At 43.3% G+C, this 144,179-nt stretch overlaps 1 protein-coding gene across 1 annotated transcript; it reads right to left on the reverse strand.

The window, feature by feature from the left end:
• Window positions 1–30,500: 30,500 nt before the first annotated feature.
• Window positions 30,501–94,311, reverse strand: LOC124711967 (serine protease inhibitor I/II-like). Its single transcript, XM_047242250.1, has 4 exons — window positions 94,189–94,311; window positions 76,876–76,977; window positions 68,426–68,575; window positions 30,501–30,706 (listed from the first exon to the last, which is right to left on the reverse strand). Exons 1-3 carry the CDS (start codon window positions 94,262–94,264, stop codon window positions 68,460–68,462), a joined length of 294 nt encoding a protein of 97 aa, XP_047098206.1. The 5' UTR covers window positions 94,265–94,311; the 3' UTR covers window positions 30,501–30,706; window positions 68,426–68,459.
• Window positions 94,312–144,179: the final 49,868 nt, after the last annotated feature.

Below are 144,179 nucleotides of genomic sequence, written 5' to 3' on the forward strand. Positions count from 1 at the left end.
GTTACGGGTACGGAGATAACACCTGAAATACATACAAATAATGGAGGGAAACAAGAGTTTAGCTTGTCACCAACATTATTCAATATCTATATTAACACGATGTTATTCGCGGATGATCAGGTTATCATACAAGACAGTGAATATAAATTACAAATGCAACTAAATGGTAGGACAAGCTGCAATCAGACTATATCTATAAATAAAACTAAAACCATAGCCCTTTTAAGTATTCATCTACTAAGACCAAAAATAGTTCTGAATAAGAAACCGGTAGAACAGTTAGCCCATTTCAGGTATTGAGGATGTAACAAGTCATATGATCAAGACATGGATTCGTATTACACTAACCAGCGTATATGTGGCGCAATAAGAACACGTTGAGCTAAAACAAGGAAAAAGAAACAACGGAAGTTTCATACCATCATCGCAATTCTTACTTTATTGTATGGACAGAAAGTTGGACGCTGAGAAAGAAAGATTTGCGGGATAAAATCACATTACATGAAGGCAATATCGTAATAAACAGTCACCAGTGGATCTAATAAACAGTTACCACAGGATCAGAACAGCATATTCGCGAACTGTTTTATTCTTCCGACTCAGAGAATCCTGACAGTATTACCCAATTAGGAGAGGGAGTTCCAGCCCTCGATGTGATAGTGCGATTCTGCCTTCAAAGATTTTTACGTAATTTACGTTGTACTTGCTCAGCGGAAGTCAATATGAAACATATATCGTCGCTAGACAATGAAAACCTCGTAACTCCATCTGACAATGAAATCCATGTAACTCCATTACCAAATGTAGGCAATTATGCCACATAGCCTGTTGAAACCTTCGTCTTCGAGTTGAACGGTGTTGCCAGCTAGCGGCATTAATGAAAAACTCACATCTCCAGCGATATGTAGTTTGTGCTGTAAACCTCGCATCTCCAGTAATCGCCATTGTTAGTGTGTAGGGCGAACACATGCTCCGAGATTAAAACGTTTTTTGATCTGATGGTAACCTTTTTGACTGACAGACCCAACACTGCTTTATTGCTACAGGTACGTGTTAGTAATTATAGGCAGTTATGTATTGTATTTTAATATACAGAATTAATAATGACCTCGTTAAATACAATGTTGACTCACGAGTTTTTCATCGCGCGTAAGGCAGACTGCACTCGGTACATACGAGGTTCTAATTTTAGAACTGAACAGAGTCCTATACATTCTACAGTAACTACTTTGTTTTTAGCTATGGGTAAAAAGAGTAAATTCACTCTTCACCTTGTAAAACAAGCCGACAACGGATCATATCGTATAAAATCATCGGAAGAAGATTCTAGTCAGGTTTCTCCTTGTCCTGCGCCAAAGGAAAGAGTAGACCTACAAAATGAAGGTAAACCGTAGTTCATATTGTTGTAACTTCAAGTAAGATCCTTGTCTGGAAGTTGAGGTGATTAAACTATTTAAATATTATTGATGACATTATTGTTTACACTACAGATAATGCGGAAAAAGAAGCCAATACAGAGGCGAATCTCACTTCTGAGTTTGAAAGTATTTTGGAACACAGCGGCGTGGATGATATCTCCAGTGGCAGTAGTGATGTCTATGATCCAGATAAAAACAAAAATGACCATAGCAGTAACAGCTGCACGGAAAACGACGATGACGAAGTTGATGTGGGAGTAAAAAGTTCTAAGCAGCGCCGTCAAAGGAAAAGCAATCAGTCACTTCAAAGTTTGTAGAAAGAAAAACGTATGAGGGGACAGGATTATTTAGGAATGCAAAAAGATGAGTTTGGCAAAAAGAGACCAACAATGAGCAGAAGTAGGAGGGAAATGAAACCACGATGTACTTGTATACATTCTTCCTTAAATCGGTACAGGAATTGCAAGGATATTACAGAAGATCAGAGACAGCTAATATTTAATCATTTCTGGCAGGTTTTGTCTTGGGGTCAAAAAAAAATTTTTGTTAGAGGCCATGTCTACTACGTTCCAGTTAAAAGACGCAGAAATAATTCAAAATTTAATAAATCTCACCGTTCTAACACACTATATTACAATTTTGTAATAGAAGGACAGAGAAAAACTGTCTGCAAGACTATGTTTCTGAATACTTTGTGCTTAGGCGAATGGAGTGTCAGAACATGGGCATCTAGTGCATCAGGAAGAACGCTTACAGAAGGGCCTCAAATTTAGGAGAGACCAACGAAAATTTCAGGTGGACGACAATGAGCATCAGATTTTTTTGCAGAGTTGCCGAAACTGGAATCGCATTACTGCCGTCGTTCTTCGACAAAACTCTACTTGGAACCTAACTGGCAGAGTAAATCAGAAGTACATTGGGAATATATACAATTTTGCAAGAAAAGAGGGCAAATCCCAGCTGCTTAGAAACAGTTCTGCGAGATATTCGATGAAAATAATCTTAACTTATTTTCGTCTAAAAAGGACCAGTGCGATCTTTGTTGTTCTCACCAGACAGGCAATCTCTCAGACAATGAATACTCTTTGCATATGGCCCGAAACACTGAGGCAAGGGAAGTGAAAAATAGTGATACATTAGGATCAGCTAGAGTGTTTACAATAGACCTTCAAGCACTTCTGCTTTCTCCCAGACTAAAAGCATCTGCACTGTGCTATAAAAGCAAACTGAAGGTCCACAACTTTACCATCTATGATTTAAAAAGTAACGATGGTTATTGTTACCTTTGGCACGAGAGTGAAGGTGGACTAACAGCTTCGGAATTTGCCAGTATATTCGTTCATTTTATAGAAGCGTACGTCCAAAATGATTCAGAAGCTATTTCCTGTAGCGACAGATGCACGTGCCAGAATCGAAACTCAGTCATGAGTAATGCACTGGCTCATCTCGCCAATCAGAAAGGCATTACAATAGTGCAAAAATTTCTGGAGAAAGGTCACACTCAAATGGAGTGTGATTCTGTGCACTCCACCATAGAAAGGAAGTTAAAAAACAGACACATTTATACTCCTGCTGGCTATGTAGAAGTTTGTGCTAACGCAAGACAAAGTCCTAGACCCTATGTTGTCAATTATTTGGACCACATGTTTTTCAAGTCCTATGACAAACTCTCGTTGTATTCGTCTATTCGGCCAGGATACAAAATTGGGGATCCAACAGTGACTGATATCCGGTGTCTCAAGTATGATCCCTCCGGAAAAATGGAATATAAATTGAAATTCAGCGAGACATGGGAACCAGTTCCAAGAAGGATGTCTAACATACCCAGCTCATTTATAGTGCCCCCTCTCTACAGTTCACCACTAAAGATCAGCGCAGAAAAGTTTTCGCATTTGCAGCAACTAGAGCTGGTCCTTCCTAAGGATGTGCATTCATTTTATGACACACTGCCTCACATTTATAATGAGAGAATATGTCCGTGTCCAAAAAAATGTAGCCGAAAATAAACTTGTTTACAGCCACCTATGACTGTGAGTGTAGCAGTAATAGTAACAATAATAAATGTTAATAAACTGCACAAATGTTTACAGTAATAAAAGGTTAATTAAAGCTAACAACATTGTTTCTATGTTTTTAAACACTGTAATTTATTAACATCCAGATTCCAATATTTTGACCAGAGTGAAATTATTCATTTCACTTTATATCTGTAACAACGTATCCTTACAGATGTTTCATAATACACAAATAATGCTAAGTTTAAGTAAGTTTTTTTTTAAAACAAATTAAAGATTCATTCATTTCAATTCTTAACCGTGCACTCGTTACATGCCTAGTATCTCCATCACTACCAAAAAATAACTGTGAAAACCTCGTAACTCCAAAAACCGGCAGACAATTTGAAGTGCATAATAAAGCCTTATGTCCCAATGACCGGACCCATATCGTGTAGCAGAAACCACTACATTTGACTAATCAGGTCCTCATGTGATTTCTATAATTAGTTTTCTGTTTCTGCTGTAAAATTTGACAAATTTGAGTTACGAAGTTTTCATTGCCTAGCGACGATATGGCCCTAATATGTTATCGTTATCTGCCTCTGGCGGCTGGCGAATACTTTAAAAACTCTAATTCATACATGCAAGTCACTCTTTCATCTAAAATGCATTGAAAACAGCATAGACAACGAACGAATCAATACTAGAGTAAGCAGAAGACTGCCATAATGCCTGAGCGATGTGCTGCTATCTGTTGGCGAAGTGTTTTAACAGTTGTGTGGCACGACGTACAACAGAATCCCACGACGGCAATTGATTTTGTTTCACTTTTTTTTTAATTTCTGCTGATTAATAGTCGAAATAAGACGCACCTTCAAACTACATACTTCTTGTTACTCAAAGTGCTATAAGCCAACGTGGAATCGCCCTATTTATGACGTGAATTTTCACACTCGTTGACCTATTTCATCGAAAAAGCTATATAATTCCGCCGCAAGAAGTATTATCCACTCCTTAAACTGGTGTCCTGAAGTTGTTATTTTTGGAGGACTCGGATTATTACTTAGTTATTCGGGTCTGCAAAAATTGACATGCAAAAATGTTGAGTTAAGTTACACAATTACACTAAGCATTGACTCTCAGTATAAGTTATCTACGTAATTTATGTACCAACTGGAAGACTGGGTCGCTATTTGTGAGGCGGAAAGCGAAAAGGGAACCCTTGTCGGAAGAGTAAAATTTTCAGTACAAGCAAAAACATTCAATAAAGTGTAAAATATCGATTTTCGTTTTTTTGTATATTAAAATAGTTTACTTCATTCTGTACACGCTCGTATTGATTTGAAACTTGTTTGAATGCAGCAAGAGTCAATTATGTCATTAAAAGCAATCACTGTCAGTCTTCAGAAAAGGGACCTCTTGTCGTTATGGGGAAATAACATTGGTTCGACAAGAGCTTCCTTTTCTAAATATCGCAGCTATACATGCAGTACTTCACAAAATAGCATCTCTTAAATTTTAGAAGCATTTTAAGGATCTCAAAGTAATTTCGTAGAAAAGAAAACCGTTTTGTGATTTCAATAATGCCAAACGACACACGTGGTCCTATTTTTGCGAATGCCTACAGATGTTGCCAATGTGTAGTTGGTAGCCCTTAAAGAACAGCTGGCAGCTGACGTTACAAATTCGTATTTACAGCTTGCTCAGTTTAAAGTACGCAATGTGTGAAGATAGAATTGTGAAAGCACTAAATGATATTGGTGTTGGTGGTGATTTATGTCATAGAGATTATGAAGTATTTCAAGATTATTTTTCTGAAAGATTTCTAAGTAGTGACGAATCAAGTGATGAGGAACTGGAACCGCAAGGTGATGAGTCAGTTAACCTATCTGATATTTCTGTATTACAAGACATTCTGAAGTTTAATGAAGCCTGAAGTAACAACGATAATGTTATTGACAATGTTATTATTGAAATAGAACGCAATGTTAATAGTGATCAAGTTGTAGATGAGAATGATGGTGCTGAAGACTTTGACCTGGTCCTAACTGATGAATGCATAAATTTAATTGACTCTTTTGATGCTGACAGAGACCATGCTCTCGTTTCAGAGTTTTTAAAAGCGGGTTGCGGGGGCAAAGAAGAATGTTGCAATTACTATTCAGTTGATGAATATTTGGAAATGCGTCGTGAATGTGCTGAGATTGATCATTATGAGAACAATGGCAACACATCAGATCAAGTAATTTTAGGCCAATTGCGGTGTGTAACTTCAGATTCTTCTTTGACAGCTCGTAAACATAAAGTACAAGCTGAGAGGAAATAACCACGAAGTAAATATTTAGTAAAAGGTCGGCATGTTTGTAAAAACACTTACATGTTTTCCAAAAATATTAAAATTAAAAGACTAAACCGTCTAACAAAAATGTATAATGATACAGGATTGATTGTCAAAGCTCATGGTAATGCAAGAAAACTTCCTAAGAATGTGACTTCTTTTTCTGATTCAGAGTTTGTTGTAAGGTTTTTACACAATTGTGCAGAACAACATGCCATAATTTTACCAGGCAGAAGTAGCACTCAGTATAATGCAAATTTCAAACTTCTACCTTCAAGTGATAACAAAGCCAAAAGTTTTGAAACTTACATGACGTCCTTTACAAATGATATGCCCATAAAACCAGTGTCAAGTAGAGTGTTTTGTAACATTTGGAAGGAGATATGCCCAGAAATAGTTGTCATGAAGCCCAAATCAGATCTTTCTGCATTTTGCCAAAGGAATTTCACTTTAGGAACTGCAATGGCTTCAGTGCCTGAAGAAACTAAAATGGAAACAATTGAAAAAATGAGGTCCCATCTACAACATGCTGTAAAAGAAAGAGAGTTTCATAAGGGAACTATGAAAAAGACTAAGGAAAATTTTGAAGATGGTGATAGAAGTTGTGTACACTACAGTTTTGACATGGCCCAGCAGGTTCACATACCCAGTAACCCATTGTAGCCTGGACCTATTTATTTCTTGGTATCATTCAGAATAGGAATATTTGGGGTTATGTGTGAGACTGTGAATAAACAAGTAAACTATTTACTCCAAGAAAGTGTAGGAACAACAAAGGGATCTTTTCCACAACTACTTGGAAAACTACAGTCATGGAGACAGCACAGTGTCCATTCATGCTGACAATTGTGTAGGTAAGAAAAAATCAATATCATATTGGGATATCTTGCTTGGAGAATCAATATTAACAAAAATAAGAGAATTGTTTTGTCATTCATGCCAGTAGGTCACACGAAATTTGCGTATGACTGGGCATTTGGATTTTTAAAGAAAATATTTAGGGTCACCTATATCTCTACCATACAAGAATTCGCCGACTGCATTGAGAAATCTACACCTACAACACAAGTTAACTCAGCTGTTGCTGTTGGAAATGAAAGAGGTGAAGCTGCTGTGAATACACATGACTGGCTAAATTTCTTGAAGATGCTAACGAAGTACCTCACATAACTAAATACAACCACTTTGAGTCCAACGTTAGCTACAAAGGTAGAGTACATTGCAAATTGGACATTAATGGAAATGAATTTGTGTACCGCATCTTCCCCAATGACAATGGACCCACTGGGTTTCCTGCTGCAGTAACTCCTCCAGGGATGACAAGACAACGAAAAAGAGTGCCTTTTTAAAACCATGAGGACCCACTGCAAAGAGAATTACAAAGACATTCTGTGTCCCGAAGTAGGCTCAGAACGTGAACCAGAAACTCAAGTCAGCGACAGTGGAGATCCTGAAGAAGAACCTGACCAAACAAATATTCCAGAACCGAAGAAGAGGCGAAATCGTCCTTGCTAACGTGCCTTTAACCCCATTCAGACTTCTTTTTTTGACAAACAGAAAATCAAGTCCTTTGGCAACTACAAAATATGGGATCTCAGTAATCTATTTTGGAGGATTTGTGACTTCCAGTTTCTTGTGGTTCTAGTCCCATTAATTGCTCCAGAGTCCAAAAGATGACATAACATAGTGTAAAAATATAAATATTATGCCAAAAAATAAGCACAGGGCTTTCCATATTTTTCTCAACAAGGGGCCTATTTATTTGGTTTCAAATGTATCTACACTCTGATGTGATATAGGTCTGAGGGTGTAACCCACTTATTGTGAAGCGTTAATTTAAAAAACTCCAAACCATTTGACACAGGACATTTTAAGTGTAATATATATGCAGAATTTGTTTCTTAAATATGTAAAGTTAAGCAATGATATTAAAGTGAAACTTTCAAAGCCCATATCTCAAAAACCTCTTTTATGCCATAAATATTCAACCTGCCATAACTTCCTCAAATTTAGAGATAGAAATAAAAATTTTTACAGGCTGTTCAGAATTTAATACTGAATGTAAAAACCACAAAAACTCAAATTCCTAAATTTTCGACAAGAGGTCCCTTTTCGCTTTCCGCCTCACATTTTGTGATTCGCGTCTGCAAAAACTAATTCCAAAAATTCTGAGTTGAGTTTCATAAACAATAAGGCAAAGGAGTGACTGTTTGTCAGTATATATTGTCTACGGAATTTATGCAGCAACTGGTAGCTCCCCTCTTACATAATCTGAGCTAACATTAACTTTAAAACATTCATAAATATCAGACTCATAACCTGTAGCCTGACGTCTTTCATATATCCACCAAACTAGGAAAAATGGGGGCATAATTTATAAAAATTTTTAGGAATGCCCTTCTAGGGGACACATTAACAAGAAAAGAAAAATTCCCACCTGTAGAGGTTGAGCGTCTTCCTCCCCCACCCATTGATTTAATTTTTTTACTCTTTTCTTTGCAAATTTTTACGAAAAATAGTTCATTTTTCGAATAATTCTATTACAATAAAAATATATATATGCGGCGAAATTCTGCTCAAAGAAGATCATACGCATGTTTCAGCAACATAGCCCATATTAGAGAGACGCCATCTGGAAGATCAAATACCCTGTTAATTTGGCATTATTTTCCACTACCGTTTCTTCACAATTACTTGCCTGTTGCCAGTGGCGGATACAGAAAAACCTCAAGGACAGGGTGCTAAAGATATCTTGAGCTACCTTCACTTTTACAGTAATAAAAAATAATCAAGTCACATGCAAAGTTTAAGAAAGTTTTTTTTAACTGGTTATACACATATACAAGACAATGTCATCTTATGATACAAAGAAGTTACAAGTGTGGTTCTCTTCCTTCAATGATGCGCCTGTTCTTCCCGGCAAATTGGCTAATTACATCGTCAATAGGACAATCAATGTCAGGGTGAGTGTTCAACACTTTAGATTTTTATTAATGAAATTATAAAATGGTAGTTTGGCCTCACATGGAAAAAATCACAAATTACAATGTAAATCTGTAGTAAAATTGGTTTTTGAGCATTAAATAACAATTCCGGTTCACAATTTAAAGTTCTTCGTGAACAAAATTCGCAAATGAACACTAGAGTCTCACACCCACTGCACAACATATCTACATCTACATCTACATTTATACTCCGCAAGCCACCCAACGGTGTGTGGCGGAGGGCACTTTACGTGCCACTGTCATTACCTCCCTTTCCTGTTCCAGTCGCGTATGGTTCGCGGGAAGAACGACTGTCTGAAAGCCTCCGTGCGCGCTCTAATCACTCTAATTTTACATTCGTGATCTCCTCGGGAGGTATAAGTAGGGGGAAGCAATATATTCGATACCTCATCCAGAAACGCACCCTCTCGAAACCTGGCGAGCAAGCTACACCGCGATGCAGAGCGCCTCTCTTGCAGAGTCTGCCACTTGAGTTTGTTAAACATCTCCGTAACACTATCACGGTTAGCAAATAACCCTGTGACGAAACGCGCCGCTCTTCTTTGGATCTTCTCTGTCTCCTCCGTCAACCCGATCTGGTACGAATCCCACACTGATGAGCAATACTCAAGTATAGGTCGAACGAGTGTTTTGTAAGCCACCTCCTTTGTTGATGGACTACATTTTCTAAGGACTCTCCCAATGAATCTCAACCTGGTACCCGCCTTACCAACAATTAATTTTATGTGATCATTCCACTTCAAATCGTTCCGTACGCATACTCCCAGATATTTTGCAGAAGTAACTGCTACCAGTGTTTGTTCCGCTATCATATAATCATACAATAAAGGGTCCTTCTTTCTATGTATTTGCAATACATTACATTTGTCTATGTTAAGGGTCAGTTGCCACTCCCTGCACCAAGTGCCTATCCGCTGCAGATCTTCCTGCATTTCGCTACAATTTTCTAATGCTGCAACTTCTCTGTATACTACAGCATCATCCGCGAAAAGCCACACGACACATTTAACCCAAAGTTGTCCAGGTTTTGACTTTGTAAATGCCTCACCACAAAACAAACAGTCTGGATCATCGTTTTCAGGAACGTCTTTCCCAAGAGATTCTATCAGGTTTGAACTACCACAAGATAGTTCTATTTCCTCTTCCTCGCTACAACTTTCGTCCTTACTTCTTTTTGTAGTTGAGAACAGTGTTAGTTTACCGGTGTCAACAGTCTTCGCTCTTGTAGGTCTGTCTGACATTTTGGCGGTTCCTGGTTGATCTATAGGGCTATAAAGGGAAGACACCTTAATTGGTGCCTTTTTCTTCTGTAGATTCAGTTCAATATTTTGTTGCTTGTCAATGAAACACTTCAAAGCGTTTTTATAGAGTGAACCGGTTAGGACAGTAGCCGAATGTGCTTTCCGACCTCTGTTTGATGTCTTGTTTTTTGAACTTGGGACTGGAGAGACGTGTTATGGCTTTACATAGCCTACAGATGTTGATGGACCCGTTGTCTGCTCTTCCCTTCGCCCCCCATCGCCTTGCTTCTGATCACCTCCGGCATATCCATCGTCACAAAGTGCTTCACCACTGTCAGCAACCTTTTCCGCTTCATATTCAGCTGCAATGAAATCTGCTTCTGTAAAAATACCTCTGTTTAGTGGATAAATGCCGGTACATTTGTATCCATTGACTGCTACTGCACCACTTTGGACTCTGAGGTATCCCTTTCCAATCTTCTCCGCAATATCGTAAATGTCCATACCCCCTGTTCTCAGTGCCTGCCTAATCTCTATCAAGGGGCTGTAGTCTATGTGTAGTATGAGGTGACAAGCAGAGTATACGGTCACATGATTATCTTTTGCTTTTATTATGGCATCTATATTTCTGGTGTGAGAATAATATCCAGTATGAGCAAGACTGGGGATTCAGCTGTAGGTTTCGTATGTTCAACGAAGTGGGTAAACCATTCAGTGAATAGATGGGACTGTACCCAGCCTGACAGATGACATTTTCCAATAGCTCCAGGAGGTGCACTTTTCATTAATATGTCTGTCCAATTGGTGTATGAAAAAATCATCATCGGAGGCACAAAATTGCCACCTGCACTCATGCATGCAATGATTGTCACCAGACGTCCACTCTCTGCAGCATTTAGGGCTCCTACCTGTTTACTTCCCTTTATGCCAATTACATGTGCAATTTTTGTTTGCACTACACTAAGACCAGACTCGTCAACATTGAAGACCTGGTCAGCAGGATAGCGATGTTAAGAGTATTCGGCTTCCAGAAGATCAAAACATTTCATGACACTCTCTCGGTTAAAGCCAGTGGCTCGAGCAAGTGATGTTCATTCAGGCTTTCGTACTGAAAGCTGATTCTTGTGTCTGTTCATGAAGATATCTGACCATGCCCTTCCAGCCATATCGTCAGTGATGTGCTGATTCCATTTCTTACTGCCAGCTGATAAGCCATTCGCCTCACGTCATTACGAGTGAGCCCATAAAATTTCTTTTCCATCAATAGGCAATACTCAACAAGGTCCTTTTCAATTTCTTGGGGAGGAATAGGTATTCCACCTAATTTTTCATGTGTTAAAGTATTTAAATCTATATCCTCTCAAGCCACCTTTGTAAAGAGAGTAGCTTTTGGTATATTGAAACATTATTGCTTGAACCATATCTTCAGGGCGCCATTTCTGTCACATTCCCCTTTTTTTTAGGCCATAACCATGCTTCTTGGCATGGCGTCACCTACAAAACAAAAAAGGGGTTGTAATATGGAATAGCCTGTTTCATACTTCAACCCAAAGCGATTTTCGAAACTAACCAAACAGACTACACTTTCGATAAACAATTTCAAGTAACTAAAATTATCATTTGTAGGTTTAATTCCATTACTAAATCGTAATGTAGAAACAGTATGCTAACTTCTAAATAAAGGTAACAGGAAAAATATCTGAATCTTACGTTGCAAAAACATTTGGAGTTTGGAAAAGAATGTGCGTCTACTCACGGCTACAAACAGTGAGATACTGACCTGTGCTGCCTCTAGTGGCGGAAACAGAACATTGCGTTTGTGATAACTAAAACTGACGCCAGATGGCACTAGTAGTCTTCAAATACTGCGGTGTTTCATATTGCAACCTTGTTTCATATTACCACCACTTTCCCTACATATACAGCCTGTCTTTAGGAGAGACAGGCAGGAGCATTTTTCTCTGATGTCTCAACAGATAAATTGCAATTTTGTTTTTGCGTTGTGTGGCTAACGTCACACCAAACAAATAGTGCTCATCACGTATTTGTTGCGACGCCCAGTGTTTCCTGTTGCAAACAGTATGATTTTTAAAGAGAAATTTTACGTGCCCATTCGGTAGAGCGGAATTGTATTTATACATTGAGAGACCGAAGAAATTGGTACACGTACCTAATATCGTGCAGGACCCACACGAGCAAGCAAAAGTGCCGCAACACGACGTGGCATGGACTCGACTGCTGTTAGCAGTAGTGCTGGAGGGAATGGAATCATGCAGGGCCGTCCATAAAACCGTAAGAGAACGAGGCTGTGGAGACCTCTTCTGTGCAGGACGTTGCAAAGCATCACAGATACGTTCAATAACGTTCATGTCTGGGGAGTTTCGTGGCATGCGGAAATGTTTAAACTCAGAAGAGTGTTCGAGAAGCAAGTCTGGCCGTTTGGGGTGTCGCTTTGTCCTGCTGGAATAACCGAAGTAATTCCCAATGCACAAGAGACATGAATGTATGCAGGTGATCAGACAGGATGGTTACGTACGTGTCACCTGCACAGTCGCATCTAGACGTATCAAGGGCCCCACATTATGACATTGCGTCCACCATCTTGAACAGTCCCCTGCTGACATACAGGGGCCATCGATTAATGACGTTTTCTACCTACCCGTACACCTACATCAGCTCGATACAATTTGACATGCCGGCCGGAGTGGCCGTGCGATTCTAGGCCCTGCAGTCTGGAACCGAGCGACCACTACGGTCGCAGGTTCGAATCCTGCCTCGAGCATGGATGTGTGTGGTCTTTTTTTTTTTTCGTCAGTCTACTGACTGGTTTGATACGGCCCGCACGAATTCCTTTCCTGTGCTAACCTCATCATCTCAGAGTAGCACTTGCAGTCTACGTCCTCAATTATTTGCTTGACGTATTCCAATCTCTGTCTTCCTCTATAGTTTTTGCCCTCTACAGCTCCCTCTAGTACCATGGAAGTCAAATGGTTCAAATGGCTCTGAGCACTATGGGACTCAACATCAGTGGTCATAAGTCCCCTAGAACTTAGAACTACTGAAACCTAACTAACCTAAGGACATCACACACATTCCCGAGGCAGGATTCGAACCTGCGACTGTAGCAGTCGCCCGGTTCCTGACTCAGCGCCTAGAACCGCTAGACCACCGCGGCCGGCGCATGGAAGTCATTCCCTCATGTCTTAGCAGATGTCCTATCATCCTGTCCCTTCTTCTTATCAGTGTCTTCCACATATTCCTTTCCTCTCCGATTCTACGTAGAACCTCCTCATTCCTTACCTTATCAGTCCACCTAATTTTCAACATTCGTCTATAGCACCACATCTCAAATGCTTCGATTCTCTTCTGTTCCGGTTTTCCCACAGTCCATGTTTCACTACCATACAATGCTGTACTCCAGACGTACATCCTCAGAAATTTCTTCCTCAAATTAAGGCCAGTATTTGATATTAGTAGACTTCTCTTTGCCAGAAATGCCTTTTTTGCCATAGCGAGTCTGCTTTTGATGTCCTCCTTGCTCCGTCCGTCATTGGTTATTTTACTGCCTAGGTAGCAGAATTCCTTAACTTCATTGACTTCGTGACCATCAATCCTGATGCTAAGTTTCTCAATGTTCTCATTTCTACTACCTCTCATTACCTTCGTCTTTCTCCGATTTACTCTCAAACCATACTGTGTACTCATTAGACTGTTTATTCCGTTCAGCAGATCATTTAATTCTTCCTCACTTTCACTCAGGATAGCAATGTCATCAGTGAATCGTATCATTGATTTCCTTTCACTCTGTATTTTAATTCCACTCCTGAACCTTTCTTTTATTTCCATCATTGCTTCCTCGATGTACAGATTGAAGAGTAGTGGCGAAAGGCTACAGCCTTTTCTTACACCCTTCTTAATACGAGCACTTCGTTCTTGATCGTCCACTCTTATTATTCCCTCTTGGTTGTTGTGCATATTGTATATGACCCGTCTCTCCCTATATCTTACCCCTACTTTTTTCAGAATCTCGAACAGCTTGCACCATTTTATATTGTTGAACGCTTTTTCCAGGTCGACAAATCCTATGAAAGTGTCTTGATTTTTCTTTAGCCTTGCTTCCATTATTAGCCGTAACGTCAGAATTACCTCTCTCGTCCCTTTACTTTTCGTAAAGCCAAACTGATCGTCACCTAGCGCATTCTCAATTTTCTTTTCCATTCTTCTGTATATTATTCTTGTAAGCAGTTTCGATGCATGAGCTGTTAAGCTGATTGTGCGATAATTCTCGCACTTGTCAGCTCTTTCCGTCTTCGGAATTGTGTGGATGATGCTTTTCCGAAAGTCAGATGGTATGTCGCTAGACTCATATATTCTACACACCAACGTGAATAGTCGTTTTGTTGCCACTTCCCCCAATCATTTTAGAAATTCTGATGGAATGTTATCTATTCCTTCTGTCTTATTTGACCTTACTTCCTCCAAAGCTCTTTTAATTTCCGATTCTAATACTGGATCCCCTATCTCTTCTAAATCGACTCCTGTTTCTTCTTTTATCACATCAGACAAATCTTCACCCTCATACAGGCTTTCAATGTATTCTTTCCACCTATCTGCTCTCTCCTCTGCATTTAACAGTGGAATCCCAATTGCACTCTTAATGTTACCACCGTTGCTTTTAATGTCACCAAAGGTTGTTTTGACTTTCCTGTATGCTGAGTCTGTCCTTCCGACAATCATATCTTTTTCGATGTCTTCACATTTTTCCTGCAGCCGTTTCATCTTAGCTCCCCTGCACTTCCTATTTGTTTCATTCCTCAGCGACTTGTATCTGTGTATTCCTGATTTTCCCGGAACATGTTTGTACTTCCTCCTTTCATCAATCAACTGAAGTATTTCTTCCGTTACCCATGGTTTCATCGCAGCTACCTTCTTTGTACCTATGTTTTCCTTCCCAACTTCTGTGATGGCCCTTTTTAGAGATGTCCATTCCTCTTCAACTGTACTGCCTACTGCGCTGTTCCTTATTGCTGTATCTATAGCGTTAGAGAACTTCAAACGTATCTCGTCATTCCTTAGTACTTCCGTATCCCACTTCTTTGCGTATTGATTCTTCCTGATTAATGTCTTGAACTTCAGCCTACTCTTCATCACTACTATATTGTGATCTGAGTCTATATCTGCTCCTGGGTGCGCCTTACAATCCAGTATCTGATTTCGGAATCTCTGTCTGACCATGATGTAATCTAATTGAAATCTTCCCGTATCTCCCGGCCTTTTCCTAGTATACCTCCTCCTCTTGTGATTCTTGAACGGGGTATTCGCTATTACTAGCTGAAACTTGTTACAGAACTCAATTAGTCCTTCTCCTCTTTCATTCCTTGTCCCAAGCCCATATTCTCCTGTAACCTTTTCTTCTACTCCTTCCCTTCAACTGCATTCCAGTCGCCCATGACTATTAGATTTTCGTCCCCCTTTACATACTGCATTACCCTTTCAATATCCTCATACACTTTCTCTGTCTGTTCATCTTCAGCTTGCGACGTCGGCATGTATACCTGAACTATCGTTGTCGGTGTTGGTCTTCTGTTGATTCTGATTAGAACAACCCGGTCACTGAACTGTTCACAGTAACACACCCTCTGCCCTACCTTCCTATTCATAACGAATCCTACACCTGTTATACCATTTTCTGCTGCTGTTGATATTACCCGATACTCATCTGACCAGAAATCCTTGTCTTCCTTCCACTTCACTTCACTGACCCCTACTATATCTGTACTGAGCCTTTGCATTTCCCTTTTCAGATTTTCTACTTTCCCTAACACGTTCAAGCTTCTGACATTTCACGCCCCGACTCGTAGAACGTTATCCTTTCGTAGATTATTCAATCTTTTTCTCATGGTAACCTCCCCCTTGTCAGAACCTCCCGGAGATCCGAATGGGGGACTATTCCCGAATCTTTTGCCAATGGAGAGATCATCGTGACACTTCTTCAATTACAGGCCACATGTCCTGTGGATACACGTTAGGTTAGTTAGGTTTAATTAGTTCTAAGTTCTAGGCGACTGATGACCTCAGAAGTTAAGTCGCGTAGTGCTCAGAGCCATTTGAACCATTTGAACAATTTGAAATGAGACACGTCCGCCCAGGCAACATGTTCGCAGTCTTCAACAGTCTAGTGTCGGTGTTGACGGGTCCAAGCGAGGCGTAAGGCTTTGTGTCGTGCAGTCGTCAAGGGTTCACGAATAGTCATTCAGCTCCGAAAGCCCACATCGATGACGTTTAGTTGAATGGTTCGCCCGCTGACGCTTGTCGATGGCCCTGCATTAAAATCTGCAGCAATTTGCGGAAGGGTTGCACTTCAGTCACGTTGAACGATTCTCTTCTGTTGTCGTTGGTCCCGTTCTTACAGGCTCTTTTTCCGGCCGCAGCAATGTCGGAGATTTGATGTTTTGCCGGCTTTCTGATACGATACACTAGTGCAACGGTCGTATGGGAAAAACCCCACTTCTTTACTACCTTGGAGATGCTGTGTCCCATCGCTCGTGCGCCGTCTATAACACCACGTTCAAACTCTCTTTAATCTTGATAACCTTTCATTGTAGCAGCAGCTGCTGATCTAACAGCTGCACCGCACACTTACCTTATGTAGGCATTGCCGACCGCGACGCCATGTTCTGCCTGTTTACATATCTCTGAATTTGAATACGCATGCCCGTAGCAGTTTTTTTGGCACCAATGTCTTTCCGAATGTTAGAGTATCGTGTAAATAGTAAATATCTGAAATATATATGTGTCAAGAACTTTTCGAGTGGCCGGCCGGAGTGGCCGAGCGGTTCTAGGCGCTACAGCCTGGAACCGCGCGACTGCGCAGGATCGAATCCTGCCTCGGGCGTGGATGAGTGTGATGTCCTTAGGTTAGTTAGGTTTAATTAGTTCTAAGTTCTACGGGACTGATGACCACAGCAGTTAAGTCCCACAGTGCTCAGAGCCATTTGAACCATTTTTGTACGTTTTGAGTTTTGTGGTAATTACGCTTCCCCGTTTATATATTACATATATATGTATATATTATATACACGGCAAAAATATATAGATTATCATTCGTTATAGTGTAAAGATATGTAGCATATCGGCCAACTTTTCGAAATTTTCTGTAACAATGTTTCCCCCTGATATGCTACGTATGTATTCATATATTATACACTACTGACCATTAAAATTGCTACACCAAGAAGAAATGCAGATGATAAACGGGTATTCATTGGACAAATATATCATACTAGAACTGACATGTGATTACATTTTTGCGCAGTTTGGGTGCATAAATCCTGAGAAATCTGTACCCAGAACAACCATCTCTGGCCGTCATAACGGCCTTGATACGCCTGGACATTGAGTCAAACAGAGCTTGGATGGCGTGTACAGTAACAGCTGCCCATGCAGCTTCAAGACGATACCACAGTTCATCAAGAGTAGTGACTGGCGTATTGTGACGAACCAGTTGCTCGGCCGCCATTGACCAGACGTTTTCAATTGGTGAGAGATCTGGAGAATGTGCTGGCCAGGGCAGCAGTCGAACATTTTCTGTATCCAGAAAGGCCCGTACAGGACCTCCAATATGCGGTCGTGCATTATCCTACTGAAATGTAGGGTTTCGCAGGGATCGAATGAAGGGTAGAGCCATGGGTCGTAACACATCTGAAATGTAACGTTCACTATTCAAAGTGCCGTCAATGCAAACAAGAGGTGACCGAGACGTGTAACCAAAGACACCCCATACCATCACGCCGGGTGATACGCCAGTATCGCGATGACGAATGCACGCTGCCATTGTGCGTTCGCCGCGATGTCGCCAAACACGGATGCGACTATCATGATGCTGTAAACAAAACCTGGATTCACCCGAAAAAAATGTCGTTTTGCCATTCGTGCACACAGGTTCGCCGTTGAGTACACCATCGCAGGAGCTCCTGTCTGTGATGCAGCGTCAGGCGAAACCGCAGCCATGGTGTCCGAGCTGATAGTCCATGTTGCTGCAAACGTCGTCGAACTGTTCGTGAAGATGGTTATCAAAGTCGGAAACGTGATGGTACGCATTTCTCCTCCTTACACGTGGCATCACAACAACGTTTCTCCAGGCAACGCCAGTCAACTGCTGTTTGTGTATGAGAAATCATCTGGAAACTTTCCTCATGTAAGCACGTTGTAGGTGTCGCCACCGGCGCCAACCTTGTGTGAATGCTCTGAAAAGCTAATCATTTGCATATCGCAGCATCTTCTTCCTGTCAGTTAAATTTCGTGTCTGTAGCACGTCATCTTCGTGGTGTAGCAATTGTAATGGCCAGTACTATATATATGTATATATCGTGCACACTACAAAAATATACAGATTAATATTCGTTAGAGTATAGTGTAAAATATATAGTATATCGGTCAACTTTTCGAAATTTTCTGTAACAACGTTTCCCCCTGATATGCTACATATGTATTTATATAATATACATATAACAGTTGAACTAATTTTTTGATGTTACAACATGTGACGCCAGCCGGGGTGGCCGAGTGGTTCTAGGCGTTACAGTCTGGAACCACACGACCGCTACGGTCGCAGGTTCGAATCCTGCCTCGGGCATGGGTGTGTGTGATATCCTTGGGTTAGTTAGGTTTAAGTAGTTCTAAGCTCTAGGGGACTGATGACCTCAGAAGTTCAGTCCCATGGTGCTCAGAGCCAGTTGAACCATTTGAACATGTGGCAGCAGACTGTCAAACTGAACGCACCTTTTTTTTTTATTTTCTTCTTCGTACCAAAAATGCCTTTACCGTCCACATTTACGAACACAAAGAAAAAAATCAACCAGTTCGGTTTCCGACTATTCGGCGATTTTCCAAGAAGTGTCTGTTAATCAAATCTTCTCCTGACAATTATGAACACAACAAAGACAAAAATCAACGAAATCTATCGAGCCATTCCTAACTGATGATATTTCAAACGCGGCAATTTATGTTAATTTCTGACTTTTTCGTCGATTTTCCAACCATTTTCTTTCACACTAACTTTGCTCTGACAAAAACGAACACGACAACAAAAAATCAACCAAATCCGTCAAGCCGTTCGTACATGCGGTAACTGATGTTTAATATTCGCAGAGAAACCAGGCGTGCGGCTGCCGACGTTTACACGCACGAGCACTACACCTTGCGTCACACTTAACTTGAATTGTCTCTGGTTACAGATTTCCGACAAAGTTCTAGTTCTGAGAAAATCCAGACATACTGTACAATTAAGATTTCGTTTGCGTGATGTGTTTATCTAAATTGAATAACAAAATATTTTTCCACATGCTCAATTTTCGATAACGTTATCAGAAAATGCATTTTCGTAAACATTCCGTATGTCAAGTTGAAATGTGTCACCGAAAATAAAATTAAAATGGAAACATGGAGAAGCTCTTCCAGAAGACCATGATGCCGTTTCTGTGTCTGTGTATGTAATAGTTTGCAAGTCAGAGCGAGCTGAAAGAGTAAGGTTACCTCCCTGTGCTCTCAATGCGGGACGTGGCAATTCTCGTCTCTGCTCCACATTTATCCTTCCCGAGTATCGATACTAAGGAAATGTTGAACAGACTGTAAGTTTCTGGTCCTAGATAAAATCGTCAAGTGGGTGTAAGGCTCCTATGTCATGGCGGACTGGAATGCGATTGTAGGGGAAGGAGTAGAGGAAAGGGTTACGGGAGAATATGGACTTGGTGCCAGGAATGAGAGAAGAGAAAGACTGAGTTCTGCAATAAATCTCAGCAACTAATAACGCATACTCTGTTCAAGAATCACAAGAGCGGAGGTATACTTGGAACAGGACGAGGGATACGGGAAGATTACGTTACGGTCAGGCAGAGATTCCGAAATTAGATGTGATGAAGAGCTGGCTCAAGATTAAGAGATTAGTTACGAAAAATCAGTGTGCAAAGAAATGGGATACGGAAGTACTAAGGAATGAAGAGATACGCTTGAAGTTCTCTAAGGCTATAAATGCTGCAATAAGGAATTGCTCAACAGGCAGTTCAGTTGAAGGGGAAGGGACATCTCCAAAAAGGGCAGTAACAGAAGTTGGAAAGAAAAACATAGGTACAAAGAAGATAACTGCGAAGAATCCGTGGGTAACAGAAAAAAATACTTCAGTAGATCAATGGAATAAGGAATTACAAATATGTTCAGGATAATTTAGGAATAAAGAAATTCAAGTCGGTGAGGAATGAAATAAATAGGAATTGCGGGGAAGTTAAGATGAAATGGCTGCATGAAAAATGTGAAGAAATCGAAAAATAAATTATTGTCGGACGGACTAGCCACACAGAAAAGTCAAAACAACATCGAAAAGCAATGATAGAAATAGAGGAAAGGTTCAGGAGTAGAACTGAAACTCAAGGTAAAAGTACATCAGTGATACGATTCGCTGGTGACATTGCTATCCTGAGTGAAAGTGAAGAAGATTTACGTGATCTGCTGAATGGAACGAGCAATCTGAGTACAGAATATGGACTGAGAGCAAATCGAAGAAAGAAGAAAGTAATGAGAAGTAGTAGAAATGAGAAGAGCGAGAAACTTAACGTTAGGACTGATGATCACGAAGTAGATGAAGTTAAGGAATTCTGCTACCTAGACAACAAAATAACCAATGATGGACAGAGCAAGGAGGACATCAGATGCAGAGTAGCAGTGTCGTAAGGACGTTCCTGGCTAAGCGAAGTCTACTAGTATCAAATATAGGCCTTAATTTGAGGAAGAAATTTCTGAGAATGTGCATTTGAAACACATCATTGTTTGGTAGTGGAACATGGACTGTGGGAAAGCCGGAAAAGAAGGGAATCGAAGCATTTGAGATATGGTGCTACAGAAGGATGTTGAAAATTAGGTGGACTGATAAGGTAAGGAATGAGGAGATTCTGCACAGAATCGGCGAGGAAATGAATATTTGGAAAACAGTGACAACAAGAAGGGAAAAGACGATAGGACATCCGTTAAGACATCAAGAAGTTAAGAAGTCAGGGAATAACTTCTATGATACTAGAGGGAGCTCCAGAGGCTAAAAACTGCAGAGGAAGACAGAGACTGGAATACACACAGCAAATAATTGAGGACGTGGGTTGCAAGTTCTACTTAGAGATGAAAAGGTTGGCATTGGAGAGGAATTCGTTGCGGGCCGCATCAAACAAGCCATGAGACTGATGACTCAAAAAAAAAAGAAAAAGGTTCTAACAACACCCAAGTGAGGCGTAGGGCCTTCGCATCGCTCCTGTCACTTGTTAGGACGATATCGTTATAGGCATGAGTCATCGACAGATGTCACCAGCTGACATGGACCTAAGTTACAGAGCTGCACGTAGTTGTACTAACTAGTAGGCGGCAGAGGTCAGCAGTTGAGGGACAGTGCTAGCAGTCGTAGTCAAGACAATGTTTTAAAGTTATGTTTGATTAATATTTAATGTATTTGCATAATTATAATTGTTTTATATGTGTAGTAAATAGCAGTGTGAGTGTTGTATGAGTGAAGAAGAACGAAAGTAAATGAAAATTGTTTTGTTTATTCACGAAGTACCAGTTAAACTATACAGGGGATTTGCTACACTTAAATGTGCAGTCAGCTTATGGTACAATAAATCGTGAGTAGAACACAAATTAATGGGTAATTTCAGAAGGAGTAATTTTATATTTGATACTTTTCTAAATTTATTTATTTAACAATTGCCATAGAAAGAAATTTTTTACTATGATTGGTCATTGAAGTAACGCGCGGGTTAGCGCGCGATAATACTGCAACCTGATTTGCTGTTTGTGATATCGGCCAATCAGAAAAATGCAGGCTCGCGCCAATCTATGCTGGGGCCAAAACCGTTGGTGTGATCTAGGGAAGTCGGGGCTGAGGGTTCGAACTAGTAACAACTCATTGAAAGCAGCTCCGACGATAGTACTGTAAAATCGCGGACAAATGCTAATTACGAGTTTGTGAAGTAGTACAAAGTGTATTTAAGTGAACGGCATAGCGGAAGTCGTGTGGAATTTTGGACGGAATATCAAAATTATTGCTTTTGACTGTTAGTTAAAACCGCATGGCGTGTTGTGCGATCTAAGACTGGAACAGGTATCACGTGTAGAGCAGAGTGCAGAACATTTGAGCGAGCATTTTCATAACTAAACGATCTAGTGAACTCTATTAACTTCGGTAACGGGTGTAAATACCATAAGCTGGCTACGTGTGAGATTGTGGTGTGCGTGGGAACTTTACATTGTGTAGACACTTAGTACGGACTTGGCAGTACTAACTGTGATCTTTATCGTAAAAATACACCTGAAAATTTACATTGCCAAGTTAAAACTTTTATTTCAGTACTAGCCACATCCCGTTTACCAGATAATTTTGTGTATGTTGCGACCTGCAGTAGACAGTAGTGGTCTAGTATTTTCTACCACAGCTTTTAGCTAGACAAATGAACATTGCTGGACACTGGTAGGGCGGTAAAAAGTAACGTGCCGCGCCGCACAAGTATTACGGAGATGCTTCGGGAACTCAAATCGAAATCCCTGGAGGGAAGTCGATGTTCTTTTCGAGGAACACTACTGAGAAAACTTAGAGAAGCGGCAACTGAAGCGAACTGCAGGGCGATTCTACTGACACCAGCGTACATTTCGTGTGAGGACCAAAAAATAAGATAAGAAAAATTAGGGCTTGTACGCTGGCATATAGACAGTCGTTTTTCACTCGCTCTGTTTGCGAGTGGCACCGGAAAGGAAATGAACAGAAATGGTACAGGGTACCCTCGGTCATGCACCGTGCGCTGGCTTGCGTAGTATGAATGTAGATGTAGAAGTTTTATTAAGCCAGTATGACATGGCCTTCCTTCCGAAACAACCTACTTGGAAAAGAGGGCATGGAATCGACCTCTGATCTGCATAAGGAGCGGAAAAGTTGAGAAAATTATACCAAAAGCACAAAGTAAAATATGACAGATGCTTCCTGTGTGCATTTATATAGTTCACAGCTATAATGAGTTACAAGAAAGATCAGAAATCGAACTCAAAGAAGAATGTATCATGTCAGAGAAATGCTAGCCTTTACATTCGTATATTAGTAAAGGGGGTGACACTTCGCAAAATCTCGTTTAGCGGAACCCAAAGATAACAGTATAGTTGGACGAAGCGCACTGGACACGGAGCGAGAGGAAATAAGCCTCATAAAGTGTCAGCGAGAACAAAAAAAAAAAAAATCTCGACTAATTTCGGATGGAATTGTACCTTGTCATACTTGCCATATACGCTAGGGGTTGGGTTGTTTGGGGAAGGAGACCAGACAGCGAGGTTATCGGTATCATCGTATTAGAGAAGGATGGGAAGAAAGTCGGCCGTGCCTTTTCAAAGGAGCCATCCCTGCATTTGCCTGGAGCGATTTAGGGAAATCACGGAAAAACCAAATCAGGATGGCCGGACGCGGGATTGAACCGTCGTCCTCCGGGATGCGAGTCCAATGTTTTACCATTGCGCCACCTCGCTCGGTGATATACGTTAGCTAACGTTAGCTCTGACTCGTACTGAGTAGCAAAGAATGCATATATTTACAGATGCATGTGAAAGTCACCGAGATAATAGACAGCTATAAGGCTTGCAGTGCCCTATCAACTTAATAGTTATTCTAGCAAGATTTGTATAATATGTGGTACTGGGACAAAAGCTCGAAGAGTTGATCGAAAGAAAACTACATGATTATGACATGTGGAACAATCGGGTCTACTGCCGGATGTTTGTGTCGCTCTGGCACAATATTTCGGCCACGTAACTCGTTGCCTTTTTCAGGTGCTACCTGAGAGTGCCGTGTTGGAGGATCTTGTCCAGTATTTGTGTCCAGAGGACACTCGGTGCTCTCTTTGCCGTCCGCGCCCGCCTGGCGCTGCTTGTAATGTGTTGTCTCTTCCCCGGTGTTCCCTCGGACGTCCACGCCCGACTTGGGCGCCATCTGTGACAGCTCTCTGAGGCCTGTCCTGTGTCGGGCGTTCCGTTCGCGGTCCGCGCCCGCCAGGTGCTGCTCCTGAGGTTTTTACCCCTCTCTGGTGCTCCCACGGGCGTCCACGCCCGGCTCGTCCACCATCTGTGGTGGTGGCAGTTGTCTGGGGCCGGACCCGCATGTGGCGTTCCGTTCGAGGTCCGCGCCCGCTTGGCGCTGCTCCCGAGGTGTTGGCACTTCCCTGGTGCTCCGACGGTCGTCCGTGCTCGGCTCGTCCATCATCTGCGCTCGTGGCGGCTGTCAGAGGCCCGTCCTGCGTCGGGAGTTGCGTTCGCGGTCCGCACCCGCCTGGCGCTACTCCTGCAGTGTTACTACTTCTTGAGGAGTTTGTTGGTTCATTTCGTTGAGCCCTGATAAGCTCCAGAGCCGGACTCCACGCCGAGCTGAGCTGGTAACCGCTGTCTCGGTTTATTAGGTTGTCTGTGACCTTGATCTCGATGGCCTCCTTTATGACACTGTCCCAAAATCTTGGTGTCTGTGTCACAATTTTGGTATTGTTATAGTCCATTGAGTGGCCGAGCTCCATACAGTGCTCCGCTATGGCAGATTTTGTTGCCTGTCCGAGTCTGGTGTGCCTCTGGTGTTCTTTGCACCTGACGTCCACCGTCCTGGTTGTCTGGCCAATGTATGACTTTCCACACTGGCACGGGATGTTGTAAATGCCTGGTTTATGTAGCCCGAGGTCGTCCTTCACACTCCCTAGCGCGGTCCCAATTTTGGAGGGTGGACAGGAGATACTCTTTATATCATATTTTGAAAGAATTCTGCTGATCTTTGCAGAAATAGGTCCAGCATATGGCAGGTATGCCACCTTCTTCGCCTCCTCTGGCTCCTCTTGTGTACCCTATGGTTGACTGGTAGTACGAAGTGCCCTTTGGATGTCTGTGGAGGAGTATCCATTTCTGCTGAACACCAGCTGTAGATGTTCTATCTCTGTGGCCAGACTTTCCATATCTGACAGAGCTCGAGCCCTGTGAACTAATGTTTTCAAGACTCCATTCTTCTGTGCCGGGTGGTGGCAGCTACTGGCTTGAAAGTATAAGTCAGTGTGGGTGGGCTTACGATACACACTGTGCCCCAAAGTGCCATCTGCCTTCCTCTTGACCAGGACATCCAGGAATGGGAGTTGTCCATCCTTCTCTAGCTCCGTAGTAAATTTTATACTTGGGTGGAGTGAATTTAGATGTTCCAAAAAGTCATCTAGCTTCTCCCTACCATGGGGCCAAATGACGAAAGTGTCACGACATACCTAAGAAAGCACTTGGGTTGGTAAGTGGCTGATGCAAGTGCCTCCTCTTCGTACCTTTCCATGAAAAGGTTGCCTACCACAGGTGATAAAGGGCTGCCCATTGCCACTCCTTCCGTTTGCTCATAAAATTGACCCCCATAAAGAAAATACGTTGAGGTCAGTACACGCTTGAACAGGTCGAGCAGGGCACCATCGAACTTCTCTGGTGTGTGTTGGTGAGTGGCACTCGTGTGAAGAGCGACACCACATCGAAACTGACCATGATGTCAGAGTCCACGATGTGTAGCTGCCTTAGCCGTTGCAGGAAGTCCTCCGAGTTCCGAATGTGGTGTGCACATTTGCCCACATATGGTGCCAATATCTTCTTCAGGTATTGTGCAGTGAGATACATCGCTGCGCCAATGTTACTGACAATAGGTCGAAGAGGGACCCCCTCCTTATGGGGCGTCCATAGAGTGTGGGTGGTACAGGTAGACCTGTCTCCTTCAGCAACTTCCGGGTCTTCATGTCCACCTTGTCAGTGGGGTTACCATCTAGTGGTTTGTAAGCAGTGTCTTCCAGAAGTTGTTGCACCTTCCTATCATACTCCAACTTGTTTAAGATGACCGTGGAGTTACCCTAATCAGCTGGCAGAACTACAATGCTGTCATCCCCCCGTAGCTGCCTGAGTGCCACCCTCTCCTGGCTCGAGATGTTGGATTTGGGGGGCTTCATCCTGGTGAGTGCCCTGCAGGTCTCCCTGCGGATCTATTCAGACACGTTGGAAGGTAGCGTGTTGACGACTTGCTCAACCAAACTGATGAAGGCTGCAACAGGTACGCTTCTGGGAGTCACTGCAAAGTTGAGGCCCTTGCTGAGTGCTCTTGAGGTGGCCTCATCGAGCTGCTTGTCGCTCAGGTTGACCACTGCCCGTGTGTCCCCATCCTGTTGTACCTTCTTGTTAAGGAGCTCAAACTTGGCCTGTTTACATGCTGTTGATTTCCTCATGGTGTATTCCGCCAAGGACCAGGAGGCACCATCAACCTGGTCCCAGTCTTCACGGGTCAGGGTGGCTGCTGTGGAAAGGTGGAGATACAGCAAATCCCTGGACGTGACATGTAGGCGGTGGCGCATATCACGCACTCTTTCTCTTACCAGCGCGAGGCTGCCTCGGTGTTTGATTGCTGGACAAGATCCTCCAACATGGCAGTCTCAGGTAGCACCTGAAGAAGGCAACGAGTTACGTGGCCGAAATATTGTGCCAGAGTGACACAAACATCCGGCAGTAGACCCGATTGTTCCACATGTCAAGATCTCGTCGGGAAAGGCTTGAAGAGTTACATGATTATGGTTACACCCTTATCAAAAAAGAAAAATAAAAGCTAATTTTACTATAGGTGACATATGGTCGATATGAGTTACATTTATTGAAGTGACTCCAACAAACGGAACGTTGGAGAAGGAAAAATACGATTATCCGTAATTTCTGAATAAGCAACCTGATTGTCTCATTTTACTGCAGTCGTACTACATCCTCGAGCGTCTACAACGTCACGCTGCAACAGTATTACGACGAGCGTTGTGAGAGATGACTTTGGTCTACGAATCTCGGTGGGCTCTTTTCTGTTCATTTCCATCCATCATGGGTTAAAGATATTAAATATAATGTTATGTTACCTGTGTATTACGGTGCTTCAGGGACGTTATCACAGGCGTTAAAACTGAAGACCGTCATTGTAATAACGATTGCAAAGATTCAGAACGTTACCCCTTGGTCAGAATATTCGTGCGATTTAAGTCGAGCCAACACATCTTGAACGGTAGTATGTTAGGTTGTGGGACTGTATGCTGCAACGCTCTAATGTGCTTCGAATCGCTTATGTTGATACTGGTATTTTAGTTTAACTTGTATAATATTTTGGAAAGTGACAGTGGATAATAAGTTAGAAAACAACGACTGAACAGGGGAGAAAGTTTTATATATTTATATAGTTGATATAGGTGTAAAAGTGGCGACGCTGTGTCGGATTTGTTCCGTTTTCTCTTATTCCTTTTGAGTATGAAGCGTAGGTTGGAGGCGATTTCCAACGTTAGTGGCATTTTAAGGTTTTGTCCTATGACTCAACTCCACGCCAGTCGGTGTATTTACTTTGAAGAATAAATAAGCAGTGGTCCAGTATACTCGTGTTAATTTTTGCTTATGCATTTGAGAGGATGTAACTTAGAATAAGGTCTAGCTACATCAGTAATTCATAGTAGTCAAGTGCGAATGAATTTCAAAATACAAATTAAAAACGTTATTATTTGTGCAAATTATTGCGATGCGTAATAGCTAAAGAAAAGATAACGCTCTACAGGCTAGAGGCACAAACAAAAATAGCCCCTCTCCAGAACCGAATCAGGTATCATTGAAGTTAAATCTGCAATTTATTCACCTTTACTAAGGGAAACCACAGCTGGTGAAATATTGATGACTGTGGTTAATATTAGAGCGCAGAGCGCTCTGCTTATGTCGTCAATGGAGTAATAAAATAAAAAAAATCCAAGTTAGCTTTCCTAGAGGAATTATGTGATTATGACTCGACGGCTGGAAGTTTAATATTTGAGGAATTTAAGGTTCTTGGAAAAATATCATTTGGTCTCCAAAGGCGTATCAGATACCACTTTCGAAAATATATGGGACAAAATGTGACAGAAACTAAGGCACGTATTTTATATACACTCCTGGAAATGGAAAAAAGAACACATTGACACCGGTGTGTCAGACCCACCATACTTGCTCCGGACACTGCGAGAGGGCTGTACAAGCAATGATCACACGCACGGCACAGCGGACACACCAGGAACCGCGGTGTTGGCCGTCGAATAGCGCTAGCTGCGCAGCATTTGTGCACCGCCGCCGTCAGTGTCAGCCAGTTTGCCGTGGCATACGGAGCTCCATCGCAGTCTTTAACACTGGTAGCATGCCGCGACAGCGTGGACGTGAACCGTATGTGCAGTTGACGGACTTTGAGCGAGGGCGTATAGTGGGCATGCGGGAGGCCGGGTGGACGTACCGCCGAATTGCTCAACACGTGGGGCGTGAGGTCTCCACAGTACATCGATGTTGTCGCCAGTGGTCGGCGGAAGGTGCACGTGCCCGTCGACCTGGGACCGGACCGCAGCGACGCACGGATGCACGCCAAGACCGTAGGATCCTACGCAGTGCCGTATGGGACCGCACCGCCACTTTTCAGCAAATTAGGGACACTGTTGCTCCTGGGGTATCGGCGAGGACCATTCGCAACCGTCTCCATGAAGCTGGGCTACGGTCCCGCACACCGTTAGGCCGTCTTCCGCTCACGCCCCAACATCGTGCAGCCCGCCTCCAGTGGTGTCGCGACAGGCGTGAATGGAGGGACGAATGGAGACGTGTCGTCTTCAGCGATGAGAGTCGCTTCTGCCTTGGTGCCAATGATGGTCGTATGAGTGTTTGGCGCCGTGCAGGTGAGCGCCACAATCAGGACTGCATACGACCGAGGCACACAGGGCCAACACCCGGCATCATGGTGTGGGGAGCGATCTCCTACACTGGCCGTACACCACTGGTGATCGTCGAGGGGACACTGAATAGTGCACGGTGCATCCAAACCGTCATCGAACCCATCGTTCTACCATTCCTAGACCGGCAAGGGAACTTGCTGTTCCAACAGGACAATGCACGTCCGCATGTATCCCGTGCCACCCAACGTGCTCTAGAAGGTGTAAGTCAACTACCCTGGCCAGCAAGATCTCCGGATCTGTCCCCCATTGAGCATGTTTGGGACTGGATGAAGCGTCGTCTCACGCGGTCTGCACGTCCAGCACGAACGCTGGTCCAACTGAGGCGCCAGGTGGAAATGGCATGGCAAGCCGTTCCACAGGACTACATCCAGCATCTCTACGATCGTCTCCATGGGAGAATAGCAGCCTGCATTGCTGCGAAAGGTGGATATACACTGTACTAGTGCCGACATTGTGCATGCGCTGTTGCCTTTGTCTATGTGCCTGTGGTTCTGTCAGTGTGATCATGTGATGTATCTGACCCCAGGAATGTGTCAATAAAGTTTCCCCTTCCTGGGACAATAAATTCACGGTGTTCTTATTTCAATTTCCAGGAGTATATATATATATATATATATATATATATATATATATATATATATATATATATATATATATATATATGTGTGTGTGTGTGTGTGTGTGTCCAGGTCCGACAAGATTCGCGCTCTTAGAGTTCCATACAAATAATTGTGTACGAGTATATAGACAGTTAATCCAGGCCAGGAATCGGGAATTTCGACTGGCAAGACGTCAGTCCCAAGAATGCCAGGACTTTCAAGAATGTTTTAATTTTAAGAGTGAAGTCAGACAACAAATGGCAAAAGAAATATTTTTGTGCATGATATAATTACAAATTAAGATATTACTGACTTTTTTCTTGTACTTGTATTGTGAAACCTTGCTTCTTGTCAAATTTCATCATTCAAGGTCAACAGAAAGTACCCGATAGGTTTTAATGACTGAGTTTGCGAGTATCAAAATATGTGACATTAATGGCCGTATCTTTTGAGTACAATGTAATAGAAACTTACATTGATTACGCCCCCCAAGGAAATGCAGACTTCAGTATGTGACATAAATCTCAACTTGGTACGTATATCCGCTCCCGAGAAGGACAGACAGTCGGATAACAAATGATAAGGATTTATTTTCGTGTGGTGTGATTACAAATTAACAATTTTCGGATTTTTTTTCCTTTACTTGCACTGTGGGACCTTGTTTCTTGCCAAATTTCGTGATTCCAGGTTGACGGGAAGTAACGCATAGATTTCATTGAGTGACTTTGCGGGTATAAAAATGAGTGACGTAAATGGCTGTATCTTTTGATTGCATTGACTCAGATGCTTCAATTTTGTACTCAGCTTAGGAACCTTAGACCTTAATATATTAAATTAATTTCAACTTTATACATGTACCCGTTCGTAAGAAAAAAAGTACTTTGTCAGTGTGACAGACAGACAAACGGACAAGAAAGGAATCCTACAAGGGTTCCGCTTTTACCGATTGAAATACGGAACCTAAAAAGCTGTTTCTCGTAGCCTCGTCACAGCGTCTCCAAAATGTTGTCGTTCCACCAGAACAGGTCGTTGTTGACAGAAAATGGCAGAAAGGGAATAAATTAATAGTCCAACAGAGTTATGCTTGACTATATTTATTTTTTGTGACTCTGGAAACGCTGTGTTCTGAGCATACACTTCAGCATGCTATAAAAAAACACATCGCCGCACAGATCTCTTATAACTGCGACGGCAACAGGGAATGACTGCCTGAACTTCTGACAACACGGCTGCCAACTTCTTTTGACCAACAGCTTGTTCTTGAAGATTACGGTGCCCAGGTCACTGCAGACACAATCCAGATGAAATATCATCTATCAGTAAGGGAAATATTATTACAACATATATACATATATATATACATATGCATTAAATACAAGAAAAGAAAACATCAGAAAACATGAAATAATACGGCCGACAGTAGAGTGATTTATAGGACAGCAAAAATTAAAACTGATTTAAGTCTATAAGGAGTGTGAGAGAAGCAACGAGAATTATTTTCTAATCTACTAACGAGAATGATTTTATTATCTACCAAAATTTTTATTTTCTTAAAAACAATACTGTCCCCTTCAAAGTAGTTGCCTTCGGCAGCCAACATCGGCGAGGTTGTTCCTAGTATTGGCATCGGCTATGGAAGACTTGAAGTGGTAGAGCCTTTAGCATGTCGGTCAAGTTCTTTTGTATCTTCTCCAGAGTCTCAAAATGTCCTTGTGAGACATTTCCCAATTTTTGAACATACATCAGGTAAATAGAGGGACTGTGGAACAACAGAAATGCCTTTTGAAAATGATGGACGAGGTTGTGTAACGTGGGTGTTCTCACGATGCAGCACCCACTTGTCTGCAATGTCCAGTTTCACTCGATTCGCCCTTTCCCCAAGCCTTTCGAAGACATCTTTGTGAAGCACTTGGATGACAGTTTTTCCTGGACGAACAGTCTCACAAGAGCACGCAAACGTCGGTTCTTTAAGCTGAGGGTCTCCATGAGCGAGGTTCATCTTTATCGTCTTCTCGGCCATCCAAAAATGATTTGTGAAAGCGAAACACTTGTGCTGTAGGCAAGGAATGTTCCCCATAGGCCTCTTTCAACTTTTTTAAATCACGCACTCGCGGATTCCCCAAGTTAAACACAAAGCTTGATGGCATAACGTTGCTCTAAATTCCCCTGTTGCGTTTTCAGTATACGCAACAAAAACACAACTTCACTGATGGCGCTCTCAAAAAATCGCGTGATGGCTGTACGGAGCTGAAACTCGGACTGCGCATCTGGAAGGGCAGAACACAGCGGTGTACACACACAGAACAAAACAGCGATGACAGATCGCTTGCAGTGTTGTCAGTCTGATTACTTTTCTCACACACCTGGTATGTTCGTAGTAGCTTACAGGTAAAAAAAAAACTATTGGTGTTTTATATTATATCAATTCACTCAATAAAGTGTTCATTTCTCTTAAACACATGCCTCATAAAACGATTTTTGCACCATATAACAACAATTATTCCACCCTGTAATTTATGAGGGGAGGGGGGCCCCTATGTTGGCAGCACAGATTTGCTTCAAACTTCGTACACCTCTAGTAGGCCAGTCAAACAACATAATGTGCAAGTAATAAGGTGCACTACTCTGGAAGTTCCGAGGAAATCGCAAGAGAAGTTTCAAATGTGTATTAGGTCACTTATGTATACAGGGTGGTCCATTGATAGTGACCGGGCCAAATATCTCACGAAATAAGCATCAAACGGAAAAACTACAAAGAACGAAACTCGTCTAGCGTGAAGGGGGAAACCAGGTGGTGCTATGGTTGGCCCGCTAGATAGCGCTGCCATAGGTCAAATGGATACCAACAGCGTTTTTTTTAAAAATAGGAACCCTCATTTTTTATTACATATTCGTGTAGTACCAGAAGAAATATGAATGTTTTAGTTGGACCACTTTTTTCGCTTTGTGATAGACGGCGCTGTAATAATCACAAACGTATAAGTACGTGGTATCACGTAACATTGCGCCAGTGCGGACGGTATTTGCTTCGTCATATATTACCTGCGTTAAAATGGACTGTTTACCAATTGCGGGAAAGGTCGATATCGGGTTGATGTATCGTTATTGTGATCAAAATGCCCAACGGGCGTGTGCTATGTATGCTGCTCGGTATCCTGGACGACATCATCCAAGTTTCCGGGCCGTTCGCCGGATAGTTACGTTATTTAATAAACAGGAAGTTTTCAGCCACATGTGAAACGTCAACCACGACCTCCAACAAATGATGATGTCCAAGTAGGTGCTTTCGCTGCTGTCGCGGCTAATCCGCACATCAGTAGTAGACAAATTGCGCGAGAACCAGGAGTCTCAAAACGTCTGTGCTGAGAATGCTACATCAACATCGATTGCACCCGTTCCATATTTCTAAGCACCAGGAATTGCATGGCGACGACTTGGAACGTCGTGTACAGTTCTGCCACTGGGCACAAGAGAAATTACGGGACGATGACAGAGTTTTTTGGAGGCGTTCTGTGTAGCGACGAAGCGTCATTCACCAACAGCGGTAACGTAAACCGGTATAACATGCACTATTGGGCATCAGGAAATCCACAATGGCTGCGACAAGTGGAACATCAGCGACCTTGGCGGGTTAACGTATGGTGCGGCATTATGGAAGGAAGGATAATTTGCCTCCATTTTATCGATGGCAGTCTAAATGGTGCAATGTATGCTGATTTCCTACGTAATGTTCTACCGATGTTACTACAAGATGTTTCACTGCATGACAGAATGACGATGTACTACCAACATGATGGATGTCCAGCACATAGCTCGTGTGCGGTTGGGTATTGAATAGCATATTTCATGACAGGTGGATTGGTCGTCGAAGCACCATACCAAGGCCCGCACGTTCACCGAATTTGACGTCTACGGATTTCTTTCTGTGGGGAAAGTTGAAGGATATTTGCTATCGTGTTCCACCCACAACGCCAGACAACATGCGTCAGCGCATTGTCAATGCATGTGCGAACATTACGTAAGGCGAACTACTCGTTGTTGAGAGGAATGTTGTTACACGTATTGCCAAATGCACTGAGGTTGACGGACATCATTTTGAGCATTTATTGTATTAATGCGGTATTTACATGTAATCACGCTGTAACAGCATGCGTTCTCAGAAATGATAAGCTCACAAGGTGCATGTATCACATTGGAACACCCGAAATAAAATGTTCAAACGTACCCACGTTATGTATTTCAATTTAAAAACATGCCTGTTACCAACTGTTCGTCTAAAATTGTGAGCCATATGTTTGTGGTTATTACAGGGATATCTATCACAAAGCGAAAAAAGTGTCCAACTAAAACATTCATATTTCTTTACGTACTACACGAATATGTAATAAAAAATGGGGGTTCCTATTTTTAAAAAACGAAGTTGATATCCGTTTTACCTATGGCAGCACCATCTAGTGGGCCAACCATAGCGCCATCTGGTTTCCCCCTTCAAGCTAGACAAGTTTCGTTCTTTGTTGTTTTTTCATTTGACTCTTATTTCGTGAGATATTTGGCCCGGTCACGATCGGTGGACCACCCTGTATGTTCGTAGGTACCGACCTTTACAGTTCATGGCAGTCAAGTGGTTGGCTTATGAGCTTTGTAGGATGAGTGTGTATCACCTTAGTGTTCGACACCCGCTCAAACATAATTTTAATCTATATTTTTTCATCACTGGTCATATTATTTGTGGTGTCACCGCCAGACACCACACTTGCTAGGTGGTAGCCTTTAAATCGGCCGCGGTCCGGTAGTATACGTCGGACGCGCGTGTCGCCACTATCAGTGATTGCAGACCGAGCGCCGCCACACGGCAGGTCTAGAGAGACTTCCTAGCACTCGCCCCAGTTGTACAGCCGACTTTGCTAGCGATGGTTCACTGACAAATTGCGCTCTCATTTGCCGAGACGATAGTTAGCATAGCCTTCACCTACGTCATTTGCTACGACCTAGCAGGGCGCCATTATCATTTGCTATTTATCTTGTGATGCATGTACCGTCAGACTGATGTTCACCAATTATGGATTAAAGTTAAGTATTCCAACAGCTACGTACTTTATTTGCTAGACTCAAATCCTTTAACTGTTCCAGACCTCACGCCAGCCTGGGTGAGCTTAAACGCATGCCTTTCGGCTTCACCTCCTAGTGGCTTGGCTTTCTTGCCAAGTCACAACAAATGGCGACGAGGATTTTGCGTTCGTATTGCTAGACTGGTTTACTTGTGTAATGGCTTCGGCACAATCTCCAGATGTACTGTCCGAATTTTATCACTTGCAGAATCAGCAGATGCAGGCCTTATTCGATGCACTTGGACAGCTCGTCCAGGGTCAACGTGCAATGCAAAACGATGCGGCAGCCGCCGCTTCACCGCTCACGCAGCCACAACACGCAGTTGCACCACCTTTTCGTCCTTTTGATGCGGCACTGGAAAGCTGGACGGAGTGGTCACGCCAATTTGGATTCCATCTCGCCGCCTACAGAATTCAAGGTAATGAGCGGCAGCCGTTTTTGCTTTCTTGTGTCGGAGTGACCACGTACCATGAAATTATTTCCCCGACGCGACGTAGCAACTCTGTCCTATGAAGAAATTTTGTCTGCATTAGATGCTTATTTCAAAGAATCAGTCAATGTAGTTGCAAAAAGGTATACCTTCTTTCGTATAAAATGTACGGCCGGTCAGACTAATAGGGAGTGGGTTGCAACTTTGCAGGGCCTTACTAGGGATTGTGCTTTTGAGTGTCAATGTGGACTCTCTTATTCAGATACTATGGTACATGATGCAATTGCACAGAACGTTTCCGATGTTCGTATACGGGAACAGATTTTGAAACTGGTCAATCCCTCCCTTCAACAAGTGATGGACATACTGGATCGGCAAGACACACTTGACTTTGCTCAGGAATCATTTGAAACTTCCCAACTCTGTGTCACATTAACCGGCCCACTGGGCGAGCTACATGGAACAGTAAACAGCCTTCGCGCCCGTCCACGCAGCTGCCGCCAAGCAATCCGCCACGTGTGCCGCGCAAGCAAGCAAATGCAGTGCTAAAATCATGCCCGCGGTGTGCTACTAGACATTCACGTGAGAATTGCCCGTCACGCCAAGCTATTTGCTTTTTCTGTAATAAAAAAGGACATGTTCAAAGTGTTTGCCAGAAAAAGCTCCGATCGGACGCTCAAAACCATTCCAGGCCCTTTGCTTTGTGTCGGAATCGGAATCGAACCCAGAATACTCCGGCTCGTGAACCTTCGCCCATGGACATTCATGTAGTTCATTCCACTCCGCCCAGTGCCACTCTCTCTAACAGTGACTGTGTTTATCCCATGAATAGTGTGCGTCGACATCGCCGGAAATCCCGTCAAGTCGCAAGTGATTCTGTACCAGCGTCAGTTCACATTGCACGAGACAGTCGCTCTTGTCGTCAGCAGGACAATAAACTTTTTGTAGACTTGGACATTCATGGCAACGTGATACCATTCCAGCTCGATACCGGAGCTGCAGTTTCCTTGATCAATCAAGACACATACAAACAGCTGGGCACACCTCGGTTGCATGCCGCAAATGTTAAGCTCAGTAGTTATTCAGGACAAGCAATCCCTGTGTTAGGACAGTGCAGCCTTCTTGCAACATACAAGGGACAAACAAAACTTGTGTCATTGTACGTCCTTCGTCCTTCTTCTGCAGTGAACTTGTTTGGTTTAGATTTATTTCAGTTGTTTCACTTGTCTATAGTCAATCAGGTCCTATCAGTGAACCAGACTGTGCCTTCAGACAGTGTTTCTCGTCTATGTGAAGAGTTTGAAGACATTTTTGCACCGGGCCTTGGTTGCGCTAAGAACTATAAAGCTCATTTGGAACTGAAAGTCAACGCGCAACCGAAATTTTTCAGAGCGCGCAATGTTCCCCACGCATTGCGTGATGAGGTCGCAAGAACATTAAACGATTTGGAATCGCAAGGTGTAATTGAACGTGTGCCAGCTTCTCTCTGGGCATCACCCTTAGTAATTTTGCAAAAGCCTTCTGGAAAATTGAGACTTTGCGTGGACTTCAAGGCAGCAGTCAATCCCCAACTAGTGATTGCAACTTTTACTTTACCCCACCCGGAAGATCTTTTTGACAAACTGTGCCCGGGTAAATATTTTTCGAAGTTGGACCTAGCAGATGCGTACTTGCAAATACCGGTGGACGAAGAATCCCAGCGCGTTTTGGTGGTTAACACGCATCTTGGTTTGTACCGATTCAAACGACTGCCATTCGGGTGTGCATCCGCCCCTGCATTGTTTCAGCAATATCTCCAAACTGTTTGTGCGTCGGTCCCTACTGCAGCAAACTATCTGGACGATATTGTGATCTCCGGAAAGACGGAAGAAGAACATTTAGCCAATCTCAGAACATTATTTCAGGTCTTGCGACAAAACGGTCTTCGCTTGCGGAAGGACAAATGTGTGTTTTTTGCTCGGGACTTACCCTATCTGGGCCATGTACTCAATGCCCAAGGCATACATCCCAGTCCAGAGCACCTCCGTGCCATACAAGACTTGCCTTCGCCGCAGAATTTGAAGCAGCTACAGAGTGTGCTGGGAAAAATCAATTATTATCATCGCTATGTGCGCCACGCCTCTTCCATTTCAGCTCCGCTTCATCGCTTACGCCGTAATGGTGTTCCGTTCGTCTGGACGAAGGAATGCGAACGCGCCTTTCGCCAGTTGAAATCGGCGTTGCTTTCCAATACTTGCCTTACGCCATTCGATCCCCAGAAACCCTTTTTTGTTGATGGTAGATGCATCGGATTTCGGGATCGGTGCTGTGCTTGCGCACAAAGATGGATCGCACGATCGCCCTATTGCCTTTGCGTCTAAATTGCTCTCGTCTGCGCAAAGAAATTATTCACAGATCGAGAAAGAAGCTTTGGCTCTCGTATTTGGTGTTACTAAGTTTCATGATTTCTTGTATGGTCGTCACTTTACCATCTTCACCGACCACAAACCTTTGACATCGCTTTTTCATCCGAACAAGCCTGTGCCTCCACGTACAGCGCAGAAATTCATTCGCTGGTCTATTTTCCTCTCGCAGTACACGTACGATATCTTGTATCGGTCCACTGCTAAGCACGGAAACGCCGATGCGCTGTCCCGTTTGCCTGTTGCTGAGGATAGAGCATTCGATTCCTCCGAACTTGCTTGCATGTTCATTGATGCGGAAACCGATGACGTGGTCGAATCGTTTCCGATTGATTTTCGTCGTGTAGCTACAGCCACAGCGGCTGACCCTGTCCTTGTTACCGTTCTGTGTTTTGTTGCTACGCAATGGCTCTTGTCAAAGTCACGGATCGAGGATCCGTTGGTTCGCCGATTTTTTTCTCACAAGGAGAGACTTTTTGTACGACGTGGTGTTTTGCTGTTGCGTTCTGACAATGATCAGTCCAGGGTCGTGGTCCCACGTTCGTTACAGTCCTCTGACTTACGGCTTCTACACCAAGGACATTGGGGTATAGTGCGAACGAAACAACTTGCTCATCAGCACTGTACTTGGTTCGGAATCGATGCTGCGATTATGAATATGTGCTCTTCTTGCATGGCGTGTGCCGAACAACAATCCGCACCACCGTGGAAATTCTTTGCATGACCGAAAGCCACTACCCCTTGGCAACGCTTACACATCGATTTTGCTGGTCCCATCTGGAATGTTCGATGGTTGGTTCTGGTCGATTCATTCAGTAATTTTCCTTTTGTTGTCCGGATGTCTTCCACGACGTCACCTGCCACCATCCAAGCGTTATCTGCTATCTTTTGCATTGAAGGTCTTCCGCAGACTATTGTTTCCGACAATGGCCCACAATTCATGTCCGCAGAATTTCAGTCATTCTGCAAGGCCAATGGTATTCAACATCTGACATCCGCGCCGTTTTCGCCGCAGTCAAACGGTGCCGCTGAACGTTTGGTCAGGACTTTCAAGTCACAGATGTTGAAGTTGAAAGAGTCTCATTCTCGGGAGGACGCGTTATTGCTCTTTTTGTCCTCGTATCGCTCTCAGCCTCGAGATGGTCGCTCGTCGGCTGAGTTGCTTCACGGTCGCCCTCATCGAACCTTGATGTCTTTGCTACATCCGCCGCATCAGGTTCCTGTGCAGCGGCAGACACCTGCTTTTGCTCCAGGCGTTTTATACTATCGCAACTATCGAGGTTCACGGCGTTGGCTCGCAGGGCGCATTCTTCGCTGCCTCGGCCGCGCTATGTATTTGGTTTTGGGGGCCTCTGGTGAGGTGCGTCGGTATCTCAATCAGTTGCGCCTCTGTCGTCGCACGGGTTCTGCCGCTCCCCGTCTGCTTTCAGCGACGGTGCCGTCCGGTCAGCGCCCTGGGGACCCATCTACTGGCTCGCCTCATCCCCAGGTGTTACCGACGCTGCCTTCCATTTTGCCCCATGGCGACGCGCCGCCACCTCTTCTCCCGCCGACGACGTCCGCAGTGGACGCGTCGCTGCAACCGCCGGCCGACTCCCTGGGTCACGCGCCGCCGATCGCTTCCCGTGACCCGTTGTCCTCCGCCATGGACTTCTTGCCCGCTCCGGACCACATGGCGTCTTCGCCCGTCGGGTGCCCCGACCCGATGGAGGTCGACCCTTCGGCCCCTCCTGTCTCTTTACGGGCGCATACACCGCATGTTGGCGTGCACCCTGGACTAGGTTTTCAGGCGTTTCCTAGCTCCCCTCGGACCGAATGGCAGGGTGCGGGTGGCACAGCCTCGCCTGTTGTTAGGCTCCCCACCTCGTCGCATACGTCAACATGGGGAACCTCCCCACGGCGAGCGGAAGCCTTATAACACAACCGTACGCCGATTCGCGGGGGAGGAATGTGGTGTCACCGCCAGACACCACACTTGCTAGGTGGTAGCCTTCAAATCGGCCGCGGTCCGGTAGTATACGTCGGACCCGCGTGTCGCCACTATCAGTGATTGCCGCCACACGGCAGGTCTAGAGAGACTTCCTAGCACTCGCCACAGTTGTACAGCCGACTTTGCTAGCGATGGTTCACTGACAAATTGCGCTCTCATTTGCCGAGACGATAGTTAGCAAAGCCTTCACCTATGTTATTTGCTGCGACCTAGCAGGGCGCCATTATCATTTGCTATTTATCTTGTGATGCATGTACCGTCAGACCGATGTTCACCAATTATGGATTAAAGTTAAGTATTCCAACAGCTACGTACTTTATTTGCTAGACTCAAATCCTTTAACTGTTCCAGACCTCACGCCAGCCTGGGTGAGCTTAAACGCGTGCCTTTCGGCTTCACCCCCTAGTGGCTTGGCTTTCTTGCCAAGTCACAACATTATTTTATTTCTATGACATTTGAGAGGTAATATAATTAAAAATACGACATGTATGTGCATGAAGTTTTAGTGAATTTCCTGTTATTTGACTACTTACTACTTTTAATCAAATTTAATTATTATAACAAATATATTTGTAACCGTCGACAAGTAAACGAAGAAACGCATACGTGTTTCCCGAAAATGTATGCCTTGTACATGTAGTCTGGTAATGTTCCCGAAACTACACACATCAAAAAAAGTTTTGCGTCAACTCGGTTCCTAGAGTTCTGGAACCTTTACAGAAAATTGAAATATCAACATAAACATCATTTCGTGAAAACCACACATTGCATGTTGTACCACAATACAGCGAGACCTTCAGATTGCTGTACACAACGGTACTTCTAATACCAAGTAGCACGTCATCTTGCACTGATGCATGCCTGTATTCGTCGTCGCATACTATCCACAAGTTCATCAAAGCTCTGATAATCCAGATCGTCCCACTCCTTAACAGCGATTCGCCTTAGGTCCCTCAGAGTGGTTGGTGGGTCAAGTCGTCCATAAACAGCCCTTTTCAATCTGTCCCAGGCATGTTCGATAGGGTTCATGTCTGCAGAACATGCTGGCCACTCTAGTCGAGCGATGTCGTTAACCTGAAGGAAGTCATTCACAAGATATGCACCATGGGGGTGTGAATTGTCGTGCATGAAGACGAATGACTGCCAATATGCTGCTGATATGGTTGCGCTATCAGTCGGAGGATGGTATTCACATATCGTAAAACCGTTACGGCGCCTTCCATGATCACCAGCGGCTTACGTCGGCTACACATTTTGCCACCCCAAAACATCAGGCAACCTCCACCTTGCTACACTCGCTGGACAGTGTGTCTAAGACGTTCAGCTCTACCGGGTTGCCTCCAAACACGTCTCCGACGATTGTCTGGTTAAAGGGATATACGACACTCATCGGTGAAGAGAACGTGATGGCAAACCTGAGCGGTCCATTCGGCATGTTGTTGGGCCCATCTGCACTGCGGTGCATGATGTCATGGTTGTAAAGATGGACCTCGCCATGGACGTCAGGAGTGAAGTTGCCCATCATTCAGCCTATTGCGCACAGTTTGAGTCGTAACACGACGTTCTGTGGCTGCACGAAAAGCATTAATCAACATGGTAGTGTTGCTGTCAAGGTTCCTCCGAGCCATAATCCGTAGTTAGCAGTCATCCACTGCAGTAGTAGCCCCTGGGATCCCTGAGCGAGGCATGTCATCGACAGTTCCTGTCTCTCTGTATCTCGTGTCTGAACAACATCGATGTGGTTCACTCCGAGACGCCTGGACACTTCACTTGTTGAGAGCCCTTCCTGGCACAGAGTAAAAATGTAGACGCCATCGAACCGCGGTATTGACCTTCTAGGCTTGGTTGAACTACAGACAACATTCGCCGTGTACCTCCTCCCTGGTGGAATGACTGCAACTGATCGGCTGTCGGACCCCCTCCGTGTAATAAGTGTTGCTCATGCATGGTTGTTTGCATCTCTGTGTGGGTTTAGTGACATCTCTGAACAGTAAAAGGGACTGTGTCTGTGATACAATATCCACAATTAACGTCTATCTTCAGGAGTTCTGGGAACCGGGGTGACGCAAAACTTTTTTTGACGTGTGTACTTTGCACCTCGACGCTTCTAGCTGCAGACACAGAAGCCGGCTAACATAACCGAACGAATAGTGTAGGTGAAATTTTTTTAACATCGCAGAATATATACTTGTGTAACCTCCTGTTCTTCGACTACTGCGGATTTTGAACATCCTGTGACTCGAACCGCCGCCTCGTCCACGACCCTCTTGCAAAGTGCGAACGCTTACCAATTTTTTTTCTTGCATTTTGTTCGTTATTGTTAGTTGTATTTGATTGTAGCGGACGTCACATGACATCCGTTGAATATCGTTGTTGATTCTTTCACACTGTTTTTTTATTATTATTATTATTTTTTTTTTACATAGACCACTGAGCTCTCTGACCGAACACGCTGAGCTACATTTCGTTCGGTCGGCGCCTCCGCATAGGTACATCAGTTACATAACAGACGCATAAAACTTCTCTTACGATTTCCTCGGAATTGCCAGAGTAGTGCATTTTAGCACTTGCACATTTTTACCCTCCACGCTGCCCTCCAATGCTAAATTTGTGATCCCTTGATGCCTCAGAACATGTCCTACCAACCAGTCCCTTCTTCTTGTCAAGTTGTGCCACAAACTCCTCTTCTCCCCAATTCTATACAATATCTCCTAAATAGTTAATGTGATCTACCCATATAATCTTCAGCATTCTTCTGTAGCACCACATTTCGAAAGCTTCTATTTTCTTCTTGTCCAAACTATTTATCGTCCATGTTTCACTTCCATACATGGAAGTACTAAGGAATGACGAGATACGTTTGAAGTTCTCTAACGCTATAGATACAGCAATAAGGAATAGCGCAGTAGGCAGTACAGTTGAAGAGGAATGGACATCTCTAAAAAGGGCCATCACAGAAGTTGGGAAGGAAAACATAGGTACAAAGAAGGTAACTGCGAAGAAACCATGGGTAACAGAAGAAATACTTCAGTTGATTGATGAAAGGAGGAAGTACAAACATGTTCCGGGAAAATCAGGAATACAGAAATACAAGTCGCTGAGGAATGAAATAAATAGGAAGTGCAGGGAAGCTAAGACGAAATGGCTGCAGGAAAAATGTGAAGACATCGAAAAAGATATGACTGTCGGAAGGACAGACTCAGCATACAGTAAAGTCAAAACAACCTTTGGTGAAATTAAGAGCAACGGTGGTAACATTAAGAGTGCAACGGGAATTCCACTGTTAAATGCAGAGGAGAGAGCAGATAGGTGGAAAGAATACATTGGAAGCCTCTATGAGGGTGAAGATTTGTCTGATGTGATAGGAGAAGAAACAGGAGTCGATTTAGAAGAGATAGGCGATCCAGTATTAGAATCGGAATTTAAAAGAGCTTTGGAGGACTTACGGTCAAATAAGGCAGAAGGGATAGATAACATTGCATCAGAATTTCTAAAATCGTTGGGGGAAGTGGCAACAAAACGACTATTCACGTTGGTGTGTAGAATATATGAGTCTGGCGATATACCATCTGACTTTCGGAAAAGCATCATCCACACAATTCCGAAGACGGAAAGAGCTGACAAGTGCGAGAATTATCGCACAATCAGCTTAACAGCTCATGCAACGAAGCTGCTTACAAGAATAATATACAGATGAATGGAAAAGAAAATTGAGAATGCGCTAGGTGACGATCAGTTTGGCTTTAGGAAAAGTAAAGGGACGAGAGAGACAATTCTGACGTTACGGCTAATAATGGAAGCAAGGCTAAAGAAAAATCAAGACACTTTCATAGGATTTGTCGACCTGGAGAAAGCGTTCGACAATATAAAATGGTGCAAGCTGTTCGAGATTCTGAAAAAAGCAGGGGTAAGCTATAGGGAGAGACGGGTCATATACAATATGTACAACAACCAAGAGGGAATAATGAGAGTCGACGATCAAGAACGAAGTGCTCGTATTAAGAAGGGTGTAAGACAAGGCTGTAGCCTTTCGCCCCTACTCTTCAATCTGTACATCGAGGAAGCAATGATGGAAATAAAAGAAAGGTTCAGGAGTGGAATTAAAATACAAGGTGAAAGGATATCAATGATACGATTCGCTGATGACATTGCTATCCTGAGTGAAAGTGAAGAAGAATTAAATGATCTGCTGAACGGAATGAACAGTCTAATGAGTACACAGTATGGTTTGAGAGTAAATCGGAGAAAGACGAAGGTAATGAGAAGTAGTAGAAATGAGAACAGCGAGAAACTTAACATCAGGATTGATGGTCACGAAGTCAATGAAGTTAAGGAATTCTGCTACCTAGGCAGTAAAATAACCAATAACGGACGGAGCAAGGAGGACATCAAAAGCAGACTCGCTATGGCAAAAAAGGCATTTCTGGCCAAGAGAAGTCTACTAATATCAAATACCGGCCTTAATTTGAGGAAGAAATTTCTGAGGATGTACGTCTGGAGTACAGCATTGTATGGTAGTGAAACATGGACTGTGGGAAAAACGGAACAGAAGAGAATCGAAGCATTTGAGATGTGGTGCTACAGACGAATGTTGAAAATTAGGTGGACTGATAAGGTAAGGAATGAGGAGGTTCTACACAGAATCGGAGAGGAAAGGAATATGTGGAAAACACTGATAAGGAGAAGGGACAGATGATGGGACATCTGCTAAGACATGAAGGAATGACTTCCATGGTACTAGAGGGAGCTGTAGGGGGCAAAAACTGTAGAGGAAGACACAGATTGGAATACGTCAAGCAAATAATTGAGGACGTAGGTTGCAAGTGCTACTCTGAGATGAAGAGGTTAGCACAGGAAAGGAATTTGTGTCGGGCCGCATCAAACCAGTCAGTAGACTGACGAAAAAAAAAAAAAAAAGAAAAAGAAAACACATGGCTACACTCTAAACAAATACTTTCAGAAACGACTTCCTGACACTTACATCTATACTCGATGTTAACAAATTTTTCTTCTTCAGAAACGCTTTCCTTGCGATTGGCAGTCTACATTTTATATCCTCTCTACTTCGACCATCATAAGTTATTTTGCTCCCCAAATAGCAAAACTCATTTACTACTTTAAGTGTCTCATTACCTAATCTAATTCCCTCAGCATCACCCGACTTAATTCGACTACATTCCATTATCCCCGTTTTGCTTTTGTTGATGTTCATCTTATATCCCAATTTCAAGACACTCTCCATTCCGTTCAACTTCTCTTCCAAGTCCTTTGCAGTCTCTGACAGAATTACAATGTCATCGGCGAACCTCAACGTTTTTATTTCTTCTCCATGGACTTTAATACCTACTCTGAATTTTCCTTTTGTTTCCTTTACTGCTTGCTCAATATACAGATTGAATAACATCGGGGAGAGGCTACAACCCTGTCTCACTCGCTTCCCAACCGCTGCTTCCCTTCCATGCCCCTCGTCTCTTACAACTGCCATCTGGGTTCTGTACAAATTGTAAATAGCCTTTCGTTCCCTGTATTTTACCCCTGCCGCCTTTAGAATTTGAAAGAGAGTTTTCCAGTCAACATTGTCAAAAGCTTTCTCTAAGTCTACAAATGCTAGAAATGTAGGTTTGCCTTTCCTTAATCTATTTTCTAAGATAAGTCGTAGGGTCAGTATTGCCTCCCGTGTTCCAACATTTCTGCGTAATTCAAACCGATCTTCGCCGAGGTCGGCTTCTACCAGTTTTCCATTCGCCTGTAAGGAATTCGCTTTAGTATTTTGCAGCTGTGACTTATTAAACTGATAGTTCGGTAATTTTCACTTCTCTCAACACCTGCTTTCTTTGGGATTTCAATTATTATATTCTTCTTGCAGTCTGAGGGTATTTCACCTGTCTCATACATCTTGCTCACCAGATGGTAGAGTTTTGTCAGGACTGGCTCTCCCAAGGCCGTCAGTAGTTCCCATGGAATGTTGTCTACTCCCGGGGCCTTGTTTCGACTAAGTCTTTCAGTGCTCTGTCAAACTCTTCACTGAGTATCGTATCTCCCATTTCATGTTCATCATTTTTGAGACGTTTGTATTTCTTTTTGCCTGCTTCATTTACTGCGTTTTTATATTTTCTCCTTTCATCAATTAAATTCAATATTTCTGCTGTTACCCAAGGGTTTCTACTAGCACTCGTCTTTTTACCTACTTGATCCTCTGCTGCCTTCACTACTTCATCCCTCAGAGCTACCTATTCTTCTTCCACTGTATTTCTTTCCACCATTCCTGTCAATTGTTCCCTTATGCTCTCCAGGTCCCATCTCCTTAAATTCCCACCTTTTTGCAGTTTCATCAGCTTTAATCTTCAGTTCATAACCAATAGTTTGTGGTCGGAGTCCACATTTGCCCCTGGAAATGTCTTAGAATTTAAAACCTGGTTCCTTAATCTCTGTCTTACCATTCTATAATCTATCTGATACCTTCTAGTATCTCCAGGATATTTCCATGTATACAACTTTCTTTTATGATTCTTGAACCAAGTGTTAGCTATGATTAAGTTATGCTCTGTGCAAAATTCTACCAAGTGGCTTTTTCTTTCATTTCTTGGCCCCAATCCATATTTACCTACTATGTTTCCTTCTCTCCCTTTTCCTACTCTAGAATTCCAGTCACCCATGACTATTAAATTTTCGTCTCCCTTCACTACCTGAATAATTTCTTTTATCTCATCATACATTTCATCAATTTCTTCGTCATCTGCAGAGCTAGTTGGCATATACAGTTGTACTACTGTAGTAAGCATGGGCTTCGTGTCTATCTTGGCTACAATAATGCGTTCACTATGCTGTTCGTAGTAGCTTACCCACACCCCTATTTTTTTATTCATTATTAAACCAACTCCTGCATTACCCATATTTGATTTTGTATTTATAACCCTGTATTCACCTGACCACCTTCCAGTATCTCCAGAATATTTCCATGTATACAACCTTCTTTTATGATTCTTGAACCAAGTGTTAGCTATGATTAAGTTATGCTCTGTGCAAAATTCTACCAAGCGGCTTTCTCTTTTATTTCTTGGCCCCAATCCATATTCACCTACTATGTTTCCTTCTCTCCCCTTTCCTACTCTCGAATTCCAGTCACCCATGACTATTAAATTTTCGTCTCCCTTCACTACCTGAATAATTTCTTTTATCTCATCATACATTTCATCAATTTCTTCGTCATCTGCAGAGCTAGTTGGCATATAAACTTGTACTACTGTAGTAGGCATGGGCTTCGTGTCTATCTTGGCTACAATAATGCGTTCACTATGCTGTTCGTAGTAGCTTACCCACACCCCTATTTTTTATTCATTATTAAACCAACTCCTGCATTACCCATATTTGATTTTGTATTTATAACCCTGTATTCACCTGACCAAAAGTCTTATTCCTCCTGCCATCGAACTTCACTAATTTCCACTGTATCTAACTTTAACCTATCCATTTCCCTTTTTAAATTTTCTAACCTACCTGCCCGATTGAGAGATCTGACATTCCACGCTCCGATCCGTAGAACGCCAGTTTTCTTTCTCCTGATAACGACGTCCTCTTGAATAGTCCCCGCCCGGAGATCCGAATTGGGGACTATTTTACCTCCGGAATATTTTACCCACGAGGACGCCATCATCATTTAACCATAAAGTAAAGCTGCATGTCCTCGGGAAAAATTACGGCTGTAGTTTCCACTTGCTTTCAGCCGTTCGCAGTACCAGCACAGCAAGGCCGTTTTGGTTAGTGTTACAAGGCCAGATCACTCAATCATCCAGACTTGCCGCTGCAACTACTGAAAAGGCTACTGCCCCTCTTCAGGAACCACACGTTTGTCTGGCCTCTCAACAGATACCCCTCCGTTGTGGTTCAAATGACTCTGAGCACTATGGGACTCAACTGCTGAGGTCATTAGTCCCCTAGAACTAAGAAGTAGTTAAACCTACCTAACCTAAGGACATCACAAACATCCATGCCCGAGGCAGGATTCAAACCTGCGACCGCAACGGTCTTGCGGTTCCAGACTGCAGCGCCTTTAACCGCACGGCCACTTCGGCCGGCTCCTCCATTGTGGTTGCACCTACGGTACGGCCATCTGTATCGCTGAGGGACGCAAGCCTCCCCACCAACGGCAAGGTCCATGGTTCATACGGGTAGGTGAAAACATCTACGCCTACATAATTGCTCTTCAATTGACAATTAAATGCCTAGCAGAGGTTTCATGGAAGCACCTCCAAGCTACCCTTTCTACCGTACCGCACTCGAAGAGCGCTGTGAGAAAACCTTACTGTGCGAGCTCTGATTTCTCCTGTTTTATTACGGTGATCATTTCCCCCTTATGTAGGTGAGTGCCAACAAAATATTTTTGCACTCCGAGGAAAAAGCTGGTGATCGAAATTTCATGAGGAGATCCTGCCGCGACGAAAAACGCCTTTGTTGTAACGATTGCCATCCCAATTGTATCATACCCAAATGTATCATACCTGTAGCGCTCGCTCCCCTGTTTCGCTATAATACAAAACGTGCTGCCCTTCCTTGAACTTTTTCGATGTCCTCCGTCGATCCTGTTGTGAATCACACACCGCACAGCAGCACTTCAGAAGATGCACAAGCATAGTGTTGGCAGCCTCTTCAGCATACGTGTTGCATTTCCTCAGTGTTCTTCGAATACATCGTAGTCTTTGAGTTGCTTTACATTGTGCGTGTGATAATTTCAGTTTAAGCTATTCTTAACTGTAGTCCCAACGTATTTAAATGAATTAACCGCCTTTAGATTTGTGTCATTTATCGTGTAACGGAAATTTAGCGGATTCTTATTCGTACTCATGTGGTTGACTTAACACTTTTCATTATTAAGAGCCGATCGCCACTTTTCGTACCATACAGATTTCTTGCTTTAATCGTTTTGCAACTTGTTTTGGTCATCTCATGACTGTATAAGGCTGTAAATGACAGTGTCATCTGCAATCAATCTAAGATTGCTACTCAGATTGTCTCCTAAATCGTTTATGTGGATCAGAAACAAAAAAGTGGCTCTGAGCACTATGGGACTTAACTTCTGAGGTCACCAGTCCCCTAGAACTTAGAAATACTTAAACCTAACTAACCTAAGGACATCACACACATCCATGCCCGAGGTAGGATTCGAACCTGCGACCGTAGCGGTCGCGCGGTTCCAGACTGTAGCGCCTAGAACCGTTCAGCCACGCCGTCCGGCGATAAGAAACAGTAAGGACCTGTGACACTTCTTGGGGAACACCAGATATTACTCCTGTTTCACTCGATGTCTTTCAGTCAGTTACTACGAACGCCCGGGAGAGCGGCATGCTGACCATAATACCGCATCCACACGACGTCGCGAGGAACAGGATGACATGGCGGCCGGTAGACTTCCGTTGGGCCTTAACGGCCTTAGCAAATAGTTCCTTTATATCATTAACAATGTACAGGAAGAGTACTAATAACAACAGAGAGGAAATGTTTTGTTAGAGATGGTTTGACCTTGTGAGTCTGTAAATCTGTGTATCTTTGATACTACACTTAAGTACCCTCTGTAGGTGAAGTGACGTCTCTGAAAAAAGCTGTAACTGTAAGTAAATCGCTGGAGATACACCATATTTCCTACAATGCTAGTGAACACTGTATCGCAACAACGAAGTATAGAAAATAAAAGTTTACGAAGTACAAATTTATTTACGCCTACATTAAGGGAAAATAGTTCGCGGCCAATGACGCGTAAGCTTTCCGTGGATAAAAAAATTTCTGTAACAATGTATTAAAAAGGAGTTGATCACTTATGTAGACAAACCTGGTTAACATGATTCTACAAAGCATCTTTTTCCCATACATTGTATAAACACAATCTGCAAGAGAAATTCACTGAAACGTAACTACCAACAGAAAAGAATTTGTAACGTCATTTTCGGTTGCTGTGAAAAAATAATCAGCTAGCGGGTAAAAAACTATAAATGAGTTCAAGGGACACAATGACTCGGTAACATGGCGTGAAAAGTATTTTTTATTCTGAAACCTTTTTGATCATTCTGAGAAAGTCTGAGAAAGTTTTTTTATCTGTTAATGAGAGGACAGATCCGTGAATTCAGCAGACGTCAAATCAACAGCTTTTCCGAGATATGCTGGCAATAATGAAATAATATGACACTGTGGAGAAGATACGTTAACGAATATAGCGCCGTGTCAATATGCATAAAATCATGATGCGTAATAGGACGCGTCATTACGAAACACTACAAATAACTACAATACCATTTCGACAGCCTTTGCAACTGTCCTCTTCAGGCACCTAACTGCAGTTAGTCGCTCTGAAGAGAACCGCTACGAAAATGGTTGAAACATCGTTATTATGGTTGTTTCTGACGCTTCATAATGACGCGGCCTAGTACACAGAATAATTTCATTGAAATACGTTAGCTGAGCTCTTCCGGATTCTCGGTTCCACGAATGAAAGAATCTAATGTGGCTATTTGCCAGATTCTTGATCACGTTTTTGTTTGTTTTTCATATATTGTAGTCTATTACCTAATGTTCTACAATAGACTGTACTTTTTCTTTACAGCTCTGTTTATATATTCACATCCGTTTATACAATAACGATGCTATGATTATCAATAAAGCAGATCGTTAATATTATTAGTAGTAGTACTACAACTAGCACTATCAGTAACATCATTACTGCTACTGTGGCTACTAGATTTACAAGTATCTATATCCCCCCATAATTACAACTGCTCCTATTATGAGCGATGGTTACAGAAGCATCAATTCTTATTATGATCACTGATCACTACGAACCATTTATGAAGTTTTTGGGCCAGCGGTTCCTCAGTGTCACTTAGTGGCACATCACTTCGTATTTGGTCACTGCAGACATGGATGTGAAAGAATCTGTTTTTGAGTTCCTCCTCTTCTGGGTGGGTAGCACTCTGCACATTCTCGTCTAGGTGAGAGATCAAACAATGATGGCTCTCTGGGGCATTTACTCTGTCGTAGTCCCACATGCACAGAATTGTAACTACACACTCTGAGTTTCGTCATCGTGCGCAGACCATGATGGCTGCACTAAACAGTCACAGACGACTAATCATTTTGAATAAATAGTTCATCCACCTAAAAGTTGTATTCTGTGAAGGTGCATATTCGATTTGACAGACTGAAATGGCACTTTCATCTAAAGCGAAAGAAAATCCGTTGAATAAAGAGAGCACTTCGGCAAAAATCCTAGTGTTCGTTTTATATAATCGTAACGTTTCATCAGCGCTATAATCCTCCATAAAGGTCCGCCTCCCATCCATGCGGGCTCGGGTTCGATTCCCGGCCGTGTGGGAGATTTTTTCCGCTCGGAGACTGGGTGTTGTGTTGACCTCGTCACCATTTCATCCTCATCACCGACACGCAAGTCGCCCAGTGTGGCGTCGATTTAAGTAAGACTTGCGTTTGGCGGCCGGACTTACCCTGAATGGGCCTGCCGGCCAACGATGCCATACGCTCATTTCCATTTTGTCCTCCATAAATTTCAGATCTACAACTCCGTCTATACTCTACAAATCATCGTGGGGTGTGTGGCGAAGACAATACATACTTCACTATGTACCGAGGCTTCCTCTCATTCCTTTGCTGGACTTACCGGGAGAGAACAACTGCGCGCTCCCGTTTGTATGAACTGATACTTGACTAATTTTATTTGTACAATCCGTAAGAGATTGTAACGTAATCGTCTGAAGAGTATTCATAGTACCAGTCCTGAAGGAAGGTTCTTTCAGTTTTCTAAGGTCCTGAAATATACAGTTTCGATTTTAAACATTTCTGTTTCATTCTCCTGGCATTCAAATAAGCCAGGTGACTATTTACATGTATTCGCTGTCTCCCGTTAACGCGACCTAGCGTGGGTCCTATACTTCTAAATAGTACTCAGTAATACGAGTACAAGTGGTCCTTAGATTGTCTCCCCTACAGACAAATTGTCTCTCCTACAAACCGAAAGTTTTAAGTACTCCACAAGGTGTTGTAGCGCATCATTTTCTTGGCTACAACTGAAGATTGTGATCGTTTCATTTGACATCTCCATTCGATATTTTTCTCAAATATTTGTGTGACCGGAATGATTCTGGTTGTCATTCATTAATCCTGTAGAGTAAAGATACTCTACCTTTAGATATCGTTGCATTTATCTACATTAAGAGCCAGACACCAGTCCTTGCACTAGACTAGTACTAAAATGCGCTGTAACTGGGAGCTACTTCAGTTTTAACTGGATCGAGTTCGCTTGTGTCATCTAAAAACCTGACATAACTGACATCATCCGTTTAATCATGAATATACACGGTGTTTCAAATTCTTGGCATCAAAATTCTATGGGCGATAGATTATCTCATGGACAACAACTTCTGTTAGAGAAAAAATGTTCGATGATGTTTCCCGGCAACGGTAGGCGTCCTTCTGTACCTTCTGTTTTGGTTATGCCCCTGAGGGGCAGCAGGTCGTAGGCACTCTGCAACTTGTATATGCCCTGTGTGTAATCCAGGCATTAACTTCGTATGCAAGGCGGTAGGCATAGTAAAATTTAAGTTCTGGCTCGCTTCGAAAATTCTCGCTGGTTAGACAAACTCATTCTTAAGTTTTCTTGTTGAAAACCTCTCTGTCATTTTACTGGGTAGACAGCAAGCAGCACACCTAGTTGATACACACAGCTAGTTCGGTGAAAGCTCACCGTCCTAGGATCGGTGAACAGTAAAGGATACCTAGTCTCAGGGAACATTTTGTCTCTAACAAAAGTTGTTCCCCATTACGTGATCTATCAGCGGTACATGTTTGATGCTAAGTCTTTGAATTATCCCGTATAACATGAGAAACTGTCCTATTAGAGTCCCTGATTCACACTAGTTACTAGTCCAGCGCCTTTAAACGCCTTTCCATTCAGGGTATAAAGTCAATATGACACTGAATCGATATCCATTAGAAAGCCTAAAAAAAGAGGCAAAGCATTTTTTTCGCCCACAATCTATGACTCCGGCTCTTCTTTAATTGCTTTCTATCGATTTATTTATTTTGGCTTTTGGCAGCTTTGACTACACAGCCAAATATAGTAATAATTGTACAGAGATAACATAAATATTTGATTTAAATTAAACCGACATAATATAAACACTATTGTAGGAGTACAAAATACTAAGCAGACTGCGTCACTCACAACTCTATTTTTAGAATGGTTTCATACTGAGTATCTGATTCAAGACAGTTTGATTCTACACAAACAAATACACAAGCCGCTAATTTCAAAAATATAAGAAGGTCCTCCGTTTTCTTTTTCCAGCTAGTAGGATGTCTCTGTAAGATTGCGGTACTTCGTTTAAATCCGTATATCAGCTTCTTTAAAGTATTCCTCTATCAAATAGAACCTACTTTCATCGACTCTGCAGAGTAGGGAGATAAGGCTTGTAGGTAGGGAAACCCCTTGCAACCAGTTCTTCTTTGTTCTTTCTGTACGCCAGTATTATATGATTCAGATCGCCCATAGCAGCATGAACCTGACCTCAAACTACAGAAACTATGTGCTACAAACAAACATCTTGATTGCTGAACTGATTTTTTTCCCTTATATATTAATGACACGCGCCTAATATGGGTTTTCGGTGCCACGATTGAGACATCGGCAAAAATACACAGCCCTCTTTATATATATATAGTGAAAGTATAGTCTCAATATAGTGCTTCAGACCGAGGGACGAAGAACATTGCCTTCAGCGTATTTACAAGGTGACGGACTATGTGCTATGTTCGAAAATGGTTCAAATGGCTCTGAGCATTATGGGACTTAACATCTGAGGTCATCAGTCCCCTAGAACTTATAACTACGAAACCTAACTAACCTAAGGACATCACACAAGTCCATGCCCTAGGCAGGATTCGAACCTGCGACCGTAGCGGTCGCGCGGTTCCAGACTGAAGCGCCTAGAACCGCTCGGTCACATTGGCCGGCTGTGTGCTATGAATAGGCCTAATCTTGTCTTGCATCCACTTGTCAATGCCACACAGACCTGCAAGTTTATCGGGGGTCACGCTTTCAATATATGACGTGAGCACGTACTTGTTTCTGTTTATTTTACAGCATTGGATGAGGGCAGAGTATTTTTGCCGATGCCTTGATCGTGGCACCCAAAACACACCAACACTGTGCTGGTAAATCTGAAGGGGCCTTCTATTAGTCGAAAGGCTGTTCATAAACATATGAAGCAAAAAAATCAATTCTGCAACCAAGACTGTTGTTTTTACCACATTCTGTATACTGGTTGCTGTACAAACACGCCATGAAATGGGAATAATTCCAGAAACTTGCATTTTTATTAGATGTGAATGCGCTCGGTGATAACCGTAACCCCCGCCTCATATGAAAACCGGACGTCACGTGACTTTTTCTTAGCTTCAAACTGTCGAACCACGGTCGAGGGAAGATATCCGGTTGTATGGCGTCGAGATATCTGTCCTTATGCTGCTGAGGTACACGTCATGAGTGGTTCCAGTCATGGTGGGCGGCTTTCTTCACCGTAGGTTTGAAATCAGTGTGAGGGATTGGTCTTAGATGCAATTGGTCTTAGATGGAATTTGGTAGGTGATCGACTATTTCACTATGGAACATTGAATGGTGATCTTTTATCCAGAGCAAATGTGCTCGATGTCAGTTTTCGCTGAAATGTGATGGTCTCCAATACATCCAACCAGTATCTGTTATCTGCTTAGTTATAATTCGAGTCTTGGATCACAATGTTTATTTGTAATCAGATTATTAATTTCGGTGGGTAATGATCATCTTCGGATCGGAGTAAATTGTGTTGCATTACACATATCACGCCATTACATATGATGGCGCAGTCAAAAATATTAGCCATTAAGGATTTTTTAGACAAATAAGATTATACTGTGTGAAGAGTATTTAAAGGCACATTTTCAGCCATAGCATGTAAATCTATTTTTTTAATCAGAGAGCCCTGTTTAATAAAGCATAAAAGCCAATGCAAGTTATCTTGTGCGCGGTCGCATGTGATCGCTGGTGAGACACAGAAAGGGTGTCTAGTCTTTTGTTAATTACTTCTTCTGTTATCTGTTCTGGAATGGAGTCGAGGGAGAGCCTCGCGCGATAGACTGGCCGCTCTAATTTAAACTCTTTAATTTTATAAAAAGTCACTGCGTACTGCAGGGCGCATACTCGCGCATACTAGTAATTATATAAGAAAATTTCCACTGTGAACGGACGAGATACCGACGCGCGGATAATCAACATATCACTAATGATTAATGTTGTATTCCCAATATAAGTAGCAGTGTACTTCAGTAATTATAGTTATGATTAACTCTATTGTGATTTAATTATTTGTTGAATCCATGATCCTAAAATTTCAGCATTACATGTAAACTGTATTTTCAGTATTTATCTCATTTTAGCTCAGAAGTAATGTGCAAGTTGTCTTGCAAACGTCCCCATCTGTTGATTCAGGGATCGAGTCGTGGCTGCACGATCCGTTACAGCCATGCGGATAAGATGCCTGTCATCTCGACTGCTAGTGATACGAGGCCTTTGGGGATCCAGCACGGCGTTCCGTATTACCATCCTGAACCCACTGATTCCATATTCTGCTAATAGTCATTGGATCTCGACCAACGCCAGCAGCAATGTCGCGATACGATAAACCGCAATCGCGATAGGCTACAATCCGACCTTCATCAAAGTCGGAAATGTGGTGGTACGCAACTCTGCTCCTTACACGAGGCATCACAGCAACGTTTCACCAGGCAACGCCGGTCAACTGCTGTTTGCGTTTGAGAAATCGATTGGAAACTTTCTTCATGTCAGCACGTTGTAGATGTCGCCACCGGCGCCAACCTTGTGCGAATGCTCTGAAAAGCTAATCATTTGCATATCACTGCATCTTCTTCCTATCGGTTAAATTTAGCATCTGTAGCACGTCATCTTCGTGGTGTAGCAATTTTAATGGGCAGTAGTGTACTTAAACTTAACTAACCTAAGGACATCACAAACATCCATGCCCGAGGCAGGATTCGAACCTGTGACCGTAGCAGCAGAGCGGTTCCAGACTGAAACGCCTAGAACCACTCGGCCACAGCAGCCGAAAGGCTCAGTGTTATTGTAATCTGGTGACTGACCTGGCCATGGCAGATGCGACTTGAACGCGCTCACAAAAACAACACTGGATGACGTTAGCTGAGTGAACAGAGATACTGTCATCCTGGAACACAGAGTGATACTATACTCGAAAGTAATGCGACCTTGCAGAGTATCCATGGTGCCCGTTGAATACCGCGATATGGCTGTGCAAATCATCACAGAACCAACGCCATGTTCCACGCTTTGGACATAAACTGGGCCAGACATTTTTAACGGTGTGAGACCAAATGACTTGCTTCCATTGCTCCAAAGTTCAGGTTCTAAGGCTCTGACATGGAGTTTTCCTGTCACGGACATTTGAATCAAGAGCTCCCTTCCTGTTGTTTTGGTACTAACAGGGTTAGCGAGTGCAACATTGAGTTCTTGTAGTGACCTTTGCAGCTGTCATCTTCTAATTTTCCGTCACAGTTCTCTTCAATGACCGTCTATCACTAACACTCAACACACAATTTCGTCCGACTTGGTAGATGATGTTTCTTCGCGATCCCTGCGTGCGCTGTAAATCTTCCATAAGGTGCCTCTGTAAACACCGAACAAAGCTACCTTGGTCACAGACGCATCGAGCACACGAACACCAACGATTTTCGCACGGTCGAGTTCACTTATCTACAACATAACGTACTCACTACTACGTAGAACTCTGTTCTCACCACGATTGAAATTTGCAACGTATTGAAGACGTTGCAGAGGTGCCGTTCGCAGTCAGATACAACAGCGAAAACTGCAGATTTGGCTGGCGTCTCTAATTATGTTCAGGTATGCATTTCTCACGGAGGTTCCAGCTTTTTGTCCAGACCCAATAATTTCGTGTCCTGTAAGATTACTGCTAAGAGATTTCGCCGTTTCTCATAGCTACTTCTTAATTTCGGTTTGTGCTTTTCCTGTGAGGTGCTTGTGTTCGCCCCAGAATTTAGTCACCGCCTTCATAGAATTCAGATATCATTATACCTCTCCAGAGGAATGTATCTGACAAAATCTGTCTTATTATCTTTGTGGAATTTCGGAATTCTTGAACCAGTGAACGGTGACTAGTTATCGTGTAAGACTGAAGCCAGTTTAGCGCGACGTAAATATCGCAGACTCAACCTCAGTGTGGTACTCGGCTCTTGCAACCCGTCAAGTCTGCTACACCACCCAGTCACGGTAATGCGACCACCTCTCAGAAACGTGAATAACCACCTCTCGCAGGGCGCGCCGCTGCGAGACGATAGGAAGAGAGTCAGTGAAGTTCTGGAAGGCAATGATAGGGGTATGGAGACATGCCGACTCCAGTACCGTAGCGTGAATAACTCTATCGAAGTGGTCCACAGATTCTCGACTGGATTTAAATCCGGGGAGTTTGGTGGCCGGAGGAGTAGGTAAGACTGATCCTTAAGCTCTTCGAACACACGCATACACTGAGAGTTCTCTGGCACATTGAGTTTCTTGCTGGTAGGAGCCATCATACTGATGAGAAATAAGCTGCATGAAGGATATACACTACTGGCCATTAAAATTACTACACCACGAAGATGACGTATAACAAACGCGAAATTTAGCCAACAGGAAGAAGATGCTGTGGTAGGCAAATGATCAGCTTTTCAGAGCATTCACGCAAGGTTCGCGCCCGTGGCGACACCTACAACGTGCTAACATGACGAAAGTTTCCAACCGATTTCTCATACACAAACAGCAGTTGACCGGCGTTACCTGGTGAAATATTGTTGTGATGCCTCGTGTAAGGAGGAGAAATGCGTACCATCACGTTTCCGACTTTGATAAAGGTCGGATTGTAGGCAATCGCGATTGCGGTTTATCGAATCACGACAGAATATGGAATCGGTGGGTTCAGAAGGGTAATACGGGACGCCGTGCTGGATCCCAACGGCCTCGTATCACCAGCAGTCGAGATGACAGGCATCTTATCCGCATGGCTGTAACGGATCGTGCAGTCACGTCTCGATCCCTGAGTCAACACATGGGGACGTTTGCAAGATAACAACCATCTGAACGAACAGTTCGACGACGTTTGAGGCAACATGGACTATCAGCTTGGAGACTAGGAGACTATGCCTGCGGTTACCCTTGACGCTGCATCACAGACAGGAGCGCCTGCGACGGTGTACTCAACGACGAACCTGGGTGCACGAACGGCAAGACGTCATTTTTTCGGATGAATCCACGTTCTGTTTACAGCATCATGATGGTCGCATCCGTGTTTGGTGACATCGCGGTGAACGCACATTGGAAGCATGCATTCGTCATCGCCATACTGGCGTATCACCCGGCGTGATGGCATGGGGTGCCATTGGTTACATGTCTCGGTCACCTCTTGTTCGCATTGACGGCACTTTGAACAGTAAACGTTACATTTCAGATGTGTTACGACCCGTGGCTCTACCCTTCATTCGATCCCTGAGAAACCCTACATTTCAGCAGTATAATGCACGACCACATGTTGTAGGTCCTGTACGGGCCTTTCTGGATACGGAAAATGTTTGACTGGTATCGTATTGAAGCTGCATGGGTAGCTGTACCTGTACACGCGATCCAAGCTCTGTTTGACTCAAAGCCCAGGCGTATCAAGGCCGTTATTACGGCCAGAAGTGGTTGTTCTGGGTATTGATTTCTCCGGATCTATGCACCCAAACTGCGTGAAAATGTAATCACATGTCAGTTCTAGTGTAACATATTTGTCCAATGAATATCCGTTTATCATCTGCATTTCTTCTTGGTGTAACAAATTTAATGACCAGTCGTGTATGTATACCTCATTCAGTGTGCTTTCCACAATGACGAGAGTCCGCCCCCGGTAGCTCAAGGACTGGGTGTTGTGTTGTCCTAATGATCATCATTTCATCCCCATCGACTCGCAAGTCGCCGAAGTGGAGTCAAATCGAAAGACTTGCACCAGGCGAGCGGTTTATCCGGCGGGAGGCCCTCGTCACACGACATTATTATATAATAACGAGATTACCCAGTGAATACCAGGCAACCATTCCCCTGACCACAACGCTCCTTCTTCCGGCGTGGCCCCTTCCCACGATTGTTGCTGGTTGTTTGCTGCCAGTCCGATAGAGCCTGAAACGAGACTCATCGGGAAATGCCACCTGTCCCCACTCAGTGGACCTCCAGTGTTGTTACTGTCGTGCAAATTAAAGCCTTCCTCGTCGATGAGCAGCTGTCAGCATGGGTGTATGAACCAGGCTCCTACTGCGGAGGCCCACATGCAGCAACGTTCGCTCAACAGTCGTTCAGGACTCACTGTAGCCCCTTGGTAATTCTGGGCGTTTAGTTGCTCAACAGCTGCACTTTTATTCATCCCTGTCATCTATGGGCCGTGATGCAACACAGTTGCCTTTGAGCTGGTTTTGGATCGCTCCATTTTGCCATGAACGGTAGACTTTAACCATGGCGACATGCGATTAGTTTACAGAGTTGCCCGTTTCGGAAATTCTTCCAACCTGGCCCGAAAGCCAATGATCATGTCTTTTTGGACGTCATATAAATCGCGCCGTTTCCGTATTATGACGACGACTGCACTGTTTTTCACGCCTTCTTGTTACGTCTTATGTACCTTCCACTGCCAGTGCTGACTCGTGCCCTTTGTGAGTGGTTATTTCACGTTGACTTCGGACGTAGGTGGTGGTCACATTCATGTGACAGGACCGTGTATGACAGAGCATTGTACACTGAAGGGCCAAAGAAACTGGTACACCTGCCCGCAACACGACATGGCATGGACTCGATTAACGTCAGAAGTAGTGCTGGAGGAAACTGACACCATGAATCCTGCAGGGTTGTCCGTAATTCCGTAAGAGAACGAAGGGTGGAGAACTTCCTTAAACAGCTCGTTGCAAGCCATCACAGATATGCTCAATAATGTTCAAGTATGGGGAGTTCGGTGGCCAGCAGGAATGTTTAAACCCGGAAAGTGTTCCTGAAGCCACTCTGTAGCAATTCTGGACGTTTGGGATGTCGCATTGTCCTGCTGGAATTGCCCAAGTCCGTCGCAATGCGTGATGGACATGAATGGATGCAACTGATCAGACGGGATGGTTACGTACGTGTCACCTGCACAGTCGCATCTAGACGTATCGAGGGTCCCATATCACTGTAATTGCACACACCCCACTCATTACAGAGCCTCCACAAGCTGAACAGTCCCCTGCTGACATGCAGGGGCATGGATTCATGAGGTTGTCTACATACCTGTACACGTCCACCAGCTCGAAACAATTTGAAACTAGGCTCGTCTGACCAGGCAACAATCTGCCAGTCATCAACAGTCCAGCGTCGGTGGTGACGGGCCCAGGCGAGGCGTAGAGTTTTGTGTCGTGCAGTCATCAAGGATACAAGTGTCGGCATTCGTCTCCGAAAGCCCATATCGATGATGTTTCGTTGAATGGTTAGTATGTCGGCAGTTGTTGATGGCCCAGCATTTAAATCTGCAGCAATTTGCGGAAGGGTTGCACTTCTGTCACGTTGCACGATTCTCTCCAGTCGTCGTTGGTGACGTTCTTGCTGATTTCCAGGCCGCAGCGATGTTGGAAATTTGTTATATTATCGGATTCCTGATATTCACGATACAGTCATGAAATGATTGTACAGGAAAATCCCCACTTCAAAAATGGTTCAAATGGCTCTGAGCACTATGGGACTTAACATCCAAGGTCATCAGTCCCCTAGAACTTAGAACTACTTAAACCTAACTAACCTAAGGACATCACGAACATCCATGCCCGAAGCTGGATTCGAACGTGCGACCGTAGTGGTCGCGCGGTTCCAGACTGAAGCGCCTAGAACCGCTCCGCCACACCGGCCGGCAGCCCACTTTATCGTTACCTCGGAGATGCTGTGTCCCATCGCTCGTGTGCTGGCTGTACCACTACGTTCAAACTCACTTAAATATCGATATCGTTACATTGTAGCAGCGGCAACCGTTCTAACAACTGCGCCAGACACATTTTGTCTTACGTAGGGGTTGCCGACCGCAACGGTGTATTCTGCCTGATTCCATGTCTCTGTATTTGAATAAGCGTTCCTATTCCAGTTTCTTTAGCAATTCAGTGCATATCCATGGTCACCTAATGGAGTATTATGAGACAATCATTTTGGTCACTGCAATATCTCTTGGAAAAAAGGTTATTACAGAGTTGTGGACAAACTCTCTTTACTCCCATGTCAGTAATAGCGGTTATTAATTTTATTAATCAAGAAGTCGAATAATTCGGACGACTTACTGTCAACGGAAAGACAAAGATCGCCTACAGCGTTCCCGCGCGGCAACCCACCAAACACCAGGGTGTCGCACTCCCGTCTTTGAAGGCGTTCTCCGATACCTATTGGTGGTGTTGCTATTGAGATTAAATGCATACAGCGCCTAAATAGACAGTGCCACTTAGGAAGCACCTCATACCTGAAGGACACTTCAAAAGTACCCTTCCTCCCAACCCAGGAAATAGTCTCTGACTTCCACCCATTAATGATTTATGTAGAAGGCAGAAGGCAACCATTTATTAGAAATCGTATGACAGATCGGTCTGAAATGGGGAGAAGAGTCAGACGGGGTTTATCTTCATGAACTGTATTTACCATATATGACTAAGAGTAGATAACGAAGACGATAGAAGTAGAGAAGGAGGCAACAAGCGTAGAAGGGCGGAAGGTCAGCTGCATCAGATTTGATGATGTCATGGTGCTGTTTGGGTATGAAACAATATCTCTTCAAAGAACACTATCAACGCGTGAAGAAGGAATGCAAGAGGACTATAATAAATGTGGTGTCACCGCCAGACACCATACTTGTTAGGTAGTAGCCTTTAAATCGGCCGCGGTCCGTTAGTATACGTCGGACCCGCGTGTCGCCACTATCAGTGATTGCAGACCGAGCGCCGCCACACGGCAGGTCTAGTCTAGAGAGACTCCCTAGCACTCGGCCCAGTTGTACAGCCGACTTTGCTAGCGATGGTTCACTATATACATACGCTCTCATCTGCAGAGACGACAGCTTAGTAGCATAGCCTTCAGCTACGTCATTTGCTACGCCCTAGCAATGCGCCATATTCAGTTACCATAATTACTATCTTCAAGAATGTATTCTGAACAGATATTATTGTGAATCATATACCGTCAAGAGGGACGTTTATCATTAATGGATTATAGTTAAGTATCAAACTAATTACGCCCGCATTCTGAATTCTCATTCCTTGTCATGCTCCAGACCTCACGTCAGTATAGTTCTTCCCTCCTCACGCCAGCCTGCGTGAGCTAAAAGGCGTGCATTTCGGCCTCCTCTAGTAACACGGTGTTGGCTCTTCTGCTAACACAAAAATGAGAAAGAAGCTTTCCACGCTACAGTACGCTTAGTATTCAGGAAAATGGGGTTCGAGTTACGGAAAAAGTTAGCTAAATGCATCGTGTGGTGTGTTTTTCTGTATAGCTGAGAGAGCTGGAGATTGAAGTAGACAGAATTGAAGAATTCGAAATGCGAGGTTCGATGGGAATAGTTAAAAAAAATAGGTGGATAAAGCGAAGAATATTGCAGTGGTGCAGAACGAAGAATTCCACAAAGCATCCTTTAAAAAAGGAAAGCAAACTAGGTAGAACAAACGTTATGATGAAAAGGAATTCTAACCACAGCCGTGTAAGGTACAGAAGGAAGTAGGAAATATAAGAAGAAAAATGTTGGAAGAAGTGAAGAAAGAAATTTACCAGACTACGAAGCAGTTGGCCTGAGACAGGGCCAGATGGAAACAGCACTGGTGTCAGGAACCTGCCAATAGCTACAACACCTTATGAAGATGATGATTACCCATTCTACCAGCTATATCGTCACCTTAAATTACGAACCAAGTAAACCTCCTAGCCACCTAACGATCATAATACCACCCTCGTTTCTCCCTGTCCCAGCCAATATACAGGGTGTTCCATTGATCGCGACCGGGCCAAATATCTCACGAAATAAGCATCAAACGAAAAAACTACAAAGAACGAAACTTGTCTTGCTTGAAGGGGGAAACCAGATGGCGCTATGCTGGCCGCTAGATGGCGCTGCCATGGGTCAAACGGTATCAACTGCGTTTTTCTAAATAGGAACCCCAGTTTTATTACATATTCGTATAGTAGGTAAAGGAATATTAATGTTTTAGTTGGACCACTTTTTTCGCTTTGTGATAGATGGCGCTGTAATAGTCACAAACGTATAACTGCGAGGCATCACGTAACATTCCGCCAGTGCAGACGGTATTTGCTTCGTGATACATTACCTGTGTTAAAATCCGAACCGTTTACCAATTTCGGAAAAGGTCGATATCGTGTTGATGTATGGCTATTGTGATCAAAATGCCCAACGGGCCTGTCCTATGTATGCTGCTCGGTATCCTGGACATCATCCATGGGTCCGGACCGTTCTCCGGATAGGTACGTTATTTAAGGAAACAGGAGGTGTTCAGACACATGTGAAACGTCAACCACGACCTGCAACAAATGATGATGCCCAAGTAGGTGTTTCAGCTGCTGTCGCGCCTAATCCGCACTTCAGGAGCAGAATCGGGAATCTCAAAAACGTCGGTGTTGAGAACGCTACATCAGCATCGATTACACCCGCTCCATATTTCTATGCACCAGGAATTGCATGGCGACGACTCTGAACGTCGTGTACAGTTCTGCCACTGGGCACAAGAGAAATTACGGGACGATGGCAGATTCTTTGCACTCGTTCTATATTGCGACGAAGCGTCATTCACCAACAGCAGTAACGTAAACCGGCATAATATGCACTATTGGGCAACGGAAAATCCACGATGGCTGCGACAAGTGGATCATCAGCGACCTTGACGGGTTAATGTATGGTGCAGCGTTATGGGAGGAAGGATAATTGGCCCCCATTTTATCGATGGCAATCTAAATGGTGCAATGTATTGTAGGGAAGCAGCCTACTCACGCCGTATAAAATTCACATCAGTCTTTCCATTGTGTGCCAGCCTAGTCCGCTGTAACTAGCTCTGACGTCATAAATGTTGCGCAATACTTAAAAAATCAAGTAAATAACCTGAAACGTTTCCAGCATGTCAGGAGTAATACTAAATCAATATGTGTTGAATCTCACTTCAATAACTTTAACCATTTTCGAAATTTGGACGTTTTTCTGTAAAAATCATTGGCGCAACAGAAAAGAGCTAGAAACTTAAAAATTTATATTTAGATTCCTTTTTCATAATAATTTAGTAGAAACAGTATTGTGGATCGAACAAATTAAAATTTTAGTTGAAATTCAAAATTTTCTGTTTTTTGACTTAAAAATTAAGGAAGCAAGATAGATTAAGCAGGCGAATAAATAAAGCTAGGATGTTTAAATTTAAGTAAAAGGGAGATCCGCTATAATCATAAAGATGTGAGAAGTTTCAACTGAATAACTATAAAACTATAGCGATAGCGTATCTCCAAAGAGCAAGTTCAGAGCTCGTCTACTGTGTGTAGTGTAATTAAGTTAATTCTCTCGCCCAAAATATTTGACATAGCCACGTCAGACTTTTATTATGATTACTTACCTGTGTGCTGATTGCACATTTAAATTGAGAGCTTCATCGGCCATCAGAAAAGGAAGCAATGATTTATTCGATAACTTAAAGTGGTGCATTACTAGCCCAGCGGCTAGTCGGGACAGCGGATTTGATCAGTCGTTCCCTTAGCCGTCTGCACCGCGGCTTTATACACTCCTGGAAATTGAAATAAGAACACCGTGAATTTATTGTCCCAGGAAGGGGAAACTTTATTGACACATTCCTGGGGTCAGATACATCACATGATCACACTGACAGAACCACAGGCACATAGACAAAGGCAACAGCGCATGCACAATGTCGGCACTAGTACAGTGTATATCCACCTTTCGCAGCAATGCAGGCTGCTATTCTCCCATGGAGACGATCGTAGAGATGCTGGATGTAGTCCTGTGGAACGGCTTGCCATGCCATTTCCACCTGGCGCCTCAGTTGGACCAGCGTTCGTGCTGGACGTGCAGACCGCGTGAGACGACGCTTCATCCAGTCCCAAACATGCTCAATGGGGGACAGATCCGGAGATCTTGCTGGCCAGGGTAGTTGACTTACACCTTCTAGAGCACGTTGGGTGGCACGGGATACATGCGGACATGCATTGTCCTGTTGGAACAGCAAGTTCCCTTGCCGGTCTAGGAATGGTAGAACGATGGGTTCGATGACGGTTTGGATGTACCGTGCACTATTCAGTGTCCCCTCGACGATCACCAGTGGTGTACGGCCAGTGTAGGAGATCGCTCCCCACACCATGATGGCGGGTGTTGGCCCTGTGTGCCTCGGTCGTATGCAGTCCTGATTGTGGCGCTCACCTGCACGGCGCCAAACACGCATATACGACCATCATTGGCACCAAGGCAGAAGCGACTCTCATCGCTGAAGACGACACGTCTCCATTTGTCCCTCCATTCACGCCTGTCGCGACACCACTGGAGGCGGGCTGCACGATGTTGGGGCGTGAGCGGAAGACGGCCTAACGGTGTGCGGGACCGTAGCCCAGCTTCATGGAGACGGTTGCGAATGGTCCTCGCCGATACCCCAAGAGCAACAGTGTCCCTAATTTGCTGGGAAGTGGCGGTGCGGTCCCCTACGGCACTGCGTAGGATCCTACGGTCTTGGCGTGCATCCGTGCGTCGCTGCGGTCCGGTCCCAGGTCGACGGGCACGTGCACCTTCCGCCGACCACTGGCGACAACATCGATGTACTGTGGAGACCTCACGCCCCACGTGTTGAGCAATTCGGCGGTACGTCCACCCGGCTTCCCGCATGCCCACTATACGCTCTCGCTCAAAGTTCGTCAACTGCACATACGGTTCACGTCCACGCTGTCGCGGCATGCTACCAGTGTTAAAGACTGCGATGGAGCTCCGTATGCCACGGCAAACTGGCTGACACTGACGGCGGCGGTGCACAAATGCTGCGTAGCTAGCGCCATTCGACGGCCAACACCGCGGTTCCTGGTGTGTCCGCTGTGCCGTGCGTGTGATCATTGCTTGTACAGCCCTCTCGCAGTGTCCGGAGCAAGTATGGTGGGTCTGACACACCGGTGTCAATGTGTTCTTTTTTCCATTTCCAGGAGTGTATATAAGAACGCTGAGCGAGAGTTCTCTCCAGATGCTGATTAGCGCACTACCTGTGCCGGGAGTCGCGTCGCGTCGGTATCATTGCTATAAACAGCCTCAGATGCCATAATAAGTTACTCGGGATACGCGTAACCATGAAATCGTTTTCGAGTGAAGTGTTAATTCTGGGATGACTTTAATGATCTATCTTCAGTTTGTGTATGTCGTATTTTCACGTGCCGCCGCGGGACGGATATTCTACCATTATTTAGTGTGGCGTTTGATTAACATTATCATCAAATTATGGAGAGCATTCACTTAAACATTTAGTTTGAACACTTATAGTTGTATCAGCGCATTAGACTCTGAACTGCTCTGGTAGTTGGATTGTGTGGATTCTTTTTGGTCTGTGACTTTCATAATATAGTGAACATTTTAGAGAAAATGGTTTTTTATTATGAATCCCAGACAATCTCCTAATTCCTCAGAGCTATAAGCTGCAGCTATAAATGTATTTCTCAGATGGAGTGGGCACTAGGAATTCTAATTACAGGCTTTACGTTTTGCTAATCACTTTCTGTTTGCCAATATTGTAGTTAGAGAGACAGTGTTGAGAACGGAAAACAACAGCATTAAATAAATACTTGGAACATTATTATAACAGCTATTTCCACCTGCCGCCCCACAGTATGCTGATTTCCTACGTAATGTTCTACCGATGTTACTACAATATGTTTCACAGCATGAAAGAATGGCGATGTACTTCCAACATGATGGATGTCCGGCACATAGCTCGCGTGCAGTTGAAGCAGTATTGAATAGCATATTTCGTGACAGGTGGATTGGTCGTCGAAGCACCATACCATGGCCTACACGTTCACCGGATCTGATGTCCCCAGATTTTTTTCTGTGGGGAAAGTTGAAGGATATTTGCTATCGTGATCCACCGACAACGCCTGACAACATACGTCAGCACATTGTCAATGCATGTGCAAACATCGCGGAAGGCGAACTACTCGCTGTTGCGAGGAATATCGTTAGACATATTGCCAAATGCATTGAAGTTGACGAACACCATTTTGAGCATTTATTGCATTAATGTGGTATTTACAGGTAATCACGCTGTAACAGCATGCGTTCTCAGAAATGATAAGTTCACAAAGATACATGTATCACATTGGAACAACCGAAATAAAATGTTCAAACGTACCTACGTTCTGTATTTTAATTTAAAAAGCCTTCCTGTTACCAACTGTTCGTCTAAAATAGTGAGCCATATCTTTGTGATTATTACAGCGCCATCTGTCACAATGCGAAAAAAGTGGTCCAGCTAAAACATTCATATTGCTTTACGTACTACACCAATATGTAATAAAAAATGGGGGTTCCTATTTTTAAAAAAAACTCAGTTATTTCGTGAGATATTTGGCCCGCTCACGATCAATGGACCACCCTGTATAAAGAATAAACACTTCCTAGCAGAACATCATGCCCAACACTCCTATAATGATCCATCTATTGCCTCATTAGGCTTTATACGTCATAACCGCGAATGGTACTCTACAGATTACTGGCTGTCCGAACCAGAAGTTACCTTATTGTGTGCCCAATGATTTATAGCTTACACGGCAAACGTGTTTCCCCACTTATTTATGCTAAGGAATCACTTCACGTTGGGGGTAGTGTATAATAATAACAACGCACCTAGTAAACCCGAATTATCCAGTTAGATAATAATTTCATTTATATTTCTACCAGTGTTGCTTCTTTATCAACTGAAAGTACTATATTCATTGTTTGATAGGAAAGCAATATACATCTATATTCATGAAAAGCTTGTCATTCGTGACGTTTAAGTCCGTAGGTAGGAAGAGTGTCTGTGAGAAACGTATTGTAATGAGAAAGGAGCCATTACGCGAGAGAAAGCATTCGGTTTTCCATTCGATGATTTCTTTCTGAGCCGAATGAGGGGAAAACATAAATAAAAAAGTAATAAACGCGACATAAACAGAGCTCTGAAGCTCAAGCAAAATTCTCAGTAATGGTGTTCGTAGAAATAATTCAAAAGCCAAGATCGCTTAAATACTATTTACTTGATAACCGGTTTCAACACACTAAAGGTGCCCTCATCGGATCTGAACGTAGATATTTGGATATAACGATACACGAGGCGGACCAGCTGATATAAAATCATTGTCACAAAAAAATAACTGCTCTCATTGTCATTCTTTTCCATAAGATATGTAAAACTGAAGTCACAAAATTTGGTTCATGTGTGTGTGTGTGTGTGTGTGTGTGTGTGTGTGTGTGTGTGTGTGGTTTTCGGGCGCTAAACAGCATGGTCATCAGCGCCCAAACGCATAGAAACAGAAACACATACGGTGAAGGGACGAAGACGGACAGCGAACAAGGAGAACGGCTAAAAGACACAGGCTTTTCCTTTTGTTTCCTTTCCTTTTTTTAGTGCGTTTCTTCTCCTCTTGTTTTGCCTCTGTATGTGAGGATTTGGAATTTTGTTAATGACCGCTGCTCTTTTAACAACGGTCGGTATCACACTGCCCTATTCCAGCTGGTCCGCCTCATGTATCGTTATATCCAAATGGTTTATAAATGTTAATCTACGTTCAGATCCGATGGTGGCACCTTTAGTGTGTTGAAACAGGTTATCCAGTAAACGATCTTGGCTTTTGAATTATTTCTACAACAGTGATCGCCCCACTACGCACTGTGTGTTCACTGCAGAATGGTGTTCGTGTTTACCGGTATGCATGAACGTTTCGGCCGTCTCAGCTCTTCAGGCGCTACCTGGAGGGCAGGCCTTCCTGGAGCAGAACGCCTGCTGCCCGTCGGCGCTGCAGCGGCAGGTGTTGCACTGGTTCTTGAACGTCGTGCCCGGAGTACATCTCGCCTCTGCAACAGAAAACGAGTTTATTCAGTGCTGTGAAGACTCCGCCTCTGTGAACACGCCATTGTAAAATCTTTCCGCCGAATAAAATGAAAAAATGTGTTATGTAACCGAACGGTGCACCGATAGAAGCTCTTTCCGCCTTCTATTATTTGACTTCTTTTAGTGGATGCCTACGGAATGTATTAAAGTTCTCTCTAAAAATACTGTTAATCACTGTTTCTTTTGTAGCGTCCAAAATTATTTGAAAGAAAGTGCACTTTACGCTCACTGTCTGTATTCATTCACTGTCCTCGTAAGTCGTTGTTTACCAGTCACTAAACAACACATAAACACGAAAGTTATTATCGTTCTGTGACTGTATTACATAAGCAAAATTTGAGCAGCGCTCTTCACGTGTCCTCCTACGAATGATGGTAAGAACATGTTACTAATGCTCTGTATTACTTTTAACTTCACATAAATAATTTCCCTAAACACTTCAAACTTTCTATTACAGATTTCATTCACTACGTTCTGGTTGTAGCCATCAGAAACCACTGAACGCTAATAAAATAGCTACCTTAATCCGAAACTGTACAAACCACTGTATCATTGGCCGTAGTAATCACAGTATATAATTTCACAACTGCAGTGTCTTTCCACATTTTAGCAGCTTAACGGCAATGCCATACATACTTCCTCAGACCGAATCCAGTACCTGGCGCTGGAATTTGTCTCTCTAGTACTTAACTTTGCCAAATACAAACGGAAAACTGATAATTTTTAAATGTATGTGGTTTTTTAGTAGAAATGACTTCTACTGTATACAGGATTATCTATTTTTCTTTCTGCTAAAGAATCTCTTCACTGTGGGTTAGTCTACAATAACGAAGCACCCAATAAACTTGAATTATTCAGTTTGATACCAGTTTAGATTACACCAAGTAATCAAAAGTATCCGGACACCCCCAAAAACATACGTTTTTCTTATGAGGTGCATTGTGCTGCCACCTACTGCCAGGTACTCCATATGAGCGACTTCAGCAGTCATTAGCTATCATGAGAGAGCAGAATGGGGCGCTCCGCGGAACTCATGGACTTCGAACGTGGTTAGGTGATCGGGTGTCACTTGCGCACACGTCGGTACGCGAGATTTCCACACTCCTAAACATCCCTAGGTCCACTGTTTACGAAGCGATAGTGAAGTGGAAACGTGAATGAACACGTACAACACAAAAGCGTACAGGCCGACCTCGTCTATTGACTGCTAGAGACCGCCCACAGTTCAAAAAGAATGGGTCAAATGGCTCTGAGCACTATGGGACTTAACAGCTGTGGTCATCAGTCCCCTAGAACTTAGAACTACTTAAATCTAACTAACCTAAGGACATCACACACATCCATGCCCGGGGCAGGATTCGAACCTGCGACCGTAGCAGTCGCGCGGTTCCGGACTGCGCGCCTAGAACCGCGAGACCACCGCGGCTGGCCGCCCACAGTTGAAGAGGGTCGTAATGTGTAATGGGCAGACATCTATCCAGACCATCACACAGGAATTCCAGTAAACTTGGATTTCATGGTCGAGCGGCTGCTTATAAGCCACACATCATGCCGGTAAATGCTAAACGACGCCACGTTTTGTGTAAGGAGCGTAAACATTAGACTATTAAACTGTCGAAAAACGTTGTGTGCAGTACACGGTATACAATGTGGCGATCCGATGGCAGGGTGTGGGTATGGCGAATGCCCGGTGAACGTCATCTGTCAGCGTGTGTAGCGCCAACAGTAGAATTCCGAGGCGGTGGTGTTATAGTGTGGTCGTGTTTATCATGGAGGAGGCTTGCGCCCCCTTTTTGTTTAGCGTGGCACTATCACAGCACTGGTGTATACTGATGTTAGCCGGCCGCTGTGGTCTAGCGGTTCTAGGCGCTCAGTCCGGAACCGCGCGACTGATACGGTCGCAGGTTCGAATCCTGCCTCGGGCATCGATGTGTGTGATGTCCTTCGGTTAGTTAGGTTTAAGTAGTTCTAATTTCTAGGGGACTGATGACCACATATGTTAAGTCCCATAGTGCTCAGAGCCATTTGAACCATTTTATACTGATGTTATAAACCCCTTCTTGCTTCTCACTGTTGAAGAGAAACTCGGGGATGGCGATTGCATTTTCAACACGGTCGAGAACATGTACATAATGCACGGCCTGTGGCGGAGTGGTTACACGACAATAACATCCCTGTAATGGACCTACCTGACCTGAATCCTATAGAACACCTCTGGGATGTTTTGGAACGCCGACTTCGTGCCAGGCCTCACCGACCGATATCGATACCTCTCCTCAGCGCAGCACTCCGTGAAGAATGGGCTGCCATTCCCCAAGAAACCTTCCAGCACCTGACTGAACGTATGCCTGCGTGAGTGGAAGCTGTCATCAAGGCTAAGGGTGGGCCAACACCATACTGAATTCCAGCATTACTGCGCTACTAACTTGCAAGTGATTTTCAGCCAGGTGTCCGGATACTTTTGATCAAATAGTTTATATTTCTAATAGTGTGGGTTATTTATCATTTGAAAGTACCGTATTCATCGCTTGATTGTAAAGGTTAATAGTTTTAAGAATCAGCAGCACTACAGACGCTCTCTGACATAACTTTGCAAAGATTGAATAGGCACACGGAAATAATGTCACTGTTTAAAAGCAAACTACAAGCAGTTAACAAGAATGATAATAGCAGATGATCTTAAAGATGGTCTAACGTTTTATTCTTGAGCGCTACTATAACGCCGCTATCCAGCTCTTGCAGGGGTCTACCGGATTACCGCATAACCACCACATATTGCCGCAAGCTGCTGCTTGAGGATTGCGCCATACGCCAGGCCCCAACGTGTTAGTACTACTGCCGTTCGGGAATCAGTGGTGTTACCGAAATCCAGGATGCCACTTTAGCTTTGCTACAAAGTGATTATTTGATACTTGGGACGTTTCCACGACAACAAGTTGTGTCAGAGTGCATGTTAGTAGCGCCCAGCGAGCGACCACTGTGTACGGGCACCAACCGCTCATGCAGCCTTACGTTACAATCAGTACCAGGCCTGCTTCTGGCGTCACTGAGCCAGAGGGTCGAAATGGGAATCTGATGGTCACCGCCAGCTTATCAACTGATTTCAACAAACGCCACCAAACAGAGTTCACTTTTGGATGACACCATCTTCGTCGTAAAACTCTGAAGTTAGTGGTGCACGGCTTGTTAATAAGCTGTACTTCCTGGAAGAACAAAGAATTAAGTTGAAGCGTATTGACAGGGCGATACAGGAGAACAAATATGTTGAGGAAGGTCCTGTACGAATAGCCACATGAGATAAATTGGAACCTGTTTCTCTACAGCAGGGATACTTATCCGTGATACTGGTGGCTCTCACAAGTTGGGTTCATACACGAATACAAGTAAGGAACGAAATGATCAACAGAAGATTCCTGTAGCTACATTTCAGAAAAGGAACAACTAACCACACATTACTCAACCTGCACAATCTTGAGCAGACATTCATGTTATCAATGAAGCCATCTACATCGATGTACCAATACTGGACCTTAGATGAGCATTGAAACAGGTGATCCAATTCTACGATGAATTTTGGCACCGTAAGGTGTTAGGATTTCTTCAGTCATTTGTTGGTTCTTTTACTTCTGAAAACGATCTGTTAACATGAAAAAATCCAAATCGAACCATGTTTCGCAGTTTAGGCTTAACTACAAGCCCCACTGTAACGCTTGGGTAATTCGGTTCAGAGGTTAGAACAGGACCAAGCATTCTAAAACAACACGATGTTCAAACCAAAAGCTTTATTTTCCACATCCATTTATTTATGTAATTATTTCACCCAAGAAAATTAGGGCGTTCAAGGCCTCTCTTACCTCTAACCACACGTCCTAAATGAGTTAACGTTAAAATTTGCGTAGTATACGAGGAGTACTGACTGATATAAATAATAATAAGAATAATAATGAATATAAGGACTTTAAGAAATGTCCGTCTCACCCACATTCTGCAAAGCAGCTTCCTCTTTAAGCTTACTTTACTGTAGAAGCTGAATAATGACATTCAGCATAAAAATATTGCATCAGTACAGAAGAAATACGAGGCCTGTCCGCAAAATAATGTCCGTTCGGTCGCGAGATGAAACCGCGACTAAAATCAAAAACTTTTTATTCGCAACAATTAGTCGCCCCTTCCAGCTACCTCTCTAAATAGTCGCTATTCCGGCTTAGACATCTGTCGTGGCGTTGTACAAACTTTCCAGTACCCTGGTGACAGAAAGCAGCCGCCTGTGCTTTCTGCCAATGCTCTACGCTCATCTGCCTTTCGGTGTTTGTGCCAAAATGTTGGCTTCGTAGCCAGCGGTTTATGTAATCAGATATGAACAACGGAGGGAACCAATTAAGGGTTGTATTGTGGGTGATCAAACACTTCCCATCGAAAGCGCTGCAGGAGCGTCTTGATTGTCCGTGCAGAATGCGGCTGAAAATTGTCTTGAAGAAAGAAATGCATGACATTTATGTTATGTTGGCTGCATAGCTTCAGGCTTGGCGGGAGACACTTGTTTTAGGCATTCTACGTGATCAGTTTGGGCTCTGAACTGAAAAGAGCAACATGAAGCGATCGACAGGCACACTAAAGACACTGTCCAACACATCGGATTTTCACACCCCCTAATCGGACCTTACTTTCCGAAAACGCCTCGTAAAATATGGAAAATTGTTGACTGGTCAAAGGGAGAGAGAGAAACAACAGTTGGGATATACCCAGATGGAAACTACGCCGCTGATAATACATAAAGGTTTCATCCATGAAGAAACAGATGAAGAAATATTTAGTATTATGAAAAGGTAGAGCCAAGATGTTGACGTATCTGAAGTGGTATTGCGGTTATGGAATGAAAATATGTATTTGATACAGAGATATGAATCTGCTACTTGAGAATACCAGTGGCTAAGAAATCGTCGAATTAAACCGTGTGAAAATCATGGCGTTTATGCGTTCGCATCCATCGTAACTGCACATAGGAATGACTGACGTGGTCAAACAACTCAACGTTACACACATGTCTTACGCAAGTATTCATAGCTAGGAGCAGTCGCCAGAGTTTTCATTACTTGTTGAGCTGCATCACGGTAGCAAAAACTTGTCAAGGCTAAAGATTGGAGTATACTTTGTTTAAACCGATGTGCAAATATTTGTCTAAATTTTTCGATTGCATTTTCGTAAGCAAGAGAGAGATTTTCTTTATGGTGGTTTGATTGTTCTGCTCAGTCGATATGATCATCCAAGACTACACTGCGATCTTTTACTGTTTATTGACAGAGCAATTGGCTACCATGAAGAAGCACTGTAGTAACTGTTTCACGAAAGTATCGGCGATAAACTTTCGGTATGACATGAGACTAACATATGTCCTCATAGGATTTAACTAAAAACCCAAGTTTCGTGCGCGTCGTGATTCAGAACGAAGGTCACCATTCATACCCGGGACAGCAGAAGCAATGTTCTTAGAGCTGACGCTTAGATCCAACTGAATATCGTCAGCATGTAAGAGATATTTTGCAAGAGTGTAGCGCAGATGAATTATCACTGGCAGAGAACGAGAAAAGCTCTGGACCAAGGACTGCATTCTACGGGACTGCAGAGAGCACATGTTTCAACGAGACCTTCTGTGACCCACAGAAAATTCGTTTATATCTGTTTTCAAGGTAGATGAATAAAAACAGTTCTGCGCAGTTTGAGAAATTCGGGTGTTTCATTTTAATCTCCATCTACATCTACATGGATACTCTGCAGATCACATTTAAGTGCCTAGCAGAGGGTTCATCGAACCACCTTCACAATTCTCCATTATTCCAATCTCGTATAGCGCGCGGAAAGAACGAACACCAAATCTTTCCGTACGAGCTCTGATTTCCCTTATTTTATCGTGGTGATCATTTCTCCCTATGTAGATCGGTGCGAATAAAATATTTTCGCATTCGAAGGGGAAATTTGGTGATCGGAATTTCGTGAGAAGATTCCGTCGCAGCGAAAAACGCCTTTCTTTTAATGATATCCAGCCCAAATCCTGTATCATTTCTGTGACACTCGCTCTCATATTTCGCGATAATACAAAACGTGCTGCTCTTCTTTGAACTTTTTCGATGTACTCCGTCAGTCCTATCTGGTAAGGATCCAACACCGCTCAGCAGTGTTCTAAAAGACGACGGACAAGCGTAGTGTAGGTAGACTGCTTAGTAGATCTGTTACATTTTTTAAGTGTCCTGACAATAAAACGCAGTCTTTGGTTAGCATTCCGCAAACATTTTCTATGTGTTCCTTCCAATTTAAGTTGTTAATAAACTAAATGTGGAAATGGTGTCAAATACACGTTACAACGTACGATAAATTAATTGCAAGCCGTCCAACGAACTTGCAGATGGCATGACGTATGACGAGAAAACGGCAACAGAAAAAGCACAGAAAATATACGGAAAACAGTGACAAGTCTTAAAAAGATGCTGTACCTACACTAACCCTTTAGCGACTAGTGGGAACTATAGTTCCCACTTATTTGTTTTCGCTTCCGTGTTCCCACTTCTAACTTGTGCTACCATCTCTGTTAGAGTGTTCTAACTATGTGTAGATTGTCAACGTTTAGGCGAAAGCTGTTGTATTTCTACCTTGTGAGTCAATCAACGCAGAAGCGCAGTTCCCGCGTAAAAACGAGCCACTGTTTCGACCGCTACAGCGTTTTTTGGATAGTGTGCTTTCCTTTTGCGTGTCAAGTGATTTGTGTTTTATTTATCTACTTTTGTATTTATGAGGGAGATAATATTCGTGTATATTTGCTGGATTTGACTGAAAATTATATAAATATTACAAGGTAAGTTAGTGGAAGCAGAAATGAAGTATTCCGCCCATTGGCAGTGGCAGATATAATAAAATAATGGGAGGAGTGGATAGTTTTGATCAGGTGTGTGAACGGTACGTTGTAGGCCGTCGTTCATGGAAGTGCTGGCTCAAACAGTTTTTCTTTCTTGTGGATTTGGCAGTTGTCAATTCCTACGTTATTTGGAAGCTACAGAAGACAGAAGCAGACCAGCTAATATTTAGATTGCACTTGGCAAGGCAGCTTATCTCTGGCTTCTCAAGTCGTAAGAGAAGAGCAAGGCCTGTTCATTTTAAAACACCAAAAAGAGGTGTGTCTGGAGTACCAGATGAAGTTTGTCTGGAGAAAGTTGGAACTCATTTCCCTACAAAAGGTATAACAAACAGAAGATGCCGCCAATGTAGCACCAAGAACAAAGAAAAGAGAACAACAATAATGTATAGCAACTGTCACGTACCTTTGTGTGTAGCACCATGCTTTTCTAAGTTCCATAGTGCATCACCTTAGTGAACTCAAAGGACAGTATGAACTAATACAAATACAAATGTAATGTTTAACATGTTTTTGTACTAAAAAATAAAGGAAATACATTTTTTTAAATTAGCAAGTGAAGTTACTCCAGAGTTCGGTGGGAACAATAGTTCCCACTAATTTTTTTTATACTCATAGGCTAAACTCTCACTTTCAAGATTTAAACTATGATTTTATGAACGGTTTCGTAGCCCAATAAAGTGTTCATAAAAAGTCTACAATTTCCGGAAATAATTTGGTCACTAAAGGGATAAATTAGATAGAAAGAACCCACCGATGATGGTGATATTTTTCGCTGACAGTAGTTTTGGGAATAAGTAAATAAATAACAAAAAGTGTTTTGCATCAAGGCGGACTCACAATTCCTGTATTGTTGCTTTTCTATGCTAACACGGACCAAATGGAAGAGTTCCAAGATAAAGTTATTGTGAAAAACCTTGCTCAAATCAAATAGCGCGGAAATTCTCGCTTCATGTTGACCACGACATGCTTGGTGTTACAAGCATCATTAAAAAATAAAATTATAAACAGCCGACCAGTTGCAATGGATAAAGAATTCTTTACCTAGGTTTCAACAAATTTAAATTTGTCTTCTTCAGAAGGTGGCAATTTTACATTAGTATGGACTAATGTACCATCGCCGTTTTTACAAATGTCGGCATAGATCCATTTGTCAAAATTAAAATATAGCCCTAGAAATAGGGTTTGTCACGTAAATATAAATTAGTACATGGATGTTACAGAGCTCACAACCGAAATATCATTAAAAAAATTAAAACGTGAACAACTGCAATGCATACAGACTAAAAATTCGAGTGCCATGATAGTAATGAAGTGTGCATGAGAGCAAAGTGAGGTGGACATTCATCAGACACTGACCTCTCTTCCCGATGCAGCCCCTGCGCGTGCACGCCCACACTCCAGTCGGGGTGCAGAAGCACGTGTTGCACGACTGCATCCTCTGCTGCCCGGGAAAGCACCCTGCAACACAACACAGCGACTAAAGTCACTACAGGTGTAAGTGAGGTGGCTATAACTGTGGGCTACATTCACCATCCCCACTCTGCCAGTACATCCTTATCTGTAGTACCGTAGCCATGCGATTCGATTTGAGGCGCCATGTCACAGACAGCGCAGCCGCTCCCGTCGGAGATTCGAGTCCTCCCTCGGTGATGGGCGTGTGTGTGTGTGTGTGTGTGTGTGTGTGTGTGTGTGTGTGTGTTTTGTTCTTAGCGTAAGTTAGTTAACGGTAGTTTATGTACTGTGTAAGTCTAGGGACCGATGACCTCAGCAGTTTGGCCCCTTAGGAATTCTCACACATTTGAACATTTGTTGTACCGTGCTAACGCATTTCATTTCTTCAGTTTCCCGTTAACTGTTGTAACTTACATAATCATTTAGCAGCCAACTTGATTATGAGCATCTTCTTACTACGTAACAGTAAACCCCCCACTCCTGATCTTTAAAGGCTCAAGCTCGTATACATAAAAATGAGCAGTGCTACAGCTTGCGTTGGTGCTGTTTCTCGGTTTCCGCCCTCTGTTACAGGTCAGATGGTATCGTTTAGTTGGCATGGTTGCAGTTGTTTGTCTTCTTCCCGTGTTGACTGGCACCACTCGGTTTCGCAAGCATTGCCTGTCTGCTAGTGGCAGCAGCTGCGGTTATCGATATGTAGTAACTGTTGCTCTATCTTTGGGGCGACGTCGTTGTTTTTCCGGATCATGAGAGTGGGGCAGTTAGGTTGGGAACTCAGGAGGAGCCAGGTCCAAGCAGTGCGCGAACTCACCGGGACCACTGGTGGTACGCATGGACTGCCGGATGTAAGGGCTGTGGCCACGAGGGTGCATGACCTTGTCATAAACCGGATCCAGTAAGCTTTAAGATAAGCGCATTTCAATCCAAGTAGAGAGCAGTCAGTCACCCATATGGGCCCACAGTATGTATGTGGTGTTATGAAAGATTATCATTGCGCCGTCATGTGCAAATTGGTGGATCTGCATATCGCTTAGTACTTGAAGACCCTACTGTGTTAAAAGCACTTGGCTCGATGATTAGATGGAGTGGTCACTCAACTGTGAATTAATGAAGCAGTGAAGAGATTTGTTTCATTCTGCCAACCGTTGTCTGAGTTGTCACAGTGAGTTCAATGTGCGTTTGTGTGCCTAATGAATTTGATGTCACCCATTTGGTACTTGGTTTTGGCCTTCAAAGTGGTATTTTTTATTTATTGTTGGGTCTGGAATTAATGTTTTAAAAATAAATGTGTAACTGTAAAGGGCAACCAATAGTAGCTGATTACAACCCCGTCCACAATCGTAACCGAATCCTGCCTTCCCTTGACTACCACCAGGTTTCAAAACAGCTTCATTCTCTGATTACTTTACAAATGATCTGATGTGTTAAATATTTTGCGATATGCATGCAGGCGAGAAAAAGTTTATACAAAGTATGAAATTATGTGTACAGTTTCTTGGAAGTCGCTAAGTGTTCTCATACCCAGATACTGAATCAGCACAGTCTGTGTAATTTACCCGCCATCAGTTACTTAGTCACAGTGCCTCTAAATACAGCACACAGTTTCTAACTGTAATGCTTGTCTTGCTGTATTAAACCTTTGACATAAGATTATACGCCATAATTGGTGGATCATAAAAGCGTTTTAAATTTTTTAATTTGGCCAATAGTTATATTTGGCAATGGAAATCGCATTATTGTCGCCACTGTAAGCCGCCAGTTAGGCCGCCTGCACCTGTGGCCGAGCACCAAGACCCACATTAGCCGTTTAGTAATGTAAATAGTGAGTATTTACGACGACAGCTATGGAAACGTGTGCCGAAAAATATCATAATGTATGTGATCGGTTCTGGAACAATGTTCGTTGTGCAAATGTCTTGATCATTTGACTATTTACAGGTTTGTAATATCTATGTAATCATTCAATGAGTTCCATTAAGGATTTATAGGGAGAAGCTTTTGTTCACGAGGGGATTTAAGGAACTTCTGGCACAATTTGACCTGATAAGAATGTTTATAAATTATAATATGAACATGTGTGCGTTGATGCGAAGTTTTCGTTATGTAGAACTAATGTGTGTTATATTTTGTTACTGGTTATCATTCTTTCCGCGGTGGTGAATTTAAGCTACTTCAAATTTGTTAATGTTCAGGTCCTTTCATACATTTCAAACAAAAATATGTTTCGTTCGTGCCAATGAGAGGACCTTCTTTTAATGCTACCTACTACTCCTCTTCAGAAAAGATATTGAGAAAAGACACTTGTTACAGAACGTGTTACTTCTGCACCATTCTTGTCTCTAGTGAGATTTTCTTCACCCTCCCCCTGCACCCCCATGTAAAATGAACCAAGTGAAAATATCTGCACAACTTTTACTGTTTGTAAATCACATTTGCTGGATTCCTTATCTTTGAAAAGACAAAAATTGTAAAACTCCAAGCTTCCGATGCTTTGTGTCTGACACTGCTACTCACAATAATAATAACACTGTGTCGGCCTTATAGCACTGTAGTGTAATTACATAGTTTCTGTTGTGCTGTGCATCCAAATCGTTTATTGTTGCGAAGCGAATAATGAAGAAAATTTCTGATCTATTTTCGGAACTACTAACAACTCGGACAAGGTATTTTATGAGATACAGAAGCGTGTGATCCACACTGCTTGATAGCTGCTAAGGAAGAGACACGTTGTTGGAAAGGAATAATCACAGACAATGATGCATGACATGAAACACAATACATGCGCAACGGAGGTCGGATGTTACAAGGAAAATCTGTACAGATTTCACCACGTGGGAAAACAAGACAACGGACATAAATAAAGTTTATGTTTACCACAGGTCATACTCCCAACATAAAGGACAATATCGGACCCCCAGTAAAGAATACGCCCTCCTCGGCTACTAACGCACATTTCGTTCCTCGTATTCATGGTGGCTACAAAAACGTACAAGAGTCCTTGCAGGATGTTTTCCCACTCCTCTCACAGTTCTTGCACGGTCAGGGGGGTAGGGAGAGGGAAGTTCCACGTCTGCCAGTGCCATCCTAGGTATGATCTATAGGGTTTCAGCCTGGGGAATATGCAGATCTTTGCACACATTCAGTATCTTCAGTTCTCTATGTATCCGACACCTGAGCGCTCCTGTGTGTGTGTGTGTGGGAGGGGGGGGGGGTTGTAGTTCATAAACAGAAAGGCGGGACCCTTTTCTTTTGTTTTTTCTTTTGTTGGGCCATCAGTCTTCTGCCTGGTTTGATGTGGCCCACCACGAATTTTCTCCTGTGCCAATCTCTTCATCTCAGAGTAGCGCTTGCAACCTATGTCTTCAGTTATCTGCAGGATGCATTCCAATCTCTGCCTTCGTCTACTGCTTTTACCATCTACAGCTCCCTCCAATACCATGGAAGTCATTCGCTGATGTCTTAAGAGATATCCTATCGTCCTATCCCTTCTTCTTGTCAGTGTTTTCCACATAATCCTTTCCTCTCCGATTCTGCGCAGAACCTCCTCACTCCTTACCTCATCAGTCCACCTAATTTTCAACATTCGCCTGTAGCACTACAACTCAAATGCTTCGATTCTCCTCTGTTATGATTTTCCCATAGTTTCACTATCATACAACACTGTGCTCCAGACGTACATTCTCAGAAAAGGTTTTCTCAAATTAAGGCCAATGTTTGATACTAGCATAATTCTCTTAGCCAGGAATGTCCTTCTTGCCAGTGCTAGTCTGCTTTTGATGTCCTCCTTGCTCCGTCCATGATTGGTTATTTTACTGTGTAAGTAGCAGAATTCCTTAACTTCATCTACTTCGTGACCATCAATTCTGTTCCCAGAATGAAATTTTCACTCTGCAGCGGACTGTGCGCTGATATGAAACTTCCTGGAAGATTAAAACTGTGTGCCGGACAGAGAATCGAACTCGGGACCTTTGCCTTTTGCGGGCAAGTGCTCTACCGACTGAGCTACCCAGGCACGACTCACGCCCCGTCCTCACAGCTTTAATTCCGCCAGTACCTCGTCTCCTACCTTCCAAACTTCACAGAAGCTCTCCTGCGAACCTTGCAGAACTAGCACTCCTGGAACAAAGGATATTGCGGAGACATGGCTTAGCCACAGCCTTGGGGATGTTTCCAGAATGAGATTTTCACTCTGCAGCAGAGTGGGCGCTGATATGAAACTTCCTGGCAGATTAAAACTGTGTGCCCGCGAAAGCAAAGGTCCCGAGTTCGAGTCTCGGTCCGGCACACAGTTTTAATCTGCCAGGAAGTTTCATCAGTTCTGTTGTTAAGTTTATCACTGTTCTCATTTCTACTACTTCTTATTACCTTCGTCTTTCTTCGATTTACTCCCAATCCATTTCTGTACTCATTAGACTCTTCATTCCATTCACCATATCATTAATTCTTCTTAACTTTTACTGAGGTTAGCAATGTCATCAGCTAATCTTATCATTGATATCCTTTCACCTTGAGTTTTAATTCCATTCGTGAACCTTTCTTTTATTTCTATCATTACTTCATCGATGTATGGATTGAACGGTAGGTGGAAAGACTACATCCCTGTCTTACCCCATTTTTAATCCTAGCACTTCGTTCTTGGTTGTCCATTCTTACTATTCCCTCTTGCCTCTTGCACATATTGTATATTATTCGTCTGTCCCTATAGCTTATCCATATTTTTCTCAGACTTTCGAACATCTTGCACCACTTTTCGTTGTCGAACGCTTTTTCCAAGTCGACAAATCCTATGAACGTGTCTTGATTTTACTTTAGTCTTGTTTCCATTATCAACCATAACGTCAGAATTGCCTCTCGGATGCCTTTATCTTTTCTAAAGCCAAACTGATCGCCATCTAGCACATCCTCAATTTTCTTTTCCATTCTTCTGTACATTATTCTTGTCAGCAATGCATGAGATATTAAGCTGATTGTGCGATAATTCTCGCACTTGCCAGCTCTTGCATTCTTCGGAACTGTGTGGATGGCTATTTTTCCGAAAGTCAGATGGTATGTTGCAGACTCATACATTCTACACATCAACGTGAATAGTCGCTTTGTTGCCATTTCCCCCAATGATTTTAGAAATTCTGATAGACTGTTTGAAATCCCTGGGCTAGTAGGACGGAGTGTATTCAGTTATGTTTGTGGAAAGGGGCCAAAACACACACAAGCAAGGATCAAAACCCTCAAGGTTTTAATGAAAGACCTCCTTTGATTTAACTTAGGTCGGCTGAAGGCCACATCGAAAATCCAAGGGACAAGGCCTAAGCGAAGAAATGAGGTACAGGACTTCTTCTGGAGGTTTCAATTCTTTAGAAAATATTTTTATCTTCAATATAAATAGGCTGAAAGCCTTAGCTTAAATTTTTCCCATAGAACTCGGCTGAAGGCCTCACATTAATCAAGAACAGTGTTACGGCTTAAGGCTGAGACAAAGATTTTCAAAGTTTTATCTAAATAGGCTGAAAAGTGAGCTGAAGGCCGTATATCTTAGAGGTGGCAGAAGCCCCCTCTCATATTTCTATCTTACGATTTTCCTCTCTAATTGCATGCGGTGAAAAGTTGCTGTTCCTTCACACGCGGACTTCCCACGCAGCGTCTCTCGTCACCCAGGTGGTCCGGTGACAGGCAGGCTACGCTGATCTTGAAATGGTAAGCCGACGGGTGTGAGGGAGTCGAGTGAATGCTTTCCAGACGCCGACATTGTAGAATAGCGGCGGAGACACGCTCGCAGGGGCCTGAAGTAGTGGCTGGGCTAGAGGTTCCATTACTTTGCAGAAACTTAGCGAAAACACTTTCTGGCGGGCTACCAGCGAGGCGTGGGAATGACTTGTGTACCCAGGCAGTTGTGGCGGGTGAATTCCCGCGCTTTCTGCAAAATCGTAACTGTGATTGGCTTGCTCAGGGCATAGCTCCGTGATGTAGCAAAATCAGCGCAGAAATTGGCGCCAAGAATCTCCATTGGTGGAATGGTAGTGCTCTGGAATGTTCCACCGGTTTTCGAGTTGCTGATTGGAACGGTTAACCACGGCCACTGTTGTGGGGGTGGGAATGTTCTGTGTTCAGTTTCTACGGGTGCTCTTGTGGGGTAGTCGGCTCTCGCCTTTCGGTCGGAGTAGGTTACAAGACTGAGCTCTCGCTGCTCTGGTCAGCCTGCCTTCCGTTGGCTGTATAATATACTTTTATTTAATTGTAACTGTTTGACGAAGTTGCTGAAGTTTCGACTTCGACGTAACTTTCCGAGTACAGTTGGCAATTGAGCGTTCTGCGTACAAGAGGTCTATGTTGTCTGTCTTGAGCAGTTTTGGCTAAAGTTGACTGTATCGGAGTTACTGGGTGACTCCGCTTGTTAAAATCAATCACTGTACCGTCAGTGATTGTGTGGCGAGCCTTCTTCGTCTCCCTCAGAGGCGCATTTGTATTGCTAGGAAGTCTTTAATCTGGAACAACCAGGGCAGGATAATTTGTTTCGGGCTATACTCGCGACATTATCATCACCACGACGGGACGTCGAAGCAACCAGCCATCGCCTCCAGTATGCCAGATCGTGTCCGTGCAGTTAAGAAGACAGCTTGGTAATGTACGTCCGCAGCACCAGCAAAGCAGGCAATTTTGCTAGGTGATAATCCGAGCTCAGCAGAGCGCACCTGTTCGTCTTTTCTAACTTTGTTCTGTCTTGGATGTTCACTGTCTGAGTTCTCACTAATGTAGCAGCAATTAATGCTGGGTTGGCTGTGTGTCTCTCTTAAGACTTGAGTTGCAAGGAATTGGCTCCACATACCACTTCGTCATAAATGTCCCAAACTAGTTTAGGGACAACTTCACCTTCACAGCATTTATTTGAGTATCCAATTTGAGCCAATTTGATGTATTGTAAATGTTTCATGTGTTTTTGTTTATTATTTTGAGTTATAATAAATCATATTGTTATTTTGGACAGAACTTTCATTCTGTTAATCGGTAGAGCAACCCTATCATTTCTCACTACGTTAATGAAACTTTCCTTTATTTAACTTACTTATCAAATGAAATTATTGCAGGTGCCAAACTCTTTTCTACTCCACTTGCAGGGTCGATTACAGTCTGTTCGCGTTTCTTTTTAATCCATGTGCAACAGCAAAAGTCGGAGTTACAATGGGGGGGGGGGGGGGGATTAGAGCATCATTTACATATGTAGATTCTAGAAGAATTTAGTGTTAAATACACTGCTAGCCCCGGCACCTTGCATATCAACAAAACAATTTAACGGCTTAAGGCCTAGGAAGAAGAGCTTTCAATTTGAAAAGGCTGAAGGCCTCATCTTAAAATATTTCTTAGAAAACTCGGCTGAAGGCCTCATAATAAAGAATAACAATCTTATGACTTAAGGGCAAGACAAGGATTTTGAATTTTTAATGTAAGAGAGATTAAATCTCGGCTAAAGGCCACACACCATGCAGAAAACAATTTGACGGCTTAATGCCTAAAGGGAAGAGCTTGTAAATTTCAACTAAGATAGACTAATGGCTTTATCCTAAAATGCTTCACATAACTCTCGGCTGAAGGCCACATACGAAACCCAAACAGTCTCACGGCTTAACCCAGACAAAGAAATTTACTATTTTTAATTTAAGTTGGAAAACTCGACTGAAGGCCACATAAAAACTAGAATATATTTCTTACGGCTTAAGGCCTAGACAAAATTTTTCAGCTCTTGATTTGAAAAGGCTGATAACTCGGTTGAAGGCCACATACCAACTTCAATTTACGGCTTAAGGCCTAGGCACAAGGAATTTTCAATTTTTATTTTGAAAGACTGAAACTCGGCTGAAGGCCACATACCAAACAATTTTTTTTATGGCTTAAGGCCTAAGAAGTAAAACTTTGCAAAAGCCACACAGAGTACTTAAGACTGAAAAGGAATTCACTATGTAAAACAGAAGGAGCGGTGCTGGGAAGTTTCCAAGGATCGGCCTGGGAAGGTAACACTAACGCACGTTTAGGTGAGAAAGGTAGGCAGACCGGCAACCTCTTAATCGGAAGGCAACCCAACCGAAAGCCAGCCGACGAACCAACCAATGAGATCAGTTCTGATCCACCCGACCAGCAAAACGACGACAAGATGTCAATAGCACAAAGTTCTGGATACTGTTGCCTAATCCAGCCAAATGAGGATAAACGCCCAAAACTACCAACAACACCTCAGCTGTCGAACTACACGCCGTGCTGGACAGCGTCAACTCGGCGAGGAAAATACACTGCCTAAAAGTACGTCAACGACCAGGGCAGGTCACTGGAACGACAACGGCCACAAGGCAGAAGACACCGCTGGTACACTTCATTGATGAAGGAATGAATTAAATTAAGTTAAACACCACACAGGGAGTCAACTGCAATTCTAGCCGGCTTCAATTCATACACGGTGTTGCTCTCGGGAATCTCCCAGAAAGCTACAACCAGGATCAAACGAAGAGATGTGATAGCAGCTGAGGCTATCATACAGGTACAGTGAGCCCCTGGATCGGTGGGCGACGAACTTCGTAACCCCCGCAAGAAACGCCTTACAACTCCAACCGCGCGTGCACACTGCCAGCGGCTCCGGCCTGACTACGCGCCACGGAGACTTCCTCGCTGATTTGCCCCAACCGACCGACTGCCTCACACACGGAAACGGCCAAAAGACCAAATACACGTCGGCCGATGAGACGACCGGCCGTACGACCAACCAACGGTCGTTCCCGCTCCAGTCTCCTTCCGTCGGACAGTTCATGTGTTTCCTCAGCGGTCGGCAAGTTCTGTCTATCAGCACTTCACTGGCGCTCCATTCCCGACGCTAACTTCCAGACAGACGACGACCCGGAAATACTATCGGTCGCTCCAGAGATGGTACGACAGTGCACTTATCGATAAGCGCTGCTGCTGCCACTCACGGGCAAGTAAGGCATAAGTTTGTGACACCAGTAAATGGAATAAGTAAACGAGGCGGCAGTGCCGTAAAAGAAGATGACAAACAATAAATGGCATGAACACAAGCCGCGCACGGCTCACTGTTATCTATTCCTTCTCACGCATTTGACGTTAAGTCCGCCAAAAAAATGGTTTTGAGCACTATGGGACTTAACATCTGAGGTCATCAGTCCCCTAGAACCTGGAACTACTTAAACCTAACTAACCTAAGGACATCGCACACAGCCATGCCCGAGGCAGGATTCGAACCTGCGACCGTAGCAGTCGCGCGGGTCCGGACTGAAGCGCCTAGAACCGCTCGTCCACCGCGGCCGGCCGTTAAGTCCTCCAAAGCTCTCTTAAAATCTGATTGAAATACTGGATCCCCTATCTCTACTAAATCGATTCCTGTTTCTCTGAGGGACCTGCTTCACCTCTGAACAGACGGACATGATGTAGAAGAATCTCCCTGCGATACCGCTGTGTTGTCACGGTACCTGGCTCAGAGATATGCAACGGTGTCTGGCCATGGTGCATAATGCCTCCTAGCACCACAGCGCCTAGGCCATATCGATGACGTTCATGAACATTATGTGATGTTTAGCGTATTCCCCTCTCTCTGCACACAGACTGATGGCCAGAACCACTTGCCACAGTGCAGCGACATTCGTCACAAAAAAAAAAAAGTTCAAATGGCTCTGAGCACTATGGGACTCAACTGCTGAGGTCATCAGTCCCCTATAACTTAGAACTACTTAAACCAAACTAACCTAAGGACATCACACACATCCATGCCCGAGGGAGGATTCGAACCTGCGACCGCAGCCGTCGCGCGGTTCCAGTCTGTAGCGTCTACAACCACTCGGCCACTCCGGCCGGCACATTCGTCACAGAACGTCACTCTGGACCACTGCCGCAGACCGCAACCAACACACTCCCTACACCAACAAACTTCTTCTCGACGATGATCTTGTTGAAGTGGATCACTTAACAGACTTCCGAGCATCCATACCAGCCTGAATTAACCGCTGCGAAATGGTTCTAGTCGAGCCATGTCTAGCGGTAGCGGTTAGTAGGTGCGATCTGACTAGGAATGACAAGTATGTTCCTTTTCTGCACTAGGGTTTCGTATCGCTTCTCTTGCTGTGTGGTGGGCCGTCTACGATAACGGCATGCTTTTGCATAGCATTTCCACCTTCAGCGCCCTTTTTTAATCGTGAGACGGCACTGTTGAGCACACTCATTACTGTGGTCACAATAGTGTCACTTTGCACGGTTTCGATCTGTCCAACTGCTCGTCCACGATCGTAAGCATTCATATGACGTCTCGGAGAAGCACTGCCATGGCAAACGGCATGTTGCACTAATTGGTTCCACAACAATCTTCCTGAAACACCACAGTGCATGAACTGTCGAATGCACATAGAGCGTTTGTCCACTGGCTTCGTGGCATTAAACACGTCCCAGCAACACACTTCCTATTGTCATCATTGATTGTGTACTCCGCATCAATTGTTGATTGTTCTGTAGATACTGGCAGTTGTTCCTTAGCAGTGTCAGTCGTTCGTTAGCGATTGTCAATCAGTGTCTATATCTCGGTTTTTCTACCATGGATAAGAGTATATATGTAGTGATTGGACTTTGTGAGGAAGATATTGCTCATACATTCGTTATGCAAGCTGTAATCTCCATCACCTTGTGACACGCGTTAATGTTAGTTATTAAATAAAAAATCTAGTTAATAGCACCATCTTACAAAATAGTGATAATCGTGATGATCTTCCAAAAAGTGTTTGATATCGTGACCGGAACGTAACTGAATCTTTTTTTTTTTTTTTTAACCCAACGAAAATTTCATTTTACCGCTCAATAGATAATTACTTCATGTTGGAAATCACTGCTCTAACATATATTTTGCTTTTTACTACATGTACATACTAGATACACGATCCAATAAATACAAGCCTTTACCTGTTTTACAGGTTTCTTTCCGTCTGTCTCCTATTATCGGCCTAGAAAAAGTATTTTGGCAGTTTTTTACTTAAGATTCCAAATTGTGTTGTTCCATTTGCGGTTGTGTGTGGCTGTTTCTTCGCATATGTAACACTGTGGTTATCCACCCTGTTACAGTCTAGGAGGTCCCATTACGAAAATTTTTGTGTGCACGTATTTTTGGATCTAATGGTGTTTCTCACTAATGTTCTTTCTTTTTATATTTGTTGACAGTGTGCGTTTACAGTCTCCAGTATTATCAATTTTTGTGATGTGTGCTGGCATAGTCATTTGTCTGTGTTATGGTGGCTACATGCAGTTCAGTTTCTGTACTTTTGTAGCGTGTGTGTACGACTGTGCGTGGTGAGGGAGGCACTTTAGGATTTGGGAGAGATGTGTGGAAATTGGTAATATTGATTGTCATCGTAACCTATGTGTATTTATCTATGCCTCTATGTATGTATGTGTGTGTGTGTGTGTGTGTGTGTGTGTGTTTGTTCAAAAAATGGTTCAAATCGCTCTGAGCACTATGGGACTAAACATCTGTGGTCATCAGTCCCCTAGAACTTAGAACTACTTAAACCTAACTAACCTAAGGACATCACACAACACCCAGCCATCACGAGGCAGAGAAAATCCCTGACCCCGCCGGGAATCGAACCCGGGAACCCGGGCGTGGGAATGTGTGTTTGTGTTTGTCTATATGTGTATTTTCTGTTGATAAGAATGTAAATTGTTGTGACAGACATAATGGATGAGTTATCGCTTAGTATGCCTCTGTTCTGTACCTCTGTTCGCTATTGTTTCAGTAGCTGCTTCAATCTGAGCCTTGATGTTTGTATTAATTTTGTCATTCATGACTTCCTTAAATCATTTCAGATACGACATTGTCAGAATTTCTATGAACACTCATGAGCGATAAAATGTGAGACACCTGCTAAGTTGGGGAAAGAGCTCTTCTCTGGGAACAGCGAATACAGAAAGTTCAGCTTCTCATGTGACAGTGATGACATCACACCAGATACAGTCGAGCTTGTATGGGGGAGCCGAACGATTTCAGCGCGTTTGGTCGCTATCACGCTCTGGTACGCCAGAGGTTGCTGGTGGGTACTCTACGCATGGTGCAGTAAATGTCAGCGGTTTCACCTGTCCACCTGTCGCCGTGAGTACTTGATTCTGCTATTCCCCCCCCCCCCCCCCCCCATTCCCCCGCACTCAGCTGCCAGCTGCCGTTGTGAGAAACGTGCTGAACATAGGGATCATCTTCAACTTCAGCTGCAAAAAACCACTTTCCCGCTGAAAGCTGGACAAGAACCAATGGGCAGCCACACCACCCAGAACCAGCAACCGTACTGCAATTACCTCTCACCAGAGTTTAAAAACGACAGATCTTTTTTTTTTTTTTTGAGTCGTCAGTTTTCTCAGTCGTTTGATGCGGCCCGCCACGAGTTTCTCTCCTGTGCCAATCTATTCATCTCTAAGATATCAGCACGACGCTCGAGTGTGAGAAATGGGCGCCTTGAGTGTGCAATCGCAACGTGCATTGGTGGACGCTAATTATAAAGTACTGTTACCTCGAAAAGCGCCCGTCTCTAGCGACCTCGTTGTCGACGGGATGTTAAAGACTGATCTTCTCCTCCTCCTCCTCCTCCTTCTGAAATGTTGCTTACTGTCCCGGATTCAGCTGAAGCATTTAGGCTGTGGTTCTTTTCAGGTTTGCAGAGTGGCTCGCTCAACATTTCATAGTCCAGTGATCCCTGCACTGAATTCTTTTCCTTGCTGAAACTTTCGGAAATGACAATAAAAGTGCTTTTAACAATAAAAGTGATTTTAGAATGTGTAGACATAGCGTTGAGTGAGATGTTATGTTTTGTTTCTCACTGTTTTTTTTTATTGTTTTACTGTTTTCTGTCGCACTCGTTCATTAAAAGATTGCGGGCCGCAGTGGCCGAGCGGTTCTAGGCGCTACAGTCCGGAACCGCGTGACTGCTACGGTCGCAGGATCGAATCCTGCCTCGGGCACGGATGTGTGTGATGTTCTAAGGTTAGTTAGGTTTAAGTGGTTCTAAGTCTAGGGGACTGGTGACCTCAGATGTTAGGTCCCATAGTGCTTAGAGCCCTTTGAGCCATTAAAAGATTATAGTACAGACGTTCAAGATCTGTCTGTCATAAGCTCAAACGAACATATAACAATCATATATCCCATCATGCAAGAGTAATAGTTGGGTACGTCAACATTACCATTCGTGAATTTCATGCTGACTTTTAGGACTTTAGAAACAATCGTATGGGAGGCAACCACAGCTTAGGAACTTGCACATAATGTGAAGGACAATCAAACAGTTTAAAATCCAAGATGGCAAAATAGGCTACGATAAACTGAGTGAAAGTCCGCAATAGCGGTTTAATGTGTTTTTACCTATGTGACTGAGCCGGTACGGCTTGCTGTTTATTTTTTTTTAATTTTTATTTTATTTTATTTTTTTTTTTTATTACCCGCTTTCTCAGTACTCGCCGCGATGTCGATATCGAGATCGGATTGGAGTCTCTGGTCGCCGCATGTCTTTGGCGAATCGGTTTCCCTCGCGCCGCGAGGCGGACAAAAGGAGGAAGAAGGGGCTTGCAGTGAGATAGTTCCGGACGGTGCGTGAGGTTCAAATGCTTCAAATGGCTATGAGCACTAAGGGATTGAATATCTGAGGTCATCGGTCCCATAGAACTTAGAACTACTTAAACCTAACTAACCTACGGACATCACACACATCCATGCCCGAGGCAGGATTCGAACCTGCGACCGTAGTGGTCGCGCGGTTCCAGACTGAAGCGCCTAGAACCGCTCGGCCACAAGGGCCGGCCGGTGCGTGAGGAGCGACGTCGATGTCGGAAGGCGAGGACGCTTGGTCGGGGGGCCCCGCAGAAGCAGTCGGTTGCGGACAAACGCCGCGGGCTGGAAGATCCTAGTGCGGAGCACCGGTGTTGTCCGAACGGCGATCATCGTGTGGTTATTTAAGGGCTGAAAAGTGATTTCTTGGTTCTGCCCTTGGATTCCAACGAAGAATTACGGCAAGTTTGGTGTATGAGGTGAACATAAGAATTCTAAAAGTCGTTAATGTTGGTGACGCGTATGTCAGACTTGTGAGTGGTGTAAGCTTTGCTTCGGTACTGCAGTGTCCAGCTAGAGCACTGCTTGGGAGGAGAGCGTTGATACGAGCATTGTCATCTATTTAGCTGCTCTAAAGTAAATGACTGTTTGGGGTCAAAGGTGGAACCAAGTGAAGGACTGAATCACTTCTTGTCTTATTAAGAAACCTAAGTTGGCCCCAGCGTGCTAAACTCTGTTACCTACAGTTAAAACGAGTAACTGACACTCTGGTAGTGTCCATGAGTGAACTTTACAGGCGCTGTTAAGTGTTTGTTGTAAGGTAAAGATTGACTCTGGAGCTTTTCAGTCGGACGCTTATGAATCATATCAATTGCAGTTCACTTCTGATGGTATTTTATGGTTCTACTTTTCATGTCGAAATCGCAGATAGTATTTCCATTATTTAGCTTGGGACGTCATTCTGTGGTTTCGTGTGACACCCCCCCTCCCCCCCACCCCCCCGACCAAGAGTTTAAAATGGTTCAAATGGCTCTGAGCACTATGGGACTCAACATCTTAGGTCATAAGTCCCCTAGAACTTAGAACTACTTAAACCTAACTAACCTAAAGACATCACACACACCCATGCCCGAGGCAGGATTCGAACCTGCTACCGTAGCAGTCCCGCGGTTCCGGACTGCAACGCCAGAACCGCACGGCCACCGCGGCCGGCACCAAGAGTTTAAAGTCCCATATATTTTCTTACTGTCTTGCTGAGGTTGCCTTGCAACAGTTGTTGGTTTCTTTTGTCTACTCCACCGTACTGCTGCTTGGTGCGGTGCGGTATAGTCTAAGTGTTCACTAGTACCACATGTACTCCCTCGCCCGTTTTAAGTTTTGCGAGCCGCCCCCACATCGACGTATAATCCCAGTATTCAATTCGTGTAAGTTGGTTGCTCCCTGTTAACGGTTTATAGATCGCAGAAAATCTTTTCCGCGCCGCATGTGATCCTGAAGGAGAGCACGGTGCACAACAGCGCATGACCACGACGAAATCAAGAGATATGTACTGTATATTCTTTTAACGGATGTAATTACTGAGATTAAGAGTTGATTTTTGTGCTTTTTATTTATTTCGAAAGGAAAAGACTCCATACCTAGTTAATTATACCATCTATGCTTAATTATTTGTCATAATTCGTTGGGAGTAGAATGCAGCACATGTAGGAGGTTTATGGCGTAAAGTGTTTAAAAGGAAGGAAAGCATTTTGTGATACGGTGCGCATCGTAGAAGCTACAGGGTTTGAGCGTACGTTGATAGTGATCAGATTTTATTGCATGTAAGTCGTTTTAATTAAAAATTTTGTGATCAATATTTTATTGCCTTTAGAGATCACGGATGATATCTACGAAAATTTGGATATTGATGTGGTGTAAGAATCTTTTATTTAACCTTGCATTATTAAATTTGTATTTTTTCCTTTGCTTAAAAAGGTATTTTGAGTTTTAAGCGTTGTAAATTGATGCTGAGAGCTGTTCTTTGATCTGTTAAAATAACACTTAAGGAACTTTCATTAACAAACTATATTCAGGATCTTGTTGTTCATGATAACGAATCTTCACTTACTATTTTAAAATCAAGTTAATAAAGTTTTAAAATCAACTTCCACGCATTCAAAGCATTGGCCTTTGGGCGTTGTCTGATGTTTTCCCGGTATTTATCCCAGCTAACGCCTGCGGGGGCCATGTCACTGACAACAGGTTTCATACCCTGGAGGTGTACCTTCAGGTCATATAAAAGTAATACTTCATGGGCCACGGCTTCCAAGGTGCACTCCTCGGTAAAACCATGAATGAACCGGCAGGTGGGCGTCTGATTTTTTTCTTTTTTACTGATCATGCACGGTTCGATAGGACGCCCACCTGCGGGCCGCAGTGGCCGTGCGGTTCTAGGCGCTACAGGCTGGAACAGCGCGACCGCTACGGTCGCAGGTTCGAATCCTGCTCGGGAATGGATGTGTGTGATGTCCTTAAGGTAGTTAGGTTTAAGTAGTTCTAAGTCTAGGGGATTGGTGACCTTAGATGTAAAGTCCAATAGTACTCAGAGCCGTTTGAACCATTTTTTGACGCCCAACTGCCGGTTCATCCGTGGTTTTACTGAGGAGTGACGATCTTTCCTGTGCGCTTGCAAAAAATGGTTCAAATGGCTCTGAGCACTACGGGACTTAACATCTGAGGTCATCAGTCCCCTAGAACTTAGAACTACTTAAACCTAACTAACCTAAGGACATCACACACATCCATGCCCGAGGCAGGATTCGAACCTGCGATCGTAGCGGTCGCGCGGTTCCAGACTGAAGCGCCTAGAACCACTCAGCCACACCGGCCGGCTGCGTGCTTGTACGTTAGAAGTCGTGGCCCATGAAGTATTAGTTTTGTATGACCCAGAGATATATCTCCAGGGTATGAAACGGGTTGTCGTAGAGGGAAAAACACAATAAACGTTTTTGGGTGATGACTGCCAACCGCAGTTAAGTAATGTATAAAATGCATATTTTAACCATCAGCTGTTTTTATTTCAAACTCAAATTCTACCGGTTTCGGTCTTGAACCTTCTTCACGGATGAAGGGCTAAAATGGTTAGGCCGCCATATTGCATTAGGCTTTACTTAAAAGGTATAATGCATGCCATGAATGCAAATATATGAGACAGGACTTTAAAAGCAAACATTCGAGTTGTACGGTATACATTTAGAATTCGGATGTTTGCTTTTAACGTCCTGTCTCATATATCTACATTAATACCATGCACTATACATTTTAAGTAATGACTTATGCAGTATGGTGGCTTAAATCATTTTAACACTTCATCCTTGAAGATGGTCCAAGACCGAAACCGGTAGAATTGGGTTTAAAATAAAAACAGCTGATGGTGCAAAAATGCATTTTATACATATAAACACAATAAACCGCTGTTGCGGACTTGGACTTTCACTCAGTTTATTCTCGACTATTTTAACATCTTTTTATTTTAAATTCTTTGATTGTCCTTCACATTATGCTTAGGACATTACCCTCGGAAGAAGACAAGATATTACTTCCCGGAGAGTTCTTAATCCGCTTGCTTCTAGACGTTTAAATCTGACAGAGGTCAGGCACGGTTCGTGAGACAGCCTCACCTCTCTGGGCTTCCACGAGGGACGAGAGCGCCAGGACGGCGAAAACGGCGACGGCCACACCTGCAGAGATCTTCATGGCGTTGCGGTCGGTAGCGGCTACGGAACACTAACAACACCTTAACGAACCGCACTCTGCCTTTTATATCTGGCGTCGTCAGCGCCTCTGGAGGGGGCTTACCCATGTCTGCAGCTGCTTACTGAGCTCACAGGGATTCCCCCCCAGCCGTGGAGGCCTGCCGTTCTCAGAACTGCTGAAGTGGTGTGATGACTGGCGAAACGTCATTGTAGAGGGCTGTGCAGCAGATCACTGGGCGGCAAGCGAGTCGGCCCCTCGCTGTTTGACCAGGATACAGCCCTCCACACGTCACGCTACTTCAAAGTTACTCCAAACGCTACTGGGAATTCCGACCGTAAGTTGCTGTCTGAAAACATCTTCGCTGCAAGAAGGACTGCTGTATTCGGAGGTGCTTAACCTGCTGCTACTCCGCGTGTATATGGTTAGTACGCGGCGCATTTGCAAAATACCGTCTGGAAAGTGATTTCGGTTTATGTTTTCTGGAAATACAGCAGTGGGAGAAAATGATTTTTTTTTAAATTACGCATATTCCAGCATGAATGTGGTACAATAAATAGATGCCTAAAAATTAGTATCAATGGTGTGCCACCTATTCTCTGTGGATCTGAAAAATGGACATTCACAAAGACTGGTAAAAACAAGATACAAGCAACCGAAATGAGATTCTTAAGGGCAAAAACACAAAAAACAAAAAAAGCATGTTCCCCTTCATATAAAATTTCAGATGAAAAAACAAGGGAAGGATTAAGAATAAGCTCTTTGGAAGAAAACATTGTAAGCTATAGAAATTAGTACATAAAATATGTTGACAGAATGCCTAAGGAGAGGATCCCAAGAAGAGTGTTCTACTGCACGCCTAAGAGAACAGGATGTCTGGGACCACCAAGAAACCGATATTCGGACATCCTTTGAAGACGGAATAGCAACATTGCCTAATCCACGGAGTGGAGAAGAAGATAGAATTGCTTAGGATCTGCTTGTCAATATCTGTTTGCACATACTGGCACTTCTAGCAGTACTGCCATTACTTTCCCTCCTCATAGTCAACATATTTAGTGACGTTAATCGTAAGTCATCGTGGTGTGCAGAAGGTTATCCGGCCACCAATTATGTCCCACTACCATAAACTCAACCCGTATATTAGTGCCGACCCCGTGGAAGAAACGAGAACCGCCAAAAGAAGAAGAAGAAGAAGAAGACGAACAACAACAACAACAGTAAGTTGTCGTGGCTGATCATAAAGGCATTTCCCACTGTCACTCTACGTGCTCGCACTGCGATAACAGTGCACTGTAGTTTGAACTGAATTGTGGATGCACCGAGTCACGTGGACGATTTTGTTCCCACGGGACTAGGATTCAGTTTGTCGAATAATACGTCCTCGGCGTAGCATTCAACAACTATACTTTATAGCCAGTTCCAATAGACATCCCTAGTGAGGTACTTTGTAGACCATCTTTGTTCACATGGAAAAGAAATACACTGCCTGACATAAAAAGTGAAGCGCCAGAAGGCGGGGAGAAAACGAAACGAATTACAGTCGAGAAAGCGTGTCACGTTATTATAGTGATTACGAAATAGAGTCAAATTCACAAAGAACTTGGCAATATGAGCCCACTTAACTGTCTGATATTGCACCCTCTCTGGTCTGGATGCACGCTCTGATTCTGTTGGAATGGGAGTCATAAAGCAGTTGTACCTTCCACTGACGTAGGTTGCTCCAAAAGTGTTGTAACGGGTCCTTGATATACGGGATACTGGGCGCTGGGATGGACTTGGTCACTCACCTTACATCGCAGACACATCTCTCTAAGGTCTCGACCAGCAGGCGCTGTACGAAGGTAGGGATAGTAGGTTTCTTGGAAGGTGGTGCACTTGCACAAATCATTCAAGACAAAGCGTAAAGACACTAATGTGACCAATGCCTTAGCATTTGGAGGAAGCATGAGGCAGTCGTTGAACGAATACACAGGCACGGTGCTGTGATCGTGACTGTTCGCCAAGGCCCGTCCGGTAGAGTACCAGAGAAGTTCGGGGATCCTAAATGTTAATCTCTGGAATAAGGGCGACATTGTGTTTGCGAAAATCTTTTATGGTGAATTGTAATAAAAAACGAAATGAATAAATGTACTTTCAGACATCTAACAAAGATACGTAAGAAGCATTAAAAAAAAACTTCCTTCGTTAACTTGGATCTTAATTTTTCCGTCTTGTTTTGTTGAACTTCCTTTCCTTCTACGACATATAAAATGATTGCCACTGCTATTTCTTGAAGTTTGTCGGGTAGACATAACCTTTGGTGAGTAACTCAAGTCGACGCTTGTTGCTTGAAGCGTGCCGGTCTCTGAAGTTCGTCTCTGTCTGAGCTTTATTTCTTATGTCCGTATACATGTATTGTATCCGTGTTTCCCCATACAATACGACTAACGACTATTGACAGGAAATTTTGATGTATTTCGTTGTACATAATGAAGTCAACAATCAGCCTAGCCGCAGTGCGTAAAATTCTTTATTTTACACTTGCCAGCAGGAAATACGTACGATCTTCGGCGACAGTAAATAAGTGAAAATCTGGATGAAGTCTCAAATGTTCAAATGTGTATGAAATCTTATGGGACTTAATTGCTGAGGTCATCAGTCCCTAAGCTTGCACACTACTTAACCTAAATTATCCTAAGGACAAACACACACACCGATGCCCGAGGGAGGACTCGAACCTGCGCCGAGACCAGCCGCACAGTCCATGACTGCAGCGTCTCAGACTGCTCGGCTAATCCCGCGCGGCTGGATGAAGTCTCCCTATGATCGTTATATAAGAATCTGCCGCTCTGTTTATAAAAGCCACCTATTTCCTTGTGCATTTCTAATTCGACGTCCGATCCTTACATACGACAATATCGTTAAGGTATCAAACGTGCTATAGTCTGTTCAGAAAGATGTCATTTTGCGTCGCCACTCTGTTCTTGGGACCGTCCCATTTTCTACGCCATAGCAGACTGCTCTGACATTGAATGTAACTTCATCTTCTGGTGGAATATGGGACTATGGTTGTCCATTGTTGAATGAAAACTTACTGTTCTGACATTAGTGTTTAGGAGGTAGTTTTGTGTATTTTATCCAACTGGACATAAATTTTCGAACGGAACACCGAGGGGGAACGAACTTTTCGGCCCCAAGGAGGAGATTTGATTCTTAGATTTAAGGAGAGGTACAGGTGAAATTTCAACCCGGTAGTAAAAAAATCGCATGGGGCTGGAATTTTTTTTCATAACATATCTTGGCGTGCTGAATGCAGTGGATAAATCTAATTTGCTAAAAAAATGTTTTTAATTACCAGCGTGCATTAGTTTTGTTCGTGTTTAGTGTTGTTAGAAGGCCTGGCGGGATAAATAAGATGTGTGTTCAGCTTCAGATGTTGAGTGATCAGTATGAAGGACACGCATATGCTGCGTACCGATGTGAGGCAACGTTATCAGCAGATTTGGCCGGGTGGTCGAACCGGGCTGTAACCAGATTTGTGATGCATTCAGATGTGACAGTGGCCCCATGTTGACCAGTATGAAAACTTGAGGAGCTTCCGATCGACCACGTCTGACCAGCAAAATGGAGTATCTTCGTGTTGTGCTCCAAACACTTCGTAACCACTTAGCATCTGTGTCTGACACCCGAGAAAACGTATTGGACACCCTGTAACGTTCTGTGTTGTCTCACACCATTGATCTGAGACTAGCAGTATCTGTAGAAGGGAAATACCGCCCAATGTATAGGCTGCCGTGACGGGGAATCAAGGACTGCTGCTAAATGCCTAAATGCCGTTGCAGTGTGTTCAGTCATCAACCTGGGTTCTGCACTATCCCGGATGACATTGTCGGCGAGTATGGCCAAGACCTAGAGAGAAGTCTCATTCTTCCACTGTATTGGAAAACACAGCGGTGTTACTCCTGGATTTATGGTACGGGGAGACATAGCCTATGACTTCAGGTCAAGCTTGGCAGTCACTAAGGGAACTCTGCCCGCACAACCATACTTCAAGGATAATCTACCTCGTCATATGTTAACCCTCATCCAACAGTATAGTGATGCCATTTCTCAATATAACAATGCTCGTCCACACATGGCAGTGTCTTTATGAACTTTTCGCTTGATGTTGACGTACTCCCGTGGCCAGTAATATACCCAGATGTGTCTGTGATGTAAGGTGAATGACCAAGTCCATCCCAGCGCCCAGTATCCCGTATGTCAAGGACCCGTTACTACACCTTTGAGGCAACCTACGTCAGGGGAAGATACAACGGCTTTATGACTCCCATTCCAACAGAATCAGAGCGTGCATCCAGACCAGAGGGGGTGTAATACCAATCTGTTAAGTGAACTCATACTGCCAAGTTATTAGTAAATTTAACTCTATTTCGTGATCACTGCAATAACGTGACATGCTTTCTCAACTGGAATTCATTTCGTTTCCTCCCCGCCTTCTGGCGCTTCACTTTTTATGTCAGGCAGTGTACTTCTTCGCCATGTGGACGAAGATGGTCTACAAAGTATCTCACTAGGGTTGTCTGTTGGGACTGTTGTTGAATGCATCACTGAGGACATATTAGTTGACAAACTGAATCCTAGTCCCGTGGGAGCGAAATCGTTCACGTGACTCGGTGCACCCACGATCCAGTTCAAACTACAGAACCCTGTTATCGCAGTGCGAGCACAGATAGTGACAGCGGGAAATGCCTTTATGGTCGACCACGACGACTTACTGTTCTTCTTCTTTTGACGGTTCTCGTTTCTTCCACGGGGTCCGCATTGTTATAGGGGCTGACTTTATGTTAGTGGTAAAGAGTTGGTGGTCGGATGACCTCCCACACACCACGATGAATTACTGTTAACGTCACTAAATATGTTGACAATGAGGAGGGAAAGTAATGACAGTACTGCTAGAAGTGCCGGAATGTGCAAACAGACATTGACAAGCAGATCCTAAGCAAGTCTATCTTCTTCGCCTCGACGTGGATTAGCCAGTGTTGCCTATTCCGTCTTCAAAGGATGTCCGACCATTGGTTTCTTAGTGTCCCCTGACATCTTGTTCTCTTAGGCCTACAGTATAGCACTCTTCTTGGGATCCTCTGCTTAGGATTTCTGTCAACATATTTTATGTAATAATTTCTATAGCTTACAATGTTTTCTCCCAAAGAGCTTATTCCTAATCCTTAACTTGTTTTTTCTCATTTGAAATTTTATATGAAGTGCTACATGTTTTTTTGCCCTTAAAAATCTGATTAAGGCTGATTGTACCTTGTTTTTACCAGTCTTTGTCAATGCCCATGTTTCAGATCCACAGAGAAAAGGAGGCACACCATTAATATTAGTTTTTAGGCATTTATTTATTGTACCTCATTCATGCTGCAACATGCTTATTTTTAAAAAAAATGCTTTTCATATTTATAACTGATTTTCACTGAACAGGCAGAGAAACTGGTACACCTGCCTAATATCGTGTAGGGCCCCCGAGAGCACGCAGAGATGTCGCAACAGGACGTGGAATGGACTCGACTAATGTTCAGACATGGAGGAAACCTGCAGGGCTGTCCATAAATCCATAAGAGTACACGGGGGTTGAAATCTCTTCTGAACACCACGTTGCAAGACATCCCAGATATGCTCAATAATGTTCATATCTGGGGGTTTGGTGGCCAGCAGAAGTGTTTAAACTCAGAAGAGTGTTCCTTGAGCCACTCTGTAGTAATTCTGGACGTGTGGGGTGTCGCATTGTCCTGCTGGAATAGCCCAAGTCCGTCAGAGTGCACCATGGACATGAATGGAGGCAAGTGATCAGACAGGATGCTTACGTACGTGTCAACTGTCTGAGTCGTATCTATACGTATTAGGGGTCCAATATCACTCCTACTTCAAACGCCACGCACCATTACAGAATCTCCACCAGCTTGAACAGCCCCCCCCTCCCCCCTGACATGCAGGGTTGTCTCCGTACCCGTACACGTCCATGTCCTCGATACAATTTGAAACGAGGCCCTTCCGACCAGGCAACATGTTACCAGTCAGCGAGAGTCCAATGTCGGTGTTGACAAGCTCAGGCGAGGCGTAAAACTGTGTCGTGCAGTTATCAAGAGTATACAAGTGGCCCTTCGACTTCAAAAGCCCATGTTTATTTGAATGATTCGCATGCTGACACTTGTTGATGGCCCGGCACTGAAATCTGCAGCAATTTGCGGAAGGGTTGCACTTCTGTCACGTTGAACGATTCTCTTCAGTCGTCGTTGTTCCCTTCTTGCTGGATCTTTTTTCCGGCCACAGCGATGTCGGAGATTTGATGTTTTACCGAGTTCTTGATATTCACGGTACACTCGTGAAATGGTCGTATGGGAAAATCCCCACTTCATCACTACCTTGTAGAAGCTGTGTCCCATCGCTCTTGTGCCGACTGTAACACCACGTTCAAACTCACTTAAGTCTTGATAGTCTTCCACTGTAGCACCGGTAATCGATCTAACAACTGAGCCAAACACTTGTTGTCTTATACAGGGTGGTCGGAAATTCCCGTTACAGACTTCCAGAACTTGTAGAGGGGAGTGAGTACGTCGTATTTTGAATAGGAACCCATGTCCGGAAACGTCATCCAACGAGACTACAGAGCGTCAAAGTTATAGGCGCGGTCGTCTGTAAATGTACGTATACACCTTCTAGGATGATGGAGAAAGATAAATGTATTAATTTGAAGTAAGGATCCCTGTACCGGAAACGAACTAGTCGAAAGTGATAAACGGAAACCTTTCTGATACCTCTGACAGTTGAATACATGTACCGGTTCTTGTGTTGCGAAGAGTGTAGGGCTGGTATCTTTCAATGGTGATGTGTGGACAAAAACGACAAAGAAAGTCCAATAAGCGTGAGCTCTAAATTACATACCTGAGGAGCTATGACCATTGGTTCATCTTAGCTAATGTGAGACATATCACCTCTAGGCGCTTCAGTCTGGAACCGCGTGACCGCTACGGTCGCAGGTTCGAATCCTGCCTCGGGCATGGATGTGTGTGATGTTCTTAGGCTAGTTATGTTTAAGTAGTTCTAAGTTCTAGGGGACTGATGACCTCAGGTGTTAAGTCCCATAGTGCTCAGAGCCATTTGAACCATTTTTGAACATCTCCTCTACCGAGCAAGTGTTCTTAGCTGTTAAGGTACGCACTTTAGAGCCCACGTTTATTGGACATTTTTTCTCGTTTTTGTCCACACTACCATCACTGAAAGTTACCAACCCTACAGTACAACAACCGGTACATGCATTCAGCTGTCAGAGGTATGAGAACTGTTTTCGTTTATAGCTTTCGACTCGTTCGTTTCCGGTACAAGGATCCTTGCTTCAAATTAATACATTTATCGTTCTCCATCATCCTAGAAAGTCTGTAACATCACGAAATCACCCCGTGTATACGTACATTTACAGACGCCCGCGCCTATAACTTTGACGCTCTGTAGTCTCCTTGGATGACGTTTCCGGACATAAGTTCCTATTGAAAATACGATGCACTCTCTCCCCTCTACAAGCCCTAGAAGTCTGTAACGGGAATTTCCGACTACCCTCTAAAGACGTAGCCGACAGCAGCGCAGTATTCTGCCTCTTTACATATCTCTGTATTTGAATACGCATGCCTATAAGAATTTCTTTGGGGCTTCGGTGTATGTTCCTAAGTAATTTTAAAATTTTAAATTTATTATTGTTCCAGCGTATCGAGAAGCGCTGGCACGAAGACGAAAAAGCAAGAGCAGAGAAGGCGGTGAGGCGACGTCAGCCAATAGCCCACAGACACGGACCGCGCAACGACAAGAGCGGCTTCTACAAGATAGGAATGTAAGTGCTGCTCCTGGAATCCTCGGGCGCACCATAGTGGCACAATACTAGGAGAGCACTACGATAGCAGTGACGTGTGATCCATATCAATTGCTTACATGGTCCTTGTATTCAGTAAAGTACTTAGATTGTTTGCATGTCGCCCATGCCTGCGACACCAGTGTAAATTCAAAGTTAAGTATTGTCAATCTTCTTATTTGTAATAAAAGATATTACGAGATTTGCTTGACCTGCTGTAGAGCTATCCCAGAAGCAGCATCCTTTAGGCGATCCACAAGCGGCGAGTGGGCAAGACCCCTCATTTGGCGACGAGGACTTACAAGCAAACCCCGCGTCTGATGGCCACTGATTTTTTTTTTTTTATGCTGACACCATAATTTTCTCTCACCTTCACTTTGCAGGGGCGCTCCTTTGCTTTAAGAGTTTCTTATCGTTTTTTCTAATCAGTGTTTTCAGGTGGGCGTTGCAGAAAATTCCTTTGCTTGTTTACCTTGTCTGTTTGTTGCATTTGTTTCTTCCAAAATGACCACCCCGACTATGCCTGACCCACTGCTCAGGCGTCACAGCTGCAAGCGTTAGATGCCACACAGCTAATGCAGATGTTTCAGTTCCAGACGCTACAGATCTCCACATTACTCAACACGGTGCACCAGCTACTGGCCAACGCTGCGCACCAGACGGAACAAGCACCACCTACAGCAACACCTGCTGCTATACCGCCTTTTCGACATTTTAGTGAACAAGACGAGGAATGGCTCGAGTGGTAGTCACAGATTGAGGCACACCTCCCCGCTCACAATGTACCAGGTACTGTGAAACCTCCATATCTATTATCCACCATTGGAAGTGCAGTGTTCCGCCTCATAACCTATCGCTAATGCCACTCCGAGTGAACCTGATTGCGACCAAGTGATAGCATCAATAATAACTATCGTGACCAACAAGTAAAACTGGTAGCTGCTAGGTATCAATATCTTCAACTGCAAAAAAAGGTCAGAAAGAACTTATCATGAGTGGTTAACCGATTTGCAGGGTTCGACAAGAAAATGAAAAATCGTACGTGCTTGCGGAGCTTTATACTCAGATGTTATGTTGCGTGAAGCGATCGTATACAAAGTACCTGATGTCAAACTCAGAGAACAGATTTTGAAACAGTCTGATCCATCATCAGGTAGTGCAAATACTAGATCAGTACGGTTACGGCGCCTTGTGGGTTAATACATTTGAGCAGCCAGCTATTTGTTGCTTTGAGTCCTTTAGTTGAGATCGGCCCATTCGTCGGCGGCGGCAGCAACTCGCCACGACGAGTAAACAACCTTCCACGCTGTGTAAGCAGTTCGCTAAACAGGCGGCTACACATGCAAACATAATTAATATACAGAGTGTCCCAGCTATCTTGTCCACCCAAAATATCTCTGGAACAATAACAGCTATTGGAAAACGACTTTCACCGGTATCAATGTAGGGCTGGAGCCCATGAATGTACAGTCTTAGACAATAAAACTGACCGCCGGCCGGCCGCCACAGAGACTAAGTCCGCGTCATTCACTTAAGGTGGCCAATAAAACTGACCGCCCCTGGCAACACTAAGTCCGGCTATATGCACAATCTGGCAACACTGTAAGATGCGGAAGTGTTAGTAAGACGTGTTGTCTACTTCCGAGACGCTGTCGGACTATGGGAGCCCATGGTCTAGTGGTAAGCGTCGTGCATCCTAAACTTATAGTCGCCTGCTCGCGTCCAACTGTATTTTTTTTTTTTTTCCACAGTCGGTCTAAAGTTATGAGTCTGACTGAACATCCAAGATAATTCGCTTAACATTCTACCCACCAGCAATACCCAGTATTCCAGAAACAATTCCGCAGGACAGTTCATGGCTGCGCCGCGATCATAACAGCTTACGCTCGAGCGTTTCCTCGCGCTGCAGCGGCTACCGACCACCGGCCAGACGCCACCCGCCGCCTGAAGTTCGGCGCCGCCCAGGTGAACGCGGCGCCACGCTGTCAGTGTATGTATCAACTGTCATTTTCGAATTTGAAGTTCTAGTTATCATCTTGCAGTTAAGCATTGGATTTTGCATACTAGAAAATCATGAACTACAGTTAAGCATTGTAAAATTGAGTCGCAAGTGGAAATAGGTGTAACATCTGCAACACAACGTTTACTTTTGGTATAACAGAGGCGTGAATGCAGAGGAGGCAGCTAGAAAGATTTGAATTGTGTGTGGAGCGAGTGCTTTTGGGAAAAATATGCCAGAAAAAGATATTCTTGTTTCAACAAAGATCGTTCTGGCATGAATGATTTTCCACATTATGGAAGTCTCGACTACTGATATATGTAATAGATTACCATTTTACCATCATGCGACATTTGCATTCAACAGGCAAAGTTCAGAAGCCTGGTGTAGGAGTACTGCATACTCTAATTCGAAACAACAAAAATCAACGGAGTGACTATTATTGAACGTCATCAGGTCGCTCATTGAGCATTCGTATGCAGTACTGTTACTGGTGACGTGTTATGATGCCTTTATCGTTAACTTCCTAAGAAGAAATGAAAAGCTGAGCCCCTCAAAAAGACATAACCTCGAGCAAAGAGTAGTGTGAACATAATATTTTACATCTGTTAGCTCCAAAAGTGTGTTTTGGGCTACGAATTCTGCCCAAGGGCTGTGTGCAACACAGCTGGAATTTGTTGCCAACAACTGAGACACCGCCGGCCGAAGTGGCCGTGCGGTTAAAGGCGCTGCAGTCTGGAACCGCAAGACCGCTACGGTCGCAGGTTCGAATCCTGCCTCGGGCATGGATGTTTGTGATGTCCTTAGGTTAGTTAGGTTTAACTAGTTCTAAGTTCTAGGGGACTAATGACCTCAGCAGTTGAGTCCCATAGTGCTCAGAGCCACTTTTGAACTGAGACACCTTTCGGTCTCAGCGTAAGAAAATCGAGCAACACAACTACGAAAGCAGCTTGCACCTGGTAGCCAAACATGTTTCTTGGGAACAGGCTACTTCCTAAAGTGGGAAGACATTATTTTGTGGTTGAATTGTTGGCAAATGTCAGTCAGACGTGTGCCGTTGGTCTAAGCGTTTCGGTGTGTTGAATTAGTACCAATGATTTTTCTACAGGTTTTTTCTGTCCCAAATAGAGAGTTGAAGTCTCCCATTAGTATTTTCACGTCATCTTGGTGAATTTTGCTCATAGCATTTTCGAGTGCGTTCCACAATTTTTCGACATTTTCGGTGTTTTCCTTATTTTCGATGTTGGTGGGGGCATGTGCATTTACGAGAGTATATTTTTTGTAGGGGCTCTGAATGAGCATAGTCATAACTCGATTGTTGATGGGTGTGATTTTTTCGACAGAGGTGTTGATAGATCTGTGTTCGAGAAATGCAATGCCGAAGATTGGTGCGCCTTTCGCTACCTTTTGTTGTATTTTGCTCTTGAAGATGCCATGGTTTCCGTAATGCAAGTTTTAATTGTCAATTAATCGTGGTTCTTGAAGAGCAAGGATGAGAATTTTTTGGCGGACGATTTTTTTTGTGAGATTATTTAGGTTTCTTGTTTGGATCAATGTATCGATGTTTAGTATTCAAATGAATGTTTTCTGCTTGTAGCGAAATTTACCAGAGACCTTCGATATTCTCTGCCGTGCTAACCTGGACTCCCCAGAGTGCGAAAATCCAACTGCCGCCTATCGGTGGCCAGGTTGTGTACCACCTGGGGTAAAGTTACCTTTGCTTGCATAGTTCATGTTTTCTTGTGTTTCGTTGGTTTGGCCTGGGTGATACCGTGACCAGACAGGACCAGAGGGTGTTGAAGCCTTTGGAAGCAAATATTTTCAGCCAAGCTCATTGAGATAACAGACGGTGACCAGAGTAGCGGTGATTTTCACTCAGATGTGTCTGGATTTTGGGTTCAACGGATTGAGTAGCCGTTCAGGATTGTGTTAGTATTTGGTTCACCCCAAGTATTTGATTTCCTCGGTACCACCCATATGGGGGAGGGTTTCCCATATCGGCCACACGGGATTTTTATTATTATTATTATTATTATTGTCATTATGACATTAGCAAATCTCATATGAAGTATCATCCCACCACTGAAATAGATGTGTATTGTTCGATTCAATATTTCTATCAGATAAATATGGGTTATAATTACGTTACATTGCTGCTAGTCGACATATTTCTCACTTTTTCTTAGACAGTTGCTAGCTGTTACTCCATCATAGGAATATATGTGCGCAGCATTGTTGCAATACAGACGTTCAAATTATCCGATTTCTGTAATTTCATTTCAATACAAGATCGTCCTAATCGGATTCAGCCAGTCAGTCTTAATTTGGATATCCGACTACGACTCTCATCATATGATAGACTGGGTGAACCACATTCTTAATCGGACTGTTGAATCCAGATCACTTATCTATGACAGGGAATGAATTCTTAAACACTGTGGAAAATAACAATCCAATGTGTTTATTACAAATACGTTATTTAAATAAAAATATATGAACTAACGAGATAACAGATTATTTACAGGAGCAGAGACCCATCCATCATAGCAGAGCAGTGCGAGATTGGTTTCAGGGCCAAGAGAGGATAAAGCTGTTGCCGTTTGTTCCACGATCACCGAACATCAACATATGTGGGCAGAGGTAACAAGGTTTTTGGACGAATATAGAAAACGTATGGTGGGAAGCAAACCATCACGCTACACTGTCGACGACTTAATGAAATCAATTCACCTACGCCCTCGAGAAATCTTACATAATGATCGTGGGACGGTTGGTTACTAAAAGTATACTCGTCCACAAAACCCATGTGGACAATTATCTGATAATCGGTCAAGCTTTGCTTTGTCGCAGGTCTTTAGCATACAGCAAGTCCATTTACTTTCAGTCCCCTCCTTACAATTCTTGCGATGCAAGGTAATTGAAAAATCTCATCCACTCGACGCCAACTGAGGAACTGACTGGTGCATGTGTTGTTCAACACACAGTAGTTGTCACCCTCACTCGAATCAATGACTTTTTGTGTGTGTGTGTGTGTGTGTGTGTGTGTGTGTGTGGTTTCGTGTTCACCCACAATCTGAATCAATATTATTAACATTAGAGAGATAACCAACAATAAATATTGCATCAAATATGACTGTAAAGTATTTTAATGCGATGGGAAGTTACAAACTGAATTTTTAAACATCCCACGTCCTGCGTATTACGTTAAGTAAGATGTATTAACTCCATAGTATCGTTAGCAGAGACAGTGCGCTCTTGTTGTCGAGGCTCGCGACAAGTGCAGCGATTAGCAGTGCCCAATGCCGCCGCGATTTGTTTATGTTGGCTGAGCGTGGACACTGCAGCAGACGCTTTGCCCTAAACAGAAAGAAATCACCTTGGCTCTGACTGCAGTGAACGGATAACACTGCCTGCGTGTTCTTATAGTAACCAACGTGAGACTCTACTCACAGGTGCCATGGAGCAATTGCAACGGGTATCGCGTCTTAGTCATCAGAATATTAACCAGTGATGAAATGTCCGCTCTATTTGAATCCCAAGAAAATAGGAACCTTCTCACAAAGGAATGTGAGGTGATATCAAAATTTATCAAACATACAAAAATTAACTGCAAGCCTTTCATGTATGCAGTAATAGCACACAAGGAAATATTATGTCTTGGAAGCGTATATTTCATTTTCTCTTCTCATATTAACGCCCTTGTTTTAATATGAAGTGAGAAAATAAACACGAAAAACTAAAGTTCCTGAGAAGCATATAAGTCATTTCCTCTTCTCATATCACAACTTTTGTTTTAGTATGAAGTAAAAAAATAAACAGTTTAGAGCTCTGAAGCATAATATGACACCAGATTCTTATCGTAGGCGCTATCGGAAACGCCAAAAGCAGGGAGCTGTCGATTCTTTTGTCCAACAGTCTGTTTCCTTTCATGTATTACTCCCGCTAGGAGATTCTTATTTAAGGACTTGTGGGCATCAAGTTCTTCAGCAGAACAAGCCTTATGTTATTGTGCTAATTACGGTATGGAAAAAATGCAACAAAGACGAGTTCCGCTAGAGCAGTGAGGATATTTGCACATGTGTGTATTCAGCAATGACTGCCAGCTGCCACAACACTTCACAGAATCCTTGCGGCAGGCAACACAACTGTGCGTGCACTTCAGACTTCATTCAGTGAGACGTCAGGAGATGGATGAAAACGTCAAATTAACGCCGCTTTGCGAGTCGTATTCAATCCAGAATGAGGTGTTATTAAGGTGGTTGAGCGTTCTAGCAATTACACTTTTATGATTCCCATATGAGTATTTCGATAGCCAAAAGAACCCGTTAGTGTGAAACTATCGGAAACTGCATTATATCAAACTGCAAGAACTTGAGACCATACGTGGACTCTTCTCTTCGTAGGGTGACCTATTACTGTTATTTAGCATTCTCTCCGTCCTAGTCGTAATGCAAATGGAACTTCAGAGGCGCTTTCCGCTATTCTTGACAAACATCAGCAACCTCTAATCCCTGAGAGTCAGTCCGCAGCTCGTGGTCGTACGGTAGCGTTCTCGCTTCCCACGCCTGGGTTCCCGGGTTCGATTCCCGGCGGGGTCAGGGATTTTCTCTGCTTCGTGATGACTGGGTGTTGTGTGCTGTCCTTAGGTTAGTTAGGTTTAAGTAGTTCTAAGTTCTAGGGGACTGATGACCATAGATGTTAAGTCCCATAATGCTCAGAGCCATTGTAGCCACTGAGAGTCACAACTGCGTGATGATAATGGTTCAGGTTGTCAGTAGTTGTGTTGGTGTTATGATGTCAAACTGCTTAAAGTAACATTAATGGTGGCGCACATAATTTAGCGCTGACTACCTACTTAAGTAAAGATAGTGTTGTGGCGTCATCGCTTGTCTTCATTTGGCCTCAGCTTGAGTAATCCGATTCAACGAACATAGTACTCCAATCGCGGGCTCCGACTACAGTATGATTGCAGAGATTATCGTGCGGGTATTACATTAATTCTGCAATGAAATGCTAACAAATCTTACCCTCAGCTATGCAGCTCTAATGACTCATTACACAGGTCCTCCATGTTGCACTTGGTTAAGTGATCTGTTCGCTGCAATCCTGCTTGTACTGTTCGTAAATACTCGTATACTTCATAAATGGTTCAAATGACTCTGAGCACTATGGGACTTCACTTCTGAGGTTATCAGTCCGCTAGACCTTAGAACTACTTAAACCTAACTAACCTAAGGACATCAGACACACCCATGCCCGAGACAGGATTCGAAGCTGCGACCGTAGCGGTCGCGCGATTCCAGACTGTAGCGCCTGGAACCGCTCGGCCACCCCGGTCTGCATACTTGTATACTGACCATTCGTTATTTGACTAAATATGAACTACAGTCTAATTCGCATGTATATGACATGGGTTAGCGCCGGCACAAATGTATGACTAAGGGTTGGATGCCGTTGAAGTCCTGTTACATTGATGGCAAGACAAATGTTCGCAAATCACCTCTATTGCCTCAAAAAACAATTGCATCTTAAATATCGAAGGACCGACGACCACACTGTCACAGCACGTTGAAATACAGCAACGACGGCAGATGAATATTTGTGACCGACTGGGCTTCGATCCCAGACCTCCTGCTTACTAGACAGACGTTCTGCTCACTGCACTATTATTTTTTTTTTAATGTTTGATAAGACTTTCAGCACCAGGTAGGCGGAGGCAAAGAGGGCAGGGGTCGAAGATCCGAGGCCTGGCCACAATGCCTCTCCAATACCTGGCACTGAGCAGCTGCATTATTCCCATGTATTCCATGTTTGCACCCGTATATTCTTTTAAATTGTAGAACAAAATTGAAGTAGTGATTTAGGTAAAATAAATTACAGATTGCCGCCTCCAATGGCGTGCGTTCCTTGTAGAACGTAACTTATAACAATGGAAAGGGTGACGGAAAAATACATAACAAACATTCATTCAGAAATATATTCACATTTTAATTTATTATGCACTGGATGCATATGAGGTCTGTAAGGAAGCCTTATATTTTTCAACAAATAAAAGAAATTTTGGAGTCGGTGGGGTTTTGCCAAATTAGAACAGTTCTGATTTTAGATCCAACGTAAAAGAATAATCCAAGAATAAAAAAAGTGAAAGAATAATATTCCTCTTCTAATGAATAAAACTGCCCACCTCTTTGTAGCCCACATAAAGTAATAGATAAAAAATTTAAAACCATTTCTTATATTTGTTATTCTTCTTCAGCTTAAAATGTTCTACTGCCTTATAGAACATGTACTCTACTAAGTTCTAAGTTTTGTTTGTTATGACGTGAAACACAAACTGTCCCAGAAGCCACGAATAACTGTTATTCTTTGCGGACGGGTAACATTTCCAGTCGGGTTGTAAAGCTTCAGTTATCGGTATTTGACTTTCAGCGGTTCTATTGACAGTGCTAATTTCTTCCTAGTCCAGTTCCAAATACTGATTCTATTTTCACATGAGAAGATTTGCGCTACAGTTTCTACAAGCCGTCATTTGTCGCCGTATGGAGATGGTCTCAATTTGATTTTCCATAATCGTTCCGCTGTGGGTATGGTTTCGTTTACAAAGTCGCACCATACGGCACTTACTCTAGTTGGTATAATTTTATTGTTGATATTTTTCTAGACGTTCCTCCAGTTTTCTGTAGGTTAAGTTATCGGAATTGGTTTGTGAAGACGATGTCTGGTAATATAATCATAAACAGTTCTAGTGTTGGTTTGTGCTCGTGGAAGTCTTATACAGCTCCAATCGCCATAGTACTTTCGGACGTAATCTAGGCTGGCGAGTTACATTAACAGGAGCGTTCTTATCCCCAGGATCTAACGAGAGGAACAGAAGTTTCGTGATGCCTGTCTTAGTGGCGTGTATTAGTTTAAAAGCACGTCTTTAATTCCAAGTCCTCCGTTTTGCCTCTGCAAAGTCGCCTTGTCGAAGGATACTTTGATGATATTTTGTTTCCACACATACCAAGAGGCTACAGCTTATATTTTTATGTGCAGTGACCTGCAGTATCGGTAAGACTGCTCCGACGCAATATATTTTTTCTAAGTATGTATGTATTTATAATCTGAACTTCGTGCAGTCGGTCTAACGATCGCATGTCATGGTCCTTCAACAAGGTTCTGATGACTAAGTTTCCTCTCCCAATTGTTCGTGGCCATGCGCTTGGGATTCGCCCTTAACTACAATCCGAGTTGGTGTCTTTCTTCAGTTACATCTAACCAGTGCGCACCTATTGCACTATCGTAAGAGCCGAGATGCGGTATTTTGGTATTAAAATTTTGTAAATCCGGGTTCGAATCTGGTTAGGGACAAATTTTCATCTGACGCTGTTGTTCTATTTTAATGCCCATGACAGCCTGGACATCTGTCCTTCAATCTTTAATTGATTAAGAAGTCTGTCTATTTCGATTCGTAGTGTCTGTTCTTTCGGAAATGTCCTAAGAACAGACACACACACACACATACACACACACACACACACACACACACGCGCACATTTATATCATAAGTGCTATTCGGAAAACTTTTGGCAACTCAGTGATAGTGTCAGACTAGCTGCATCAACCTACTCATTTCACTAGAAATTGTTGTAATTTTCTGAACAATTCCTGTTTAATAAGTGACAGCGACAGTGTCTCTCATCGTTTACTTTGTCGGAAACCTGCTTCTTTCTGCCCTAGGCTATACTATAGTAATGAGTGATTGCTCACATTCTTCATACCTCACTGGACGTGCTACTGCAACTGTAGCCAAAGATTCAAATCCCACTGGAAAAGTATGTTTCAAGTCAGATGGTTTTGCTCCTCCCCTACTGTCATTGAAAACGATCACAACGAAATTAAGTATAGGTTCATACTGCGGTGCTGTGAAGATGAAAAAGTAGTTTTCACAATTATCAGATGACAGATGGAATTTGTCAGATTCCACTAATTATGATTGCATCATTAACTGTTGGTTCACAGTCGCTTTTCTGCCGCTTATTGTAACTTTTGTTTGTATGTTAGAGCTGGAAGAATAGAAACATCAAATTTTCGCCATATGGAATGTTCGAATTCACCTTAAGTCTTCACGTTTCGAGCAAATGCAGAATATCCGTCAGGAAAGCTGACAACAATAAGCCAGGCCATGCCTGTCTTCTGGTGGATGTGCCAATGACAGTGATCTCAATAACAATATTGTACAGCAAAGAGGCATTGCCAACTCAACCACTGGAGATGCTCCAAAATTGTGAATCACGCCTGGTGAATACGCATTCAAGGTTTCGATCCGATTAAGACAGTAAAATACAAATAATTGTCGCAGTTATTAATATATGACGTTTAGTTTGCATTCAGTGCATCGATGTATTACAAGTAATTGCACTCTAACCTCTAAACCTAGTTACAGAAATGCGAATAAGACTCATGGGCATATAATGAGGATCTTGCGGCTCTTGCCACCCGCAACTTTGAGATGAAGCTATAGTCACTTGCGAGGTCACTCACAGAACATATCAGCTGGTATCCTTCCTGGCACTATAACTGAAACTTGGCCACAGCGCAGAATATGTTTGGCAACTCTGTGACCGATGAGTTACTTCCTTGATGGCACAGAACTATCCTGCTAAATTCACTTGATATTGTCGTGTCATTTCAATTGAATACTGTAAGTGTTTTTCTCTTGAGACGTAACATAAGGATATCAGTTAACGCTTTTGAGTCAACGAAAGTGGTTCCACACGGGAAATACAACTACTCTCGTATCTTATGTTGCGATTTATTTGCCATAGCTGCTACTGAGCCAGTAAGTACGTCAAAGACCCCCATCTGTTCGCTAGCCCGTAGGTAACGCCGGCTCGGTAGCTCAGCGTGTTGGGTCAGAGGGTTACGTACCCTCTGTAATAAAAAAACTGAGTGCATCGATGAATAACGAACTTAAACGGTTGTCTTACGACGTCCGCCCAGAGCAGATGCAACGAACAAAATGAGATTAAAAAAAAAGAAGGTACCGTGCTTGACTGCCAGGTGCACGCTGCCTTTGTTCGCCTTTCGAGACTCGCTGAATGCAGGATTTTTAATTCTTTCGTAGCAGAACTGCAAGCAGGCAGATACAAATTCAGTGAGGGAATGGTAAGACAACGCCCTAGCAAAATTCATCTTGCTACTTTTAGTAACCCTTAGTGTCAAAGCGAAAAACCTTACGGTACTGCCAAATTCATAAGGCCACTTTTATTTTCTGCCGACATACATTTTTGTCGTTGTGAATACGTAATTTTATCTATGAACTGCCACATTTTAATAATACTTACGAAGCAAATCATGTGAGGTAACACTTCACCAACTTGTCGGGAAGGTGGAAAAAGCACTACCCTTTCTGGATGCTCTCTGTATCTTCCTGGATGTCGAGGGGGTTCTAGTAATACGACCTTCGAGTAAATGGTTAGAGATGAAGAACCTAGTGGTGAATGAACTCATAGATGAGCTGAATGCGAGAGACTACTCTTGAAAAGAATAAGTAGACGATTTATTCACAGTAAGACTTAGAAAATTTGATAGTATTGTTAAACCTATGTGCACTGAACATTGTGAAAAAGTATTTAAAGACAAGCCGCACGAAAATTGGTGTAGTATTATTTATGGGGAAGCATGTCCAGCACATATACTGAAAAATTATGTTTCTAGATGAAACTTTAGAGAGGGTTGTAGTGTATCTAGAGGTAGCCCTGGATGGAAAACTATTATGAACACCTCACGTAAAGAATATATTCCACTGCGAAAGATAATCTTATAAGCACTAGAAGCTGCTGTAGGGTAAACTGGGGTCTAAACCCAGTACCAATGACAATTTATTGTCATATAATAGGAACAAAGTCGAATAGAAGGTGGCTGCTAGGGAGTCTGGTAAAGTGCAGAGACTGGCCTGCTTTCACAAACAGACAGAATTAGCAGGACATCCACTCTTGGGATGGATATTAAGCTAGACATGCCCGCCTTACACCTGTGGCTTAAAATGGAGGCCGCAGGAGTGACATAAAGGCTAAAAATTGTAAATAACTGGATATAGTTAGAATATACAGAATCCCAAATCAGTATGGCGATGGCTGGGGAAATGCCGACTAACTATACAATAACGTCTAGCTGTTTCAATAAACCTTGCCATGTAACAGTTGGAAGCAGGGAGCAGTGGATGAACGAACCACTACACCGTTCAGGAGATATAATATAGTGGTTTACTGACAGGTCGAAAACAGATGAAAGTACCGAGTCTGGTGTACTGCCTAGAATCTCCTTAGGGAAGATGGCCACAGTAGTACACGGTATCTTCTACCAGCATGTGCACGGAGGAGAATTAGAGTAGACCCTACGAAAATCGTAGCATCTACTTTTATTCAGACAGCCAAGCAGCTCTGAAATCTCTATCAGCCCCTGCGACGGAAGGTCGTTGCAGAATGCCATGAAGCATTTTCTTTCGGACATGTCCGAACGAACAGACACCACACATGTATCCATATACAAAGTGTTTCAGGAGGAATATTAGATATTTTAGCAGGTGGTAGTACAGACGAATTGCATAAAAAATTCCATATAAATGCGTCCACTTTTTATTGTGTACAGAGATACAGATGTTAGTACGTAACCCTAAAAAACTCAAAGCAAAGGCAACGAGGACATTCAAAGTTGATTTTCAAAAATTCCCCCACCAACTTCAATGCACATTTGACTTCTCTTGATAACACGACGTGTAGGTCGTCTTTGCGTTCTTTTATGAGGGCTGCACTATTCAAAATCCGAACGATCAAATCGGCTATTGGGTTTACGTTTTCTTTGTAGACTTCGTCTTTAACCATCCCCGCAGGCAAAAATCGAAAGAGATAAGGTCCGGGTCCTTGAAGGCCAAGAAAAGTGCCCATATCTAATGATTCATCTTCCAGGAAATGTTAGGTTTCGATAATGTGTCACCTGACGACTAGAATGTGCAGGAGCCCCGTCATGCTGGAGGAACATACGCATTCTTGTAGCCAAATAAACCTCTTCCAATGACGCTGGAAGCTCATTTTCAAGGAAATGTAGACAACTGGGTCCTGTAAGGACCAACATACGAAACGAAAATGCATTGAACCCAGCTATCTGTATGTTCAATAAAAATTGGACGCATGTTATATGTCATTATTTCAACAATTTGTCTATACTACCATCTCCTAGAATATTTACTATTCCTCCTGAAACATTCTGTGTAATTATTTGGGTCTCCACGGGTCATCGAAAGTTTTCAGTGCTAGACGCACGACATCGTCCGACCCTCGCGGGAATACAGTGTGGACGCAAGCTAGTGGAACAATGGCCGGGGGGTACCGCGCATGTGGTATGCGGCAAAAATGGGAATTCGCCTCTGACGAGGAGCGTGTGTAGATAGGTGCTGCAGAGAGGGTGACTGCTGTGTCATCATAGTGTCCACCATCGGAGGTTCGAATCCTCCCTCCGGCATGGGTGTGTGTGTTATCCATAGCGTAAGTTAGTTTAAGTTAGATTAAATAATGTGTAAGCTTAGGGACCGATGACCTAAGCAGCTTGGTCTCATAAGTTCTTACCACAAATTTACAAAATTTTAATATCAAAATACTGCATTTCGGTTCTTACAATAGCGCAATAGATGCGCACTGGTTAGATGTAACTGAATAGAGTCTCCAACTCCGAGTGTGGTTAAGGGCGAATCCCAAGCGCATGGTCACTAACAACTAGGAGCGGAATGTCATCTGAACCTTGTTAAACGACCATGACAGGACAGGACCTTCGACCCCTGCCCTCTTTGCTTCCGCCTACCTGGTACTGAAAGTCTTATCAAACATTAAAAAAAAAAAAATAGTCCAGTGATCAGAACGTCTGTCTGGTAAGCAGGAGGTCTGGGTTCGAAGCCCAGTCGGTCACAAATATTCATCTGCCGTCGTTGCTGTATTTCAACGCGCTGTGACAGTGTGGTCGTCGGTCCTTCGATATTTAAGATGCAATTGTTTTTTGAGGCAATAGAGGTGATTTGCGAACATTTGTCTTGCCATCAATGTAACAGGACTTCAACGGCATCCAACCCTTACTGATTACTTTGTGCCAACGCTAGCCGATGTCATATATATGCGAATCAGATTGTAATTCATATTTAGTCAAATAACGAATGGTCAGTATAAAAGTATGCTGCCCGGGGTGGCCGAGCGTTTTCAGGCGCTACTGTCTGGAATCGCGCGACCGCTACGGTCGCAGGTTCGAATCCTGTCTCGGACATGGATGTTTCTGAGGTCCTTAGGCTAGTTAGGTTTAAGTAGTTCTAAATTCTAGCGGACTGATAACCTCAGAAGTTAAGTCCCATAGTGCTCAGAGCCATTTGAACCATTTCTGAAGTATACAAGTATTTACGAACAGTACAAGCAGGATTGCAGCGAACTGATCACTTAACCAAGTGCAACATGGAGTACCTGTGTAATGAGTCACTCCAGCTGCATAGCTGAGGGTAAGATTTGTTAAGCATTTCATTGCAGAATTAATGTAATACCCGCACGATAATCTCTGCAATCATACTGTAGTCGGAGCCCGTTATTGGAGTTCTGAAGTTCCATTTGCATTACGACTAGGACGGAGAGAATGTTAAATAACAGTAATAGGTCACCCTGCGAAGAGAAGAGTCCACGTATTGTCTCAAGTTCTTGCAGTTTGATATAATGCATTTCCTGATAGTTTCACACTAACGGGTTCTTTTGGCTATCGAAATACTCATATGGGAATCATAAAAGTGTAATTGCTAGAACGCTCAACCACCTTAATAACACCTCATTCTGGATTGAATACGACTCGCAAAGCGGCGTTAATTTGACGTTTTCATCCATCTCCTGACGTCTCACTGAATGAAGTCTGAAGTGCACGCACAGTTGTGTTGCCTGCCGCAAGGATTCTGTGAATTGTTGTGGCAGCTGGCAGTCATTGCTGAATACACACATGTGCAAATATCCTCACTGCTCTAGCGGAACTCGTCTTTGTTGCATTTTTTCCATACCGTAATTAGCACAATAACATAAGGCTTGTTCTGCTGAAGAACTTGATGCCCACAAGTCCTTAAACAAGAATCTCCTAGCGGGAGTAATACATGAAAGGAAACAGACTGTTGGACAAACGAATGGACAGCTCCCTGCTTTCGGCGTTTCCGATAGCGCCTACGATAAGAATCTGGTGTCATATTATGCTTCAGAGCTCTAAACTGTTTATTTTTTTACTTCATACTAAAACAAAAGTTGTGATATGAGAAGAGGAAATGACTTATATGCTTCTCAGGAACTTTAGTTTTTCGTGTTTATTTTCTCACTTCATATTAAAACAAGGGCGTTAATATGAGAAGAGAAAACGAAATATACGCTTCCAAGACATAATATTTCCTTGTGTGCTATTACTGCATACATGAAAGGCTTGCAGTTAATTTTTGTATGTTTGATAAATTTTGATATCACCTCACATTCCTTTGTGAGAAGGTTCCTATTTTCTTGGGATTCAAATAGAGCGGACATTTCATCACTGGTTAATATTCTGATGACTAAGACACGATACCCGTTGCAATTGCTCCATGGCACCTGTGAGTAGAGTCTCACGTTGGTTACTATAAGAACACGCAGGCAGTGATATCCGCTCACTGCAGTCAGAGCCAAGGTGATTTCTTTCTGTTTAGGGCAAAGCGTCTGCTGCAGTGTCCACGCTCAGCCAACATAAACAAATCGCGGCGGCATTGGGCACTGCTAATCGCTGCACTTGTCGCGAGCCTCGACAACAAGAGCGCACTGTCTCTGCTAACGATACTATGGAGTTAATACATCTTACTTAACGTAATACGCAGGACGTGGGATGTTTAAAAATTCAGTTTGTAACTTCCCATCGCATTAAAATACTTTACAGTCATATTTGATGCAATATTTATTGTTGGTTATCTCTCTAATGTTAATAATATTGATTCAGATTGTGCGTGAACACGAAAACACACACACACACACACACACACACACACACACACACACACACACACACACACACAAACAGTCATTGATTCGAGTGAGGGTGACAACTACTGTGTGTTGAACAACACATGCACCAGTCAGTTCCTCAGTTGGCGTCGAGTGGATGAGATTTTTCAATTACCTTGCATCGCAAGAATTGTAAGGAGGGGACTGAAAGTAAATGGACTTGCTGTATGCTAAAGACCTGCGACAAAGCAAAGCTTGACCGATTATCAGATAATTGTCCACATGGGTTTTGTGGACGAGTATACTTTTAGTAACCAACCGACCCACGATCATTATGTAAGATTTCTCGAGGGCGTAGGTGAATTGATTTCATTAAGTCGTCGACAGTGTAGCGTGATGGTTTGCTTCCCACCATACGTTTTCTATATTCGTCCAAAGACCTTGTTACCTCTGCCCACATATGTTGATGTTCGGTGATCGTGGAACAAACGGCAACAGCTTTATCCTCTCTTGGCCCTGAAACCAATCTCGCACTGCTCTGCTATGATGGATGGGTCTCTGCTCCTGTAAATAATCTGTTATCTCGTTAGTTCATATATTTTTATTTAAATAACGTATTTGTAATAAACACATTGGATTGTTATTTTCCACAGTGTTTAAGAATTCATTCCCTGTCATAGATAAGTGATCTGGATTCAACAGTCCGATTAAGAATGTGGTTCACCCAGTCTATCATATGATGAGAGTCGTAGTCGGATATCCAAATTAAGACTGACTGGCTGAATCTGATTAGGACGATCTTGTATTGAAATGAAATTACAGAAATCGGATAATTTGAACGTCTGTATTGCAACAATGCTGCGCACATATATTCCTATGATGGAGTAACAGCTAGCAACTGTCTAAGAAAAAGTGAGAAATATGTCGACTAGCAGCAATGTAACGTAATTATAACCCATATTTATCTGATAGAAATATTGAATCGAACAATACACATCTATTTCAGTGGTGGGAAGATACTTCATATGAGATTTGCTAATGACATAATGACAATAATAATAATAATAATAAAAATCCCGTGTGGCCGATATGGGAAACCCTCCCCCATATGGGTGGTACCGAGGAAATCAAATACTTGGGGTGAACCAAATACTAACACAATCCTGAACGGCTACTCAATCCGTTGAACCCAAAATCCAGACACATCTGAGTGAAAATCACCGCTACTCTGGTCACCGTCTGTTATCTCAATGAGCTTGGCTGAAAATATTTGCTTCCAAAGGCTTCAACACCCTCTGGTCCTGTCTGGTCACGGTATCACCCAGGCCAAACCAACGAAACACAAGAAAACATGAACTATGCAAGCAAAGGTAACTTTACCCCAGGTGGTACACAACCTGGCCACCGATAGGCGGCAGTTGGATTTTCGCACTCTGGGGAGTCCAGGTTAGCACGGCAGAGAATATCGAAGATCTCTGGTAAATTTCGCTACAAGCAGAAAACATTCATTTGAAAACTAAACATCGATACATTGATCCAAACAAGAAACCTAAATAATCTCACAAAAAAAATCGTCCGCCAAAAAATTCTCATCCTTGCTCTTCAAGAACCACGATTAATTGACAATTAAAACTTGCTTTACGGAAACCGTGGCATCTTCAAGAGCAAAATACAACAAAAGGTAGCGAAAGGCGCACCAATCTTCGGCATTGCATTTCTCGAACACAGATATATCAACAACTCTGTCGAAAAAATCACACCCATCAACAATCGTGTTATGACTATGCTCATTCAGAGCCCCTACAAAAATTATACACTCGTAAATGCACATGCCCCCACCAACATCGAAAATAAGGAAAACACCGAAAATGTCGAAAAATTGTGGAACACACTCGAAAATACTATGAGCAAAATTCACCAAGATGACGTGAAAATACTAATGGGAGACTTCAACTCTCTATTTGGGACAGAAAAAACCTGTAGAAAAATCATTGGTACTAATTCAACACACCGAAACGCTTAGACCAACGGCACACGTCTGACTGACATTTGCCAATTCAACCACAAAATAATGTCTTCCCACTTTAGGAAGTAGCCTGTTCCCAAGAAACATGTTTGGCTACCAGGTGCAAGCTGCTTTCGTAGTTGTGTTGCTCGATTTTCTTACGCTGAGACGGAAGGGTGTCTCAGTTGTTGGCAACAAATTCCAGCTGTGTTGCACACAGCCCTTGGGCAGAATTCGTAGCCCAAAACGCACTTTTGGAGCTAACAGATGTAAAATATTATGTTCACACTACTCTTTGCTCGAGGTTATGTCTTTCTGAGGGGCTCAGCCTTTCATTTCTTCTTAGGAAGTTAACGATAAAGGCATCATAACACGTCACCAGTAACAGTACTGCATACGAATGCTCAATGAGCGACCTGATGACGTTCAACAATAGTCACTCCGTTGATTTTTGTTGTTTCGAATTAGAGTATGCAGTACTCCTACACCAGGCTTCTGAACTTTGCCTGTTGAATGCAAATGTCGCATGATGGTAAAATGGTAATCTATTACATATATCAGTAGTCGAGACTTCCATAATTTGGAAAATCATTCATGCCAGAACGATCTTTGTTAAAACAAGAATATCTTTTTCTGGCGTATTTTTCCCAAAGGCACTCGCTCCACACACAATTCAAATCTTTCTAGCTGCCTCCTCTGTTATACCAAAAGTAAACGTTGTGTTGCAGATGTTACACCTATTTCCACTTGCGACTCAATTTTACAATGCTTAACTGTAGTTCATGATTTTCATGTATGCAAAATCCAATGCTTAACTGCAAGATGATAACTAGAACTTCAAATTCGAAAATGACAGTTGATACATACACTGACAGCGTGGCGCCGCGTTCACCTGGGCGGCGCCGAACTTCAGGCGGCGGGTGGCGTCTGGCCGGTGGTCGGTAGCCGCTGCAGCGCGAGGAAACGCTCGAGCGTAAGCTGTTATGATCGCGGCGCAGCCATGAACTGTCCTGCGGAATTGTTTCTGGAATACTGGGTATTGCTGGTGGGTAGAATGTTAAGCGAATTATCTTGGATGTTCAGTCAGACTCATAACTTTAGACCGACTGTGGAAAAAAAAAAATACAGTTGGACGCTAGCAGGCGACTATAAGTTTAGGACGCACGACGCTTACCACTAGACCACGGGCTCCCATAGTCCGACAACGTCTCGGAAGTAGACTAACACTTCCGCATCTTACAGTGTTGCCAGATTGTGCATATAGCCGGACTTAGTGTTGTCAGGGGCGGTCAGCTTTATTGGCCACCTTAAGTGAATGACGCGGACTTAGTCTCTGTGGTGGCCGGCCAGCGGTCAGTTTTATTGTCTAAGACTGTACATATTTGGCTAAATGGTTCAAATGGCTCTGAGCACTATGGGACTTAACATCTATGGTCATCAGTCCCCTAGAACTTATAACTACTTAAACCTAACTAACCTAAGGACATCACACAACACCCAGCCATCACGAGGCAGAGAAAGTCCCTGACTCCGCCGGGAATCGAACCCGGGAACCCAGGCATGGGAAGCGAGAACGCTACCTCACGACCACGAGATGCGGGCAGTACATATTTGGAAACATTCTAAAACGAAAGCATATGTGTTTTTACACAAACTTATGTTTTTTTTTTAAATGGACCTCCTATATTTTTTCTTCAGCAATCCATAGCATGACAAAGTACATACACAATGGCGTTGATTCCATCGCAATATTCCCATTAAATCCCGAGATATTAAGACGCGAAGTTGACGCTTGAAACACCCGACATGCGCTGCTAGCGCACGTCCTGAGGCTCAGGCGTGAACACTATGCTGCCCGTAATCGCGATGTGATTGACATGCGTAATCACACTTCCATACTTATGAAGAGGTCCGAAACGAATGATACGGTCTGCTGCCATACTGCACTAACGTCGTACATTCCAGCAGGTACTTATCCCATAGGCTATGGGTGATGCAGTTCTGTAACATATCTGTGTACCGCAACGTTAGTGACAAAGTTAACTTCGCTTATCGTTAATCCGTTACTTAAACGGTAATGCCGTTCAACGTTAAAACCTTACTTTACTGTAGATCTAGCGCAAGTGACAGTTAATCATTCACTCGTAATAGTAAAATTCATGTTGATGGTTTTAGTGAAACGAGCAAGTGGACTAAAAGTTCTACCGTTGTTTAGGTAAAAATAGTTTGATTTGGGAAGTTCAGGTAGGACATAGAAGATGAATGTAAACATGTTTAACCAATTAGTTTTATTATCACATGATTATCAATGTTATGTTTATGTAATGCGTTAAATGACAAATTGTTGCAAACAAATGTTTCTTAACATCACTGGGCAAAATGGCCCTTTGTAGAAACTTCCACTGTGATAGCAGCACTACATACTAAACATAGCGTTCACATCTCATGCTCAAAGTGATGCCCATTGGCTTGCATACCTAGGGTCACTCTGCGGATGAAGGATGCCCTACTTCATGCTACTGTTTCCTCTTTGATGGCTGTACAAGCATCAATAATGCGTTGCTTCATGTCCTCTGATGTTGTTGGTTCATGTTGGTAAACAGCATCCTTCACTGCTCCCCAAAGAAAATAATCCAGCGGTGTAAGGTCCGGAGATCGGGCAGTCCACCTAACTGGGCGACCTCGTCCAATCCACCTACCAGGGAACTTACAGTTCAGAAGTTGTCGTGCTCGTAAGGCGTTATGTGCAGAGCATGGAGGTGTGATTACACATGTCAATCACATCGAGACTACGGGCAGCATGGGGTTCACGCCTGAGCTTCAGGACGTGCGCTAGCAGCGCATGTCGGGTGTTTCAAGCGTCAACTTCGCGTCTCAGTATCTCGGGATGTAATGGGAATACTGCGATGCAATCAACGCCATTGTGTATGTGCTTTGTCATGCTATAGATTGCTGAAGAAAAAATATAGAAGGTCCATTTAAAAAACATAGATTTATGTTAAAAAACAAATATGCTTTCGTTTTAGAATCCTTCCAAATATGTACATTCATGGGCCCCAGGCCTACATTGACACCGGTGAAAGTCGTTTTCCAATAGCTGTTATTGATCCAGACCCGTGGTCTAGGGGTAGCGTCTTTGATTCATAATCAAAACGTCTTCGGTCCCGGGTTCGATCCCCGCCAGTGCCTGAATTTTGATAAATAATCAGCATTGGCGGCCGAAGACTTCCGGCATAAGAAGTCAGCCTCATTCTGCCAACGGCCTTGTCAAAGAGGGTTGAGGAGCGGATAGAGTTTCAGGGCAATCTCTTGTCCTAGGGGTGGGAAGAATCAGCAATGATCAACGACATGAGGATGCAGAAGGTAATGGAAACTACTGCATTAAAGCATTGGCAAAAGATTCCGGAATAGTCCCCCATTCGGATCTCCGGGAGGGGACTGCCAAGGGGGAGGTTACCATGAGAAAAAGATTGAATAATCAACGAAAGGATAACGTTCTACGAGTCGGGGCGTGGAATGTCAGAAGCTTGAACGTGGTAGGGAAACTAGAAAGTCTGAGAAGGGAAATGCAAAGGCTCAATCTAGATATAGTAGGGGTCAGTGAAGTGAAGTGGAAAGAAGACAAGTATTTCTGGTCAGATGAGTATCGGGTAATATCAACAGCAGCAGAAAATGGTATAACAGGTGTAGGATTCGTTATGAATAGGAAGGTAGGGCAGAGGGTGTGTTATTGTGAACAGTTCAGTGACCGGGTTGTTCTCATCAGAATCGACAGCAGACCAACACCGACAACGATAGTTCAGGTATACATGCCGACGTCGCAAGCTGAAGATGAACAGATAGAGAAAGTGTATGAGGATATTGAAAGGGCAATGCGGTATGTAAAGGGGGACGAAAATCTAGTTGTCATGGGCGACTGGAATGCAGTTGTAGGGGAAGGAGTAGAAGAGAAGGTTACAGGAGAATATGGGCTTGGGACAAGGAATGAAAGAGGAGAAAGACTAATTGAGTTCTGTAACAAGTTTCAGCTAGTAATAGCGAATACCCTGTTCAAGAATCACAAGAGGAGGAGGTATACTTGGAAAAGGCCGGGAGATACGGGAAGATTTCAATTAGATTACATCACGGTCAGAAAGAGATTCCGAAATCAGATACTGGATTGTAAGGCGTACCCAGGAGCAGATATAGACTCAGATCACAATATAGTAGTGATGAAGAGTAGGCTGAAGTTCAAGACATTAGTCAGGAAGAATCAATACGCAAAGAAGTGGGATACGGAAGTACTAAGGAATGACGAGATACGTTTGATGTTCTCTAACGCTATAGATACAGCAATAAGGAATAGCGCAGTAGGCAGTACAGTTGAAGAGGAATGGACATCTCTAAAAAGGGCCATCACAGAAGTTGGGAAGGAAAACATAGGTACCCAAGAAGGTAGCTACGAAGAAACCATGGGTAACAGAAGAAATACTTCAGTTGATTGATGAAAGGAGGAAGTACAAACATGTTCCGGGAAAATCAGGAATACAGAAATACAAGTCGCTGAGGAATGAAATAAATAGGAAGTGCAGGGAAGCTAAGACGAAATGGCTGCAGGAAAAATGTGAAGACATCGAAAAAGATATGATTGTCGGAAGGACAGACTCAGCATACAGGAAAGTCAAAACAACCTTTCGTCACATTAAAAGCAACGGTGGTAACATTAAGAGTGCAGTGGGAATTTCACTGTTAAATGCAGAGGAGAGAGCAGATAGGTGGAAAGAATACATTGAAAGCCTGTATGAGGGTGAAGATTTGTCTGATGTGATAAAAGAAGAAACAGGAGTCGATTTAGAAGAGATAGGGGATCCAGTATTAGAATCGGAATTTAAAAGAGCTTTGGAGGACTTACGGTCAAATAAGGCAGAAGGGATAGATAACATTCCATCAGAATTTCTAAAATCATCGGGGGAAGTGGCAACAAAACGACTGTTCACGTTGGTGTGTAGAATATATGAGTCTGGCGATATACCATCTGACTTTCGGAAAAGCATCATCCACACAATTCCGAAGACGGAAAGAGCTGACAAGTGCCAGAATTATCGCACAATCAGCTTAACAGCACATGCATCGAAGCTGCTTACAAGAATAACATACAGAAGAATGGAAAAGAAAATTGAGAATGCGCTAGGTGACGATTAGTTTGGCTTTAGGAAAAGTAAAGGGACGAGAGGGGCAATTCTGACGTTACGGCTAATAATGGAAGCAAGGCTAAAGAAAAATCAAGACACTTTCATAGGATTTGTCGACCTGGAAAAAGCGTTCGACAATATAAAATGGTGCAAGCTGTTCGAGATTCTGAAAAAAGTAGGGGTAAGCTATAGGGAGAGACGAGTCATATACAATATGTACAACAACCAAGAGGGAATAATAAGAGTGGACGATCAACAACGAAGTGCTCGTATTAAGAAGGGTGTAAGACAAGGCTGTAGCCTTTCACCCCTACTCTTCAATCGAGGAAGCAATGATGGAAATAAAAGAAAGGTTCAGGAGTGGAATTAAAATACAAGGTGAAAGGATATCAATGATACGATTCGCTGATGACATTGCTATCCTGAGTGAAAGTGAAGAAGAATTAAATGATCCGCTGAACGGAATGAACAGTCTAATGAGTACACAGTATGGTTTGTGAGTAAATCGGAGAAAGACGAAGGTAATGAGAAGTAGTAGAAATGAGAACAGCGAGAAACTTAACATCAGGATTGATGGTCACGAAGTCAATGAAGTTAAGGAATTCTGCTACCTAGGCAGTAAAATAACCAATGACGGACGGAGCAAGAAGGACATCAAAAGTAGACTCGCTATGGCAAAAAAAGGCATTTCTGGCCAAGAGAAGTCTACTAATATCAAATACCGGCCTTAATTTGAGGAAGAAATTTCTGAGGATGTACGTCTGGAGTACAGCATTGTATGGTAGTGAAACATGGACTGTGGGAAAACCGGAACAGAAGAGAATCGAAGCATTTGAGATGTGGTGCTATAGACGAATATTGAAAATTATGTGGACTGATAAGGTAAGGAATGAAGAGGTTCTGCGCAGAATCGGAGAGGAAAGGAATATGTGGAAGACACTGATAAGGAGAAGGGACAGGATGATAGGTCATCTGCTAAGACATGAGGGAATGACTTCCATGGTACTAGAGGGAGCTGTAGAGGGCAAAAACTGTAGAGGAAAACAGTGATTGGAATACGTCAAGCAAATAATTGAGGACGTAGGTTGCAAGTGCTACTCTGAGATGAAGAGGTTAGCACAGGAAAGGAATTCGTGGCGGGCCGCATCAAACCAGCCAGTAGACTGACGACCAAAAAAAAAAATTGATCCAGAGATATTTTGGGTGGACAAGATAGCTGGGGCGCCCTGTATATACGAAGATGGTATCTGTTATACAGTTACGGCTCACCGGCCATTTTGACCATCTTCTTCTGTGCGGATTCACAAACAGTGCCTGAACTCTTACGGGAATCGACAAAAACAAGCCGCGAGTAACGAGTATGATGGGCAGGGGCACTACGAATATAGTGCGGGACCATAAGTTGAGAATGTAGGTCTCACGGGAGGCGTGTCAGAGATAAGTCCCTGCAGTCGCACTATCTTCTGTGTGCTCGGTGGCTCAGACTGATAGAACGTCTGCATGTAAGCAGGCAATCCCGGGTTCGAGTCCCGGTCAGGACTCACATTTTCAACTGACCCCATTAACTTATATCAACGCCTGTGTGCAGCTAAGGGTTTTCATTTCATTGTAAGAACATAATTAATTCTTGCCCTCGCTGTTATTCACAGCATAAACGCCAAGACTGCCACTCCCGACAAGCTCAGTGTTGCACTTGTGATAGGAAAGGACAGGTGCAATCCATATGTTTGCAACAAAAATCTAGTCACAAGGCCCATGTTATACAAACAACAACAAAAGTTTTGCGTCACCCCTGTTCCTAGAACTCTTGAAGATAGACGTTGACTGTGGATATTGTATCACAGACACAGTCCCGCTGAGTGTTCAGAGATGTCACTAAACCTGCCCGAAGATGTAAACAACCATGCGTGAGAAGCGCCTATTAGATATAGAGGGTCCGATAGCCGATCAGTTCCAGTCATTCCACCAGGAAGGATGTACACTGCTCGTGTTGTCTGTACTTAGCCATGCCTTTACGGTCTATACCGCAGGTTCGATCGCGGGACGACGTACGCCTCTGGGGGTCATGAAAGGCGCCGTAACGGCTTTGCGATACGTGAATACCATCCTCCGACTGATAGTGCAACCATATCGGCAGCATACTGGCGAGGCATTCGTTTTCATGGACGACAATTTACGCCCCCATCATGCACATCCTGTGAATGACTTCCTTCAAGATAACGGTGTCGCAGCATGGCCAGCAAGTTTCTCCAAACATGAACCCTATCGAACATGCCTGGGATAGAGTGAAAAGGCCTGTTTAGGGACGACGTGACCCACCAACCACTCTGAAGGATCTACGTCGAATCGCTGTTGAGGAGTGGGACAATCTGGACCAACAGTGCCTTGATGAACTTGTGGGTAGTATGCCACGACGAATACAGGCATGCATCAATGCAAGGGGACGTGCTACTGGGTATTAGAGGTACCGGTGTGTACAGTAATCTGGACCACCACCACCGAAGGTCTCGCTGTATTGTGGTACAACATGCAGTATGTGGTTTTCACGAGCAATAAAAAGGGCGGAAATGATATTTATTTTGATCTCTGTTCCAATTTTCTCTACAAGTTATGGAACTCACGAAACCGAGGTGATGCAAAACTTTTTTGATGTGTGTAAATGCTGTACATTCAAATTCTGCAATTGACTTAGTGAAACTAACAAACGTGCAGTTTCTTCAGTGATACGCAGTCAAACAAACTTTTTGTTCATTTACTTCTTTGTGGAAAACGTGTGAAAGTTCAGTTGGAGACGTGTGCCTCTGTCACATTGCTCAATCGTCATACACATGAACTGTTAGGCTCCTCACACCTGTCTAAAACTAGCACGCAACTGACGGCTTATAATGGACAAGACATTCTCGTTCTCGGTACATGTGTAAGTAGGCTGTTTAGGTTTTTATGTTGGTAACGCCACGTAGCGGTCTGTATGAAAATCACTGACTGTGCTGTGTGCAGTCTGTGGCTGGTTTGCATTTTTGGAGTTTGCTGTTGTAGTGTTGGGCAGTTGGCTGTTAACAGCGCGTAGCGTTGCGCAGTTGGAGGTGAGCCGCCAGCAGTGGTGGATGTGGAGAGAGAGATGGCGGAGTTTTGAGAGCGGATGATCTGGACGTGTGTCCGTCAGAGACAGTAAATTTGTAAGACTGGATGTCACGAACTGATATTTATATATTGACTTTTGAGCACTATTAAGATAAATAAGTTGTTTGTTCTCTATCAAAATCTTTCATTTGCTAAGTATGCCTATCAGTCGTTAGTGCCTTCAGTTGTTAGAATCTTTTATTTCGCTGGCAGTATTGGCGCTCGCTGTATTGCAGTAGTTCGAGTAACGAAGATTTTTGTGAGGTCAGTGATTCATGAAAGGTATACTTTATTGTTAGTCAGGGCCATTCTTTTGTAGGGATTATTGGAAGTCAGATTGCATTGCGCTAAAAAAAGTGTTGTGTGTCAGTTTAGTGATGATCAGAATAAGTAAAGAGAGAAATGTCTGAGTACGTTTAGTTTTGCTCAGCTGTTTGAAAATCAAATAATGTAAGAGGTTTATCAGCAGAATAATTAAATTTTTCTAAGGGGACGTTTCACATGTACTTTACCTGCTACGTATCGCTAGCATCCGCGAACAGTGACTTTTACAGTGCTCAAATCATGCGACTGGGAGAACATATTTGGTCTTGATTCTTTTGATATGTTTGGCTTTAACATTCAGGCCAATGTGTTATCAGTGCCTGTATTCAATGCAAAAGTGTAGCTAGCTTGCTAAAAGAATTCTCCGAACTCTTCTCTGAAGGTTTAGGCAAAGCTAACAGTTTTGTTGGACATATTACGCTGAAAGACAATGCTCAGCCGCAATTTCGCTGATCCTGAACTGTTCCCATTGCGTTATGGGACGACGTTGCAGCTGAACTTACAGAACTGCAAGTTAACGGAGTTATGTCGCCCGTATCAGCTAGTCAATGGGCAAGTCCACTGGTTTTGCTCCCCAAACCTTCAGGTCGCATTTGCCTTTTTTTGACTTTAAGTCTACAGTCAACCCACAAACTGTCACTGATAGTTATTCACTGGCACCCCCTCAGGATATTTTGACAGATTAGGCGCTGGACGCTATTTTTTTCAAAATCTGATTTGCGCAACGCATATCTTCAAATACCGCTCGATGAAGAATCTCAAAATGTGTGTTTAGTAAATATTCATTTCAGCTTGTTTAAATATTTGTGTTTGCCTTTTGGCAGTTCTTCTGCACCTGTCCTTTTCCAACATTATTTGGAACAGCTGATTGCACAAGTGCCAAACTGTTCAAACTATTTGGATGATATTGTAGTAGCAGGTTGTACACCTCTTTTCTGTGTTACCTGAGGCAGGACTTAGTGTAGATAGAACATGTGTGATTTTTTTAAACCTGAGTTGAAGTATCTTGGTCATTTCATAAACAGTCAGAGTGTCCATCCTCTTTAGTCGCATTTGTCACACATACGAGATTTCCCAGTTCCTCGCAGTTTCACAGAACTGCAGTCAGTCTTAGGGAAGATGAACTATTATATTCGGTTCATACCGAGTGCTGTGCTAATAGCGGCTCCATTGCGTCGCTTGCGTCTCAAGAATGTCCCCTATATTTGGACAGATGAGTGCCAAGTAGCTTTTCAAAAACTGAAAGATGTGTTGCTCAGTGATCGATGCTTAGTTCACTTTGATCCTACCAAGCCAGTTGTATTGCAGTCCTTTCGCACAGAACTTGTGATAAAAGACATGCCTATTGCTATCACATCAAAAGTTTTGTCCAAAGCTCAGTGTAATTATTCACAAATTGAGAAAGAGGCTTTGGCTATTGTGTAGGGTGTCACCAAATTCCACCACTATTTGTATGCCAGAAAATTCTTAGTAACGGATCACAAGCTTTTGCAGTGCCTGTTTCATCCGACGAAACCTGTTCCTGTACGAGCTGTCGAAAAACTGCGAAGATGGGCGTCGTTGTTGCTTCAATACCAGTACGAGATTGTGAACCGTCCGACGGCTCCACATGGTATGCGGACGCACTTTAACGTCTTCTGACTGGCCCTGATACAGACTTTGACGCTTCTACTCCATCTTGTGTCACATCGATGCCCAATATTCTGAATTGCTTCAGTCTTTTCCACTGAACTATAAGAAAATTGCACAGGCCACGGAAGCTGATTCAGTTTTGAACATTTTGCTAGCGTACATTCGCACATCTTGGCCTCGTTCCCTGCATAGCATGAAGAACTCTGATACTTTGACGGTGTGATTCTTGTTCAGAATGACAGTGGACAGTCACGTGTGTTGATCCCTATAGCTTTGCAAAAAGAAGCGTTGCAGTTACTTCTCCAAGGACACTGGGGGATTGTTCGTACGAAACAGTTAGCACGTCAACACTGTACTTGGCAGGGTATGGACGGCCAAATAGAACAGACGACGTCATAGTGTCACACATGTGCGGAAAATCAGCCCGCTCCGCCACACAAATTCTCTGCTTGGCCTAAGTCGCAATCGCCATGGCAACGTGTGCACATAGACTATGCAGGACCTTTTTGGTACGAGGTGCATTCAAGTTCTAAGGCCTCCGATCTTTTTTCTAATTAACTACTCACCCGAAATCGATGAAACTGGCGTTACTTCTCGACGTAATCGCCCTGCAGACGTACACATTTTTCACAACGCTGACGCCATGATTCCATGGCAGCGGCGAAGGCTTCTTTAGAAGTCTGTTTTGACCACTGGAAAATGGCTGAGGTAATAGCAGCACGGCTGGCGAATGTGCGGCCACGGAGAGTGTCTTTCATTGTTGGAAAAAGCCAAAAGTCACTAGGAGCCAGGTCAGGTGAGTAGGGAGCATGAGGAATCACTTCAAAGTTGTTATCACGAAGAAACTGTTGCATAACATTAGCTCGATGTGCGGGTGCGTTGTCTTGGTGAAACAGCACACGCACAGCTCTTCCCGGACATTTTTGTTGCAGTGCAGGAAGGAATTCGTTCTTCAAAACATTTTCGTAGGATGCACCTGTTACCGTAGTGCCCTTTGGAACGCAATGGGTAAGGATTACGCCCTCGCTGTCCCAGAACATGGACACCATCATTTTTTCAGCACTGGCGGTTACCCGAAATTTTTTTGGTGGCGGTGAATCTGTGTGCTTCCATTGAGCTGACTGGCGCTTTGTTTCTGGATTGAAAAATGGCATCCACGTCTCATCCATTGTCACAACCGACGAAAAGAGAGTCCCATTCATGCTGTCGTTGCGCGTCAACATTGCTTGGCAACATGCCACACGGGCAGCCATGTGGTCGTCCGTCAGCATTCGTGGCACCCACCTGGATGACACTTTTCGCATTTTCAGGTCGTCATGCAGGATTGTGTGCTCTGAACCCACAGAAATGCCAACTCTGGAGGCGATCTGTTCAACAGTCATTCGGCGATCCCCCAAAACAATTCTCTCCACTTTCTCGATCATGTCGTCAGACCGGCTTGTGCGAGCCTGAGGTTGTTTCGGTTTGTTGTCACACGATGTTCATTAAACTGTCGCAGCCACGAACGTCCTTTCGACACATCCATAACTCCACCACCACACGGCTCCTTCAACTGGCGATGAATTTCAATTGGTTTCACACCACGCAAATTCAGAAAACGAATGATTGCACGCTGTTCAAGTAAGGAAAACGTCGCCATTTTAAGTATTTAAAACAGTTCTCATTCGCGCTGCTGGCGGTAAAATTCCATCTGCCGTATGGTGCTGCCATCTCTGGGAAGTATTGACAATGAACGCGGCCTCATTTTAGAACAATGCGCATGTTTCTATCTCTTTCCAGTCCGAAGAAAAAAAATCGGAGGCCTTAGAACTTAAATGCACCTCGTACTTGGCAGGGTATGGACGGCCAAATAGAACAGATGACGTCATAGTGTCAGACATGTGCGAAAAATCATCCCGCTCCGCCACACAAATTCTCTGCTTCGCCTAAGTCGCAATCGCCATGGCAACGTGTGCACATAGACTATGCAGGACCTTGTTGGTACGTCATTCGGTGGTTGATTGCGGTTAATTCGTATAGGAAGTTTCCTTTTGGTGTGCCAATGAACTCGACAGCGTCAGGTAGCACAATTCAGGTCTTGTCATCGATTTTTTTGCCTAAAAGGTTCACCTCAAGTAATAGTATCAGACGACGGCCCTGAGTTCACGTCAAATGGATTTGAAACATTCTGTGAACGCAGTGGTATACAGCATCCAACTAGTACACCGTTCCATCCACAGTCAAACAACGAAGCGGAACGCTTTGTCAGAACCTTCAAGCAGCAGCTGGCCAAACTTCGCTCCGTACACACCAGGGATCAAGCATTGCAACTGTTTCTCGCCTCATATCGTTCTCGCTCACGAGATGGATCATTGCTTCAGGACCGCCGCCATCGGACACTGCTCCACCTGCTCCACCCTCCTTAGTATCCGGCGCTGAAGCACAGCTGCAAATATCACTTCGCGTCGCATGATACTCTTTTTTACAGGGTTTTCAGCGGCAGCAGATAGTGGGCGCGAGGCGAGTTCGTCCGTCGACTTGGCGCTTGCATGTACACTTTGTTCAAAAGTATCCGGACACCTGGCTGAAAATAAGTTACAAGTTCGTGGCGCCCTCCATCGGTAATGCTGGAATTCAGTATGGTGTTGGCCCACCCTTGCCCTTGATGACAGCTTCCGCTCTCGCAGGCATACGTTCAATCAGGTGCTGGAAGTTTTCTTGGGGAATGGCAGCGCATTCTTCACGGAGTGCTGCACTGACGAGAGGTATCGATGTCGGTCGGTGAGGCCTGTCACGAAATCGGCTTTCCAAAACATCCCAAAAGTTTTCTATAGGATTCAGGTCAGGACTGTGTGCAGGTAGATCCATTATGGGAATGTTAGTGTCGTGTAACCATTCCGCCATAGGCCGTGCATTATTAACAGGTGCTGTATAGTGTTGAAAGATGGTATCGCCATCCCTGAATTGCTCTTCAACAGTGGGAAGCAAAAAGATGCTTAAAACATCAGTGTAGGCCTGTGATGTGATAGTTCCACGCAAAACAACAAGACGTGCAAGCCCCCTCCATAAAAAACAAAACACGACCACACCGTAACACCACCGCCTCTGAATTTTACTTTTGGCACTACACACTGTGCAGAAGACGTCCACTGGGTATTCGCTATCCCCACACCCTGCTACCGGATCGCCACATTGTGTATCGTGATTCATCAATCCACACAACGTTTTTCCACTGTTCAGTGGTCCAATGTTTACGGTCCTTACACCAAGTGAGGCGTCGTTTGGCATTTACCGGCGTGATGTGTGGCCTATGAGGAGCCGCTGGACCATGAAATCCAAGTTTTCTCGTCTCCCGCCTGTCATAGAACTTGCTGTGGATCCTCATTCAGTGTGATGGTCTGGATAGATGTCTGTCTATTACACATTATGACGCTCTTCAACTGTCGGCAGTATCATTCAGTCAACAGACGAGGTCGGCCTGTATTCATTTGTGCTGTACGTCTTCCTTCACGTTTCCAATTCACTATTACATCAGAACTAGTGGAGCTAGGGATGTTTAGGAGTGTGGAAATCTCGCGTACAGACGTATGACACAAGTGACACCCAATCACCTGACCACGTTCCAAGTCCGTGAGTTCTGCAGAGCGCTCCGTTCAGCTCTCTCTCGATTTCTAACGACTACTGAGGTCGCTGATATGGAGTACCTGGCAGCAGGTGGTAGCGCAATGTATCTAATATGAAAAACGTATGTTTTTGGGGTGTCCGGATACTTTCGATCACATAGTGTATCTTCTTTCAGGTCCAAATGGCTTGCAGCGCTGCCGTAAAAATCAACTTGAGCTCTGTCATGTACACGATGATCTCTCAGTGTCTCTTCTCCCAGATCCACGGATCCAGAGGACAGAACGGCCACAGCTGCCGCCAGAGAGTGTCATCAAGACACCGCGAGATGACCCCACGGAGGCGGAGTCTTCGCCTCCTCCGCCTCCTCTCGCCCTTACAATGGAGCTGCACCAACCCGCGCCACAGCAGTCGCCGCCTTCTACATGTGATTTCTGGCATCACATGAAGAAGGCGGCGACTTCCTGGCATCAGGAGGTTCAAATGGTTCAAGTGGCTGTGAGCACTATGGGACTTAACTGCTGTGGTCATCAGTCCCCTAGAACTCAGAACTACTTAAACCTAACTAACCTAAGTACATCACACACATCCATGCCCGAGGCAGGATTCGAACCTGCGACCGTAGCGGTCACGCGGTTCCAGACTGTAGCGCCTAGAACCGCACGGCCACTCCAGCCGGCGCATCAGGAGGAAGTGGACTTGTACCCTTCTGGTCGTTTTCCGGGGAACGTTTCCATCAGAGTGCAGGCGAAATGGCGGGGTATGATTGGAAGCTTGACGTTCCGTGCATCCACAGCTTCAGGTCCCAAACGGCGCCCATCCTTCTGTCTAGCCCGCCGCGCTGTGTCCGAACTCCGTACACGGCGACGGTCCGTCGCTTTGACGGGGTGGGGAGAGGGGGGCAGGAAGAATCAGTATATCGACAAGGGCCGGCACGAAGACGAAGAAAGCAAGAGCAGGGAAGACAGTGAGACGACGTCAGCCAATAGCCTGCTGACAAGATTCGCACCACGACAGGAGTGGCTTCTAGCAGTAGTAGTAGTAGTAGCTTTATTCAGCCGTAGTTCTCTTTTTACAAGGATATAGGACATGTCAAAGTATTTACAAGTTCAGGTCAATTTAAAATAAGCTAATTCGTATGCACATATATTTACAGAATTCTAGCCAGAGACAATCATTATATTTACCGCATCTTCCCGTTTGCTATCCGGAAAAACTGAGTCAGCATCCCTGCATAATGAGTGAGATGTTGAGCTCAGAAAGAGGAAGAGGTGTTAGTATTGTGCTTTGCATAGCTTCGAGGTAAGTATTTCTAGAAAGGAAAGAAGAAGGGAAAAAAAACATGAAGGTGTTGGAATGCTGGATGTTTTACAATAATAATTATTATTATTTATTTGTATAATATTTTTTATCAAACACCTACTCTGTGTTATCTAAGTAATCCTTCAGTGTATAAAATCTATTGCATAACAGGTAATTTTTAGCAGCATTTTTAAATAAGTGCATTTTTGCAATTTCTATAATCTCTTTTGGTAATTTATTGTACAGTTTTATTCCTTGGTAGAAAATACTGTTTTGAGTTTTATGTTTATTTTTTCTTGGTAAATGTGAGTTGAGTCTATCTGTTGTTGCATGGTCATGGACAGAGCTGTTTGTGCAGTAATTACCATTGTTATTTTTGATGTGTACAACTGACTGGTAAATGTATTCACATGGAGCAGCTAAAATCCCTAGTGTTTTGAACAGATCTTTACAATGAGCTCGACGAGTATTTTTGGTTATTATTCTTAGGCTCTTTTCTGGAGTTTGAAAATTGTGTTCATATTTTGTGTGTTTGTTCCCCAAAAAAGAAAGCCATAACTAAGAACTGAGTGAACATATGAATAATATGTAACTAAAAGACACTGCATGTTACACACTGATGATAGGATTCTAAGGGCATAACATGCTGATGACATACTGATTGCAAGTACCTTTGTGTGTTCACACCACTTCATCTGAGAATCAATCTTCATTCTTAGAAATTTTGCATTTGTTACACAATCTATAGAGGTGCCATCTACATTTAATTTAACATTGTCATTTTTCCTCTTCAAACTGAAATTCATGGCATTAGTTTTCTTTATGTTCAATATCACTTTATTGCTTATTGACCAATCATAAACTTCCTCTAGAGTTTCATTTGCTTTCTCGGCAAGGAGTTCTCTTGTCTTCTCAGTGACTATAATAGTGCTGTCCTTAGCGAAGAGAATTTTTTCACCATGAGTAACTCTACTGGGAAAGTCATTTATGTATATCAGGAACGGTATTGGTTCTAATATGCTACCTTGCAGAACCCCTTCAATAATGTATTTTGATTCTGATAAGTGTTTTACTAAATGTTTACAGCTATTTGAAGTATGTGTTATATCTACTCTTTGTACCGTATCTGTTTGGTATGATCGAAACCAGTCATTAACTACCGCTCTTATTCTTAATGCCTCTAATTTATTTAATAGAATCTTGTAGTTGACTGTATCAAACGCCTTAGAAAGATACAAAAATATGCCTGTGACACACTCATCTTTATCAAGAGCATCAAGTACAACTTTTTTGAATTCTACTAAGGCTGACTGTATTTTTGCCACTTCGGAAGTGTGTTTCGCTCAAAAGATTGTATTTATTCAGGTAATTCATTAATCTATCTTTCATAATTGCTTCTATTATTTTTGAGGATGGAATTGGGCCGGTAATTTTCTGTGTCTTCTGCATTACCTTTCTTAAGCAAAGGTACAACTCTTGCCTATTTAACTGCTCTGGAAATATCCCTGATGTAAAGGGTTCATTTATTGTATTTGTTAAGAAGCCTTATATAATCCCAATGCATTTTTTCAGTACACACATTGTTACTTCATCTAAGCCTACTTACTTTTTATTTTTTAGTTTTTGAACAGTTTTATTGACTTCATTCTCTATGGTTGGAAGTAACATCATTGTATTTAGTGCAACATTATTTATAGGTGCTATATTTGTTTTGGGGAATTTTTGCTGTAACTTCTCTGCAATACTTGAAAAATGCTCGTTTACATAGTTTGCTAAGTGTTGTGGTTCATTTATTACCTTTCCCCCCTCCCTTAGCAGTATGTTATTCTGCATTTGTTTGCCTCTCCCTGTTTCCTTTTTATAAGATCTCACACTGCTTTGCTTTTATTCTCTGCATTATGTATTATTTTGTCATTAAATAAGTTTTTTGCAGCAATCAGTATTTTCCTATGGATCTTTATGTATCTATGATAGAAATTTAAGAATTCTGGATCATTGTGAATCTTTTCCGTGGAACTGAGTTATTTAAGTGTTTGGGAGGACTTCTTAATACTGCTGTTATCCATCTGTTTTTGTAAGATGTTGATACAGACATGCATACTTCAGAAAATGCCTTTTCCAAGTTTATTTTAAACAATGCGGAGAATTTAGAGAATTTCATATTCGCATTGGTTTCCTTATACACTTCATCCCAGGTTTGGTTTTCTAGCTCTTTTGAGAAATCTTTTATTTTTATTTCTGATAGATGTCGTTTTTAGGCTTGTAGTTTATGGAATGATTCGATGCCTGATTTTACTGTTGTTTTTTGACAGAGATGATCTGATAGTCCGAGATCTTTTGCACCTACATCACATTTTTCCCTGCCCATATTTGTGGTCACATGGTCAATTATTGATGCAGTCGTTGTAGTAACCCTTGTTGCACTATTGACCATTAGGGACATGCCAAAACTTTGAAGGATGTTTGTGAAGGTGCTGCTGCATTCATTTATGATATTAGTGTTGATGTTAGTGTCCCCACACAGAATTATGTTGACCTTTGAACTTAAGACTTTGTTTAGAACTTCTTTTAATTTTTTGGAAAAGGTCTCCACACTACCACTGAGAGATCTATACACACACAAAATGATTACTTTCTTGGTGATATCAAGCCCTGGTAATTCAACAGCTGATATTTCAAAGTGTTTGTCTTCATTTACTGTACTGAGGTCATGTCTTGATTTGAACTATGTTCCTTTTCTGATATAAATGCATGACCCACCACCTGTTGAGGTAGTTCTGCAGTATGAGTTTGCTTTTTCATACAATGATAATACTACATGTTGGATTTCTGTGTCTCTAGACCAGTCTCAGTAATACAAACTACTGTGCAATTCAAAGAGTGGAGCTCACCTTCTAATAGTTGTATTTTTTTATTGATTGAAAGTTTTGATGGAGGATTGTTAAGTCTGTGAAATACCTCATGTTACTCTTTCGTATGGTTTGTTTTTCTTTGTGATATCTGGTATATGTGATATCTGAAGTGTTAAAATCTGTCTTGTGAGTGATTGTTTGATTATTTTTTAAACAGCTGGAGATACTCTTTAGGCAGGGGAACCTGTTGTCTAGATTTATACTAAAAAGACGTACTTTTCTACATATGACAACAGATATTTGACCATGTGTGGCCTGAGATCCACCTCCTATACTTTCATGAATCAGCTGTACCAATCTTCCCTTCCCAGTCCCGTTTAGGTGTAGGTCACTCCTAGTGAAACCCTTTCTGTCGGTAGTCCTGACCGGCACCAGTTTAAGTTGACTGTCCTCAGAGGCATCCCTAAGTCCCCATTGATTTGCCTCACAGTTCCATCAAGGTGTGGTCGATCATGACGCTGGAACAGCGTGTACGTTGGTGCCATGAGTCAGGGAAGCTATCTTGTCCAGGTCACCACCTATGTTATTTGCCCCATCCCTGTCCAAACTGTTTCCTGCCCCACCCACTATGACTACATGGTTCTCTTTTGTAAAGTCCTTATATAAAGACCCTAGGTTCTCTATCACATGACATAGCCCTGCATTTGGCTTGAAGATACTGGTGGCCTGGTACGCTGCCCCTAAACTTCCCTTCTACAACAGAGAAACTTCAGTGCAAAGTTTTAGATGGCAGTACCGTCACTTCCATAACCCTCGTGACGCAGCAAGGGAACACGTAAACTGCTGACGAGTCAGTCAAGGAAAAAGTTGATGGACCAACACACGACGAACAGGCACGTAAAAGGGCATTTAAACTGAATGTCATCCTTCAATTAATGGCAGGGAACGTAAGAGGGGGACTAGATTTAAGGAGACGAAGGTCACCCAGACACTGTCGAAGAGACGCGACAACATTTGCATCAGAACAGTAACAAAGAAAAAGTTGAGAGCTACTAGGCAGAGCAGAGTTAAGGGAAAAAAGTAACTAGAGGGATAGTCTCAATAATTGATGAGAAATGGAAGAACAAAATAATTACATGTATATTAGAGATAGAATAATACTAGCTCGTTTTTAAGATTGATAAGGACTTTTTATGAGACAAACGTTTGAGCTTCTGAAGACATAATAAATGAAGAAACATATCTTCTGTGAAGAACTGCAACCCATCAGTCTCCACAATAAATGAGACCTTAATAGATATGAATGCTGGAGTCGGCAAAACAGAAACCCAAGAGGTAATGGAAATATAAGGATAAACACACATCAACAAAAATCAACAAAAATTTAATACTTTTCCGTTTTTATCTCCTTCAAGGTAACGAACACCTTCTTTCAAAAGAAAGAAGTTAATAAACCTATAAGGAGCGCAAGAGGGACTAGATCTCTTATTATATAATTGCAAACCCCAGAAAAGCTCCACATCTACTCGACACATTAGATTTAGAGGATCGTCTACATCTCCAGACATACTTTCCAAATCACTGTGAAATGCATGGCGCAGGGCACGTCCTGGATAACATTTATTAGGGATTTTCCCAGTTCCAGTCGCAAATTGGGTGCCTGAAGAACGACAGCATAGGTGAATGGAAATGAGCGTTTGGCGTCATTGGCCGGGAGGCCCTTTACGGGGCAGTTCCGGCCGCCTTGGTGCAGGTCTTATTACATTCGGCGCCACATTGGGCGACCTGCGTGCCGGATGGGAATGAAATGATGATGAAGACAACACAACACCCAGTCCCTGAGCGGAGAAAATCCCCGACCCAGCCGGGAATCGAACCCGGGCCCGTAGGACGGCAATCCGTCACGTTGACCACTCGGCCATCGGGGCGGACACAGCATAGATGACTCTGTACGTGCTGTAATTAGACTTACCTTATCTTCGGGATCTGTTTAGAAGCTCTACAGAGTGGGTTGTAGTATATTCTTAGACCTGTCACTTAAAGTTAGTTCTAAATACCTGCAACTCAAAGGCCTGCCAGTTCAGTTCTTTCAGCATCTTGCTCACACGCTCACCTGCGTCGAACGAACCGATGATCATTTGTGCTGCCCTTAGCCGAATACGCTCAAAACCCCTTTTAGTTCTATTTGGTACGGGTCCCATACACTTGACTATTATTCTGCGATGAGTGTTTAGTACCGAGCCTCCTCTGTATACTGACTGCATTCCCCTTGCAGTTTACCAGTGAACCACAGTCGATCACCTGCATCACTTACGACTGAGCCTTTGTGACCTTTCCATTTCTTATTCTTACATATTGTTCCCACTCGTACAATTGTACAAGCAGACCGATTACAACTGTACCTCATTGATATAGTAATAGGTTACTACTGTTTTCTTTTCTTTTTATGACGTGCATTGACTTACGTTTCTGAACATTTACGGTAAGGTATTCGAAATATTTCAAGATCTGAATATTTGTGCAGCTTCTTTCAGATAGCACATCGCAATAGACTAATGCGAAAAGTTTGAGACTGCTATTAATGTTGTACGTAAGGTCATTGATATATAACTTCAACAACAAAGGTCTCAACACACTTCTTTGCGGGACACCCGAAGTTCACTCCGTCTAACTTACTGCGTCTTTCCTACCAATAAATCCCGAACCGAGTCACACGTTTTATTTAAGACATCATTAATCGTACTTTATATTTATCTACAATCACACTCTCATGATATATTGCACGAAAATATCCTCTCCGAAGTCGAAGACTAATTGCGTGATTTGGATAATTGCTCATTTTGTACATTTTGCTGTTGTTGGTGTGGGGGAGGGGCGATGACTTTTTGAGGTTTCAGCTATACATTGCTACTTCATATTGGAACAACTCGCAATTGTTCCGATTTCGGGAACATTTTGCTAACACACTAAATCTCACGTTCACCAGACAGGGTGTTAGCTGTTACGGTGGTCAGCGGGTGTGGCCCTTATTCGACAGAGACGTATACGTGCCCTAACGGGATTTATGATTCTTATTTTTTCTCGTTTCTGTCTTTGGAGAGCTATTTCTCCGATTGTGCTCTGTTATACATAAGGAAAAGGAAAAAGAATGGGTTACTGTTGAGGCTCTGTGGTCGGTGGATCGCTAGATCCAGTCCCGATCTTTCCTTCTTTTCTCAACATTGGTTGTATTGTTCCATGTATATGGCATCTGAGGGAAACTGTGGTGAAGGGGCGCATATTTCTGTATCGGTTGTTGTTGCATCAAGGGAAAAAAAAACGGAAAAGAAAGAAAGCAGTAAAGCGTGCGGACAGAAACTGGAAGGGTGTAAGATCGAATCGCGGCTGGGTCACTTTCTTGTCCAGTCTGCCTTCGAATCCAGCAAAAAAGCATTTTTTTTAATTTTATTTTATTCCTTGAAAAAAAAAGGAGATACCGTCTTTGACTATTAATCAAAACGTCTTCGGTCCCGAGTTAGAACTGCTCAAATTTCGAATAAAAAAATCATCTGCAGTGGCGGCGAAGACTTCTGGCATAAGAAGTCATCCACGTTCTGCCAACGTACAGACTAATAGGAAGCACAACAAAAGAAAGAAGAAAAACAAGAAAATTATCTGCAGTCTCGGTGTAGTGGGAGGGCAATGAAATGAAATGGAAAGAAGACAAGGATTTATGTTCAAATCAGTATAGGATAATATCAACAGCAACAGAAACCGGAGTAACAGGAGTAGGATTAGTTATGAATAGGAAGATAAGAGTGAGAGTAAATTAGTGTGAACAGTTCAGTGATAGGGTTGTTCTCATCAGAATCGATAGAAAACCAAGGGCGACAAAAATAGTTCGCGTATCATGCCGACGTCACAAGCAGAAGACGAACAGACAGAGAAAGTGAATGAGGACATGGAAGGGGGAAATCCAGTATGAAAATCTAATAGTCATGGGGAGTTGGAATGCGTTTGAAGGGGAAGAAGTAAAAGAAAGCATTACAGGGGAACATGAGCTTAGTAGTAGGAATGAGAGAGGAGAAAGACTAATTGAGTTATGGAGTAAATTTCAGCTAGTAATACTGAATACTATATTCAAATATCACAAGAGTAGGATGTATACACTGAGGTGACAAAAGTCATGGGATTGCAATATGTACCTATACACTTGGTGATAGTATAGCGTGCACAAGGTATATAGGAGGAATACAGTGTGGGAGCTCTCATTTGTACTCGGGCGATTCACGTGAAAGGGTTTCCGACGTGATTATAGCCAAACGGCGGGAGTTAATAGACTTCGAACGCGGAGCTAGACGCGTGGGACATTCAAATTAGGAAATCGTTAGTGAATTCAATATTTCGAGGCCAACAGTGTCAAGATTGTGACGGGAATACCAAATCAGGTATTAGCTCTCACCACGGAAAACGCAGTGGTCGACGGCCTTTACTTAACGACCGAGAGGACTGGCATTTTTGGAAAGTTGTCAGTGCTAACAGACAAGCAGCACTGCTCGAAATAACCTCAGAAAGCAAGTTGGGACGTACGACAGACATGTCCGTTAGGGTAGTGCGGCGAAATCTGCGTTAATAGGCCATGGCAGCAGACGACCGAGGAGAGTGCCTTTGCAAACATCACGACATGGCCTGCAGTGCCTCTCCTGGTCTCGTGACCGTATCCGTTGGACCCTAGACGACTGTAAAACAGTCCCCTGGTCAGATGAGTCCCGATTTAGGTTGGGAAAAGCTGATGGTATGGTTCGAGTGTGACGTAGACTCCATGAAGCCATGGACCAATGTTGTCAACAAGGCACTTTGCAAACTGGTAGTGGCTCCGCAATAGCGTAGGTTGTGTTTACATGTAATGGACTGGGTCCTCTGATTCAGCTGACAGGAAATGGTTCTGTTCGGCTACCTGGAGACCATTTGCAGCTATTCATGGACTTAATTTTTATGCATGAGAATTTGCCATGTGACTAAGCCACAATTGTTCGCATTTCGGCTTGAAAACCATTCTGGACAACTGGAGCGAATGTTTTGGCCACCCAGATCGCCTATCGAAAATTTAAGGGACGCAATCTAAAGATCAGTTCGTGCACAAAATCCTACACTCGCATCTCTTCCACGATTATGGTCGGCTATAGAGACAGCATGGCTCAATATTTCTACAGAATTCCAATGACTTGTTGACTCCATGTCACGTCGAGCTGCTGCATTACGCCGGGCAAAAGGAGACCCAACACGCTATTAGGAGGTATCCCATGACTTCCTCAGTGTACTGAGTCCCTCAGGGATAAATTCTTGGGCCAATCCTCTTTCTCCTGTATATAAATGATCTAGACCTGAACATTGAGTTACAAACAAACACTTTTTAGCAGATGACACAAGCTTCCTAGTTACTTGAAATACCCCAAGTCAGCTTCAAATAGCTGTTAATAAGACTTCAGAACAGCTAAATAGAGGGTTTGAGGGGAATATACTTATGATAAACACCAAAAAAACAACATTCCTAGATTTCCGATTAAAAGGTGATGATGCATGCTGCACCAGTGTGACAATGAACTCCAACAAAATTTCGTCTTCTCCGGAAACAAAGTTATTAGGCTTATGGCTTCAAAATAACTTCAAATGGCACACACATATAAACAAAATTAATGGAACACTAAAGAAAATATGTTACAGTCTGCGTTTACTCTGTCAAAGCAAGTTATAGCACTGTCCGAAGTGTCTACTTTGTCCAGTTCCACAGCATCCTTATGTACCGAAATATTCTCTAGGGTAATATACCACCTAGATCACTCATCTTCTTAACTCAAAAAAGAACTGTAAGAGCAACGCAACATGCTCGACAAACAGATTCTTGCAAACCCCTCTTTCAAAAGTTATCAATTCTCCCTCTTCCCTGTCTGTATATATTAGAAATCTGTAAATATATTAGAAATAATTTAAAAGATGTAAATGAAAATTTCAATATCCATGCACATGATACAAGACAAAATGA

Source organism: Schistocerca piceifrons, chromosome 8, assembly GCF_021461385.2.
Source record: "Schistocerca piceifrons isolate TAMUIC-IGC-003096 chromosome 8, iqSchPice1.1, whole genome shotgun sequence".
Lineage (NCBI taxonomy): Eukaryota > Metazoa > Arthropoda > Insecta > Orthoptera > Acrididae > Schistocerca > Schistocerca piceifrons.

Coding starts and splice junctions, on each gene's coding strand:
- LOC124711967 (XM_047242250.1), bottom strand. CDS start 94,264: ATGAAGATCTCTGCAGGTGTGGCCGTCGCCGTTTTCGCCGTCCTGGCG. Junction 76,978..94,188: donor CCTCGTGGAAGCCCAGAGAG/GTGAGGCTGTCT, acceptor GTTGTGTTGCAG/GGTGCTTTCCCGGGCAGCAG. Junction 68,576..76,875: donor GGGCTGCATCGGGAAGAGAG/GTCAGTGTCTGA, acceptor TTTCTGTTGCAG/AGGCGAGATGTACTCCGGGC.